At 48.4% G+C, this 144,179-nt stretch overlaps 3 protein-coding genes and 1 long non-coding RNA gene across 7 annotated transcripts in view; 2 read left to right on the top strand and 2 right to left on the bottom strand.

Moving 5' to 3' along the window:
* Positions 1–23,822, bottom strand: part of SLC49A4 (solute carrier family 49 member 4) — a 39,895-nt gene extending 16,073 nt beyond the window's left edge. For both annotated transcript variants that reach the window (XM_040439841.1, XM_040439842.1), the window contains exons 1-7: positions 23,552–23,822; positions 19,370–19,463; positions 18,300–18,565; positions 17,914–18,043; positions 13,447–13,555; positions 11,698–11,765; positions 2,771–2,898 (exon numbers count right to left, since the gene is read on the bottom strand). In XM_040439841.1, the coding sequence (XP_040295775.1) occupies positions 2,771–2,898; positions 11,698–11,765; positions 13,447–13,555; positions 17,914–18,043; positions 18,300–18,565; positions 19,370–19,463; positions 23,552–23,822 (1,066 nt within the window). The remainder of the gene's footprint in view (positions 1–2,770; positions 2,899–11,697; positions 11,766–13,446; positions 13,556–17,913; positions 18,044–18,299; positions 18,566–19,369; positions 19,464–23,551) is intronic.
* Positions 23,823–25,574: 1,752 nt separating this feature from the next.
* HSPBAP1 (HSPB1 associated protein 1) lies at positions 25,575–51,708 on the top strand. Of its 3 annotated transcripts, none has more exons than XM_040440869.1 (8): positions 25,575–25,643; positions 36,140–36,325; positions 37,787–37,971; positions 40,953–41,089; positions 41,691–41,778; positions 47,367–47,450; positions 50,351–50,452; positions 51,098–51,708. In XM_040440869.1, exons 1-8 carry the CDS (start codon positions 25,616–25,618, stop codon positions 51,455–51,457), a joined length of 1,170 nt encoding a protein of 389 aa, XP_040296803.1. In that variant the 5' UTR covers positions 25,575–25,615; the 3' UTR covers positions 51,458–51,708. The 3 variants fall into 3 exon arrangements, with proteins under 3 accessions (XP_040296803.1, XP_040296802.1, XP_040296804.1); XM_040440868.1 differs by having other exon boundaries at positions 41,691–41,862; XM_040440870.1 differs by lacking the exon at positions 50,351–50,452 and having other exon boundaries at positions 41,691–41,862.
* A 15,831-nt stretch (positions 51,709–67,539) lies between these two features.
* On the top strand, positions 67,540–67,827 carry LOC121008382. The gene is made up of 2 exons (XR_005780569.1): positions 67,540–67,670; positions 67,737–67,827. It is a non-coding gene; the product is annotated as an uncharacterized LOC121008382 (long non-coding RNA).
* Positions 67,828–69,448: 1,621 nt separating this feature from the next.
* On the bottom strand, positions 69,449–139,749 carry LOC121008839 (solute carrier family 15 member 2-like). The gene is made up of 23 exons (XM_040441540.1): positions 139,727–139,749; positions 102,046–102,107; positions 98,427–98,514; positions 95,179–95,320; positions 94,894–94,986; positions 94,717–94,816; positions 94,542–94,632; positions 94,323–94,400; positions 93,830–93,912; positions 92,269–92,355; positions 91,595–91,684; positions 91,432–91,476; positions 86,324–86,356; positions 85,829–85,917; positions 85,658–85,739; positions 84,647–84,769; positions 73,913–74,050; positions 73,245–73,291; positions 72,796–72,903; positions 71,301–71,394; positions 70,689–70,841; positions 70,330–70,434; positions 69,449–70,071 (listed from the first exon to the last, which is right to left on the bottom strand). Exons 1-23 carry the CDS (start codon positions 139,734–139,736, stop codon positions 69,895–69,897), a joined length of 2,118 nt encoding a protein of 705 aa, XP_040297474.1. The 5' UTR covers positions 139,737–139,749; the 3' UTR covers positions 69,449–69,894.
* Positions 139,750–144,179: the final 4,430 nt, after the last annotated feature.

Genomic DNA, 144,179 nt, shown 5'->3' with positions numbered 1-144,179 from the left:
GGCAGACCATGTCATAGAGCAGCAGGAGATGCTAGCAGAATGCTGGGGTGTATAGGGAGAGGCATTACCAGTAGACAGAGGGGGGCGCTCATGCCGCTCTACAGAGCACTAGTGAGACCTCATCTGGAGTATTGTGCTCAGTAATGGAGACCATATCTCCAGAAGGATACTGATACTTTGGAGAGAGTTCAGAGAAGAGCTACTAAACTGGTACATGGATTGCAGGATAAAACTTACCAGGAAAGATTAAAGGACTTTAACATGTATAGTTTGGAAGAAAGAAGAGACAGAGGGGAGATGAGAGAAACTGCTGAATACATAAAGGGAATCAACAAGGTAAAAGAGGAGAGAATATTTACAAGAAGAAAAACTACCACAAGAGGACATAGTGTTACATTAGAGGGGCAAAGGTTTAACAGTAATATCAGGAAGTATTACTTTACTGAGAGAGTAGTGGATGCATGGAATAGCCTTCCTGCAGAAGTGGCAGCTGCAGATACAGTGAAGGAGTTTAACCATGCATGGGATAGGCATAAGGCTATCCTTCATATAAGATAGGGCCAGGGACTATCCATAGTATTCAGTATATTGGGCAGACTAGATGGGCCAAATGGTTCTTATCTGCCGACACAGTCTATGATGAATGGGGCTTATTATAAACTACAGAATGAAGGGTTGAGAGATGTCTCTTTGGCCCCAGTTCCCAGGTTTACACCCAGAAGCAGGCACTACAATGTACGTCTGCAGCCGCTGATTTATCCTGATGCTCCCGACGCCAACAATATCTGCAGACATTTACAACACTTGGCTCAGTTTCTCGCTCTGACAGCGCGCTGCGGTGTACCTATATGCTGGAGCAGAAAAAAATTATAAAATGTCTGCGTGTCCCGTGTATTCCACTGTGAAGAAGAGAGCAGCGGCTGAAAAGCAGAAGCCTTCAGTCAGGCAGATTTACGAATCGTTAGCTAAGCAAAGCCTAGAACGCGGTCTGCCGCCAACAGCGCCATTCAGTACAGCCAGCAAAAAGCTGGACTGGAAAACAAAGAACAGACATGTGATGCAAAGGTAACGACCCTGCAGACTGAAGACACAAGCAGCTCCCCGCAGGGCCGTGTAACGGTGCTTTACGTCAGGAGACTTTCCTGCATTGATCAAGTCCGCCTGCGGCTGCTGCCGTCAAGGGCTGATGTCTGAGCTAAGAAACCATGTGAAGTTATAGAAAAAGAAGAAGTTTTAGGGGAAGGTTCCAGAAAGCAAGCTGCCAGCACGAGTCGTGTGCAGGGGAGATGTATGGGCACCGGCGCTTTATTAAGAAACCTCATTTACAGGAATAATTGCTCTGTAACGAGCGACCTTCTTAGGAAGGTTAAACATTTCATTACGTGGGTGCGGGAGAAGGATTTCAACTGAGAAGGTGTCGGATGGGGAATCTATGCATCTCGAAAACAAGTCAATCAAATGGGAATCGCAGGTGTCACAGCATGTTCTAAGTACCCTGCCCATCATCCCCAGACGTCGCAGTCATCTGTTACTGCTTAGAAGACACGGCGTGCTGAGCGATCTGGACATTGCATGGCCGCCCGCCCGCAGGTGGCACGTGGTCGTATAGCAGATCGTTCATCAACATATGTGCCGACATTGAACCAGCCGGACAAACTCACCACTGCAGAAGACGCCAGCGCCACTGAAAACCCTGCACCCATCAGCTACACATCACCAGCAACCACTGAAAACCCTGCACCCATCAGCTACACATCACCAGCCGCCACTGAAAACCCTGCACCCATCAGCTACACATCACCAGCCGCCACTGAAAACCCTGCACCCATCAGCTACACATCACCAGCAACCACTGAAAACCCTGCACCCATCAGCTTCCCATCACCAGCCGCCACTGAAAACCCTGCACCCATCAGCTTCCCATCACCAGCCGCCACTGAAAACCCTGCACCCATCAGCTTCCCATCACCAGCCGCCAGATATGACACCCGCTTCAGTGGTCGCTGTGCTGCACTGGGGTCTTAGGTGCAATAACATACTGATAAGGTTACTAGCTTCCTAGGGAGATTAGACTGTGAGCTCCTGGGGACAGGAGTGGAGGTAAGCAGTGACAATCTCTAGATCTTGATGCTACTAAAGCAACAATAAAAACGTATTCCCCCAACACTCACTTTACCAGCAGCCAAACACTAAAGAGAAGCAGCCACCAAATGCACAATCTTCCTGGATAGGGCTGAAGGGAATCTGTCAGCAGTTCTGACTCCTCTAGCAGCCTCCTGATTGGACACTAGGGCTGTCACTCTGAACTGAGGGGTGAGCGAGCAGACAGCCGAGGTGGACTTCTTGGGTGCTTGTGATCATGATGCCAGGGGGATGAGAGCTTGGATTTCATGGTCATGCACTGAAGGCATGATTACGCGTCTCTCCCAGTCACAGCGCTGTCAGCAGTTCGGGCGGTCAAACTCTCTTTAATTATTTCATAATTGGTGAAAAGGCAACAAATCAAACAGTAAATGACGACATGAGCAGATTCAATCACCTCTGCCGTCCACTCATGGACCAATCCCCCCCAGACATTGCTGCCGTGGCCCGGGTGCATCCACAGCCTCCCACCACATGGGGCAGAATACAGCCGCAGCTCCGTCCGTAAACTATTAGGAGTCGCCATCACATGTACTCCCATCAGGTCTTTATGACTGATATGCTCATCATCTACTCCCGGCCCAGAAAAAGACAAGAATGCAAGAAGAGTAAGGTTGTGAGCACTTACCGGTGGTGAGGGGGAGGTGGGTGAAGTTGCTTAGAAAGGTCAGTGTGAACCAGGTGGCTGAAAGTGTAGAAGCCGAAAAGAGCAGGACGAGGATTGGCTTCAGGACGCCCCGGACAGAATCTGCAAACCTGGGATGGAAGGAAAGAGAAGAGACATCACATCAGCGATCGGAGACATCACCACCCAGAGGTCCGACCAGGAGCAAGGAACACACCCCGAGGAACACACCCCGAGCCTGCCCAAGGGTCCGCCCTGTGCCCAATGTGGGGAAAGGTTAGCTATTAAATATAATCCGGTCTGTAACAGGGGGCGGGGCTGTGACTACCTCTCAGACAGGATATACAGGCAGGTTGTCAGCAGTAATAGATGTTCCTGTAGTATCAGGTGTGTGGATCTTATGTCTGATCACATGTCATTATATCAGTGATGTCATCAGCAGGGGGCGGGGCTGTGACTACCTCTCAGACAGGATATACAGGCAGGTTGTCAGCAGTAATAGATGTTCCTGTAGTATAAGGTGTGTGATCTCATGTCGTATCACATGTCATTATATCAGTGATGTCATCAGCAGGGGGCGGGGCTGTGACTACCTCTCAGACAGGATATACAGGCAGGTTGTCAGCAGTAATAGATGTTCCTGTAGTATAAGGTGTGTGATCTCATGTCTGATCACATGTCATTATATCAGTGATGTCATCAGCAGGGGGCGGGGCTGTGACTACCTCTCAGACAGGATATACAGGCAGGGTGTCAGCAGTAATAGATGTTCCTGTAGTATAAGGTGTGTGATCTCATGTCTGATCACATGTCATTATATCAGTGATGTCATCAGCAGGGGGCGGGGCTGTGACTACCTCTCAGACAGGATATACAGGCAGGTTGTCAGCAGTAATAGATGTTCCTGTAGTATAAGGTGTGAGATCTCATGTCTGATCACATGTCATTATATCAGTGATGTCATCAGCAGGGGGCGGGGCTGTGACAACAGCTATAATGCCACCAACTTAATTCTTAATTGTGTGGATATTACAGTAGGACTATTAAAGGGGTATTCACATGTCGTGTATTTATGGCATATCCATGGAGGCCTATTCTGAGACAGGAACGCCCCTTTAAAAGACCGCCATCGTGATACAGCATACAAGTCTCTACCCTCCCCCTAAACTCCCCGCACACGACAGGCGCAGCCCCAAGTATCTGTCACATCGAGCCGCTCTGCCCGGATGAGCTACTCAGGCAAACATATGAGGATCGGCGTCCAAATTAAGAATTAAAAGATGGAGTTGGTAATTAACCAGTTCTGGAAACACAATTACAGGCTGTCGTCAAGGACGGCATGGAGGAATAATTTGCAGAAAATGACAGGATAATGCTGAAATTGTGATATTTTTGCCTTGCTAAACATTAGCAGCTGGTGGAGGAAAAACACAAAAGGCGTTTTCAATAGAATAACGGGGAGTGGAGCGCTCGTGGGTCTGTGCCGCCGCCGCCGCACTTCAGCGTTCAGAAATCTGCGAAATGTGACAAGAATTATGACCTAATTTCCCTGATTACAACCTTCAGCAGATTATTATAGCCGGGCCTGTCAAGGATCCAGCCCTCCAGAGAAGACAGATGAGCGGCCGGGTCTCATTAGGTTCCCGGTGATGGAGACCACGGTGGTTTCAGCTTCGGCGCTGCCGTCACCTCGGAGCAGTTACATCCATGGCCGATCCATTTAGGGGAATTTAGCTCCTCATCAGCGCCTCCTGGATGTGGAAGACGGATGGGGATTTCTATTCTTCCAATAAATCAGGGCCAGGGAACGATGAATTAACTGGATCATGGATGGAAAAATGAGATTGCACTTACCGGCAATCGGTTTTCTTTGAGTCTGTGACAGCACCCTTGGAGAGACGGCCGCCACCGCCTCTGGACAGGAACCAGAACCGCTTTAAAAGAGGGTCCCCCCCCCCCCCCTCTACCTCCAGTCCTTTTTCAAAGAACATCATATGATATTTTACACTCTTTTCTTTTTTTAAAGGGGAAGGGAATTAGCCGGGTGCTGTCATAGGCTCAAAGAAAACCGACTGCCGGTAAGTGTAATCTCATTCCCCCCCTCACCTATGACAGCACCCTTAGAGATTTAAGAGAGATTAATCTAGGGCAGGACAACAGCTTGAAGCACCTTACGACCAAAAGCCAGGCCTTCATCAGAAGGCAGCTGAAGTCTATAGCGTTTGGAAAAAGTTCTGAGGGGAACTCCAGGTGGAGACTAATCTAGTAGAGTGAGCTCCGAACCCCGATGGTGGAACAGCTCCCGTGGAGGAGTACGCCAAGTAAACCGCTCGTCTCATCCATCTAGCGATAGTCTGGGAAGATGCAGCGGAGCCCTTGTCCTTACCCTGAAAAGAAAGCAACAGACGGGAGGACGACTTCCAGGGCGGAGTGACCTGTAGATACTGAACTATATTTACATCTCCTCACCTCTGGACTTCGGATTCCTTCTCATTCTTTGGAGAAGCGCAGAAGAAAAGTAAAACTATCTCCTGGGAACGGTGAAAAGAGGAAGACCAGGATCAGGAGAAATCACCACCCGATCCTCCGTGATTTTTAATGAACAGAGCAGCGAGGTAATGGCTCGGAGAAAAGCCGGTTTCAGGGGAGCATCTTATGGGAAATACTAGTGATCGGCTCAAAGGGATCTGAAGTGAGAGCGGAGGGCACCAAGCTTAAATCCCAGGAGGGATCCTATCCTTACAAACTGGGGATAACTTTGAAACTGCAGTAATGAACATCTTAACCCATTGATGTCCTGCCAATTTAAACGCCAATAAGGCTCTTAAAGGGTTTCTACCACCAGAAATGCTGTTATGTAGCTGACGGATATAGCGATGCGCCAATGTCAGCACTACATAACAGTGTTTCTAACATTAGTCCCTGCAGCCGTTTTTGTAAAAAATGCACTTTTATTATATGCTAATGAGCCTCTAGGTGCTATGTGGGCGTAAAATCAGCACCTAGAGGCTCCATCCACTCACCCATTATCCCGCCCAGGTCCAGTGTTGTGCCCGCCCAGCTCCTCTTGATTGATGGCACGGTCCACAGCATCGTTGACGCGCCGCGCTGTTCACTTCTGTCTTCGCCGCTCTCCTGATGCCGGCTTCCTCACTGTGACGTAGTCGGCGCAGGCACAGTGAGGAATCCGGCACCAGGAGCGCATCATTCACTCACTGCGCCGAAGACAGAAGTGAACGGCGCAGGCGCTGGATTTAGTCAACGATGCGGTGGACCGTGCCATCAATCAAGAGGAGCTGGGGGGGGGGGGGGGGGGGCAGAACAGGGGACCTGGGCGGGATAATGGGTGAGTGGACGGAGCCTCTAGGTGCTGATTTTACGCCCACATAGCACCTAGAGGCTCATTAGCATATAATAAAAGTGAATTTTTTACAAAAACGACTGCAGGGAGTAATGTTAGAAACATACTGTTATGTAGTGCTGACATTAGCGAATCGCTATATCCGTCAGCTACATAACGGTATTTCTGGTGGTAGAAACCCTTTAAGCCTGAAATCTGCACTTTTAAAGAGTTAGGTCTAAGCTTTTATCTCCAACCTTTCTGCAAAAAAAAAATCCAACACAAGCGGAATGTCTGGAGCCTCTAGAACATCCACTGGTCTATTGGCAAATCAGCAGAAAGCCTCCAAACTCTGAAATAAATCTCTGAAGTGACCTTCTTACGACTCCCCAACAGTGTAGGGATAACCCCTTCAGAGAGCCCTCTTCTTTTTAAAGTTTCCCTCAATAGCCGGGCAGTCTGGTGAAGACTTTCTACTTCTGGGTGAAGGATTGGACCCTGAGCTAGAAGTCCCTGGAATACTGGAAGAACCCAAGGGGTGTCTATCGAAATTCTGCGGAGCCAGGAAAACCAAACCCTCCTTGGCCAAAATGGAGCCATCACTATGACCGTAGCGCATTCTTCCCTGATCTTTTTGAGGACTCTTGGCAACAGCTTCAGAGGGGGAAGGGGGGGGGGAGGCATAAAGAAGACCCCTTCTCCAGGGCTGAGCCAATCCGTCCACAGCTTTCGGATGCTCCTTCAGGGAAAGAGAAAAGAACCGCCACACCTTTCTGTTTGACCTGGTGGCAAGAGGTCCATCTCCGGGACACCCCATAAGGCAGAAATTTTGTTGAAAACCCCCTGGTCTAGGGACCATTCGCCCTGGCATAGATGATGGCTGAGGAAATCTGCTTTCACATTGTACAGCAGATGAGAGAATCCTCCGCCATATTGACAATCTGGTGGCTGAGGGCCATCAGACTCGGGGCCCCGGTACCTCCCTGCCCGTTGATATAGGCTACTGCTGTCATATTGTCTGAACAGATCCTGACGTTTCTGCCCCTGATGATCGGAAGACTGAGTCAATGCTAACCGGATAGCATTCAGCTCTTTGAAAATTTGAGACCGGGACCTGAAGTCCCAGGTCCCCTGCAGCAGAAGAGACTCCACATGGGCTCCCCAACCGTAAGGGCTGGCATCCGTGGTCAAGGAAAGGACTGCATCTCTGCGCCACGGAACTCCTCTCTGTAAATTTTGTAGATTCATCCACCACTTCAAAGAAATCAGCGTCTGGGGTGATAGAGGGAACTCTGCATCCAGAGAGAGAATACATCTGTCCCAAACCTCCAGAATTTGAAGCTGTAGTGGCCTTGAGAGATACTGGGCCTATTCTACCCCCGGAATGGCGTCCGTCATGAAACCCAGCACGGACATGGCCTCCCTCAAAGAAACTGACTGACGAGAGAGAAGGTTCTGAAGTCTTGATTTGATCAGCAGAGCTTTGTGTAGGGTCAACAGACACCTCCGAGATCTGGAATCTAGGATCGTCCCTAAAAAGCTGCACTTCTGACTTGGACGCAAACTGGACTTCATGTTTATATCCCATCCTAGCTTGTCCAGAACTTCCCTCAACCAGGTAATCTGTTCTTCTAGGATCTGACCTGACTGGGCGAGAAGAAGAAAGTCGTCTAGATAGGGAATGATAACGGAGTCCTTTTCTCTCACATGAGCCATCATCTCTGCAATGATCTTCGTGAAAACCCTTGGGGCCTGAGATAGTCCAAAGGGAAGGGCCTGAAATTGAACATGAAGGATCTTCTTCTCTAGGTGAACTGGTAACTCTTAAGAACTTTTGGTGGTTGGGATGGATAGGGACATGATAGTACGCATCCCTCAGATCCACGGTGGCCATGTAACAGTCTGGAAAGAGATTGTTCAATGCTGACTTGATGGATTCCATCCGAAGTTTCTCGTACACCAGATAACGGTTCAGACATTTCAAGTTTATTATTGTACAAAAAGAACCATTCGGTTTTTTGACAAGAAATAGGAACTTCCACCAATTCTCTCTTTTCTAACAGGGAAAAAACCTCTTAAATGATGGCTGCCTGTTTTGGGGGGGGAGGGGGGGGGGTTGTCTGAAGGATATAATGATGGCCGCCTGTTTTCTTTTGGGGGGGGGGGGTCTGAACGATATAATGATGGCTGCCTGTTTTTAGGGGGGGGTCTGAAGGATATAATGATGGCTGCCTGTTTTTAGGGGGGGGTCTGAACGATATAATGATGGCTGCCTGTTTTTAGGGGGGGGGGGTCTGAAGGATATAATGATGGCTGCCTGTTTTTAGGGGGGGGGGTCTGAAGGATATAATGATGGCTGCCTGTTTTTTGGGGGGGGGGGGGGGTCTGAATGATATAATGATGGCTGCCTGTTTTTAGGGGGGGGGGTCTGAATGATATAATGATGGCTGCCTGTTTTGGGGGGGTCTGAACGATATAATGATGGCTGCCTGTTTTGGGGGGGTCTGAACGATATAATGATGGCTGCCCGTTTTGGGGGGGTCTGAAGTATATAATGATGGCTGCCTGTTTTTGGGGGGTCTGAAGAATATAATGATGGCTGCCTGTTTTGGGGGGGGGGGGTCTGAACGATATAATGATGGCTGCCTGTTTTGGGGGGGTCTGAACGATATAATGATGGCTGCCCGTTTTGGGGGGGTCTGAAGTATATAATGATGGCTGCCTGTTTTTGGGGGGTCTGAAGAATATAATGATGGCTGCCTGTTTTTGGGGGGCCTGAAGAATATAATGATGGCTGCCTGTTTTTGGGGGGTCTGAAGAATATAATGATGGCTGCCTGTTTTTGGGGGGTCTGAAGAATATAATGATGGCTGCCTGTTTTTGGGGGGTCTGAAGGATATAATGATGGCTGCCTGTTTTGGGGGGGGGGTCTGAACGATATAATGATGGCTGCCTGTTTTGGGGGGGGGTCTGAACGATATAATGATGGCTGCCTGTTTTGAGGGGTCCGAAGGATAATCTATTATCACAAATCTTCCCACCGGCAACTTTTGAAACTTTAATTTTAAGCCCTCCCTTATAACAGAATTTATCCATGGGCTGTTAGAGATTTTTTTTTGCCACCGACTTGAAAAGTGAGACAGACGACCGCCCACCGGAGGCCTGGCGTCATTGGGGCTGTTTTTTTGAGGCATCTGACCCGGAAAAGAAGAAACCCTTTTGACTTCTCAGCTGCTCCCGCAAACTGCCTAGATCTCCCTTTCCCCCTGAAACCTTCTCTATTAAACCTGGGACAGAAGGATTTTTTAGGGGCGGACGACTGGTGGACGGAAAGCCCTTTTTCCCCATCAGAGACCATTTCGAGTAGATCGTCAAGGACTGGGTCTAATAAAGTTCACCTTGACAGGGAATGGCGCAAAGCTCAGCTTTAGAGCATCCCCATTCCAGCTCTTTATCCAATTCTGCCCGTAGAGCTATCTGGTTAAAGCGGAAACTCTGGCAGATAACCTTAAAGAGTCCACCGAAGCATCGGCCAGGAAATCTAGAGCATTATAAAAAGTAGGGGTACCCCTTTAATGTGATCCTCCAGCTCCCCCATCCATGTCTTTAGGGATCCAGCCACTGAAGTGGCGGCGATTGCTGATTTAAAGGCCCCGCTGAGGCTTCCCAATTCTTTTTTTAAATAAATCCCAGCCCTTCTATCCATTGGGTCTTTAAGAGAACCCCTATCCTCAAAAGGAAGCGCAGCTTTTTTAGATATCTTGGCTACCGGGGCATCCAGTTTTGGGGCCCTGTCCCAAGAGGCAGACACTTCCTCGTCAAAGGAGTATTTACGTTTAACAGAGGAAGGAATAAAAAAAAGCTTCCTATCAGGTTTTTTCCCATTCTTTTGCAATGACTGCCTGAATATTTCTATGCACCTCAAAGACCTTTCTTCTCTTGGGGCCCAGACCCTCAGACAGAGTCCTGAACAGACTGTGGCGGCTTTTGGTCATCTAATCCCATAGTCGCTCTTACTAGTTTGACTAGAGAATGAATGTTATCTGCATGAAAGAGCAGCTTCCCTGCGGCTTCGTCATCAGGACTCGATGAAAGCCATTCTCCCTCTTCCTCCAATCCAGAAAGTACATCACTGTCACTAGAGGGGGGGGATTAGATGGAGAGGTACCAGGGCGGCTCTTTAGTAGACCGCTAACCGACTTCCTAACCTCCTCCTGGATCATCTGCTTGATGCTGCCCATCAGACGGGGCTTCCTCCTCCATTGACTTGCTCACACGCTTGGCAAGGGGGCTTTGCCCAAGCAGAGGGTAGCTTCTTTTTACATACAGCCCAACCCCTGTTCTTAGATCTGGAGACCTTTCTAGACTCCTTAGATACCTAAACACAGAAGATAACCCCCATGAGGAATCAGGAATATTGGGGTATCACCCCTTTTCCCCACCGTGGTACCGGCACGCTGAGACTGCTCCATGTCCAAATCGCTGTATTAGCCAGATGGAGAATCTGCCAGCTTCGTCACCCAGCATGGCAGTGAGCTGGCAGGGCTTTTCTCTTCCAGGCGCGCATACAGGCTTCCCCCACTTCCGGTCTTACAGCGCTCGCTTCCTCCTACTGCCACGGAAGTACCGGACATGCCATAACAGCCAGACGGCCCGGAAGGCAGAAGTCCTCCTGGACTGAGAAGGAGACGGAGTGGGGAGGAGAGACAGAGGCCCAGACTCTGCAGCGGCTCCTAAAGGAGGTGTACGCCGCCGGGTAAAGCCCTCCTAATACCAGCCTGCTGGAGATGTAAAGGAGGCCTTATATCCCATTTAAATTACAACAGATGTAAGACATTGGTGCAACGTGAGCGGAGCGGCTGGGACTGGATCCATACTGCCGCTCTACAGAATCATCATTTGAAAAAGCAGATTATTAGTGACGAGAAAAGGCAAGATGTGAAGCCCATGGCAAACTAACGTTTCATTCATATTTCTTCCATAATCACGCTGCTTCCCACTGAGTCAGTATCCGATTCCCAGGATTAATGATGGATATTAGAGGACGCCACCTGTTATCAGTGAGGTTTTGCTGTTCGGATGCCTTGTGTATCCAGAAAGCAGATCACAGCAGACTGAAAAGAGACGACTTCCTTCACTGATACTACTGGAGGTAACGTGCCAGCAGGGGGCAGCACTGTCCTTATGCCGTGTGTCCATACCAGTTGTTGTAGCTGCTGCAGGGTATATGCAGCCCGATTGGGATCTGCAGCTTATATAGCTGCACCCAGACCACACACAGTATAGATTATATAGCTGCACCCAGACCCCACAGTATAGATTATATAGCTGCACCCAGACCACACACAGTATAGATTATATAGCTGCACCCAGACCCCACAGTATAGATTATATAGCTGCACCCAGACCACAGCAAGTAATACGGGGTCTGTATAGACTGGGCTACTGGAAAACCGAAGGAAATGACCCATCAGCCAACATCTCCACTGTGAGAAACCGACATATGTACGAAAACCCTTATAGAAGAAAATATTCTCTACAGTGTGCGTGTATATATATATATATATATATATATATATTTTCTACTCACCGTCCAACAGCAATTCCCAGAAAACATCCGCCCACAATTGACCAGAAACCGATCCAGCCGGCATCCACCTGTAGAGAGAGGGCGACAGCCATTAGATACGAGATACGGCAGAAATATCCGAGCAATGCCCGGCGCATAGAGCAGCTGGGAGATCGGAAACTGCCCCTTTATACACAAATGTCCCAGGGGAAAAAAAAAAAGTCTAAAAACCATCAATTATAGGAGTTTTATCAGTAAAAGAAACCTCAGTCTCTGAAAATGTAGAGCGACATACCGGTATATATCTGTGTACGTCCAACTCTGATCAAGACGTATGGATTATTTATGGAATTATTCCGAATGAGCAAATGATTACCACCTTGTAAATATATTGCAGCATTATACCGCATTATGCTGTATTATACTCCAGAGCAGCACTCACTATTCTGCTGATGCAGTCACTGTGTATATACACATTACTTATCCTGTACTGATCCTGAGTTACATCCTGTATTATACTCCAGAGCTGCACTCACTATTCTGCTGGTGCAGTCACTGTGTACATACATTACTTATCCTGTACTGATCCTGAGTTCCATCCTGTATTATACTCCAGAGCTGCAATCACTATTCTGCTGGTGCAGTCACTGTGTACATACATTACTTATCCTGTACTGATCCTGAGTTCCATCCTGTATTATACCCCAGAGCTGCAATCACTATTCTGCTGGTGCAGTCACAGTGTACATACATTACATTACTTATCCTGTACTGATCCTGAGTTACATCCTGTATTATACTCCAGAGCTGCACTCCCTATTCTGCTGGTGCAGTCACTGTGTACATACATTACTTATCCTGTACTGATCCTGAGTTACATCCTGTATTATACTCTAGAGCTGCACTCACTATTCTGCTGGTGAAGTCACTGTGTACATACATTACTTATCCTCTACTGATCCTGAGTTACATCCTGTATTATACTCCAGAGCTGCACTCACTATTCTGCTGGTGCAGTCACTATGTACATACATTACTTATCCTGTACTGACCCTGAGTTACATCCTGTATTATACTCCAGAGCTGCACTCACTATTCTGCTGGTGCAGTCACTGTGTACATACATTACTTATCCTGTACTGATCCTGAGTTCCATCCTGTATTATACCCCAGAGCTGCAATCACTATTCTGCTGGTGCAGTCACAGTGTACATACATTACATTACTTATCCTGTACTGATCCTGAGTTACATCCTGTATTATACTCCAGAGCTGCACTCCCTATTCTGCTGGTGCAGTCACTGTGTACATACATTACTTATCCTGTACTGATCCTGAGTTACATCCTGTATTATACTCCAGAGCTGCACTCACTATTCTGCTGGTGCAGTCACTGTGTACCTACATTACTTATCCTGTACTGTTCCTGAGTTACATCCTTTATTATACTCTAGAGCTGCACTCACTATTCTGCTGGTGAAGTCACTGTGTACATACATTACTTATCCTCTACTGATCCTGAGTTACATCCTGTATTATACTCCAGAGCTGCACTCACTATTCTGCTGGTGCAGTCACTATGTACATACATTACTTATCCTGTACTGACCCTGAGTTACATCCTGTATTATACTCCAGAGCTGCACTCACTATTCTGCTGGTGCAGTCACTGTGTACATACATTACTTATCCCGTTACTCATCCGCGCTCAGCTCTATGTCCAGACTAGAGAAATCTCTCCATCACATTGCAGCCTCACAGATAATTTACCTGATTTACATGTATTGGGGTTAGAATCAGATCTAAAACTCCCGACCAGCCGGAGTAGAATCCCAGAGGGACGGCATAGGCGAAAACGATCATCAGAAAGCGACCGTTACTGGAGGGGACAAAAAGGAGGACGGTTAGACTGTGGAGGAAGAGGATGAAGGTCGGCCACGTCTCAGGGCGCAGAATGCTATGCAATAACTGCAACTATGAAATTGAGAATCTGTAACGTAAAATGTCAAAAAATAAAACTCCCAGACCGTAACGCCATTACTGCAGAAAACCCAACAAACGTCAGATCTACGGAGATAAAGTCACGGCTCAGCGCCATCAGCGTTACATCCAGGGACACGAGCCTGGCGGGCACAGGCATTACGGGCACGCACTGCGGTGACCCCCAGAAGCCGAGGCCCTGTGGGGGTGAATGCTGATACCTTCATGCAGCTATCGGCCACAGTGGGTGAACGGGGATTCGCTGTATGCGGCTGCGGCGATGGCGACTTAGATTTTTAGGATTTTATTCAGAGTGCTGGCGCTGAACAAGTGTCCACACCCTTACAGCCAGGGGAGCGGCAATAAGACGGCCCTTCCTCTGTAACGCACAGAGCTCGGCGGGAATCTGACAACCGTGTTCCCGCACTTCATGCAGGTGACAAGGGCAAATAATGGAGGAGGCCTTCCCTTCAATCTGCACTACAGGCTGGGGGCCACACAGAGGCAGTGCTGCAGCCACGTGCGGCCCCTCTATTAGACATGCAGGTATAAGGTAGACAGGCCTCTACTAATCAAAGCAGTCACCCGTCGCCCCGGCACTCAGGAGAGAGCAGCGACAGCCGGCATTGTACTCCACCGCTGCCGAGGCGACAGGTGCTCTTTACGTGACACGTTATTTGCAGCAGCCGCCGTGGATTCCGAGGCTGCACGTCAGAATAACAGGGAATAAGTCACTCTCACTTGTCTGAATTCTGCTGCATTTACCGCCGGGAAGCTGTTAAGTCTCAATTAAATTAATCCCGTGTGTCATTTACAGGAATGGATTTCATTTGCTTCTATGTATTAACAAAGTACTGCGGCTCCAGAAACAACTGCAGGCGGAGTCATTCATCTCCGTGTGTGCGAGGGCCCCGCGTCAGCGGCCGCATTTATCAAACCCCAGGGAGGTTTAATCTGCGCCTCCTGCCTCTATAAACACATATTCCAAACCAGTGCCTGACTCTGCGCTAAGTAAGCAACTGCTGCCAGCACAAGTCACTGGAATTAATACTCCGGGGGGCACCATGCTATCCATTAAGTACTCCGGAACACAAGAGTATCTGAAGGAATGGCTCCTGCCCTCAACCATATGGAGAATACACGGGACATTACAGGAAAGGAGGCCGTGCACAGCGAGAAGACAGAACGGACAATCCTCTGTCAGCTCAGCAGCCTGGACTCCAGACCGATACATTGTAACAAACCCTCAGGACGAGAAACGTGTTCTGCTGCATTTAGCAGGATGGTCTGTACTCTGCTACAGTTGTATCCAGCTTAAAGTCTATGCAAGGGTTCAACTCTCAGATGAACACAGTATTGTTTCCATTCACAGCAAGCAGAGATCTTAAAATTGACAAGTCTAAACACAAATGGAGGAATCTATTAAGGCCTATGCGCCACTTTTCTAACAAAGTCAAAATTAGCAGACGGGGCAGAGACTCCTCAACCCCAAAGATTCACAATAACTTACGCTGGGGGTGAATTATCTGAAACGGACAACAGCCGGCAGCGGGCACAGATTCCAGTTTGTGATGAAACAAATTAAGAGGCTTGGACCTTGTAATAAATGTGCCGCATCATACTCCCACAAACCTGAGCCAAGACCGCCATATGGAATACCAGTCTAGGCAAATCACACGTTGTAGCCGTCAGAGAGCCTTCTGAGCAGATCTCACAAAGCAGCAGACTAAGGCTCCATTCACACGGCCGCAATTTCGTTCTACATTTTGCGATGTGCTGCCCAGACACGGAATTGCGGATCCGCACTTCCATTCCGCAAAAGATAGAAAATGCCATATTCTATTAGTGCCAGCAATGTGCGGTCCGCAAAACACGTTGCGGACGTGTGAATGGAGCCTAAGGCCGTGTTCACACCATGTTGTGTCCTACGTACAGTTGCAAGAAAAAGTATGTGAACCCTTTGGAAGGAGATGGATTTCTGCACAAATTGGTCATAAATGTGATCTGATCTTCATCTAAGTCACAACAATAGACAATCACAGTCTGCTTAAACCAATAACACACAAAGAGTTAAATGTTACCATGTTTTTATTGGACACACCATGTAAACATTCACAGTGCAGGTGGAGAAAGTATGTGAACCCCTAGACTAATGACATCTCCAAGAGCTAATTGGAGTGAGGTGTCTGCCAACTGGAGTCCAATCAATGAGATGAGATTGGAGGTGTTGGTTACAGCTGCCCTGCCCTATAAAAAACACACACCAGTTCTGGGTTTGCTTTTCACAAGAAGCATTGCCTGATGTGAATGATGCCTCGCACAAAAGAGCTCTCAGAAGACCTACGATTAAGAATTGTTGACTTGCATAAAGCTGGAAAGGGTTATAAAAGTATCTCGAAAAGCCTTGCTGTTCATCAGTCCACGGTAAGACACATTGTCTATAAATGGAGAAAGTTCAGCACTGCTGCTACTCTCCCTAGGAGTGGCCGTCCTGTAAAGATGACTGCAAGAGCACAGCGCAGACTGCTCAATGAGGTGGAGAAGAATCCTAGAGTGTCAGCTAAAGACTTACAGAAGTCTCTGGCATATGGTAACATCCCTGTTAGCGAATCTACGATACGTAAAACACTAAACAAGAATGGATTTCATGGGAGGACACCACAGAGGAAGCCACTGCTGTCCAAAAAAACATTGCTGCACGTTTACAGTTTGGACAAGAGCCCCTGGACGTTCCACAGCAGTACTGGCAAAATATTCTGTGGACAGAGGAAACCAAAGTGGAGTTGTTTGGAAGAAACACACAACACTATGTGTGGAGAAAAAGAGGCACAGCACACCAACCTCAAAACCTCATCCCAACTGTGAAGTATGGTGGTGGGGGCATCATGGTTTGGGGCTGCTTTGCTGCGTCAGGGCCTGGACGGATTGCTATCATCGAAGGAAAAATGAATTCCCAAGTTTATCAAGACATTTTGCAGGAGAACTTAAGGCCATCTGTCCACCAGCTGAAGCTCAACAGAAGATGGGTGTTGCAACAGGACAACGACCCAAAGCATAGAAGTAAATCAACAACAGAATGGCTCAAACAGAAGAAAATCCGCCTTCTGGAGTGGCCCAGTCAGAGTCCTGACCTCAACCAGATGGAGATGCTGTGGCATGACCTCAAGAAAGCGATTCACACCAGACATCCCAAGAATATTGCTGAACTGAAACAGTTCTGTAAAGAGGAATGGTGAAGAATTACTCCTGACCGTTGTGTCTGATCTGCAACTACAGGAGACGTTTGGTGGAAGTTATTGCTGCCAAAGGAGGTTCAACCAGTTATTAAATCCAAGGGTTCACATACTTTTTCCACCTGCACTATGAATGTTTACATGGTGTGTTCAATAAAAACATGGTAACATTTAACTCTTTGTGTGTTATTAGTTTAAGCCGACTGTGATTGTCTATTGTTGTGACTTAGATGAAGATCAGATCACATTTTATGACCAATTTGTTCAGAAATCCAGATCATTCCAAAGGGTTCACATACTTTTTCTTGCGACTGTATACTGTCTACAGATGACTCCAATGGATGACGTACAGGGGCATCTCTCACCACAGGTTTCCATTGCAAAAAGTAAATAAAAACACACCACATAGGTTACCGTATCCGCCTACTGAACTCTGCAGGATGGAAACGCGTAGTGTAAGTGTAGTGAGCAGCCCCTAACGCTGGGTTCACACCTGAGCGTACTCTGTATGCGCTTTTTACAGGCGTTTATCGGGCGTTTACATACGCGCGATGAAACAAGCAAACGCCCATCGTAGCGCGTTCCCGCTAATGTCTATGTGCGGGAATGCGCGACAATACGCCCCAAAGAAGCTCCTGTACTTCTTGGGGCGTAGGGCGTTTTACAGCGCGTTCGTACGCGCCGTAAAACGCTCAGGTGTGAACCCAGCCTTATAGTTCTACTCAACTGTATGAGCGCTCACTGTGAAACATGGCTGCCTGCTGTGCATGCAGACGCCACCGCCCAGAGGGTCTCAGATGAGTTTTTTATTGCTTCCATCAGCCAAAGGGCACAACATTTTTGCAGCCATTTCAGTGAAGAGAACGGATCTGCCCGTCACCTGTGCCACTATACGGCGAGTCTGTGCACCAGCTCCAAAGGCCGGGGGGGGGGGAGGGGGGGGGTGGACACTTGGACACTTCACTTCTACCACAATAATAAGTCACCGATGAACAGCTCTATGTGACGTCTGTACAGAACTCACCTCAGCAGCCTTCCGATACTGCTCCGGTAGCTGAGCCTGCGGCTAGCGGCTGCCACACTGGGGGGCACCGGGGGTCGGGCAGGGAAATAAGCCAGAACAGCCGCAAAGAGCACGGTGATGATCCCAAACTCTGCAAACACAAAGAACCATCAACAAAGGCTCAAATCCATTAAATAAACCCAGAGCATCCCCACTGTACCCCAAAAAGTGCGAGACTTTCTCCGCAAGTGTTAAAAATTCTACCACTTCTCAGCTTTTTTATGAAAGCTGGGTGACAAACCAGTATGGCCACCATTACAGCTTCCACGCTGCACGACTGAAAGGAAAATCTGCTAATCAATGCAGTAACCATATACACTCAGGAACACAGTCCAACATGTACTTACCCGCATACATCACTGCCTCGATCCGGTCCTGGATGGTCTCTACGTGTTCTTGTGTCAGGAGGCTGCTGGACGTGTCGTTCGGAGCAGGAACAATTAAAGGTCCAATTAAAAATGCACAAGCTGCTCCCAAGTAGTTCAGCATGGAAGCAATGGCAGTGGCTGTAGCGCGCTCATTTGGGGAGAACCACGTTGAGGAAAGAAATGGACCACCGTTCATGGCAGTGGGTCCTGCAAATCCATTCAGGAGCTGACCTCCATGTATGAAGCTGGAAATACAAAACAATCATTATTATATGTACTATATACACACAGACCGCAAGATGAACGCTGCAAGGGCAGCAAACCGGAAATCCCATATTGAACTAAACCACATTACTTATCCTGTACCGATCCTCAGTTACATCCTGTATTATACTCCAGAGCTGCACTCACTATTCTGCTGGTGCAGTCACTGTGTACATACATTACTTATCCTGTACTGATCCCCAGTTACATCCTGTATTATACTCCAGAGCTGCACTCACTATTCTGCTGGTGCAGTCACTGTGTACATACATTACTTATCCTGTACTGATCCTGAGTTATATCCTGTATTATACTCCAGAGCTGCACTCACTATTCTGCTGGTGCAGTCACTGTGTACATACATTACTTATCCTGTACTGATCCTGAGTTACATCCTGTATTATACTCCAGAGCTGCACTCACTATTCTGCTGGTGGAGTCACTGTGTACATACATTACTTATCCTGTACTGATCCTGAGTTATATCCTGTATTATACTCCAGAGCTGCACTCACTATTCTGCTGGTGCAGTCACTGTGTACATACATTACTTATCCTGTACTGATCCTCAGTTATATCCTGTATTATCCTCCAGAGCTGCACTCACTATTCTATTCACCATTAGCAGACCCCTCTCTGATGTTCTCCTGTTACGGGACAGAGCTGAGGACGCAGGTTACACTTGTCAGTAACAGGATGCTCATTACTCCCCCGATCCTGGCTCCTCCAGTAATGTAATGAGGCACTCGGGAACATGGCGTCTCACATATAAAAAGGTAACTTACATTCTTCTCAACCCCAAGTCTGACACTGGGACGCACCGCAGACCTGCGCCGAGCACCATGAGCAGCAACGTGAGGAGGACGGTCACGCGGAGACCTGGGGACAGAAGACGCAGGTAATGAGATCGGCCGCGAGAGCCGGACATGCAGTAACAGCAATTAAGTCAATGAAACAGGCTGCATAAAACTGACGGGAAGTGTGACCAGGAGTAATAAGTGAGGACATGGGCACCGCAGCACGGCCGGTCGGCTGAGGACAGCGCCGTCAGGTCACGCCCACATTGTGAGGCCGCCCGCTCTCGCACACAATAGTTCCTGCTCTTGGTGATGAAGGGAAGGTCTCCGCTCTTACCACCATCTATGGCTGACCCGTCAGTAAAGTGTACACAGCCCCGCTGCAAATGAGGAGCCACGGTCAAAAACCACAGCATTCCTGTGCAGAGTTCTGCGGGAAACCCATTAGCACCCAGGACGTCGCCAGCCAGACAGCAGAAACCAGTATAAATGCAGGAGTGTGAACTGGTACCAGATGTAGGAGGCGGCCAGCAGATGTAGTCACCTCTATCATTCATACAGTCATCGGCTGAACCTGTCAACCATCTATGGTATATGGGGGCCTCCCGACTCTCCATGGCAGATGTAGGGGGAGAGAAGGACCGGCCAAGTGGATTCCCTGCTTCTTTTGTTCCTGGGAGATAAGCCTAATTTCCCCTACGGAGAAGACATGCATGCTTGGCAGCGCCCAGAGTGCACGCATACAGGGGGAGGTCAGAAGGAGCAGCTGTCAGCCGACACCTACCTAATGTGACCAGCCTTTGGGTGCCCGTGGGGTTGTCACCTTCCGCACACAGACTGGCATGTAGATCTGCACCACACGTTTTATGCCACTTGTAGGGTGACCATGGTAGGACTTGCCTCCCCCCAGCCCCATAAACCTGCAGTGGAGGGAGTTTTCGGAACGCATTCACACGTAGCGGGAAAACCCCCCATGGGTTCTGCGTTTTCAGGTTCGCAGCGCGACACACCAGAACCTGGACGCTGTGGCGAGATGACGCACGTTGTCTTACTGACTGATGTGACTGCTCCAGGGCCGGGTGCAGATGGGGGGGTATAGGGCTCAGCCTCCTCACCCCCACGCGTTCCACACCAATTACGGTCACGACACCTGCTGCAGTCTCTTACATTAGGGGAGATTTCTGCAGGACGCCCCACCGACCGTGTAATAAAAATGGGGCACGGCCTCACAACTCCGACATGACACATTATAGGAGGCAGGACCGAGGAGTTGGCAGCAGGATAGGGGCCACCTGACAACTCCTGCACACACCAAGGGGTGTCAGATGTCAGCACCTAGCATTATGGGACATCATCCTGTAAACACGCAGCGTGCGCCAAGTGAGCGAACATTCGTGAGAAATCTATGGGGACACTTGTGATGTCACATGACACGAGGGGCGCAGCAGCTGTGACAGCCGACACCCGTCAATCAGACCCGACCGATGAAAACAAGTGTCAATGCACGGGAGGAACGGGGGGGTCCCCGACAGCAACGCGTGGATTCCGGGGGCGACACCTGCTCTCCGGCCCCTTGACCAGTGCGCACAGGCGTCTACAGCGGCTTCACCGCGAGTCCCCGGCTGACTTGCTTCTCGCTGTCACATTAGTGCCGGGGCGGGTGACAGCTCTCACCGCCTCAGATCCGAGATGTCACCGCAGTAACAGGCTGTCAAAAGTGCGACTGCTCGGGAGCAGCAGGAGAGACAGCTCTAATTATCCGACCGGTGCAAAACCCAACATGACGGAGGCTAAATATATTCACGAGCAATTACACAGACAAACGTGACAACAGCAGCAACACTTAAAGGAGAACTCCGCTGCATCCAGCACTGCACTCTGGGAGATCCAGTTTAAAAGTTATTCATCTCTGAACCACCGACGAGCGCCTGCGCAGGGTCCAATCGAGTGGATGACCCCCAGCTGTAAACAGACTGACCTCTACACACAAGAAGCTGCACGTGTGACCCCCACCCCCACCCTACACCATCCCCCCCATCATCCAGTGCCCTCTTACACAATGGACAAAGGTTCTCTGTACACAAAAACCCTCACATCGCCCAATGTAAACGCACTACACGACTATATACATATGACTACAAGACACACAAACCACAGAAAACAACACACATCGTCCAATAGAAAGCTGAACACAATATGGCGAGAAGTACAGGGCCTCCACATCTTCATACAGTGTCACTGCAGCAGGTGTATAACATCCAGCCTCTAGCCGTGCAGTCTACCATTACCACAGTGTATAACATCCAGCCTCTAGCCGTGCAGTCTACCATTACCACAGTGTATAACATCCAGCCTCTAGCCGTGCAGTCTACCATTACCACAGTGTATAACATCCAGCCTCTAGCCGTGCAGCCTACCATTACCACAGTGTATAACATCCAGCCTCTAGCCGTGCAGTCTACCATTACCACAGTGTATAACATCCAGCCTCTAGGCATGCAGTCTGCCATTACCACAGTGTATAACATCCAGCCTCTAGCCGTGCAGTCTACCATTACCACAGTGTATAACATCCAGCCTCTAGCCGTGCAGTCTACCATTACCACAGTGTATAACATCCAGCCTCTAGCCGTGCAGTCTACCATTACCACAGTGTATAACATCCAGCCTCTAGGCATGCAGTCTGCCATTACCACAGTGTATAACATCCAGCCTCTAGCCGTGCAGTCTACCATTACCACAGTGTATAACATCCAGCCTCTAGCCGTGCAGTCTGCCATTACCATAGTGTATAACATCCAGCCTCTAGCCGTGCAGTCTACCATTACCACAGTGTATAACATCCAGCCTCTAGCCGTGCAGTCTGCCATTACCACAGTGTATAACATCCAGCCTCTAGCCGTGCAGTCTGCTATTACCACAGTGTATAACATCCAGCCTCTAGGTGTGCAGTCTACCATTACCACAGTGTATAACATCCAGCCTCTAGCCGTGCAGTCTGCCATTGCCACAGGGGTATAACATCCAGCCTCTAACCGTGCAGTCTGCCATTACCACAGTGTATAACATCCAGCCTCTAGCCATGCAGTCTACCATTACCACAGTGTATAACATCCAGCCTCTAGCCGTGCAGTCTGCCATTACCACAGTGTATAACATCCAGCCTCTAGGCATGCAGTCTGCCATTACCACAGTGTATAACATCCAGCCTCTAGCCGTGCAGTCTACCATTACCACAGTGTATAACATCCAGCCTCTAGCCGTGCAGTCTGCCATTACCACAGTGTATAACATCCAGCCTCTAGCCGTGCAGTCTGCTATTACCACAGTGTATAACATCCAGCCTCTAGGTGTGCAGTCTGCCATTACCACAGTGTATAACATCCAGCCTCTAGCCGTGCAGTCTGCCATTGCCACAGGTGTATAACATCCAGCCTCTAACCGTGCAGTCTGCCATTACCACAGTGTATAACATCCAGCCTCTAGCCATGCAGCCTACCATTACCACAGTGTATAACATCCAGCCTCTAGCCGTGCAGTCTACCATTACCACAGTGTATAACATCCAGCCTCTAGCCATGCAGCCTACCATTACCACAGTGTATAACATCCAGCCTCTAGCCGTGCAGCCTACCATTACCACAGTGTATAACATCCAGCCTCTAGCCGTGCAGCCTACCATTACCACAGGTGTATAACATCCAGCCTCTAGCCATGCAGTCTACCATTACCACAGTGTATAAACATCCAGCCTCTAGCCCTGCAGTCTACTATTACCACAGTGTATAACATCCAGCCCCTTAATATACGGGTGTAGTGGGGGGGTGTCGGGTAATATACGGGTGTAGTGGGGGGGGGGGTCGGGTAATATACGGGTGTAGTGGGGGGGGGGGTCGGGTAATATACGGGTGTAGTGGGGGGGGGGGGCGGGTAATATACGGGTGTAGTGTAATATACGGGTGTAGTGGGGGGGGGTGTCGGGTAATATACGGGTGTAGTGGGGGGGGGGGGTGTAGTGTAATATACGGGTGTAGTGGGGGGGGTGTAGTGTAATATAGGGGTGTAGTGGGGGGGGGGGGTTTCGGGTAATATACGGGTGTAGTGGGGGGGGGGGGTAGTGTAATATACGGGTGTAGTGGGGGGGGGGGGGGTAATATATGGATCACTCACCCCGGGTGTCCATCAGCCACATGAAGAGGAAGCAGGGCAGGAAGCCGATGGGCCCCCACAGGACGAGCAGGGTGATGTCCAGGCTGGAGAAGCGGTAGGCCGAGCGGGCCGAGTTCTGGATGGGCCCCCAGTTGTTCCACACCAGGCCCTGCATGAAGCCGATGAGGGAGAAGAGCAGCAGCACGAGCCAGCGCCGCCCGAACACCCGCGGAGCCCGGGACCCGGCCAGCAGCGGCCGCCTCTCCTCCGACCGGCTCCACTCCAGCCCCATAGCCGCTCCTGCCCGGTCTCCCCGAACAGCGGAAGTGCCGGTCACACGGTCAAAACATCCGGTGACGAAGGGAGACCACGCCCCTCCACGACTCCACCCACGCTAGCCACGCCCACACCAGCTGTTAACTGGTTTGTCTGTCAAAAGCTGATGGTAGAGTCCCCTCCCCTTTCTTACTGGTTGTCACTGCTCCGCCCCTCACACTCCAGTCCACAGCACAAGGATTGGCTTGGCAGTTATGGGGTGTCTGTGGTCGGAGGCGGTTATGGGGTGTCTGTGGTCGGAGGCGGTTATGGGGTGTCTGTGGTTGGAGGCAGTAGTTATTGGGGGGTCTATGGTCGGAGGCGGTTATGGGGCGTCTGTGGTCGGAGGCAGTAGTTATTGGGGTGTCTGTGGTCGGAGGCGGTTATGGGGTGTCTGTGGTCGGAGGCGGTTATGGGGCGTCTGTGGTCGGAGGCGGTTATGGGGCGTCTGTGGTCGGAGGCGGTTATGGGGCGTCTGTGGTCGGAGGCGGTTATGGGGTGTCTGTGGTCGGAGGCGGTTATGGGGTGTCTGTGGTCGGAGGCGGTTATGGGGCGTCTGTGGTCGGAGGCGGTTATGGGGCGTCTGTGGTCGGAGGCGGTTATGGGGCGTCTGTGGTCGGAGGCAGTAGTTATTGGGGTGTCTGTGGTCGGAGGCGGTTATGGGGTGTCTGTGGTCGGAGGCGGTTATGGGGTGTCTGTGGTCGGAGGCGGTTATGGGGCGTCTGTGGTCGGAGGCGGTTATGGGGCGTCTGTGGTCGGAGGCGGTTATGGGGCGTCTGTGGTCGGAGGCGGTTATGGGGCGTCTGTGGTCGGAGGCGGTTATGGGGCGTCTGTGGTCGGAGGCAGTAGTTATTGGGGTGTCTGTGGTCGGAGGCGGTTATGGGGTGTCTGTGGTCGGAGGCGGTTATGGGGTGTCTGTGGTCGGAGGCGGTTATGGGGTGTCTGTGGTCGGAGGCGGTTATGGGGCGTCTGTGGTCGGAGGCGGTTATGGGGCGTCTGTGGTCGGAGGCGGTTATGGGGCGTCTGTGGTCGGAGGCGGTTATGGGGCGTCTGTGGTCGGAGGCGGTTATGGGGCGTCTGTGGTCGGAGGCGGTTATGGGGCGTCTGTGGTCGGAGGCGGTTATGGGGCGTCTGTGGTCGGAGGCGGTTATGGGGCGTCTGTGGTCGGAGGCGGTTATGGGGCGTCTGTGGTCGGAGGCGGTTATGGGGCGTCTGTGGTCGGAGGCGGTTATGGGGCGTCTGTGGTCGGAGGCGGTTATGGGGCGTCTGTGGTCGGAGGCGGTTATGGGGCGTCTGTGGTCGGAGGCGGTTATGGGGCGTCTGTGGTCGGAGGCGGTTATGGGGCGTCTGTGGTCGGAGGCGGTTATGGGGCGTCTGTGGTCGGAGGCGGTTATGGGGCGTCTGTGGTCGGAGGCGGTTATGGGGCGTCTGTGGTCGGAGGCGGTTATGGAGCGTCTGTGGTCGGAGGCGGTTATGGGGTGTCTGTGGTCGGAGGCGGTTATGGGGCGTCTGTGGTCGGAGGCGGTTATGGGGTGTCTGTGGTTGGAGGCAGTAGTTATTGGGGGTCTATGGTTGGCCTATTACATCTCACACAGAGGAACCATCACAAGACCCATAAAACTACCTTCAGCCACAGAGATTTCCCTCCATGGTTACAATGTCGGTAACCAGAAATATGGCGGCCTCCTCCTCGGCGACACTTCAGGCGGCCGCGCAGTGATGATGACGTGTTATCCGTGCGCCGCTGCCAGTCACCTGTGCGCGCGGAGGATGGAGCCGGGGGTGACGGGCGCGGCAGGTACAGGGCTCGTACCCGGGGCTGTGGAGCTACAAGTCCCAGCAGGCGCCGCCACAGACTGATAGCGGCCGGGTGCTGACCTCTGGGGGGCGCTGCCTGGTGCCTGCTTCCGGCAGAGCCTCCCTATAACCTCAGGGTGACCTCACTGTGTGATCACCACCTCTGCTTGCTGTCAGGGAGTGGAAGCATCCATCATCCACCTCCTTGCTTCACTCTTGTGAACTGTGACACATGGAGTCTGCTCCTGTTAGTTGGTTATGAGGGGAGTAGACCCTGATTTATGGCGGATACACAGGACAGGGGTCTACCCCGGAGACCCCCATAGTCTTCACGTGTGATGTGTGGACTGATACACTGTAACAGACAGGCAGCACAGGAGAGGCTCAGTCACCGAGACACATAGGTCTGCATCGGCGCTGTATGCACAAAACGGGCAAGGTTCTTAATGAGATTTGCCTTGTTTTGCAGAAATGGCGGCTGGAGCGCTCCGCGAGAGCGCTCTGTTACTGTATGGTGGTTTTCCATCATATTATGCACTGCTTGTTTCCATGGTTACGTCCACCCTGTAATCCAGCTGTGGTGGTCGTGCTTGCACGCTATAGGAAAAAGCAACGGCCTATCCAATTGACGGGAGCGCGCGCAGGCCGGCACTCTTTCCTATAGGATGCAAGCATGTCCACCGCTGCTGGATTGCAGGGTGGTCGTAACCATGGAAACGAGCCGTGTATAATGTGATGGAGGCAATATGCAGAATCGCGTTACATTAGTAAGTGCCTTGTCGCTACCTGATAAATGCCATTTGCTGAACGGAGACAACCTCTTTAGGGCTCATTCGCACGACCGTATGTATTTTGTGATCCGTGAAAAACGGATCCACAAAAAATACGGATGATGTCCGTGTGCATTCCGTATTTTGCGGAACGGAACAACTGGCCCCTAATAGAACAGTCCTATCCTTGTCCGTAATGTGGACAATAATGGGACATGTTCTATATTTTTGCGGAACGAAAATACGGATATAAGGAAACGGAATGGATACGGAGTAACTAACGTTTTTTTTTGTGGACCTATTGAAATTAATGGTTCCGCATTCGGTTTGCAAGAAAAACGGGACGGACACGGAAACAAAATACGTTTGTGTGCATGAGCCCTTAAGGGGATGTCCGGGCTCTAGATATTGAGAAAAGGACAGCCCCCCCGCACTGATCAGCAGCCCCCCCCCCCCGCACTGATCAGCAGCCGCCCCCCCCCCCCCCCCGCACTGATCAGCAGCCGCCAGCGTGGAAGCAGACGTCCGGATACAGCAGACGCTGTGCAGTGTCCGGATACCTTCAGGTGAGTGGGAGCTGCGCTGTGGACGGGCCTGCCGGCCGCTGATCTGTATCTAGAGCCCGGATGGCCCCTTGAGTTTTGTGACCCCGTCAGTCTGTCACGTCCCCCATAGTTCTCTTGGCGCTGGAGCGTTAGACAGGAACGTGCGGGCTGTATATTATAATATCTGAATGAGTCCCAGTGATTGACGAGACAGGTGCAACAGCGACGTGTTAATCAAATGTGAGAGGAAACTAAGGCTTTATTCCCAGCGAGCGCCGGCGAGTCATTAGCTGCAGAACACGGCACCGAACGCAGCAATAAGTTGTCACAGAAATAATTTAATAAGCAATTTATAATAACCAGATGTGTAACCGCGTCAGCACGTCGTGTGAATTATTGCTGACAACGAATAATGCCAAATGTGTGAGGAATCGTAACATGTACTGATCCTGAGTCACATCCTGTATTATACTCCAGAGCTGCACTCACTATTCTACTGGTGCAGTCACTGTGTCCATACATTACTTATCCTGTACTGATCCTGAGTTACATCCTGTATTATACTCCAGAGCTGCACTCACTATTCTGCTGGTGCAGTCACTGTGTACATACATTACTTATCCTGTACTGATCCTGAGTTACATCCTGTATTATACTCCAGAGCTGCACTCACTATTCTGCTGGTGCAGTCACTGTGTACATACATTACTTATCCTGTACTGATCCTGAGTTACATCCTGTATTATACTCCAGAGCTGCACTCACTATTCTACTGGTGCAGTCACTGTGTCCATACATTACTTATCCTGTACTGATCCTGAGTTACATCCTGTATTATACTCCAGAGCTGCACTCACTATTCTGCTGGTGCAGTCACTGTGTCCATACATTACTTATCCTGTACTGATCCTGAGTTACATCCTGTATTATACTCCAGAGCTGCACTCACTATTCTGCTGGTGCAGTCACTGTGTCCATACATTACTTATCCTGTACTGATCCTGAGTTACATCCTGTATTATACTCCAGAGCTGCACTCACTATTCTGCTGGTGCAGTCACTGTGTACATACATTACTTATCCTGTACTGATCCTGAGTTACATCCTGTATTATACTCCAGAGCTGCGCTCACTATTCTACTGGTGCAGTCACTGTGTCCATACATTACTTATCCTGTACTGATCCTGAGTTACATCCTGTATTATACTCCAGAGCTGCACTCACTATTCTGCTGGTGCAGTCACTGTGTACATACATTACTTATCCTGTACTGATCCTGAGTTACATCCTGTATTATACTCCAGAGCTGCACTCACTATTCTACTGGTGCAGTCACTGTGTCCATACATTACTTATCCTGTACTGATCCTGAGTTACATCCTGTATTATACTCCAGAGCTGCACTCACTATTCTACTGGTGCAGTCACTGTGTACATACAGTACTTATCCTGTACTGATCCTGAGTTACATCCTGTATTATACTCCAGAGCTGCACTCACTATTCTACTGGTGCAGTCACTGTGTACATACAGTACTTATCCTGTACTGATCCTGAGTTACATCCTGTATTATACTCCAGAGCTGCACTCACTATTCTACTGGTGCAGTCACTGTGTCCATACATTACTTATCCTGTACTGATCCTGAGTTACATCCTGTATTATACTCCAGAGCTGCACTCACTATTCTGCTGGTGCAGTCACTGTGTACATACATTACTTATCCTGTACTGATCCTGAGTTACATCCTGTATTATACTCCAGAGCTGCACTCACTATTCTGCTGGTGCAGTCACTGTGTCCATACATTACTTATCCTGTACTGATCCTGAGTTACATCCTGTATTATACTCCAGAGCTGCACTCACTATTCTGCTGGTGCAGTCACTGTGTACATACATTACTTATCCTGTACTGATCCTGAGTTACATCCTGTATTATACTCCAGAGCTGCGCTCACTATTCTGCTGGTGAAGTCACTGTGTACATACATTACTGATCCTGAGTTACATCCTGTATTATACTCCAGAGCTGCACTCACTATTCTGCTGGTGCAGTCACTGTGTACATACATTACTTATCCTGTACTGATCCTGAGTTACATCCTGTATTATACTCCAGAGCTGCACTCACTATTCTGCTGGTGCAGTCACTGTGTACATACATTACTTATCCTGTACTGATCCTGAGTTACATCCTGTATTATACTCCAGAGCTGCACTCACTATTCTGCTGGTGCAGTCACTGTGTACATACATTACTTATCCTGTACTGATCCTGAGTTACATCCTGTATTATACTCCAGAGCTGCACTCACTATTCTGCTGGTGCAGTCACTGTGTACATACATTACTTATCCTGTACTGATCCTGAGTTACATCCTGTATTATACTCCAGAGCTGCACTCACTATTCTGCTGGTGCAGTCACTGTGTCCATACATTACTTATCCTGTACTGATCCTGAGTTACATCCTGTATTATACCCCAGAGCTGCACTCACTATTCTGCTGGTGCAGTCACTGTGTACATACATTACTGATCCTGAGTTGCATCCTGTATTATACTCCAGAGCTGCACTCACTATTCTGCTGGTGCAGTCACTGTGTACATACATGACTTATCCTGTACTGATCCCCAGTTACATCCTGTATTATACTCCAGAGCTGCACTCACTATTCTGCTGGTGGAGTCACTGTGTACATACATTACTTATCCTGTACTGATCCTGAGTTACATCCTGTATTATACTCCAGAGCTGCACTCACTATTCTGCTGGTGCAGTCACTGTGTACATACATTACTTATCCTGTACTGATCCTGAGTTACATCCTGTATTATACTCCAGAGCTGCACTCACTATTCTGCTGGTGCAGTCACTGTGTACATACATTACATTACTTATCCTGTACTGATCCTGAGTTACATCCTGTATTATACTCCAGAGCTGCACTCACTATTCTGCTGGTGCAGTCACTGTGTACATACATTACTTATCCTGTACTGATCCTGAGTTACATCCTGTATTATACTCCAGAGCTGCACTCACTATTCTGCTGGTGCAGTCACTGTGTACATACATGACTTATCCTGTACTGATCCCCAGTTACATCCTGTATTATACTCCAGAGCTGCACTCACTATTCTGCTGGTGCAGTCACTGTCTACATACATTACTTATCCTGTACTGATCCCCAGTTACATCCTGTATTATACTCCAGAGCTGCACTCACTATTCTGCTGGTGCAGTCACTGTGTACATACATTACTTATCCTGTACTGATCCTGAGTTACATCCTGTATTATACTCCGGAGCTGCACTCACTATTCTGCTGGTGGAGTCACTGTGTACATACATTACTTATCCTGTACTGATCCTGAGTTACATCCTGTATTATACTCCAGAGCTGCACTCACTATTCTGCTGGTGCAGTCACTGTGTACATACATTACTTATCCTGTACTGATCCTGAGTTACATCTTGTATTATACTCCAGAGCTGCACTCACTATTCTGCTGGTGTAGTCACTGTGTACATACATTACTTATCCTGTACTGATCCTGAGTTACATCCTGTATTATACTCCAGAGCTGTACTCACTATTCTGCTGGTGCAGTCACTGTGTACATACATTACTTATCCTGTACTGATCCTGAGTTATATCCTGTATTATACTCCAGAGCTGCACTCACTATTCTACTGGTGCAGTCACTGTGTCCATACATTACTTATCCTGTACTGATCCTGAGTTACATCTTGTATTATACTCCAGAGCTGCACTCACTATTCTGCTGGTGTAGTCACTGTGTACATACATTACTTATCCTGTACTGATCCTGAGTTACATCCTGTATTATACTCCAGAGCTGCACTCACTATTCTGCTGTGAGATCACTGTTATTGGAGTCTTTATCTTCTCGGTCTTTAGCGTACATTAGTGTCAGATACCAGTTTTATTACCGCCGTTCCTGGGCGCAGTGTAGATGTGAGCCGCTGTGGGGGAGGTTTACGATGGTGGCGCTGAGGCTCAGTACCGCTGCCTGTAATGACGCCCCGGAGCCCATCGTCGGGGGAGAACGTTTTATGGACCTGTCTCGGCTCAGTCTTTAGTTAATCAGCGGATGTTTTAGGGGACGTTTCCCCGCGCCCCATCGATCGCTGTCGTCCTGGTTACGGCTGCTGGAAGACAATAAAGGATTAATCTCCTATTTATTGTGAGGAGCGCCATCCAAATTCTGTTAACGGTTCAGCGTCTCCTGCTGTAAATCGGCCGCGGTGGTGGCCTCTTCACTGCCGCCGAGGGGCGATAAACTCGGGGCGTTTGTGCTTTTGTTCAGTGATTTTTCTTGCAATTTATAATTGAGGAGCAAATGACAATGAGGACGGCAGCGACACAAGTGCACAGCAACAGTGACACGAGTCCACAGCCACGACTGCAGCAACGACATAGTCCATAGTAACGGTGGCAGTAACACGGCTTCAGAGCAGAGACAGTGACACGAGTCCACAGCCACGACTGCAGCAGCGACATAGTCCATAGTAACGGTGGCAGTAACACGGCTCCAGAGACAGTGACACGAGTCCACAACCACGACTGCAGCAACGACATAGTCCATAGTAACGGTGGCAGTAACACGGCTCCAGAGACAGTGACACGAGTCCACAACCACGACTGCAGCAACGACATAGTCCATAGTAACGGTGGCAGTGACAGCTCCAGAGCAGAGACAGTGACACGAGTCCACAGCAACGGCGCTAGTGACACGATTCCACGGTAACGATGGTAGCGTTTGCGGCAGCAACACGAGTCCACAGCGACGGCGGCAGTGCTGCGATTCCAGGGGCACTGCCAAAGTAAAAGCACTGGGCTGTGGGGCGGGAGCCGTGGCTCAGAGGGTTTTATCTAGCAACAGAAGAGCAGTGATTACTCGCCCCATAGAGGAGGGTGTATTCACACTTGGCAGTTTTTGTCACTTTGTACTTGAATTCACATGCGGCAAATGTCTCCTATTTGTAATTTTTCTTTATTTACCCCAAAATTGGTATAAACTGACAGTTATTTACAGTTTGGATGGATACATTATACCTGCGCCGATACATTGTAACAGTCCGGACAGTGGAGAGGTTTGCGCTGCTGCAGCGTTGTCTGCGCCGATACATTGTAACAGTCCGGACAGTGGAGAGGTTTGCGCTGCTGCAGCGTTGTCTGCGCCGATACATTGTAACAGTCCGGACAGTGGAGAGGTTTGCGCTGCTGCAGCGCTGTCTGCGCCGATACATTGTAACAGTCCGGACAGTGGAGAGGTTTGCGCTGCTGCAGCGTTGTCTGCGCCGATACATTGTAACAGTCCGGACAGTGGAGAGGTTCGTGTTGCTGCAGCTTTGTCTGCGCCGATACATTGTAACAGTCCGGACAGTGGAGAGGTTTGCGCTGCTGCAGCGTTGTCTGCGCCGATACATTGTAACAGTCCGGACAGTGGAGAGGTTTGCGCTGCTGCAGCGTTGTCTGCGCCGATACATTGTAACAGTCCGGACAGTGGAGAGGTTCGCGCTGCTGCAGCGCTGTCTGCGCCGATACATTGTAACAGTCCGGACAGTGGAGAGGTTCGTGTTGCTGCAGCGTTGTCTGCGCCGATACATTGTAACAGTCCGGACAGTGGAGAGGTTTGCGCTGCTGCAGCGTTGTCTGCGCCGATACATTGTAACAGTCCGGACAGTGGAGAGGTTTGCGCTGCTGCAGAGTTGTCTGCGCCGATACATTGTAACAGTCCGGACAGTGGAGAGGTTTGCGCTGCTGCAGTGTTGTCTGCGCCGATACATTGTAACAGTCCGGACAGTGGAGAGGTTTGCGCTGCTGCAGTGTTGTCTGCGCCGATACATTGTAACAGTCCGGACAGTGGAGAGGTTTGCGCTGCTGCAGCGCTGTCTGCGCCGATACATTGTAACAGTCCGGACAATGGAGAGGTTTGCGCTGCTGCAGAGTTGTCTGCGCCGATACATTGTAACAGTCCGGACAGTGGAGAGGTTTGCGCTGCTGCAGAGTTGTCTGCGCCGATACATTGTAACAGTCCGGACAGTGGAGAGGTTCGTGTTGCTGCAGCGTTGTCTGCGCCGATACATTGTAACAGTCCGGACAGTGGAGAGGTTTGCGCTGCTGCAGCGTTGTCTGCGCCGATACATTGTAACAGTCCGGACAGTGGAGAGGTTTGCGCTACTGCAGTGTTGTCTGCGCCGATACATTGTAACAGTCCGGACAGTGGAGAGGTTTGCGCTGCTGCAGCGTTGTCTGCGCCGATACATTGTAACAGTCCGGACAGTGGAGAGGTTTGCGCTGCTGCAGAGTTGTCTGCGCCGATACATTGTAACAGTCCGGACAGTGGAGAGGTTTGCGCTGCTGCAGAGTTGTCTGCGCCGATACATTGTAACAGTCCGGACAGTGGAGAGGTTCGTGTTGCTGCAGCGTTGTCTGCGCCGATACATTGTAACAGTCCGGACAGTGGAGAGGTTTGCGCTGCTGCAGCGTTGTCTGCGCCGATACATTGTAACAGTCCGGACAGTGGAGAGGTTTGCGCTGCTGCAGAGTTGTCTGCGCCGATACATTGTAACAGTCCGGACAGTGGAGAGGTTCGAGTTGCTGCAGCGTTGTCTGCGCCGATACATTGTAACAGTCCGGACAGTGGAGAGGTTCGAGTTGCTGCAGCGTTGTCTGCGCCGATACATTGTAACAGTCCGGACAGTGGAGAGGTTTGCGCTGCTGCAGCGTTGTCTGCGCCGATACATTGTAACAGTCCGGACAGTGGAGAGGTTTGCGCTGCTGCAGCGTTGTCTGCGCCGATACATTGTAACAGTCCGGACAGTGGAGAGGTTCGAGTTGCTGCAGCGTTGTCTGCGCCGATACATTGTAACAGTCCGGACAGTGGAGAGGTTCGTGTTGCTGCAGCGTTGTCTGCGCCGATACATTGTAACAGTCCGGACAGTGGAGAGGTTTGTGCTGCTGCAGCGTTGTCTGCGCCGATACATTGTAACAGTCCGGACAGTGGAGAGGTTTGCGCTGCTGCAGAGTTGTCTGCGCCGATACATTGTAACAGTCCGGACAGTGGAGAGGTTCGTGTTGCTGCAGCGTTGTCTGCGCCGATACATTGTAACAGTCCGGACAGTGGAGAGGTTTGCGCTGCTGCAGCGTTGTCTGCGCCGATACATTGTAACAGTCCGGACAGTGGAGAGGTTTGCGCTACTGCAGTGTTGTCTGCGCCGATACATTGTAACAGTCCGGACAGTGGAGAGGTTTGCGCTGCTGCAGCGTTGTCTGCGCCGATACATTGTAACAGTCCGGACAGTGGAGAGGTTTGCGCTGCTGCAGAGTTGTCTGCGCCGATACATTGTAACAGTCCGGACAGTGGAGAGGTTTGCGCTGCTGCAGAGTTGTCTGCGCCGATACATTGTAACAGTCCGGACAGTGGAGAGGTTCGTGTTGCTGCAGCGTTGTCTGCGCCGATACATTGTAACAGTCCGGACAGTGGAGAGGTTTGCGCTGCTGCAGCGTTGTCTGCGCCGATACATTGTAACAGTCCGGACAGTGGAGAGGTTCGAGTTGCTGCAGCGTTGTCTGCGCCGATACATTGTAACAGTCCGGACAGTGGAGAGGTTCGAGTTGCTGCAGCGTTGTCTGCGCCGATACATTGTAACAGTCCGGACAGTGGAGAGGTTTGCGCTGCTGCAGCGTTGTCTGCGCCGATACATTGTAACAGTCCGGACAGTGGAGAGGTTTGCGCTGCTGCAGCGTTGTCTGCGCCGATACATTGTAACAGTCCGGACAGTGGAGAGGTTTGCGCTGCTGCAGCGTTGTCTGCGCCGATACATTGTAACAGTCCGGACAGTGGAGAGGTTTGCGCTGCTGCAGCGTTGTCTGCGCCGATACATTGTAACAGTCCGGACAGTGGAGAGGTTTGCGCTGCTGCAGCGTTGTCTGCGCCGATACATTGTAACAGTCCGGACAGTGGAGAGGTTTGTGTTGCTGCAGCGTTGTCTGCGCCGATACATTGTAACAGTCCGGACAGTGGAGAGGTTTGCGCTGCTGCAGCGTTGTCTGCGCCGATACATTGTAACAGTCCGGACAGTGGAGAGGTTTGCGTTGCTGCAGCGTTGTCTGCGCCGATACATTGTAACAGTCCGGACAGTGGAGAGGTTCGTGTTGCTGCAGCGCTGTCTGCGCCGATACATTGTAACAGTCCGGACAGTGGAGAGGTTTGTGTTGCTGCAGCGTTGTCTGCGCCGATACATTGTAACAGTCCGGACAGTGGAGAGGTTTGCGCTGCTGCAGCGTTGTCTGCGCCGATACATTGTAACAGTCCGGACAGTGGAGAGGTTTGCGCTGCTGCAGCGTTGTCTGCGCCGATACATTGTAACAGTCCGGACAGTGGAGAGGTTCGTGTTGCTGCAGCGCTGTCTGCGCCGATACATTGTAACAGTCCGGACAGTGGAGAGGTTCGTGTTGCTGCAGCGTTGTCTGCGCCGATACATTGTAACAGTCCGGACAGTGGAGAGGTTTGCGCTGCTGCAGTGCATTCTGTGTGCATTCTTTTTCTTTTCTCCCTCGCAGACTTGAATTGGCGCGGTTGATCACAAACACTGACTAGACCAGAACCCGCCGTGAATTTCTGGGATCCGTGACACAAATTCATGGGAAAAAAAATGGACTGATGTGTGAACAGCCCCATTCACGCACTGTGCACTTGGAGGAGAAAAATGCTTGTGTGAATAAGCCCTTATTTGTGACACCCACAGGATATGTGGTCGCTGTGGACGGAGAGACGGGTGCAGGCGGCTCTCGTAGTGCCGATGCACGGCGTCTCTCCAGGCCTGAGACGGGCGCGGCTCCCATAGGGGGACCTGCCCTTGTGCCATATACCGTCCGAGTGGGAATAACCCCTCGCTGCAGCCACCGCTCAGCTGTGTGAACACGACTGCGACCAGATGGGTGTAAACAAGAATGCTTCTAGTCACTGACAGCAAGCAGAGCTAACAAACAGGTCTTGTGTCCATTTATAGGGTCACCCCTGATCTCTTGAATGGACCCAGGAGGTCGGACCCCCCACGATCAGAGTAGGGGGTACATTTCTGTCTCGGAGGACGCTGTCGATTTGGATCTTGATCGTCTCATTGACGTTGATCTTGTTCTGCAGCGGCCGTTACCAAACCGTTCACACCTCAGGAGGCCAGAGACGCGATCCTCGGTGCGGCCCGTCCGGCGGTGTTCCTTCGTATGACTGACGGCTGGCGGGCAGCTCGCTGGACCCTCACCCGACTGTGTGACCTCTTAAAGGAGCAGACGCTGAGATTCAGAATTGGGAGGAGGAAAGTGGACACAGGTGCCAATTTTTTTCTTTGGGGGAACACATTGTAACGAGATTCCAGCTCTGCACCACCACAGCTGCCTCCCTCTTATACACAGAACGTCACAGGCGAGGACGTCATAAAAAAATGTCATCAGATCCGCCCACTAAACGGCTCCAGACTAGAGCTACAAAACTACAACTCTCAGCATGTCCCGCCACAGACTGGGAGTTGTGCTTCAGCAGCTGGCTTGGAACAGACCAAGGCCTCTTGCACGCCCTGTTGCCGTATTGCGGACGGCATTTGCGAATCTGCAATACACGGGCGCCGTTGCGTGGGCATTCTGCATCACAAGTGCGGACCCATTCACTTGAATGGGTCCGGAGATGCGGAACGGAAGCACGGAACAGAACCCTATGGGAGCAGTACGGAGAGCTTCCGTGGGGTTTCGTCCCGTACATCCGTTCCGCAAAAAGATAGAACATGTCCTATCTTTTTGTGAAACGGCCGGATCGCGGACCCATTAAAGTAAGAGGGTCCGCGATCCGCTGCGACTGCCCCACGGACGGTGTTCATGCATTGCGGCCTGCATTTTGCATTGTGCACACACGTGTGCAAGAGGCCTAAGCCTTACATGTGTGATACAGTCTGCGCTGTGTATCTAATCCTCTCCTGTGTGATACAGTCTGCGCTGTGTATCTAATCCTATCCTGTGTGACACTGTCTGCTGAGCTGTGTATCTAATCCTGTCCTGTATGATACTATTTGCTGAGCTGTGTATCTAATCCTATCCTGTGTGATACTGTCTGCTGAGCCGTGTATCTAATCCTATCCTATGTGATACAGTCTGCGCCGTGTATCTAATCCTGTCCTGTGTGATACAGTATGTGCTGTGTATCTAATCCTATCCTGTGTGATACTGTCTGCTGAGCTGTGTATCTAATCCGATCCTGTGTGATACCGTCTGCTGAGCTGTGTATCTAATCCTGTCCTGTGTGATACAGTCTGCGCGGTGTATCTAATCCTATCCTGTGTGATACAGTCTGCGCGGTGTATCTAATCCTGTGTGATACAGTCTGCGCTGTGTATATAATCATGTCCTGTGTGATGCAGTCTGTACGGTGTATCTAATCCTGTGTGATACAGTCTGCGCAGTGTATCTAATCCTGTGTGATACAGTCTGCGCGGTGTATCTAATCCTTTCCTGTGTGATAGTCTGCGCGGTGTATCTAATCCTGTGTGATACAGTCTGCGCGGTGTATCTAATCCTGTGTGATACAGTCTGCGCGGTGTATCTAATCCTGTGTGATACAGTCTGCGCGGTGTATCTAATCCTTTCCTGTGTGATAGTCTGCGCGGTGTATCTAATCCTGTGTTGCAGTCTGCGCTGTGTATCTAATCCTGTGTGATACAGTCTGCGCGGTGTATCTAATCCTGTGTGATACAGTCTGCGCGGTGTATCTAATCCGGCTGACATCCCTCCGTCCCTCCCTCAGAGCCGCAGTTTGAGACCCGCTGTGACTACGTGGATGGGACCATGAGACAATTCCGGGACTGGCTCAGCGGGAATTCTGCGGAAGCGTCCGGACCCTTCAGCCGCTTTGACAGAGCCGAGTCCTGGGCCTATGCAGATTACAAGTACCTGGCCCTTTTATGTAAGGACCAACCTGAAATGCTGCAGGTAAGTACCGCTCTATGAAGTGTGTATACTGACACCGCGCCGACTGTGTGAGGTGTCCTATAGGATTGTCGTCCCGTTCATATCGGTCACTCGCTTCATGTGCTCCCTCCTCCTCTATGTCTACTGCAGGTGTGTCAGTCCACACTACAGTTCTAGCATTCTATTCCACAATTGTAGAGCGGGGCATTGTGGGAGAACGCAGTGACTATAAAGGTCGCCGCTCTTTAATGGATCCCGGCGATGCTGCGGAGGAACGTGGGACCCGTTGTCGCCGCTGGTCCTGGATTCAGCCGAGCTCCAGACCTGAACGTGGCGCTGCGCGGTGTTCTGGAGGGAGCGGGTGACTCGGGGCTTGTTAAACATGAGCGGAGCGTCGTTTGCGGTCCTGAGCTGAGCCGCCGTCTTGTTCCTGCCGGCGGGGGGCGAGGCCCGGTCAGCCATGTCTCTGCCGCCGCCGTGATTAATTGGGCCATTTGCGACGTGCTTGAGGTGGCGATTGCTCTGTTTATCTTCGGCGGCTGCGCCGCTCCCGCTAATGATTCCATTATCCATCTCGACGAGCGCCATCCTGCATCTTAATGCTTCTTCCTTCATCCTCCTCTCATTCCATCAGGCTCGGCTGTTAACCCCTGCAGCGCAGGACATGGCCGCCGCTCGCTTTCTCGGGATAACTCCGCGTGATCTCGCACGTCCCGCCGGGCTGCTGATCACGACCTTGATGAATGGACGGAAAGTCCTGCAGAATTCTCCTCGCAGCGGTTTTTGAGTTAGACTCTAATGGCGGTAAGGCATCTTACGTCATCCGATGGCGTCTGCAGGCGACGGCGAGCTCCTTCTATTCACTTCTTGTTTTGCGCATTCAAGGACTCAATGGAAAATGATCAAAACTATCAAAAACTCGTCGGCCAATCACAGCGCAGTTTAAAGGGAACCTGTCGGGAGGATTTATGACCCCAGACCGCCACTGCCGCCTTATAGCGTGCGTACATAGCCACGCCCCTATAGTCAGAACCTGCATGCGCTGTATGTAAATGAGGTTCTTGGAGTCAAGGAGGTGGAGCCTCTCGGGTGAAGAGTCAAGGGGACTTGATTGCCAGGGTATATAATGCACAGCCTCTTCTGAATCCTGCGCATGCGCCATTGTCTTCCAGTTTTGCTGTGTGTACTGGCTAGGTCTACAGTGCAGGCGCAGTGTGCTGATGTACCCGGGGTAAGCACAGCCAGCCTCAGTACGCAAGGCAGCAGCACATGCGCAGGATTGAGAACAGCTCGAGGTGGAGTGTTCCCTCCACCAAGGACGTCAGTTAAGCACTGTCTGCAACTTTCTAACCACAGGACTGTCTAGACTGGATGCAACTGTAACAAACCTCCGCTGTGTCAAGTATCGGGTCTGTCCAGGTGTGCAGCCTCTGAAAGTTTCCACTCACTGACAGCAAGCGAAGATATTAAGTGTCAAGGTAGTGATGCACATCAGAAAGAAAACCAGATATTATTCACCTGAACACAGTGACAGGCGAATGACCTCATCACCAGGGCTTGGGGGCTATGCCGTCCGCTGACCCCCACGTTCCCGCCATGCTGTGACACCGTGGTCGTCGGCAATCTCCGGCAGTCCCATAGTTTCCCAGCCTGCTCCGTTTATTTTGGGGACGAATCTTCAGTTTTTATGATCTGTGGAGGTCCCGGAGGTCGGACCCCTCGATGTATTAGTTATCCCCTCTCTACAGCATTTCTTATCACCGGAGGGCCCCTTTAATTCTCCTCGTTTGCTGTTAGCCGGCTTTTCTATGGCCTTTGACGAGACCTGTGGTTTTTCCGTATCTTGGATCCGTCACACGTTTTCACAGGGCAGGCAGAATCCTGACAGACGCCTCGTCCGCAGCGGGGGATGGGCCCTCTGCCCGGACCCCCTATTGACGTCTGACATTTCACATTTTTATCTCTGTGAACTTCATCAATCAGCGAAGAAAAAGGGACAGAAAATCAAAGACGGGAGAACTCCGGAATCGATGGCGGAAAACTGCATGGAGAGAGGAGGAGACCCCCTCCGGTTATATTATATACCGGCCCGAACCCCCCCCCGGGTTATATTATATACCGGCCCGGACCCCCTCCGGATATATTATATACCGGCCCGAACCTCCCCCCCCCCCCCGGGTTATATTATATAGCGGCCCGGGCCCCCTCCGGTTATATTATATAGCGGCCCGGGCCCCCTCCGGTTATATTATATAGCGGCCCGGGCCCCCTCCGGTTATATTATTTAGCGGCCCGGGCCCCCTCCGGTTATATTATATAGCGGCCCGGGCCCCCTCCGGTTATATTATATAGCGGCCCGGGCCCCCTCCGGTTATATTATATAGCGGCCCGGGCCCCCTCCGGTTATATTATTTAGCGGCCCGGGCCCCCTCCGGTTATATTATATACCGGCCCGGACCCCCCCTCCGGTTATATTATATACCGGCCCAGGCCCCCTCCGGTTATATTATATAGCGGCCCGGGCCCCCTCCGGTTATATTATATACCGGCCCGGGCCCCCTCCGGTTATATTATATAGCGGCCCGGGCCCCCTCCGGTTATATTATATAGCGGCCCGGGCCCCCTCCGGTTATATTATATAGCGGCCCGGACCCCCCCTCCGGTTATATTATATACCGGCCCAGGCCCCCTCCGGTTATATTATATAGCGGCCCGGGCCCCCTCCGGTTATATTATATAGCGGCCCGGGCCCCCGCCGGTTATATTATATAAGACGGGGCAATGGTCAGCACCTGCGGTACTGGGGGGGGGAAGCTATGGTCAGCACCTGCAGTATCGGGGGTGTTCTGCTTCATGCATCAACTTTTGGGGTGTTTATACTTCCTGCCTTGGCGTTATGGGGGGGATTGTAATAATTGGGGGATGGAAATTTATTACATGTTGTTTTTTTTTTTCTTACTTTCTGCCCGTTCTCTCCCCTTCCCCCTCTTTTGCTGTGGCAGGAGGTCTCCTGGGCTGATTTCGGGTTCCCGGGAAGAGGCGGCCGGGACAGCACGCTGTGGGTTGGAAGTCGTGGGGCGAACACCCCGTGTCACATCGATTCGTACGGCTGCAACCTGGTGCTACAAGTGCAGGGCAGGTAACGGCGACCGCTGTGGACATCGCTCATTTACTGTCCTGCGCAGTCTCTCGCGCTCCGCCCTGTACAGTGACCCCCCCCATCCAGGTTTTCATTGAAAGGAAACTCTTTTGTACTGAACTAACTCTGCTTGCTTTACATGATGGGGACACCTGAGCACGGGAAACAACTGTAGGAGAGTGTTGTGGGCATGCTCTGTGAGCTGTGCCAGGAGGTCAGCTATTGTCCACGGAGGCCTCCTGCCGGATCAGCCTGTTACTTGTAACTCCACCCTCTAATGATAATGAGATGACTGCTGCCCCCGTCTCCTGCATACACAGCACAGACACCCCCACCCCCCAGCACGGTGCTATATGCACGAATATTAATGGAGTGTGAATCGAGGGGAAAGAGATCACGATGGAGAGGTGATCGCTGACATTACTTCCAGTACAGCGCCCCCTGGGTCGTCCTGCATGCCACTACACCGCCCCCATCCTCACCTGAGGTCACTGCTGCTGTCCTGTAATACTCTGTACTGCTGGGGACGCGATCCAACACAGATTTCTTCGGTTGTCACTTGCTCTGTAGTGTAGTAATTCTGGTGTATTTCTGTTTTCAGGAAGACATGGCGACTCTTTCCCCCCGAAGACACAGCGTACCTGTACCCCACCCGCATCCCGTACGAGGAGTCCAGCGTCTTCAGTAAGGTGAATGTGGTGGATCCTGACCATCGGCGTCATCCTGCATTTTCGAGGGCTCGTCCACATGTGGTCACCTTACACCCAGGCCAGGTATACGGCACAGCCTCGCGTGTACACACAGCGCTGCGGGAGGAGCGTGTGCATGTGGAAGGCATGTTACCTGCTCATTGCTCTGCATGAATCTGCACCTGTTATAACCATGAGGGACATTTATTAAGCCAATTATGACACTACTGTAGTGTAAACAAGCTGCACATTGTGGAGCACACATATCTATATGGCTGTATATATCTGTATATAGTAATCTCCTGAGCTCCCCCTAGTGGTGGCTGTATATATCTGTATGTAGTAATCTCCTGAGCTCCCTCTAGTGGTGGCTGTATATATCTGTATGTAGTAATCTCCTGAGCTCCCTCTAGTGGTGGCTGTATATATCTGTATGTAGTAATCTTCTGAGCTCCCTCTAGTGATGGCTGTATATATCTGTATGTAGTAATCTCCTGAGCTCCCTCTAGTGATGGCTGTATATATCTGTATGTAGTAATCTCCTGAGCTCCCTCTAGTGGTGGCTGTATATATCTGTATGTAGTAATCTCCTGAGCTCCCTCTAGTGGTGGCTGTATATATCTGTATGTAGTAATCTCCTGAGCTCCCTCTAGTGGTGGCTGTATATATCTGTATGTAGTAATCTCCTGAGCTCCCTCTAGTGGTGACTGTATATATCTGTGTGTAGTAATCTTCTGAGCTCCCTCTAGTGGTGACTGTATATATCTGTGTGTAGTAATCTTCTGAGCTCCCTCTAGTGGTCGCTGTATATATCTGTATGCAGTAATCTCCTGAGCTCCCTCTAGTGGTGGCTGTATATATCTGTATGTAGTAATCTCCTGAGCTCCCTCTAGTGGTGGCTGTATATATCTGTATGTAGTAATCTCCTGAGCTCCCTCTAGTGGTGGCTGTATATATCTGTATGTAGTAATCTCCTGAGCTCCCTCTAGTTGTGGCTGTATATATCTGTATGTAGTAATCCCCTGAGCTCCCTCTAGTGGTGGCTGTATATATCTGTATGCAGTAATCTCCTGAGCTCCCCCTAGTGGTGGCTGTATATATCTGTATGTAGTAATCTCCTGAGCTCCCCCTAGTGGTGGCTGTATATATCTGTATGTAGTAATCTCCTGAGCTCCCTCTAGTGGAGGCTGTATATATCTGTATGTAGTAATCTCCTGAGCTCCCTCTAGTGGTGGCTGTATATATCTGTATGTAGTAATCTCCTGAGCTCCCTCTAGTGGTGGCTGTATATATCTGTATGTAGTAATCTCCTGAGCTCCCTCTAGTGGTGGCTGTATATATCTGTATGTAGTAATCTCCTGAGCTCCCTCTAGTGGTGGCTGTATATATCTGTATGTAGTAATTTCCTGAGCTCCCTCTAGTGGTGGCTGTATATATCTGTATGTAGTAATCTCCTGAGCTCCCTCTAGTGGTGGCTGTATATATCTGTATGCAGTAATCTCCTGAGCTCCCCCTAGTGGTGGCTGTATATATCTGTATGTAGTAATCTCCTGAGCTCCCCCTAGTGGTGGCTGTATATATCTGTATGTAGTAATCTCCTGAGCTCCCCCTAGTGGTGGCTGTATATATCTGTATGTAGTAATCTCCTGAGCTCCCCCTAGTGGTGGCTGTATATATCTGTATGTAGTAATCTCCTGAGCTCCCTCTAGTGGTGGCTGTATATATCTGTATGTAGTAATCTCCTGAGCTCCCTCTAGTGGTGGCTGTATATATCTGTATGTAGTAATCTCCTGAGCTCCCCCTAGTGGTGGCTGTATATATCTGTATGTAGTAATCTCCTGAGCTCCCTCTAGTGGTGGCTGTATATATCTGTATGTAGTAATCTTCTGAGCTCCCTCTAGTGATGGCTGTATATATCTGTATGTAGTAATCTCCTGAGCTCCCTCTAGTGGTGGCTGTATATATCTGTATGTAGTAATCTCCTGAGCTCCCTCTAGTGGTGGCTGTATATATCTGTATGTAGTAATCTCCTGAGCTCCCTCTAGTGGTGGCTGTATATATCTGTATGTAGTAATCTCCTGAGCTCCCTCTAGTGGTGGCTGTATATATCTGTATGTAGTAATCTCCTGAGCTCCCTCTAGTGGTGGCTGTATATATCTGTATGTAGTAATCTCCTGAGCTCCCTCTAGTTGTGGCTGTATATATCTGTATGTAGTAATCCCCTGAGCTCCCTCTAGTGGTGGCTGTATATATCTGTATGCAGTAATCTCCTGAGCTCCCCCTAGTGGTGGCTGTATATATCTGTATGTAGTAATCTCCTGAGCTCCCCCTAGTGGTGGCTGTATATATCTGTATGTAGTAATCTCCTGAGCTCCCTCTAGTGGTGGCTGTATATATCTGTATGTAGTAATCTCCTGAGCTCCCTCTAGTGGTGGCTGTATATATCTGTATGTAGTAATCTCCTGAGCTCCCTCTAGTGGTGGCTGTATATATCTGTATGTAGTAATCTCCTGAGCTCCCTCTAGTGGTGGCTGTATATATCTGTATGCAGTAATCTCCTGAGCTCCCCCTAGTGGTGGCTGTATATATCTGTATGTAGTAATCTCCTGAGCTCCCCCTAGTGGTGGCTGTATATATCTGTATGTAGTAATCTCCTGAGCTCCCTCTAGTGGTGGCTGTATATATCTGTATGTAGTAATCTCCTGAGCTCCCCCTAGTGGTGGCTGTATATATCTGTATGTAGTAATCTCCTGAGCTCCCTCTAGTGGTGGCTGTATATATCTGTATGTAGTAATCTCCTGAGCTCCCTCTAGTGGTGGCTGTATATATCTGTATGTAGTAATCTCCTGAGCTCCCCCTAGTGGTGGCTGTATATATCTGTATGTAGTAATCTCCTGAGCTCCCTCTAGTGGTGGCTGTATATATCTGTATGTAGTAACCTCATGGGCTCCCTCTAGTGGTGGCTGTATATATCTGTATGTAGTAATATCCTGAGCTCCCTCTAGTGGTGGCTGTATATATCTGTATGTAGTAATCTCCTGAGCTCCCCCTAGTGGTGGCTGTATATATCTGTATATAGTAATCTCCTGAGCTCCCTCTAGTGGTGGCTGTATATATCTGTATGTAGTAATCTCCTGAGCTCCCTCTAGTGGTGGCTGTATATATCTGTATGCAGTAATCTCCTGAGCTCCCTCTAGTGGTGGCTGTATATATCTGTATGCAGTAATCTTCTGAGCTCCCTCTAGTGGTGGCTGTATATATCTGTATGCAGTAATCTTCTGAGCTCCCTCTAGTGGTGGCTGTATATATCTGTATGCAGTAATCTCCTGAGCTCCCTCTAGTGGTGGCTGTATATATCTGTATGTAGTAATCTCCTGAGCTACCTCTAGTGGTGGCTGTATATATCTGTATATAGTAATCTCCTGAGCTCCCTCTAGTGGTGGCTGTATATATCTGTATGTAGTAATCTCCTGAGCTCCCTCTAGTGGTGGCTGTATATATCTGTATGCAGTAATCTCCTGAGCTCCCTCTAGTGGTGGCTGTATATATCTGTATGTAGTAATCTCCTGAGCCCCCTCTAGTGGTGGCTGTATATATCTGTATGTAGTAATCTCCTGAGCACCCTCTAGTGGTGGCTGTATATATCTGTATGTAGTATTCTCCTGAGCTCCCTCTAGTGATGGCTGTATATATCTGTATGTAGTAATCTCCTGAGCTCCCTCTAGTGGTGGCTGTATATATCTGTATGCAGTAATCTCCTGAGCTCCCTCTAGTGGTGGCTGTATATATCTGTATGCAGTAATCTCCTGAGCTCCCTCTAGTGGTGGCTGTATATATCTGTATGCAGTAATCTCCTGAGCTCCCTCTAGTGGTGGCTGTATATATCTGTATGTAGTAATCTCCTGAGCTCCCTCTAGTGGTGGCTGTATATATCTGTATGTAGTAATCTCCTGAGCTCCCTCTAGTGGTGGCTGTATATATCTGTATGTAGTAATCTCCTGAGCTCCCTCTAGTGGTGGCTGTATATATCTGTATGTAGTAATCTCCTGAGCTCCCCCTAGTGGTGGTTGCCAGATTTCCCTGATGTGTATGTTCTGTATATTTCTGTCTTCTGTGATGCTGCTGGTAAAATAAGCCATCTTCTGGTCTCACTAGATTGCATGGGGTACTCGAGGTCCTCCAGGCTGTGCTTTGTCCTTCACCCTTGTCTTACATCTCCTATACCGCATCAGACCAGTGACCGCTGGCGGTGTCTGCGTTACGCCATTTTTGCATTCTGACAGTATTTACTTCAGATAATTCTGACAAGTGACGATCGAGAGCGGTGATAAGACGGTGCAGAGCGTTGGCTGCGCCTGAGCCCATATGAAGCACAGAATATTCCGGATCATGTCTGCTATCTGCAGGCGCCGAGCTCTGCGATGTTCTCACCTGTAGAGACTGCGACATGCAGAGAGCGCCACCTGCCGGTCAGCCGAGGGATTACAGCAGATTGCCATTTTTGGGTGATTTTCTTGCCACACAGGATGCACTTCATTGTGCACATACTGCTGCCGTCTACCGGACTATGGCCGCCCTTCCCTCACTGATACGTCCTCTCCTGTATTTAACCCTTTTCTGTCTGCAGTTGCCCATAGACTTGTCCGTGCGCTAACATTACAGGCTTTAAGAAGCCCTTCCGCCTGCGCACTTTACGTATCGCCCAGGACACCGCCAGCTCCAGGCACCAGGACGACGGCTTAGCACTTGGAGAACTCTGATTGTAATACTGTGTAATTTCTCGCCTCTTTCCCCGTCATTACCGCTGCCGTGAAATCAGTGCGCATTGTCTGAAGCTTTTTGACCGCCATGTGGGGGTGGCGGGTTATCGAGGGGTAAAGGTCTCTAGCACCAACGAACGCTCTTAATCCCCACCATAATGCCCACCCCGCCATTAAGAGCTCACTACAGCCTCGCGGAATGACGAGCGGCCATTATTTGCTAAGCAGCTCAAAAGAGCAAAAATGATGAAAGATGAAAGGAAGGGGGGGGGGGGGTCTCACCTCAGAAAGCTGCCGGCTCCACCGTGCTAGTAGTACTGCAAGTCCCAGCCAGGAATCCCACTGCTAGCCGCGCAATTCTCGGTGATATCTGTGTGTGGGAAAGCTGGGTGACAGTTATTCGGGCGACCGTTACAGCTCTCACCCAGCTTTCCCAGAGTCCGGACTGACACACGCGACTGGTGATGTTGCCTGCGTTCCCCGGCTCCAGCGTCTCCAGGCAGATTTGCCATTCAGTACCCTGAAAAGCTGGGTGACCGGAGCTGTAATGGCCGCCTTCTCCGGAACAGATAAAGTAAGAAATGTCTGGGAAAACTGTTTAAGGTCTTGACAGGAGAGGACGACCCAGTAATTTGGCTTTACCAGTCTGGACGCCAGCACAGCGCTAACCCCCCCCCCCTCCCGAGTACTGACCGGCAGTGATGCCAGTGGGTGAGCTGGTAATACACTGTGACGCCACCACCTGTGTGACCTTCCTAGAGATGTGTGTGGCGAGACATGGTGTACGGTATATCTGGTGTATAACCGCGGCTCTTACTCCCCCTCCAGGTGCTTGTTGTCCCGCGGCGCTGGTGGCATTACGTGGAATCTGTGGATGACGTCACCATTAGCATCAACTCCTGGATCGAGCTGGTAAAGATGTGTTAGTAATAATCCTGTGGGGTGACGGATTTCTGGGACATTAGGTGACATCACTGCTCACAGATAATACATGACATCACTGGCCGATATAATATACAGTATGATGACATCACTGCTCACAGATAATACATGATGACATCATTTGCCGATATTATATACAGTATGATGACATCACTGCTCACAGATAATACATGACATCACTGGCCGATATTATATACAGTATGATGACATCACTGCTCACAGATAATACATGATGACATCACTGGCCGATATTATATACAGTATGACATCACTGCTCACAGATAATACATGATGACATCACTGGCCGATATTATATACAGTATGACATCACTGCTCACAGATAATACATGATGACATCACTGGCCGATATATACAGTATGATGACATCACTGCTCACAGATAATACATGATGACATCACTGCTCACTGGTGGCCCGGCTGGTCCGCCACTTTGATGAGCAGAGTAAGGGCAGAGGCTGTGCTTCAGAGCCACAGCTGCGCAGGCGGGAAATTATCATGGCCGGGCTACGTGTCAATTTTGTGGCAGGTGGGCGCTTCTTCATCTGCAGAAACAGCCCCTCCCCCGGCACCACTGATGATTGAGTCGCTCATCGTTAGTGTCCGGCACCAGAGCAGCGCCACCTACTGGCTGGTTATTCGAGAAGTGGTTTTCTTAAAGTTATCGTTTGTACATATGATAGATGAGAACAACTGTGCTTGGTCCGGTACAAGCTCGTGACCCAGAGATGATGGGAGGTGTAGTCCAGGAGCTGCCGATTCCGGGGCTCTCTCCAGTTGCAGTTTAAGAGAGAGAAATAATTTGGCGGCAGATTTATTCCGTTGTGATATAATGAAATTCAGATTGTGCCGTTCATCATCTGCCGAGCGTTTTACGTCTCCACGGTCCGATCATTAAAAATGTAACAGCAGATAATGGAGCCAATTCCAACCCCGACCTCCGTGTAATGGATCTGCGGCAAACGAGCGGCGCGGCGGAAAGAAACGGGAAAGTGATGAGAAAACTGCCCAAAACTCCCCATACATATCACTACAGGCCAAGAGTCATGTCCTGCAGTCCTATGTAACACCACAGATAACAGTGTTAGCTCTCTGAGTACAGATAATGTAGTAGATGTCACCTGCAGTCCTATGTAACACCACAGATAACACAGGGATAACTCTCTGAGTACAGATAATGTAGTAGATGTCACCTGCAGTCCTATGTAACACCACAGATAACACAGTGATAACTCTCTGAGTACAGATAATGTAGTAGATGTCACCTGCAGTCCTATGTAACACCACAGATAACAGTGATATCTCTCTGAGTACAGATAATGTAGTAGATGTCACCTGCAGTCCTATGTAACACCACAGATAACACAGTGATAACTCTCCGAGTACAGATAATGTAGTAGATGTCACCTGCAGTCCTATGTAACACCACAGATAACACAGTGATAACTCTCTGAGTACAGATAATGTAGTAGATGTCCCCTGCAGTCCTATGTAACACCACAGATAACACAGTGATAACTCTCTGAGTACAGATAATGTAGTAGATGTCACCTGCAGTCCCATGTAACACCACAGATAACACAGCGATATCTCTCTGAGTACAGATAATGTAGTAGATGTCACCTGCAGTCCTATGTAACACCACAGATAACACAGTGATAACTCTCTGAGTACAGATAATGTAGTAGATGTCACCTGCAGTCCTATGTAACACCACAGATAACACAGTGATAACTCTCTGAGTACAGATAATGTAGTAGATGTCACCTGCAGTCCTATGTAACACCACAGGTAACACAGTGATAACTCTGAGTACAGATAATGTAGTAGATGTCACCTGCAGTCCCATGTAACACCACAGATAACACAGTGATAACTCTCTGAGTACAGATAATGTAGTAGATGTCACCTGCAGTCCCATGTAACACCACAGATAACACAGTGATAACTCTCTGAGTACAGATAATGTAGTAGATGTCACCTGCAGTCCTATGTAACACCACAGATAACACAGTGATAACTCTGAGTACAGATAATGTAGTAGATGTCACCTGCAGTCCCATGTAACACCACAGATAACACAGCGATATCTCTCTGAGTACAGATAATGTAGTAGATGTCACCTGCAGTCCCATGTAACACCACAGATAACACAGTGATAACTCTCTGAGTACAGATAATGTAGTAGATGTCACCTGCAGTCCTATGTAACACCACAGATAACACAGTGATATCTCTCTGAGTACAGATAATGTAGTAATGTCACCTGCAGTCCTATGTAACACCACAGATAACACAGTGATAACTCTCTGAGTACAGATAATGTAGTAGATGTCACCTGCAGTCCTATGTAACACCACAGATAACACAGTGATATCTCTCTGAGTACAGATAATGTAGTAGATGTCACCTGCAGTCCCATGTAACGTGTTGTATGACAGTCTGGGCTCTGCTACATGTGGATGTTCCCTCTTCCTCGTCACATTCCGGCGGCAGATGATGAGTTTTCCCGATTCTCCGGAGTGCCCCCTGACTGTATCTTGGGGATTAGATTTCGTGACCTTTCTTTTCTCCGCTGCGCTCGCACCTTAACCCCGTCACTGCCACCCTGACTTCTTAGTCTCCCTTTACAGGATTTAGAGAGGAAGGGGTTAACTCCACTGACTGTTTTCTATATTCGTTATATGGGGGGATTATAACTCTCAGCCTGTGATGATATAACGGTGTGATATTCAAGTATTACGCTCCTCATGGCCGCTCAGAATATCATGAGTTGTGAGTGGCGGGTGACCGCTCCTGTGGGCGCGGCGATCCGTGTGTAATGTGTATGTGCAATATTTTTGTGCTGGGCAGGACTCCGACCACGAGGCTCGGGTGGAGGAGGCTATAACCAGGATGGTGGTCTGCGCCTTTAAATCTGCAGAGGACGCAGGGGATTGGCTGAACCCCACTGAGGTGAGTGTGGCCGGACAGTCTGGTTGCTATGGACAAAGTTCAGGCAGCTTTTCCTTAGCAACCAGTCTGTCTTACTTCCTGACAGGTTTGTGTGAGATGTCAAAAACATTTCCTGTAAAATTTATTTTATTCTTGAAAAAGCGCTGAGTTCAGAACTACGAGGGGTGTAAAATTCGCTTTATCCAATACGGTAAAACTGACTTTTTTTACCGCCATCCTGTAATCCAGAAATCTGATAATCTAGACGTTCACAGGGCTGAAGAGGGTAACAATCGGGACACTCCTTCATTGTACATCTCCTCTGGACGCCCGGTAATCCGGCAGAGCCTCATTATTAATTGTCTGCTCCGGATTTTGAGTCGTGGCGGTTCTGTTCCAGGTTTGATCGCGTCTCGCACAATGTAATTCGCGCCGAGTCTGTGGCTGTTTTTCGCTTACGTAGAACTTCGCTGAAGAGGAGAGAAATGTGATTGTTCCTCTGAAGGACAGAATCTGCTGATTTACCTCTGGAGGATGGGAATATTACGGAGAAGTCGCAGGAACGCCGCCTCTGCAGTTTTTTTGGAATAATTTAAGGTCAGCGGAGTGTGCCAATCATTAACCCTTTGGTGACTTGTGTTCTCTCTGTGTCTTTCTTGTGCGCAGGACGAAGCGACGAGTCATGAAACAAACCTGCAGTATTTAAACATGGCGGTGGGTGCCGTTATGGAGCACAAGACGGAAGACCACGCCGGTGACCAGGACCAGCCAGTGATGAAGAGCAGGAGAAAGGAGGAGACAAACCGGGAGACCGAGGACCATGGCGGGGACCACCCTGCCGTCAGTCCATTCCTAGTCCCTGTTTTACCTTCATTAACCAATGAGGACTCTGGAAGGAAAGAAACGCAACGACCCGGTGACACTGGCGCCATAACGAGCGACGAGCTGCTGGACTGTCTGCTGCACCCGCAGGTGGTCACCATGGTTGCTCAGCTCTTGGTGAACAGGAGGTTAGGAAAGAGTTAACCCTAAAGCCTGCTGGTTATAACGGTGCGGAGGAGCGGCCGCTGTCGGTCACACCGCCGCCTGCAGCGGCTGATAACGGAGAGCAGTAGGAGGAAGCTGCAGGTTCACTGTCCTGGTAACAGGGGACAATAAATCACATTCAAAGGCGACATTAGCGAAGGGTCACGCCGCTACGGCCGGGTGACGGGGTGCTTGCGGCTGCAGCAGATCTGTGCAGATATCGGACCGGTTCACGTCTTCCTTGCTGTAATATCCGGAACATTGTTACATTGTTATCATTCTTATATCGTTGTTTGTATAATAGAAAAATAAATTGTAAAAAAAATGTAACAAAGTTACACCATCGTCTTCATTGTCCGCATATACATGTGACAGCGCAGAGGAACAGGCGTCTAAGCCGCGAATCATGTATGCTCCGTGTTTCACCTGCTGTAGGAGCAGTTTTTGCTCCAGAGCTGCTCTTCCTCTAGTGACTGAGGACCGGAGCCCCCCAGCTGCACAGAGGTGAACACGGACCCTCAGTCACCCAGTCCTCTCTCCGTACTTTCACACTGGCGTTTTGGTTTCAGTCTGTGAGATCCGTTCAGGGCTCAGCGGTCTAAAACGGATCCGTTTTGCCCTAATGCATTCTGAATGGATAAGGATCCGCTCAGAACGCATCAGTTTGCCTCCGATCCGTCTCCGTTCCGCTCTGGAGGCAGCGTTTTGGTGTCCGTCTGACGAAACTGAGCCAAACGGATCCGTCCTGACACACAATGTAAGTCAATAGGGATGGATCCGTTTTCTATGACACAATCTGGCGCAATAGAAAACGGATCCGTCTCCCATTGACTTTCACTGGTGTTCAAGATGGATCTGTTTTGGCAATGTTACAGATAATACAAACGGATCCGTTCAGAACGGATGCAGACGGTCGTATTATCTGAACGGATCCGCACACAAACGCGAGTGTGAAAGTAGCCTAGACACCCACATTCATTCTGGGAGGGAGCGCTGCCCCCCATACACTTCAGTGGGGGTCACACACATTCGGTAAGACGTCATGGTTTTCTCACGGTTCTCCTCGGCTCATATTCCGCAGCGATGCACGCAGATCGCCCCAGCGCCTGCGGGAGACGACCGTCCAGGAGGTGGAAAGTTCTAGAGAACTTCATCTGAAGACCCGGCACAATGATATGACGCCTGCCTGTGTGGGATCCGTCCCTGAAGTCCGTGTTACAATCCGGTTTCTAAACCGTAACCTTTCTATTGGCTGAAAATCTCTGACAACTATTGTGTAACTATTGTTTCCTGACACAGTTGTCAGTCATGTGACATCTAAGCTCCACCCAGGATAGGGTAAACGAAAACCAATTATGTAAATGATGCCTCGGGGGACGTCTTAAGTGAATTGCAGATTTGGGGGGGGGGGGGTGCCGCAGATATTATACCACGTACAGCGTGACTGACACCCCCCCCCCCCCCAATTGTGTACGTGCCCGCCCCGTCCCACGATTTTCTGTAATGAAGGATTTTCTTTGGAGTCAGTTATTTGGTGACTGCTCCTCCAGTCAGTGCCCTCCATCAGTGTGTATGGAAGGATGGCGCCCCCCGCAGGGTGTCCCAAGGAAGACGGGCAGCTAGTCGCGCGTCACTTATGATTTTCAGGGATTTTATTGGTATAACTTAAAGCCCACCTGTCAGCAGATCTGTCCCTGTGACATGTGCTCCTGGCAGCTGAGGACATCTGTGGTGGCCCCATGTTCCTAGGTGCCCGCATTGCAGAGAAAAATGATGTTTTATTTTATGCAAATGTGCCTCTAGGAGCAACGGGGGCGTTGACGTTACACCTAAAGGCCAGGCAGTGAAAATGTCATCACACCTGGCCGTGTCAATCAGCGTGGAGAGGGCGTGCCAGATTCAGAGAGCAGAGCCTCTAGGTGTAATGGGAACGCCCCCGTTGCTCCTAGAGGCTCATTTGCATATATAAAAACATAATTGTTCTCATCAATGCGGGCAGATATGAACACGGGCCAACACAGACGCCGTCTGCTGCCAGGAGCACATGGAACACACAGGTACAAACCCTTATCTGTAAACACTTATTTAAGCCACATTCTTATCAGTAAGATAAGGACTGAGGGATAATGAGTAGTTAGGAGGTCAGAGAGCAGAGGCGAGGAGCCGTCAGCCCCTGGTCGGATGGAAAAGACAGAAAAGCCAAAGGCTGCTACTAGAGCATCTCGGCTCTGGAAGAAATAAAGACACAATATTTTTAATAAAGACCAATTTAAAGATTTATTTTTAGCTCAAAATGAGTACAATGCAATAATAATGAATATTGTCCCCAAAGGTGTCCATAGCCAATTATATTTCTCATCAGAAATATTCTTCTTTATAACTTTTTATTTTCTGATTATTCTGTTTTCTGTATATCATTATGGGGGCGGCCATCTTGTCTGAGCTTCTGCTCTGTTCAAAGCATTCAGAAGTGGTGTGCCACATTGACCATTGGAACCTGTAGTCTGGAGATGACTCATTGACTTTTATGGAAGAGTGTTGTGGGCAGAGAGGTGAGGACGTGAGCTGTGTCCATCAGCTGTTGACTTCTATAGGAGAGTGTTGTGGGCAGAGAGGTGAGGACGTGAGCTGTGTCCATCAGCTGTTGACTTCTATAGGAGAGTGTTGTGGGCAGAGAGGTGAGGACGTGAGCTGTGTCCATCAGCTGTTGACTTCTATAGGAGAGTGTTGTGGGCAGAGAGGTGAGGACGTGAGCTGTGTCCATCAGCTGTTGACTTCTATAGGAGAGTGTTGTGGGCAGAGAGGTGAGGACGTGAGCTGTGTCCATCAGCTGTTGACTTCTATAGGAGAGTGTTGTGGGCAGAGAGGTGAGGACGTGAGCTGTGTCCATCAGCTGTTGACTTCTATAGGAGAGTGTTGTGGGCAGAGAGGTGAGGACGTGAGCTGTGTCCATCAGCTGTTGACTTCTATAGGAGAGTGTTGTGGGCAGAGAGGTGAGGACGTGAGCTGTGTCCATCAGCTGTTGACTTCTATAGGAGAGTGTTGTGGGCAGAGAGGTGAGGACGTGAGCTGTGTCCATCAGCTGTTGACTTCTATAGGAGAGTGTTGTGGGCAGAGAGGTGAGGACGTGAGCTGTGTCCATCAGCTGTTGACTTCTATAGGAGAGTGTTGTGGGCAGAGAGGTGAGGACGTGAGCGGTGTCCATCAGCTGTTGACTTCTATAGGAGAGTGTTGTGGGCAGAGAGGTGAGGACGTGAGCTGTGTCCATCAGCTGTTGACTTCTATAGGAGTGTTGTGGGCAGAGAGGTGAGGACGTGAGCTGTGTCCATCAGCTGTTGACTTCTATAGGAGTGTTGTGGGCAGAGAGGTGAGGACGTGAGCTGTGTCCATCAGCTGTTGACTTCTATCGGAGAGTGTTGTGGGCAGAGAGGTGAGGACGTGAGCTGTGTCCATCAGCTGTTGACTTCTATAGGAGAGTGTTGTGGGCAGAGAGGTGAGGACGTGAGCTGTGTCCATCAGCTGTTGACTTCTATAGGAGAGTGTTGTGGGCAGAGAGGTGAGGACGTGAGCTGTGTCCATCAGCTGTTGACTTCTATAGGAGAGTGTTGTGGGCAGAGAGGTGAGGACGTGAGCTGTGTCCATCAGCTGTTGACTTCTATAGGAGAGTGTTGTGGGCAGAGAGGTGAGGACGTGAGCTGTGTCCATCAGCTGTTGACTTCTATAGGAGAGTGTTGTGGGCAGAGAGGTGAGGACGTGAGCTGTGTCCATCAGCTGTTGACTTCTATAGGAGAGTGTTGTGGGCAGAGAGGTGAGGACGTGAGCTGTGTCCATCAGCTGTTGACTTCTATAGGAGAGTGTTGTGGGCAGAGAGGTGAGGACGTGAGCTGTGTCCATCAGCTGTTGACTTCTATAGGAGAGTGTTGTGGGCAGAGAGGTGAGGACGTGAGCTGTGTCCATCAGCTGTTGACTTCTATAGGAGAGTGTTGTGGGCAGAGAGGTGAGGACGTGAGCTGTGTCCATCAGCTGTTGACTTCTATAGGAGAGTGTTGTGGGCAGAGAGGTGAGGACGTGAGCGGTGTCCATCAGCTGTTGACTTCTATAGGAGAGTGTTGTGGGCAGAGAGGTGAGGACGTGAGCTGTGTCCATCAGCTGTTGACTTCTATAGGAGTGTTGTGGGCAGAGAGGTGAGGACGTGAGCTGTGTCCATCAGCTGTTGACTTCTATAGGAGTGTTGTGGGCAGAGAGGTGAGGACGTGAGCTGTGTCCATCAGCTGTTGACTTCTATCGGAGAGTGTTGTGGGCAGAGAGGTGAGGACGTGAGCTGTGTCCATCAGCTGTTGACTTCTATAGGAGAGTGTTGTGGGCAGAGAGGTGAGGACGTGAGCTGTGTCCATCAGCTGTTGACTTCTATAGGAGAGTGTTGTGGGCATGCTCAGTGATCTGTGCAGCGGTCATTTTGCAGGGAGGGAAGGGAGGTGAGCTGTTAGGACAGTCCTGATCAAACAATCCTATGTATCATGGCTGGATCTTAACAAGGTTCCAGGTAGAGCTTCAACATGCAACAAGAAGAGATGGGAGGGAGACAGAACATTTTTTGAGGCATTTAATTTAATGAAAACAACAAATAAACTGAAACAGGCTGATTTTCAGCTGATCCAAATTTTAGGACCACATGTCTTTAAAAGGCATCTGAGACTGAAGGGCCTCAAAAACAAAAAACGTCTTCAAAGACCTCGTCTCCTTGAACGCCACAGAACTGCTCGTTTGGACTTTGCAAGAGACACCAAACATGGGACATTCAAAGGTGGAAGAAAGTTTTATTCTCTGATGAGAAACAATGTAACCTTGATGGTCCTGATGGTTTCCAGCGTTACAGGCATGACAAGCAGATCCCACCTGAGATGTTTTCTACGCCCCACAGTGGAGGGGGCGCCATAATGGTCTGGGGGGCTTTTTCCTGCAGTGGAACAATGGAGCTTCAGGAAGTGCAGGGGCGTCAAACGGCCGCTGGCGATGTCCAGATGTTGCAGAGAGCATTCCTCATGACTGAGTGCCCTCGTCTGTGTGGTAACAGGACAACGCTACAGTACACAATGCCCGCAGGACAAAGGGCTTCTTCCAGGAGAATAACATCACTCTTTTGGCCCATCCTGCGTGTTCCCCTGATCTAAATCCAATTGAGAACCTTTGGGGATGGATGGCAAGGGAAGTTTACAAAAATGGACAACAGTCCCAGACAGTAGATGGCCTTCGTGCGGCCGTCTTCACCACTTGGAGAAATGTTCCCGCTCCCCTCATGGAAACGCTTGCATCAAGCACATGCCGAAACAATAACGGCGGAGCTTCTCATTACTGAGATCATGTTTGGAAGTTGGATTTCTGTTTTGGGGGGTTTAGTTTTTTTTTGGAGGTCTGGTCCGAAACTTTTGCTCAGCTGAAAAACAGCCTGTTTCAGTTTATTCGTTGTTTTCATTAAATTGAATCCTCAAAAAGTGTTTTGTCTCACTCCCATCTCTTCTTGTTGCATGTTGAAGCTCCACTTGGAACCTTGTTAGGATCCAGCCATGATACATAGGATTGTCTGCCATTTATCAAGTGGTCTTAAACTTTTGATCAGGACTGTATCACCTGTTGACATCTATAGCAGAGTGTTATGAGGCTCCTCTGCAGAGAGGGATGGGGTCAGCTGTGACCGTTCCCTATTGACTTCTATGGGCATACTGTGTGCAGAGAGGGGGAGAAGGTGATGTGTAAAGATAGAAAATTAAAATAGAAATCACCAAAAATGCATTGAAAACCCCCAAAAAAATGTAACATTCGGTGGTTTTCAGGTGACTCATTCTGTTGTGTTTCTCACATTTTTGACCACTAGGGGTCAGTCTGTCCTTGGAGCTGCTGAGGACGCTGTGACAGGCAGGATGTATCTTCCTGTCTTTCTCGACCACTCCACATTTTCCTCTGTCTGAAGCATCTGCGGGCATTGATGGTGTGGATTCCGCCGCCTCCACCCTGCTCCTTCTTTCCATCATTTCTGTCCCAGGACGATTCCCGGTTGGAGATTCACTGCGGCTGCTGCCGTCGGTCTGTATATTCGCTGCGCTGCGCTGATCTGGGGATTATAAAGGCATTCCGTCATGGAATTACGTTATGGTCCGTGGTAACGGAATCCATAACGATATTCAGCACATACCCGAACACGAACTTCAAAATATGAAGTTCGCTCATCCCTAATTATAATCGGACTCGTCACCAGCAGCTTTGTAAGTGCTTGACTCGTAAGACATTTTATGCTCCACTCACATCCAGAGCTGCATTCATACTTCTGTAGGTTTGTTCGTCACCTTTCGGACCCCCGCCTCTCACCGCTGCCCCCTGCTGTCTGGACGATGCTGTGGCTCATTGTGAAAAAAGCGAAGGCGCAGAACAGGAGGGAAAACCTCTCCAGGAGTTCATCGCAGCCGAATCTGTCCCCGACATCTAACCCCGCACTCTCCTGTCTCCCTATAACCATTCAGAAAGGAAAGGGTTAACTCCTCTCCTGCGCAGGAGGCGTCCCCTCGCTGCGCAGTCACGCTGCTAGCCTTGTCTGTGAACATTCACCTTTTCCCGGAACATATGTAAATGCTGTAGGTTGTTCAGATTGTGCACAACTCCGGCTGAGCGGAATACATAACCGTACAAAGTGAAAAGGTATGTGCCCCCTCCTGCGTCCAGCTCTTCTTTATATTCTGTACTGTTAATCGCCAAGAACAAGCGTAACACAAGATGGAGGCGACCGGGATCAGAAACGCCGTCCAGCACTGCCGGCTCGGTGTGAAATCCGCCCCCTTAGTTACGCAGTTCATTAATGTACTTGATAATTGGGTTTAATTAGACCTGATGCACCCGGGACTAATCCCTGCCAGGGCTGCAGAGCACACAGCATAGGGCCACACGGGCAGGACCGACAATGCCGGGGCCACGAGGTTTAGGCAGGAAGCCACTGTCTTACCCATAATTCCATGTGGCCCCTCAGTCCTGCAGATGAAACGGATGTTTTCCAGCAAAATCAAGCAGCCATTTAACAATGTAAAAAAAACGTAGCAGCTGTACGTCACTGCGGTTTATAACATCATCATGGCTGCCGCGCCAATGCAGCACCGTGTAGCCCTCAAATAGAGGGCCATTATGTGCCCACGCGACCAGCGCCATGTATTACCACCATATAATGCCCAATATGTGTCATACAGGCACCATATAGCAGTACATTCTTATATAATACCACCATATACACTGCGTGCAGAATTATTAGGCAAATGAGTATTTTGACCACATCATCCTCTTTATGCATGTTGTCTTACTCCAAGCTGTATAGGCTCGAAAGCCTACTACCAATTAAGCATATTAGGTGATGTGCATCTCTGTAATGAGAAGGGGTGTGGTCTAATGACATCAACACCCTATATTAGGTGTGCATAATTATTAGGCAACTTCCTTTCCTTTGGCAAAATGGGTCAAAAGGACTTGACAGGCTCAGAAAAGTCAAAAATAGTGAGATATCTTGCAGAGGGATGCAGCACTCTTAAAATTGCAAAGCTTCTGAAGCGTGATCATCGAACAATCAAGCGTTTCATTCAAAATAGTCAACAGGGTCGCAAGAAGCGTGTGGAAAAACCAAGGCGCAAAATAACTGCCCATGAACTGAGAAAAGTCAAGCGTGCAGCTGCCAAGATGCCACTTGCCACCAGTTTGGCCATATTTCAGAGCTGCAACATCACTGGAGTGCCCAAAAGCACAAGGTGTGCAATACTCAGAGACATGGCCAAGGTAAGAAAGGCTGAAAGACGACCACCACTGAACAAGACACACAAGCTGAAACGTCAAGACCGGGCCAAGAAATATCTCAAGACTGATTTTTCTAAGGTTTTATGGACTGATGAAATGAGAGTGAGTCTTGATGGGCCAGATGGATGGGCCCGTGGCTGGATTAGTAAAGGGCAGAGAGCTCCAGTCCGACTCAGACGCCAGCAAGGTGGAGGTGGAGTACTGGTTTGGGCTGGTATCATCAAAGATGAGCTTGTGGGGCCTTTTCGGGTTGAGGATGGAGTCAAGCTCAACTCCCAGTCCTACTGCCAGTTTCTGGAAGACACCTTCTTCAAGCAGTGGTACAGGAAGAAGTCTGCATCCTTCAAGAAAAACATGATTTTCATGCAGGACAATGCTCCATCACACGCGTCCAAGTACTCCACAGCGTGGCTGGCAAGAAAGGGTATAAAAGAAGAAAATCTAATGACATGGCCTCCTTGTTCACCTGATCTGAACCCCATTGAGAACCTGTGGTCCATCATCAAATGTGAGATTTACAAGGAGGGAAAACAGTACACCTCTCTGAACAGTGTCTGGGAGGCTGTGGTTGCTGCTGCACGCAATGTTGATGGTGAACAGATCAAAACACTGACAGAATCCATGGATGGCAGGCTTTTGAGTGTCCTTGCAAAGAAAGGTGGCTATATTGGTCACTGATTTGTTTTTGTTTTGTTTTTGAATGTCAGAAATGTATATTTGGGAATGTTGAGATGTTATATTGGTTTCACTGGAAAAAATAAATAATTGAAATGGGTATATATTTGTTTTTTGTTAAGTTGCCTAATAATTATGCACAGTAATAGTCACCTGCACACACAGATATCCCCCTAAAATAGCTAAAACTAAAAACAAACTAAAAACTACTTCCAAAAATATTCAGCTTTGATATTAATGAGTTTTTTGGGTTCATTGAGAACATGGTTGTTGTTCAATAATAAAATTAATCCTCAAAAATACAACTTTCCTAATAATTCTGCACTCCCTGTATTGCCTTACATTGAACCCACAGCATGAGCGCACTTTCTCTCCATAAACCACCATACAACGCCCACATCATATTGCTTTACACGGAATACATCACAGTACCGTACTTTTCATATATAATACTGCCATACCCAGTAACTCCACATTGCAGTGCATTACCGCAGCATGGTTTAACTATATGTTACTATATGCGGTGCCCACATCGTATTATTTTACATTGGATGTGTAAACGCACTACATTTTCACTGTATGACACCATTTATCAGCCCAAATCTCCATGTCGTACAGTGCCCACATAATATTGCCTTACATTACACACACAGTAGTACTGCCATACAGTGCCCAGTAACAGTACCTTACAGTAAACATATAACCATGTAATGCTGTAGCTATATAATGCTGCCATACAATGCCCACATCACATTGCCTTACATTGGACACATAATACCGCCACAGAATGACCACAGGATGATATCATACTGTCCCTATATAATACCACCATATAGCAGTGCTAGGATGTAAGAGCGAGGGAAGAGCATTATTACAGGCTGCCCGTTGTCCGGGTACATGGGGTGGCGGGGGCTTAGATCCCGCAGCAATTCCCCCCCTTTTCTCTGGCGGTATAATAGCACGAAGGCCCTAAATGTGGAGCGTGCACTGCCGAGCCCTGCAGAACATTCCGCCCCGGATCTTGGCAATCGCTGACGCCGTGCTTTTTTGCCAGGTTTGATATGTTTTTGAGACTATAAATCTTCTTTAAATCAATTGGCGCCGAGACAAGATAAACGCCCGGCACTGCTGCCGTGATTGATGGACCGCAGGGCATTACAGGACAGAAGCGTAGACGCGTCGCCATAAATCACAACTCAAAAACAAAACTGTCTGTTCATATTCATGCAAAACACAAACACAGATGGAGCCGTGACAGCGTCTGCCAGGAGTGATGACCTGGGGAACAAACTAAATACACTGCCAGGAGTGATGACCTGAGGAACGAACCAGATACACTGCCAGGAGTGACGACCAAAGGAACGAACCAGACACACTGCCAGGAGTGATGACCTGAGGAACGAACCAGACACACTGCCAGGAGTGACGACCTGAGGATCAGAGCAGATACACTGCCAGGAGTGACGACCTGAGGAACGAACCAGATACACTGCCAGGAGTGATGACCTGAGGAACGAACCAGATACACTGCCAGGAGTGACGACCTGAGGAACGAACCAGATACACTGCCAGGAGTGACGACCTGAGGAACAAACCAGACACACTGCCAGGAGTGACGACCTGAGGAACGAACCAGACACACTGCCAGGAGTGACGACCTGAGGAACGAACCAGGTACACTGCCAGGAGTGACGACCTGAGGAACGAACCAGACACACTGCCAGGAGTGACGACCTGAGGAACGAACCAGATACACTGCCAGGAGTGACGACCTGAGGAACGAACCAGGTACACTGCCAGGAGTGACGACCTGAGGAACGAACCAGGTACACTGCCAGGAGTGACGACCTGAGGAACGAACCAGACACACTGCCAGGAGTGACGACCTGAGGAACGAACCAGACACACTGCCAGGAGTGACGACCTGAGGAACGAACCAGATACACTGCCAGGAGTGACGACCTGAGGAACGAACCAGATACACTGCCAGGAGTGACGACCTGAGGAACGAACCAGATACACTGCCAGGAGTGACGACCTGAGGATCAGAGCAGATACACTGCCAGGAGGGAAGGGGGTTAAATCATGGAGTCTGGGGGTCAGTGTTGGTTCTGTCATCAGGTTGAACAGAGCGGCAGTACGGAGACTCTGTTTATATATTCAGGGCAGAGAAGTATTTGCCCCCCCCCCCCCTCCCATTTCATCTATTGCTACTTATTAACCACATTAAACTGAATAAAACTTAAAGTCCATTCACACGTCCGCAATTTTGTGGAACAGGTGCGGACCCATTCATTTTCAATGAGGACGGAATGTGCTGTCTGCATCCGCACTTCCGTTCCACAAAAAAATAGAACATGTCCGGTTCATGACCGCAATTGTGGACAAGAAAAGGTATTTTCTATGAAAGTGTCATTTTTATCCATTACTTCTTTTGCACCATAAACATCGTTGCCGTATTCTGACACTCAGATCTGGGTGAGGGCTCGTTTATTTTTTGGATTATTTTTTATATATATTTTTTTTTTATTCCATTCAGTTGTTCGGTATTTTTCCTTTTTTCCCCCTAACGTATTAAAGCTTTATTAATGAGGAAAATATATTTCTGGGCTCAGTCTGTCATATAACACCCTGTAATACCGCGCTGTGTGGACCACATTGTGCAGTAATTGATGTATTGGGGGCCAATGAGGATACGGCTCGGGGTTAATAGAAACCCAATTTGTGTCTGGTTGAAGGATTCTCAGCCTGTTCTTCCTGCGCCATTGTAATGTGTTGTGCCTGGCCCCGGGGATGCTGGGCAGCCAGCGCCGCCTGTTATTCCTGCGCCATTGTAATGTGTTGTGCCTGGCCCCGGGGATGCCAGCGCCGCCTGTTATTCCTGCGCCATTGTAATGTGTTGTGCCTGGCCCCGGGGATGCCAGCGCCGCCTGTTATTCCTGCGCCATTGTAATGTGTTGTGCCTGGCCCCAGGGATGCCGGCGCCGCCTGTTATTCCTGCGCCATTGTAATGTGTTGTGCCTGGCCCCGGGGATGCCAGTGCCGCCTGTTATTCCTGCGCCATTGTAATGTGTTGTGCCTGGCCCCAGGGATGCCGGGCAGCCAGCGCCGCCTGTTCTTCTTGCGCCATTGTAATGTGTTGTGCCTGGCCCCGGGGATGCCAGGCAGCCAGCGCCGCCTGTTATTCCTGCGCCATTGTAATGTGTTGTGCCTGGCCCCGGGGATGCCAGCGCCGCCTGTTCTTCCTGCGCCATTGTAATGTGTTGTGCCTGGCCCCGGGGATGCTGGGCAGCCAGCGCCGCCTGTTCTTCCTGCGCCATTGTAATGTGTTGTGCCTGGCCCCGGGGATGCCAGCGCCGCCTGTTATTCCTGCGCCATTGTAATGTGTTGTGCCTGGCCCCGGGGATGCCGGGCAGCCAGCGCCGCCTGTTATTCCTGCGCCATTGTAATGTGTTGTGCCCGGCCCCGGGGATGCTGGGCAGCCAGCGCCGCCTGTTCTTCCTGCGCCATTGTAATGTGTTGTGCCTGGCCCCGGGGCTTCTGTCCTCCGCACCGGGGCCATACATTACTGCTGGACGGAGCCGGACTGTTCCCAGGGGTCAGGAGGCCCCTATAGAAATGCCCCCCATCACCTATACAATAATCATATACCCTCAATGTCAATAGGACTTAAAGGGGAGCTCCTCTAAAAGTGGTAACTAGCCTCTAGGGCAGGGGTCAGCAAACTATAACTCCCAGCATGCTCCCTTCACTTCTGTGAGCACATTGAGAGTTGTAGTTTCACAACAGTTGGAGCACTGGAGGTCCCCTAGTTCTGACATCGAAAGGGTGGGGGTCTCTTTTAGCAGAGCCTTAAACCCCCCCCCCCCCCCCCCCCGATCATTCTAGTTCTATAATCTGCATCCCGCGAATCATCAAGTTCTCCTTGTATCCAGTCCGCACAGTTATCCGCTCAGCATTCTGACGTCTTTTCACCCCCCCCACCATAAGGGCTCATGCACACGGCTATAAGTGTTTTGTGGTCTGCAAATCACGGATCCGCCAAACATGGATCGCGGCTGAGTGCGAGGCACCTTTTTTTTTTTACTTCTGTAAAATGTCCGGTCCTTGTCTACAAAATGGACAGGAATAGGACGATCGAATTGTTTTGCGGGGGTCGTGGAATGGACGTGATGAGATGAATGGATCTGTATCCGATCCGCCAAAAAAAAAACGCGGATCGGATGCGGACTGAAACTACAGCCCTAAGTCAGCTCAGGATGGAGGGCGGCCGAGATAGTCGCCTGTGGTGGAGGCCGCAAACAGCAGGATCCTGAAGCTGCAGGAGCAAAGATGGAACTGTGGCCGGAGGCAGAATACGAATGAATTTGTCTGACGGGTAAAATGGCAGAAAAGTCACATTTTACTCCAAATTAAAGACAAAATCAGTCTGATAACTCGCGGCCTAAAGAGCCTCTACAGGGCCCGCCGGAGCGGGAGGTCCAGCCCGACATCTGCCGGCTCGTCAGTGGAGGCGAGTGCTGCATTCACATGGGCTATTACATGAGGGGATCCCCTCCACTGTATGGGGACAAGCGATCCCTGCTGCCATCACCCATCATTGGGGGTCACTTCCGAGTGGCGAGCGCAGCACAGAGACACCCATGTCACAAAATATTATCTCACATGCATTTAATAAGTCACAAAACCGGGTCATGTGATTTCTTATTTTTACCCTAAAACCTGACGTAGGGATGTTAGTTAATGAGCCCCATTGTTTCGGGGCAGAAGGATGCTGTTCAGACACCGCAGTCTGCTGCCCAGAAGCCATGGTCAGCACTTCACCTTCGTGTGCACGCTGCGCGGGGAAGGCGCAATCTCCAGTCGATGCGAATGATGAATCCCAGCAGCCGTGTCTATTGTAGAATAAACTTTTTATTTCTTCATAAAGCAGAAAGTCCTACAACCAGGACGCGTTTCGGCATGCCAGCCTTTTTCAACAGGTACATCCAAAAAATAAATCAAACCTTATATAGGGTCTAGTACCGCCCATTAGTGACGGCTCCACCCTTTTTAGTGGGTGGTATTTTAAATAATTCATCAATCAATTAGTAACAACAAGTGACACAAAGTAACATACGGCACAGGTTACATTCTACCTTGTTGAAGAATCTAGAAGTCCTTTTCATCACAAGGCAGCGGTCTAAAAAGAATACATGAAAGGTATATTGAGTGTATGTCTCATAAATGTGCGACTTCATACTCCCTATTAAGTCCCCTTGGGTGCAGTGTACCCTCTCTTCTAAGGAGAAGCCCCTTGACATCCCCCCCCCCCCTCTCCTTGGTCTCTTCACCTGTTCTAATACTTGAAAACGCAATTGTGCAACAGTATGTTTGTGTTTCTCAAAATGACATGGAACCGGTAATATTTGTCCTAATATCAGATTTATGTTTACGGATACGATCCTTCACTGCCTGCATTGTCTCATCCACATATAATAGGCCTATTATTACAATGCAGGCAGTGAAGGATCGTATCAGTAAACATAAATCTGATATTAGGACAAATATTACCGGTTCCATGTCATTTTGAGAAACACAAACATACTGTTGCACAATTGCGTTTTCAAGTATTAGAACAGGTGAAGAGACCAAGGAGAGGGGGGGGGGATGTCAAGGGGCTTCTCCTTAGAAGAGAGGGTACACTGCACCCAAGGGGACTTAATAGGGAGTATGAAGTCGCACATTTATGAGACATACACTCAATATACCTTTCATGTATTCTTTTTAGACCGCTGCCTTGTGATGAAAAGGACTTCTAGATTCTTCAACAAGGTAGAATGTAACCTGTGCCGTATGTTACTTTGTGTCACTTGTTGTTACTAATTGATTGATTAATTATTTAAAATACCACCCACTAAAAAGGATGGAGACGTCACTAATGGGCGGTACTAGACCCTATATAAGGTTTGATTTATTTTTTGGATGTACCTGTTGAAAAAGGCTGGCATGCCGAAACGCGTCCTGGTTGTAGGACTTTCTGCTTTATGAAGAAATAAAAAGAAGTTTATTCTACAATAGACACGGCTGCTGGGATTCATCATTCGCATGATTTACGTCTTAGCATTTCACTCGTTTATCAGGTGATCGGCGGCGCCTTTACACCCACAGATTATCGGAACGAGCCTTTATATAAACGCTTATCCCCAGTAATCTGCCCGACAATCAGGCCGCGGGAACGAGTCTTTAGTTTCTTCAGGTGAGAACATTTCTTCATAATTGCATCTCCTGCCTGTCACTGCTTCCCACCAGATTAGCACATTCCCCTCCTGAAATCCTCTGTGCTGCTGGAGACCCTTCTCCTTCCACTCTGTAACTCTGATCCTGTGACCTCCATAAGATCAGCACACTCCTCTCCTGAAATCCTCTGTGCTGCTGGAGACCCTGCTCCTTCCACTATGTAACTCTGATCCTGTGACCCCCACAAGATCACTCTACAATTCACTGCCAGCAAACAGAGATGTTGAGAATGGTGAGGAACTGAAACACAAGCTGTGCTGGGAAGTTGCAGGACTTTGCTTTACAGGAGGCTCCATTTGCCTCAAGCGGTTGGGAGGATGATGTATAATATGTGGAGCGTCGCAGCCTCAGAGCTGAACTCTGCAATCAGTGATAAATAATGGACTGTTCTCCGCTGTTTGCTCTGTCACCGGGATCGGACAGGAGGCCATTTCTCCAATGCGTCTCCTCTCTCTGCTCTAATTAACATCTGAGGGTTTGTTCCTTTGTGTGCAGCCTCCAGGAGTTAAATACGACCTTTCCGTGCGGTCAGTTTGATTTATTAAAATATTCTTCCCGGGATGACGAATCCTGAGCGGATTTATGGGGCCGATATCCTAATAACGTCTCCTAGCAACCGAATGTAAATCCGGGCGCTCCGAATAACACGCCGCATATTAAGTGCGCCGACCGCGCCAAATGGCTCAGGTAAATATAATGGATGGGGGAGGGGGCTCAGGTTAGTATAATGGATGGGGGAGGGGGCTCAGGTTAGTATAATGGATGGGGCTCAGGTAAATATAATGGATGGGGAGGGGGCTTAGGTTAATATAATGGATGGGGAGGGGGCTTAGGTTAATATAATGGATGGGGAGGGGGCTTAGGTTAATATAATGGATGGGGCTCATGTTAATATAATGGATGGGCCCAGGTAAATATAATGAATGGGGGTGGGGTTCAGGCAAATATAATGGATGGGGCTCATGTTAATATAATGGATGGTGTGTGGGCCCAGGTAAATATAATGAATGGGGAGGGGGCTCAGGCAAATATAATGGATGGGGGAGGGGGCTCATGTTAATATATTGGATAGCGGTGGGGGCTCAGGTAAATATAATGAATGGGGGAGGGGGCTCAGGTAAATATAATGGATGGGGGAGGGGGCTCAGGTTAATATATTGGATGGGGGTGGGGGCTCAGGTAAATATAATGAATGGGGGTGGGGTTCATGTAAATATGGATGGGGAGGGGGCTCAGGTAAATATAATAAATGGGGGAGGGGCTTATGGAAATATAATGAATGAATGGGGGGAGGGGGCTTATTACAGACACGGCTGATATTCCGCCTGAGCACACATCATGCTAGGATCAGGTGACATTAGGGAAATCTCATTGGTTCCTGAAATTGAGGGCTATGACGCTTTGTGGCAGTGCTGCGAACTGAAGGCGGCGATACGTACAGTCATGAGAAAAACAAAGTCTTCTTTCTTTGAATTCTATGGTTTTACCAATCAGGACATAGTAAGAAGACATCTGGTCTCTGGAGGGTCTTAAACTTAGGTGAATCCAACCTCAGATGAAGAACATCACAACAGGTTTCACAGGTTCATTAGTTATTCCACAAAAACTAGGCCAAAATGCAGAAACCGTAAGTCCGCCCTTACTGCTTCTGTAGGAATTAAGAGGTAAGTAGCCGCAGGTCCTGCTAATCAACTGCCCTTGATCAACTGATCGTCAGTGTGAGCACCTCTATGGGAGCGGAAGGTTCGGCAGCTTGCCGGTCTGGAGCATTCAGGCTTGTGTTAGGCCTCTTGCACACGACCGTGTCCCCCCCGTGGCCATATTGCAGCCCGCATACGGCGGGTCCGCAATACACGGGACAACGGCCGTGTGCATTCCGCATCACTTGAATGGGTCCTCAAATCCGGAGATACGGAACGGAAGCACGACGGAGTTCTTCTGTGGTGTTCCGCAAAAAGATAGAACTTGTCCTATCTTTTTGCGGAATGGACGGATCGTGGACCCCATTCAAGTGAATGGGGTCGAGATCCGCATGCGGCTGGCCCGCGGTCGGTGCCCGTGCTTTGCGGTCCGCAGCACACGTTCGTGTGCAAGAGGCCTTAATACAATGCCAAGGAGGAAAGACATCGGCAATGATCTTAGAGAAGCAATTGTTGCTGCCCATCAGTCTGGGGAGGGTTGGAGGCCATTTCCAGATCATCTGAAGTCCATCCTTCTACGGTGAGGGAGATTATTCACAAGTAGAAAACCTTCGGGACGGCCGACCACCTTCCCAGGAGTGGACGTCCCAGCAAATTTACCCCAAGGTCAGACCGAGCAAAGCTCATAGAGACGGCTACAACCCCAAGAGCTCGACTCCAGGCCTCAGTCAGCAGGTTACATGATCATGACAATTAGAAAAAGACTGGACAAGTCAGGCTGGTGTGGAAAGGTTGTCAGGAGAAAGAACATTCCAGCACGGCTTAAAGGGATTGTCTCACCAAAAATATTCTGCAATTTTTAAACCAGCGCCTGGATCTGAATTCTTTGCCAACTACATGTAATTAAAAACTTTGCATAGCCACTGAATTATTCAATAAAATCTATCAGTACAGCGCCACCTGCTGTTTGTTATTTTCTTATTTCTTTGACCTGCTCACTGAGATGGCAGCACATGCTCAGTTTCATCCTTCAACTGCCTCCTGAGCTGCAGTAGAAGAGATACGCCCCTGAGCTGTCAGCAGAAGAAACATGCCCCTTAACTGCAGAAGAAAGGACACACCTTTAGCTGCAGCAGAAGAGACACGCCCCTGAGCTGCAGCAAAAGAGACACACCCCCTGAGCGGTCAGCAGAAGAGACACACCCCCTGAGCGGTCAGCAGAAGAGACACACCCCCTGAGCGGTCAGCCGAAGAGACACGCCCCTGAGCTGCAGCAGAGGAGACACGCCCCCCTGAGCTGTCAGCAGAGACACGCCCTCTGAGCTGCAGCAGAAGAGACACGCCCCCTGAGCGGTCAGCAGAAGAGACACGCCCCCTGAGCAGTCAGCAGAAGAGACACGCCCCCTGAGCGGTCAGCGTGATATAAGTCTAGCAGAGGAATGACTGTGGAGACCTCTGGACCCATGTGAGGTGCCGGGCTGGTTCTAGCTTTGTTAGAAAGAGATTGTCATGTCTTATATGATGTCTGATTTTCCTTTTTTACATTAGTCATAGGAGAACCCCTTTAAGTTTGCAAAGCTTCACCTGAACAAACCTCAAGACTTTTCTGGAACACTGGGGTCATTTATTAAGAAGCCTAAGCCAGTTTTTGGATAAAAAAAAAAAAAGACGCCATTCTTTTGCTTTAAATACCCGTGTGACTACATTTTGTCGCCCAGGTTTTTTTTACGTCGTCCTCACCACGTGGCAGGGGCATCGGGAGATATGTGCTAACATTGACGCCAGGACACGGGTATAAAAGATCAGGGGCTGGAGAAGTTTTGACTCCAGGAGCGGGGACGGCCAGAGGTGCACCAATAGGCCTGCACCTCGTCATGAATGGGGTGCACGGGGGCTGTCAAAGGCCGGTGTAAAAAGTCTGATAAATGACAAACAAGAACAAAGCGGAGAACAAATGACCCCCCCCAGTCGCCGCAGCTTGTCCTGCCTCCGTCCCTCTAGATCTTCGTTTTCTTCTCCTCATAGTTCCCCTATGGAATAATTTTGAAGAAGTCGGGAACCATCCTGGTCAATGTCCGCCTTCTCATCCTCGTCCTTCAAGTCGTCAGGATTTACAGGAACATAGAAATAGCCCATAATCGAGAAGATGATGGAGACGGCGATCAGAAGACCGGCAAAGAGGACAAACTCCGCCCACTGTGGGGTGAGAGACACACGGTCATACACGATGCATGGTCATTCACATACTTATACTGGGGTCTCTGCTGCGGCTAGTTGCAGGGGTCCCTGGTCAGTTAAACTTAGACATGGGGGACAACTGGATATTCCATTGTGGTTTTCCAGGTGTTTTGGGGTTCAGGGTCACCTGATAAGTGACATATAAGAATGCTGAAGGGCGTACAGCAGAGACACTGTTACCTCACCATTCAGTATGGTGCAGGGTTAGAACCATACCTGTTCCAGGGTTGCTGCCTGAGCAACGATCAGCACAATCACGTTGCCAAACGCGACTGTCAGCAGCCACCCGGCCTGGAGGACGGACTTCATGCTGGATGGAGCCTGCGGGACGGAAGGGAAAGTTACCAATCTATTCTAGAATGTTCTAGAGACCCCTGACCGGACCAGTAATATCGGAGATAGCTGGAACCAAACGACGTTCCGAGGTCATATCAGGAACCCACAAATGTGCCACGTCCCAGGCTCACCATAAAATGACCAGTACGTGCACCAGTCTGCCCCCATCCTGTGACAGTGGCTGCAGCGGCCCAGTCCAGTATACTGACCCTCTCCCAGTAGCCCTTGTGGGACCATACCTGAGTATATGAGAATTCCAGGCCTGTGATGGAGAACATGACTTCCCCGGCACTGAGGAGAAAGTACTGCGGAATCTGCCATGCAACGTGAAAACTGTTTGCCGCAACGTCCTCTACTACAACGGCTTCAATCACTTTGTCAGTGGGGTTGTTCTGGAAGCAAGAAATAAAAGTAATAACGATAGTAACGACTGTACAGTATATACAAAAGCTGGGGGGGGGGGGGGGGGGCGACATCTGGGCGCCATGTCTGCACTGCCATGAAGTATTATTACCCAGCGTGGGCTTCATGCGGCCGTCCCTTCCTTGCTGTAGTACACTGATGAAATGCAAGTAGGAACATAGAGGAAGAGGGGACGACATGTCTACGTATAGATGTACCGAGAGCAGCTGACAGGCTCCATGGCCTCTATAATGGAAGTGCAGCTCTGAAGCACAAACTGCTGCACTAACAAGTGAAACCTAAGGTGAACAGGGAGGAGCGGAGCCTGGAAATGGCAAATATATTGTGACACCTCGTGCAATGCGCACACGGCACCTGCACATACCGTATACACCATTGTGTCGGGTTCGTTGAGTTTACGGAACAAAGCAAAGAGATAAGTCACTTACTGATCTCAATACAGCGGTGTACGCTCCTCCGAAATCCAGCAGCCCCAAGTCAATGGAGTATTCTGTGGCACCTATGAGAGCCGTGGCCATGACTCTGAAGAGAGGAGGAGAGGACTCAGGGGCGGCACAAAGCATGGTGCATATAGGTAAAGGACGCTATCTCTTTAATTGTGACAATCACAGGGGCCGTCCCCGAAGCTGCTATCACAGCAGGATGAGCTCACTTTACAGCATGTGCTTAACATAGAAGATAGGAGGATTTACAGCAGCCAGAAAGTGAGACTCTGGAACAGCACCCATAAAAATATGATGGATGTCAGTGACTGAAGTGAACCGGCCCTTTAAGAATATTGGATCAGTGGCTGCAACAATGTCGCACATGAAGGATCTGGGCTATGAAGGAGCAGAGCGCAGAATATGGGGCGTGACACGTCCTCTTGGTGGTTAATGTCCAATGTATTTATTACGTGCTGTATTTTATTGTGCTGGGATAATGGGGAGATCAGGGGCTGCCGGGGGGGGCCGCCAACTCTAAAAGTATTCTAATCGCTGTATTAGTGGCGCCATTTCAGAAGGGTTCCTGTGTATAACTGGGGCAACGGATGTCGATCACAGTGTTGTGACCCCCACCCCATACAGTGCGGTGACCCCACGTCCCCCGCCCCATACAGTGCGGTGACCCCATGTCCCCCGCCCCGTACAGTGCGGTGACCCCACGTCCCCTGCCCCCTACAGTGCGCTGACCCCACATCCCCCGCCCCATACAGTGTGGTGACCCCACGTCCCCCGCCCCATACAGTGCGGTGACCCCACATCCCCCGCCCCATACAGTGCAGTGACCCCACATCCCCCGCCCCTTACAGTGCAGTGACCCCACATCCCCCACCCCTTACAGTGCGGTGACCCCACATCCCCCGCCCCATACAGTGCGGTGACCTCACATCCCCCGCCCCTTACAGTGCGGTGACCCCACATCCCCCGCCCCATACAGTGCAGTGACCCCACATCCCCCACCCCTTACAGTGCAGTGACCCCACATCCCCCACCCCTTACAGTGCGGTGACCCCACATCCCCCGCCCCTTACAGTGCGGTGACCCCACATCCCCCGCCCCATACAGTGCAGTGACCCCACATCCCCCGCCCCTTACAGTGCGGTGACCCGACATCCCCCGCCCCTTACAGTGCGGTGACCCCACATCCCCCGCCCCACACAGTGCGGTGACCCCACATCCCCCGCCCCTTACAGTGCGGTGACCCCACATCCCTTGCCCCATACAGTGCGGTGACCCCACATCCCCCGCCCCACACAGTGCGGTGACCCCACATCCCCCGCCCCTTACAGTGCGGTGACCCCACATCCCCCGCCCCTTACAGTGCGGGGACCCCACATCCCCCGCCCCTTACAGTGCGGTGACCCCACATCCCCTGCCCCACACAGTGCGGTGACCCCACATCCCCCACCCCTTACAGTGCGGTGACCCCACGTCCACTTACTTCCCTCTCTTCAGCGTTGTGTAATTGGTCGTGGAGTTTGGTTCGGCGTGGACGAGTTCTCCCGAGAATGAGATATTGGAGACCCTCTCATCCAGCAGATTGAGGAACCTGGAAGAGGAAATGACATCGTCTCAGGGGTCTGACCAGGAAGGAAAAGCCCAAATCCCTCAAATGAGGGCAGAGTCTAGCGGCTTCCACACAGAGCAGTCCCTGGATCATAATCTGTTGTGCTGTCCTGCAGGTGACAACTTCTGAGTACAGAGCTACTGCCCCACCTGTGCCAGTCTTCACTGCAGTTCTAGAATTCTATTCGTGAGCTAATCTATTGGCTGCACTGAATGGGGCAGTAAAAAGAATACACGTAGAGGATGACAGGCCATTATCACAAGTAACATTGTTGCACCTGTGGACGCGCTCTATAGGAAGCTCCCATTGGCTGATGACCCTACCTCACAGCCGCTAAGCCGTTCTCTGGTTTTTCATTGGGATCTGTAACCTGAGAAATAAGAGACAGAGACAGTGATCATTGTAACTGTCACAAAGGATCCCCCCTCAGAAAACCAGTTTAATGTAAGGTCGGGTGACTGGAACCGCGGGGTCTGAGTCCATGATACGTATAAGATCTGCCTGCATTACATCTCTGTATCAACTCTGTATAGTCTCTGTATCACCTCTATATTATCTCTTTATCACCTCTGTATCTTCTATGTATAGTCTCTGTATTATCTCTGTATCACCTCTATATTATCTCTTTATCACCTCTGTATCTTCTATGTATAGTCTCTGTATTATCTCTATATAATGTCTGTATCACAGTATAACCAGTGTATCATATTTATATCATCTCAGTCCGATCTCTGTATCACTTCTGTTCCACCTCTAGATTATCTCTGTATCACATCTGTATTATCTCTGTATCACATCTGTAGCACGCCTGATGAAGGGACGGGTGATGTCTCGCTATGTAACATCATTACTTCTGTCTTTGTTATCCATTAAAAGGTATCAAACCTGCAAGACTCTTATTTTGTTTCTCTTAATGAGAGCTCTAAATCTGTGTCTTTGTATCATTTCTATATCTCCTCTTTATAATCTCTGTACTTATTCTTCTACTTACTGCTATGCATTTTCTGCCATCTACAGCCAGAGAATATGTTGTTGCTTCTTTGATCTGAATGGAGCAGAACTGTTTGTCCCCCAGACTGATAGTCACATTCTGTGTGCCAGCGAAATTCAGAGTCAGGTATTGTGGATCCTAAAGAAAGAAACATAACATTACCCAGGCGGTATAACCCGGGCGTCTCCTGTATATAATTATATATGTACAGCTGGTATAACCTGGGTATCCCCTGTATATAATTATATACGTACAGCTGGTATAAGTTATACATCTTCTTGTATATAGTGATATGGACCACGCTGGTATAACCTGGGCATCTCCTGTATATAATTATATATCTACAGCTGGTATAACCTGGGTATCTCCTGTATATAATTATATACGTACAGCTGGTATAACCTGGGCATCTCCTGTATATAATTATATATCTACAGCTGGTATAACCTGGGTATCTCCTGTATATAATTATATATGTACAGCTGGTATAAGTTATACATCTTCTTGTATATAGTGATATGGACCATGCTGGTATAACCTGGGCATCTCCTGTATATAATTATATATCTACAGCTGGTATAACCTGGGTATCTCCTGTATATAATTATATACGTACAGCTGGTATAACCTGGGCATCTCCTGTATATAATTATATATCTACAGCTGGTATAACCTGGGTATCTCCTGTATATAATTATATATGTACAGCTGGTATAACCCGGGCATCTCCTGTATATAATTATATACGTACAGCTGGTATAACCTGGGCATCTCCTGTATATAATTATATATGTACAGCTGGTATAACCTGGGTATCTCCTGTATATAGTTATATATGTACAGCTGGTATAACCTGGGTATCTCCTGTATATAATTATATATGTAAAGCTGGTATAAGTTATACATCTTCTTGTATATAGTGATATGGACTATGCTGGTATAACCTGGGTATCTCCTGTATATAACTATATTTGTGGTCGTGGCTGCGGAAGATGAGACACTTCGGTGAAAGGATCAGCTGGGTAGCCAATGGTAAACTAACTAAATGGCTGATGGTGTGCCCTTAGCCAAGTGCGTGGGTAGGCCTATAAGGGGGCAAAAAAGCAAACGTAGGAGATACAGTACAGACCAAAAAATTTGGACACACCTTTTGATTCAAAGAGTTTTCTTTATTTTCATGACTATGAAGGCATCAAAACTATGAATTAACACATGTGGAATTATATACATAGCAAACAAGTGTGAAACAACTGAAAATATGTCATATTCTAGGTTCTTCAAAGTAGCCACATTTTTCTTTGATTAATGCTTTGCACACTCTTGGCATTCTCTTGATGACCTTCAAGAGGTAGTCCCCTGAAATGGTCTTCCAACAGTCTTGAAGGAGTTCCCAGAGATGCTTAGCTCTTGTTGGCCCTTTTGCCTTCACTCTGCGGTCCAGCTCACCCCAAACCATCTCGATTGGGTTCAGGTCCGGTGACTGTGGAGGCCAGGTCATCTGGCGCAGCACCCCATCACTCTCCTTCATGGTCAAATAGCCCTTACTTTCAAAGTTTTCCCAATTTTTCGGCTGACTGACTGACCTTCATTTCTTAAAGTAATGATGGCCACTCGTTTTTCTTTACTTAGCTGCTTTTTTCTTGCCATAATACAAATTCTAACAGTCTATTCAGTAGGACTATCAGCTGTGTATCCACCTGACTTCTCCTCAACGCCACTGATGGTCCCAACCCCATTTATAAGGCCAGAAATCCCACTTATTAAACCTGACAGGGCACACCTGTGAAGTGAAGACCATTTCAGGGGACTACCTCTTGAAGCTCATCAAGAGAATGCCAAGAGTGTGCAAAGCAGTAATCAAAGCAAAAGGTGGCTACTTTGAAGAACCTAGAATATGACATATTTTCAGTTGTTTCACACTTGTTTGTTATGTATATAATTCCACATGTGTTAATTCATAGTTTTGATTCCTTCATAGTCATGAAAATAAAGAAAACTCTTTGAATGAGAAGGTGTGTCCAAACTTTTGGTCTGTACTGTATATATATATATATATTTATTTTTTATTTTATTTATTATTATACATGCATGCTCAAAGAGCAAAATGACAGAAGGCTTTGGATATTTCTGCATGTGGATTAGGGATATATCGGACAAAACATGAGGATTTCCAGCGACCCATCTTTCGGATGACATGCCCGGGCACCCCATGTCTGGAGGCTGCAGAAGCCGCTCCGATTCGGAAGGAATGCCCGGATATGACATTAGGATCAAAACCTAAGCCGGAAGCTAAGGATCGGATATGCGAGATGAACTGTGAGAATGTGAGTGAGCCATTTTTGAATGAAAGTAAAGGACTAGGAGGCGGAGCGTCACCTAACACAGTGAGAATTTTTTTCAGCACTTGAACAGGGCACCATGCATTGAAGGTCTGAAAATATTTAACCGCCACCGGGGGACCGGTTTTGGAAGTTTTGGAAGATACAAGATGGAGAACAAAGTGATCGGACTGCCATTCTAATTGGCCCTTTGTCAATCCTCTATCTCTGAGTGAGGTGCTGGTAAATTCCCCGGGTCTTAAGAAACCATAAAAACTTAAATACATGGCAGCCTTAATGATGGTGCTAGGATATGGCCCAAAAGGATTCCCGTCTAGTGAATTAGATAGCTTCCTGAACAGGTCGCCTGATACTGGCTGTCTAACGGAGGTGGAACCCTTGCAACTTTTCTGATTACTCCTGAGGGTTGCTTTGACCGCCTGAGATGAAAAAACGGAAGCACTATCGGGATGCTCGAGCATAAAATAATGCTGGACTCCAGCCAGATACAATCTGATGGTATTATAGGAGAGCTTGAGCTCCATGTGACAGTAAGCAAGAAACGCCAGAATGTATGTAGTTTTATTGGTGTTGACCCCGGGATATGAAAGCGAGAATTTGTTAAATATTTTTTGTGCAGTTCTGTAGTTCCTGGCGGTATTGGCTGACAATGACGTATGAATGAGAGCTTTTGCGGAAGCAATGTGGGAATTTAGTCCATTGTCAGGGTATGGAAGGCTGGCGGGGTTAGTACTGTTCGGTCCGCTTCTGGCATTACCTGGAAAAAAGCGGGGAAGTTAAATCGTGAAAGGACGTCTGCCGCCAGGTTCTTAGAGCCCTGGGTATGTCTGCAGAAAAAATGGAATTTGTAACCCATTGAAAGCCAGACCAACTTGCGTAAAAAATACATAATTAGGGGGGGATCTGGATCTTCCCTTGGCAAGTATTTCCACTATAGACTGGTTGTCTGTGATAAAGACGACTGGGAAATAAGCTTGAGCTGCTGCTACGATAGGAAAAATTTCTAGCAATGATGAAGATTTTAGGGCTTCCTCGTTTGACAATATTTCTGTTGGCCAAGGTCCTGCGAACCACTGACTGTCAAAGATTGCTGCAAAGCCGCTGGAAGCGGCTGCATCTGAGAAAACAGTGGGAAAAGCAGGCTCCATTGCGGAACGAACAAGGAAACACCATTACATTGGGACAAAAATCTATCCCACATTGCCAGGTCGGCTAAGGCTTGTGAATCCAAATGAATGGGAGAGTCCTGTTCGGCGGCCGTGGGAAGTAATTGGAGCAACCAGGAAATGAAAGCCCTGCCCTGGGGCATGACTCTCGTGGCAAAGTTTAACATGCCTAATAAGGACTGCAAATCTGCCTTGATGAGGGTATTAGATGTTACTGATTTGGATATGATATCTTTAATTTTGCCAACTTTTCTTCCGGAAGCCTTGCTTCCATCTTGACGGAATCCAGAACGATGCCCAGAAATGTGACAGCTTTGGAAGGACCCTCTGCGACTGGAACGTTAAGTTTTGAGAAAGGTTGCAGTAGGGACGCTAGCCTGTCGGGCTCGTGACCTGGTTCTTCAATCAAAAGAAAGTCATCTAGATAATGAATAACCATTGGGCAGTGGCAATGGTTAACCAAAATCCAGTGCAGTGCTTGCGCAAACTGGTCGAACAACCATGGACTACTTTTGGATCCAAAAGTCAACCTGTTCACGAAGTAATATTTATCCATCCATTTGATACCATAAAATTTCCAAAGCTGTGCCTGGACAGGCAGCAGCTTGAAAGCATCGGCGATGTCTACTTTTGTTAACCATGCGCCTCTTCCTGTCAGCAGGATCAACTGGGTAGCTTCATCTACTGAGGAATAGTGCATAGAAAACTCTTTGGATGGAATCAAAGAGTTAAGACTGGGTATGTGAGAACCGTGAGGAGCTGAAAGGTCATAAATTAAGCGTTTTTCATTTGAAAATTTCTTTGTAACAATTCCAATAGGACTAACCCTCGAGTAGTCGAAAGGAACTGTAGAAAAAGGACCGATGAGAAAGCCCTTTTGGAGCTCGGACTGGAGCAGGGTACTTACAGAATCAGGATCCCTAACTGCAGACAGAAGATTATCTCCCTCCCAGGTGGACTGAGGCAGGGCTACGAGCCCCGTGTGAAAACTCCCCGTGAAGCCGGAAACCAAAAACTGTACGAAGGAAAGATCGTGGTGATCCAGCAGAAGGGATGCTAACAGCTCTACATTGACCCCGACTAGTCAGGAATGCTTTGAAGATCTATGAGGACAGGTGGTTTGGGGGTGGGCCCTGATGCAAACTGAGCAGACATGGAGAGCTCGACACTTATTATAATTGCAAACTGCAAGATTGTAGTTATTGCAGATTTGACTTTTGCCTAGCAAAACTATGGGTCTACCTAATTTATCCACTGCTGGAGCCTGCCTTTGGAGGTCGGATGGACCAGGGACGTGCCTATCTTGAGAAGGGGAAGCTAAATTGGGGCACCAATCCGACAAATTTAGAATGGACTGGCAAGACGCGCAGGAAGGAGCCTTTAGACCTGCAAAGTGCCGGCAGAAAAGCTCCATATCTAATACGGCCCAATTGGTGACGTACCTAAACTGAGCTAAGGCGGCGGCGGCTTTGGCTGAGAAGGAGCGATGGTAGTCGTAGAAGGCTGAACCGCCATACTTATGCCCCAGGTCGGTGACACTGTAGAGATAGATATCCAGTTCCTCACGTCTCTCTGGCTGGGCAGAGCAAATGATGTCCCTGAAGAGACTGAAAGCCAGAACGAATTTTGGTATAGACAGTTTCTTATTTAGACGGGCGTCTTTGGACTTGAGGATTATGGACACATCGCCGCTGGCGATTGTCTTATTCTCCATGGTATCGTGGGTGGCGATAAGTATGGAGGCTAGATTGACATCCTTCCCTGCCAAAATATCCTTCCTAATATTCTCGGAGATGAAGTGGGAAGGCGCGATGTCAGGCGTACTGGGAACCCCACCTGGAGAGAGGCAGCAGGAAGTGGAGGGGACTGAAACAGGTGGGACTGAAGTATCCGCCGTGGAGGTTCAGGACTCGACAGCAAGCAGCCGAGACTGCATATCTGATACCGCGCTGGAGATGCTGTTAATGGATGCGTGCAACTGTAGCAGGGAGAGTTGGATAGTGGACATGGACACTTGATCCTCAGCAGGAGCTAATGTGCTGGTAACCAAAAGTCTATATAGTTCAGCCTTCCGAGCGGAGGCCGGATGGCGAATGCCTCGATGGTTTAGTTATGCAATTAACTTGGGTACGGTCCAGCTTCGCAGGGACATGCATCTAGCATGATCGGAGGGTTGAGATTCCGGACCCGAGACAGCGTCTTCGATATCGGATGTGTGCGACATGACTGCATATGTGAAGGAAGAAAAATTAAGCCTAGACGTGACCTCGAACGAACCAGTGGAACCCTGAAATGTGCAATAGAATAGAAGATTAATTGGTTTGATAGCCGAGAGCAGACGGTAGCGAGCCCACAAGACTGCGGGAGAACGACTCGGTAGAACGTGGAAGTAAGAAAAATAAGGCGATGAGAGGAAGTGACCGGCTGTTGGGTGCACTGTTACCTGGGTCGAGATTAGCTGAAACCTGGAGAAAAAACACGAATGCAAATAACTATAGAAGGAATTGAATGACGGAACCTTGCGATGACATGATTAGAAAGCGAGTGGAGCAAATCTGACGTAAACACAAGTACAGGCAGGAACGTAATAGACAATGGAACTTGAATAATGACCTGCCAGGCGGGGGCCCGGTTGTGATATGAGCTATGTATCCTGGGTGATGGACCGGGCTAATGACCTAGAAGCGTAAACTTGGCGGTTTGGTAGGTTAGCCCTGAGCCAATTTGTACTACGTGGCCTGAGTAACGTGACAGGCGGTTAACATTAACAAACGTGACCTGGCCGGGGTGGCAGGTTGGCCCTGATCAATTTGAGCTACGTGGCCTGAGTAACGTGACAGGCAGAAGATATTAACAAACGTAAACCTGGCCGACATGGCAGGTTGACCCTGAACGAATTGTACTACGTGGCCTGAGTAATGTGGCAGGCGGTTAACATTAACAAACGTGACCTGGCTGACGTGGCAGGTTGGCCCTGATGAATTTGAGCTACGTGGCCTGAGTAATGTGACAGGCAGAAGATATTACCCAACGTAATCCTGGCCGACATTGCAGGTTGACCCTAAACGATTTATACTACGTGGCCTGAGTAATGTGGCAGGCATTTAACGAACTTGACCTGGCCGGCGTGGCAGGTTGGCCCTAATCAATTTGAGCTACGTGGCCTGAGTAACATGACAAGCAGAAGATATTAACAAACACAAACCTGACCGACGTGGCAGGTTGACCCTAATGAATGGTACTACCTGGCCTCAGTAATGTGGCAGGCATTTAACGAACGTGACCTCGCCAGCATGGCAGGTAGGCCCTGAACAATTTGATCTACGTGACCTGAGTAACGTGACAGGCAGTAGATGTTTTAACAAACGTAAACCTGGCCGACGTAATAGGGTGACGCTTAATTAATTGTACTATGTGGCCTGAGTGATGTGACAGGCAGTTAACATTAACAAACGTGACCTGGCCGGCGTGGCAGGTTGGCCCTGATCAATTTGAGCTACATGGCCTGAGTAACGTAACAGGCAGAAGATATTAACAAACGTAAACCTGTTGGCATAATAAAGTACATAAATAAATCACAAACCTGTGAATGCAGAAGGTATAAGCATGAAATAAACGTGAATCTTGAGCAGAACAAGCAGAGATGAGGACCGTGCCTTTGACCTAGACAAAGCAAGGAGGCAAAAGAGGGGCTCATTGAACCTGGTAATGACAACTGTGAGGACCGCAGGAGCTGAAGCATATAAAGGGTTAAACCACCCCCAGCAATGAACGGGACGACTTGGGCGCGGACCGGCCGTGAATTCACCGCAAATCCGCTACAAGCCTGCAGCAAAAATTCCTACCATACGTGGCCAACCACATGTCCTGGCCATATCAGTTCCCCCTATCCAATTTTCCTAAATTGCTGAAAACCACAAGCTGTAACAGACCCCCCATTAACAGGCAGATCTTTCACAAAATTGCCTAAATGACCTGAACAGCTGTATATCAGCGCTGAGGTCACGTGGTCGCGGCCTGGAAGAGAGCTCCGTTGCCGGGGAAACAGGACGCCCGAGCCGCGAAGCTCAGAGGTCGTGGCCCACGTGACCTCGCAACGCCGGTGGGAGGAGATGCGACCGGAGCCGGCCCGGCAGTGTGCGGCGGGTGGCCAAGAGAGGGACGCGGAGGCTGAAGGCAGGCGAAAGGAAGCAGGAGAGGGGGGCGGACTTACCCAAGATGCCGGTAAACTTGCGCTGCCCAAGATGAAACCCCGTCGGGGCCTTGCTTACCTTAAGGCGCGACGTAAGGGGAAGGACGTGAAGCTTGAGGTGAGGAAAGGCACCGGAAGCGCACGCAAGCAGCATACACCCCCTGGGGGTATATACAGTTGCAATAAAAAGTATGTGAACCCTTTGGAATGATATGGATTTCTGCACAAATTGGTCACAGCAATAGGCAATCACAGTCTGCTTAAACTAATAACACACAAAGAGTTAAATGTTACCATGTTTTTATTGAACACACCGTGTAAACATTCACAGTGCAGGTGGAGAAAGTATGTGAACCCCTAGACTAATGATATCTCCAAGAGCTAATTGGAGTGAGGTGTCAGCCAACTGGAGTCCGATCAATGTATAAAAAACACACACCAGTTCTGGGTTTGCTTTTCACAAGAAGCATTGCCTGATATGAATGATGCCTCGCACAAAAGAGCTCTCAGAAGACCTACGATTAAGAATTGTTGACTTGCATAAAGCTGGAAAGGGTTATAAAAGTATCTCCAAAAGCCTTGCTGTTCATCAGTCCACGGAAAGACAAACTGTCTATAAATGGAGAAAGTTCAGCACTGCTGCTACTCTCCCTAGGAGTGGCCGTCCTGTAAAGATGACTGCAAGAGCACAGCGCAGACTGCTCAATGGGGTGGAGAAGAATCCTAGAGTGTCAGCTAAAGACTTACATTTGGCGGAATACCCTGAATCAAATACCCCATCATTGAGAAGTAACAGTGCACTGTGAAGAAAAAGTTTTTTCATCGCTTCCTAGGAACAAGGACCTGAAGACGTCATCAACCTGTGCCGGAGAGGTATGCGATCCTCACAGTGAGTCATACCCTGCAGCCAGCTGAGAGACACGTGGGACGCGGCTAACTCCAGAGCCGGGACGCCGGCGCATATTGTGGAGTGCGAACCCACCCAGCAAGCAGAGGTACGCCGGCTAAGGTAAGCCCACACAGTGGGTCAAAATTTATGAAACAATAATATCAAGACACCAGGAGAAAAAGCATTAAGAGCTGCATTCTAATATCTAATACTGTCACAATTGTAACAACATCGTGGACATAAAAGGAAGTGTATCGTTTCAACAGAGACTGTCATATATATTAAGAGCTACATTATAAAACTGAACATCGTCACAATTATAACAACATAAAAGGAAGCGTATCCTTTCTACAGAGACTGTCATATATGTGGAGTTTTATTCCGGAACTTTCAATCTACCCAGCGACAAAATAGCACTCACTGTGCATTTTTTCTATATAGGACCAAAAACATAGTATTTTATTTTGCTTGGCCCAATGTTTTATGTCAATGTGTTTTATATAATAAATTGCAGAGAATCACTATCTGATTAGGCGGAGGTTGGCTATCAGTCACTCCCTTTTCCTACAACAAGGCTGCAATCTGAAACTAATGTGAATGATTGAAGTACCAGCCACGACCAAAAATCAGAACTGATTGCTCTCTATCTTTTTAGAAGAATATTTTATGTTGAAATTGAAATTGTATTTGTATTTTCAGCTTCAATAATTTTTAGTAATAAATTGTGTCCTATACCTCCTTATATGAGTGCCCATTCATACTTTACTTTACATATGATAACATCCCTGTTAGCGAATCTACGATACGTAAAACACTAAACATGAGTGGATTTCATGGGAGGATACCACAGAGGAAGCCACTGCTGTCCAAAAAAAAAAAATTGCTGCACGTTTACAGTTTGCACAAGAGCCCCTGGATGTTACACAGCAGTACTGGCAAAATACTCTGTGGACAGATGGAACCAAAGTGGAGTTGTTTGGAAGAAACACACAACACTATGTGTGGAGAAAAAGAGGCACAGCACACCAACCTCAAAACCTCATCCCAACTGTGAGGTATAGTGGTGGGGGCATCATGGTTTGGGGCTGCTTTGCTGCGTCAGGGCCTGGACGGATTGCTATCATCAAAGGAAAAATGAATTCCCAAGTTTATTAAGACATTTTGCAGGAGAACTTAAGGCCATCTGTCCACCAGCTGAAGCTCAACAGAAGATGGGTGTTGCAACAGGACAACGACCCAAAGCATAGAAGTAACTCAACAACAGAATGGCTTAAACAGAAGACAATCCGCCTTCTGGAGTGGCCCAGTCAGAGTCCTGACCTCAACCCGATGGAGATGCTGTGGCATGACCTCAAGAAAACGATTCACACCAGACATCCCAAGAATATTGCTGAACTGAAACAGTTCTGTAAAGAGGAATGGTCAAGAATTACTCCTGACCGTTGTGCACGTCTGATCTGCAACTACAGGAGACGTTTGGTGGAAGTTATTGCTGCCAAAGGAGGTTCAACCAGTTATTAAATCCAAGGGTTCACATACTTTCTCCACCTGCACTGTGAATGTTCAATAAAAACATGGTAACATTTAACTCTTTGTGTGTTATTAGTTTAAGCAGACTGTGATTGTCTATTGTTGTGACTTAGATGAAGATCAGATCACATTTTATGACCAATTTGTGCAGAAATCCATATCATTCCAAAGGGTTCACATACTTTTTCTTGCAACTGTATATATCTACGCCCCTCCCACAAATGCAGGCTGAGAAAACTCAGCCTTCTAATATGTACAGCTGGTATAAGTTATACATCTTCTTGTATATAGTGATGTGGACCATGCTGGTATAACCTAGGTATCTCCTGTATATAGTTATATATGTACAGCTGGTATAACCTGGGTATCTCCTGTATATAATTATATATGTACAGCTGGTATAAGTTATACATCTTCTTGTATATAGTGATGTGGACCATGCTGGTATAACCTGGGTATCTCCTGTATATAGTTATATACGTACAGCTGGTATAACCTGGGCATCTCCTGTATATAGTTATATACGTACAGCTGGTATAACCTGGGTATCTCCCCTATATTTTGATGTATATGACACTGATATCCATCTTGCCCATACCTTTCATATCCCTTTCTTACCTTGAAGTCTTTGAGGTCCAGCGCCGGCACTTGCATCGTACCATTGACTGTCACTTCGCTGTCAGCAAAATTCATGACCTGCAGAAAACTTTCTCCGGCTTTTGGAGCCACTGGAATTGTTTCCTGGTGATGAGAGAAATGTGCTGAGGACACTTTGTACAGACTCCTCAGTAACTCCTCCTGCCTCTGACAATAGGAGTTATAGAAACATGTTGTCCTAAAAATGACTTTTATGTCACATCAGTAGCCGATCCAGAGAATAGAATGGAGCCGACCATCAAGACTCAGGAGTCATTTGTGGGACAACCCTCCAATAACCTCATCAGGATGTGAGGCTGAGATACAGTATCACACAAGATAGGATTAGATACACGGTTCAGCAGACAGTATCACACAGGATAGGATTAGATACACAGCTCAGCAGACAGTATCACACATTATAGGATTAGATACACAGCTCAGCAGACAGTATCACACATGATCGGATTAGATACACAGCTCAGCAGGCAGTATCACACAGGATAGGATTAGATACACAGCTCAGCAGACTGTATCACACATGATAGGATTAGATACACAGCTCAGCAGACGGTATCACACATGGTAGGATTAGATACACAGCTCAGCAGACAGTATCACACAGGATAGGATTAGATACACAGCTCAGCAGACAGTATCACACAGGATAGGATTAGATACACAGCTCAGCAGACGGTATCACACATGGTAGGATTAGATACACAGCTCAGCAGACAGTATCACACAGGATAGGATTAGATACACAGCTCAGCAGACAGTATCACACAGGATAGGATTAGATACACAGCTCAGCAGACAGTATCACACAGGATATGATTAGATACACAGCTCAGAAGACAGTATCACACAGGATAGGATTAGATACACAGCTCAGCAGGCAGTATCACACAGGATAGGATTAGATACACAGTTCAGCAGACAGTATCACACAGGATAGGATTAGATACACTCTCCTATAATAAATTCACTTACTATGATTTTGATCTCTACCACTGTGGCCACTACGAACGCCAGGGCTGCTATGATCATACCAATTGCCATCTTGAGAATAGGCCTGAGGATGATGAGAGTGGTTACTCATTGTTGTATCATTCGACCCCCCTCTTTTTTCAGGGTCAGATTATTGCCCCGGTCGTCACTCACTTGAAGTTGATCTTGCAGAGTTTGACCAGAGGGTAGATGCCGAAGTCAAAGACGGGGATGAGGATGAAGATGAGGATAGAGTTCAGGATCTAATGGGGAGATGATCCGCGGGTTATCACCAGGTACCTCACAAGGCACATGCAGTGTACGTGGCGGCACAGTGATTGGCACTGGAGGACTCAGCACCCCCATAGCCATGTGCCCTGTGACTGCGGGGAGCCCCCATCATAGTCACTACTGGACAGACGTCACCGACTTTGGTACTTGTCTTCCAGAGTTGCAATCATAACTGTGCCAAATACACTGCAGTTTACCAGAATAGCAGAATTGTGGCTGCAGCTTTAGATGTGACTGGAGTGTAAGAGATGAAGTAACTCCAGATCACAAAGCTAAGGACTTACTGCAGCAGAATATCATATAATACGATATAATGGTGGAGTCACACATGATGGATATCCTTATTACAGTCCAGTTCACCCAGTAGTCTCATCTTACCTGTATCTGGTCGGGCTGAGCCACGAATCCTTTCTGCAAAGGAAATTAAGAAACATTAATGAGCCTGGGCGCCCATGTCCTATCGTGTGGAGATGCCCCCTATGACTGGGCGCCCATGTCCTGTCGTGTGGAGATTAGTACAGATGCCCCCTATGACTGGGCGCCCATGTCCTGTCGTGTGGAGATTAGTACAGATGCCCCCTATGACTGGGCGCCCATGTCCTGTCGTGTGGAGATGCCCCCTATGACTGGGCGCCCATGTCCTGTCGTGTGGAGATGCCCCCTATGACTGGGCGCCCATGTCCTGTCGTGTGGAGATCAGTACAGATGCCCCCTATGACTGGGCACCCATGTCCTGTCGTGTGGAGATCAGTACAGATGCCCCCTATGACTGGGTGCCCATGTCCTGTCGTGTGGAGATCAGTACAGATGCCCCCTATGACTGGGCGCCCATGTCCTGTCGTGTGGAGATCAGTACAGATGCCCCCTATGACTGGGCACCCATGTCCTGTCGTGTGGAGATCAGTACAGATGCCCCCTATGACTGGGCACCCATGTCCTGCCATGTGGAGATCAGTACAGATGCCCCCTATGACTGGGCACCCATGTCCTGTCGTGTGGAGATCAGTGCAGATGCCCCCTGTGACTGGGCACCCATGTCCTGTTGTGTGGAGATCAGTACAGATGCCCCCTATGACTGGGCACCCATGTCCTGTCGTGTGGAGATCAGTACAGATGCCCCCTATGACTGGGCACCCATGTCCTGCCATGTGGAGATCAGTACAGATGCCCCCTGTGACTGGGCGCCCATGTCCTGTCGTGTGGAGATCAGTACTGTGACGGACTGAACCGTCACTGGAGCTGCTGGAGAAGCCTGAGGGCCAGCCTCCTTCCTACAGACTATGGACCGAGAACTATGGAGACCCCCTCAGACCTTTTGGGGTTACAAGGAACTATGAACCCTGATTTATGTGTGTAATTTATATGCCACATATTTCCTATTGCCCATTAAAAAGGCATGGTGTGGATTCAGCAACACAAAAAGGGTTAACTCTGCACTGAGACTCCCACTGATTGTGTTAGTGATGGGATTAAGATAGTTGATTATAATAGCAGCCGACTCCTATGATGCACTCAGGAGATAATCCCATTTTCTAATCCATATTTTATGCTATTGTATATTTTTTATTTATCATTGAAGTAACTTATTTATGCTGCTATGTCACATTAGATAGTGCTGTTATTTATTCTATACACTGCTGTGTCATATCTCTAAATATATATTTTAATAAATAATTAAATATTTTAATAATCACATCTTGATTTTGGCTACATATTCAGAGTGCCAGGTCTTTTTCTCTGATTATAAAAGCAGCAGACTCCTATGATACACTCAGGAGATAATCCCATCACATGTGTCTCCTCTTCCCATTCATTCATTATTGAGGGGGTGAAGATATCTGTTTGCATGTTCATTGTTGATTGCGTCACAGACAATGCCAGTGTGTTTGTTAATTGCGTCACAGACAATGCCAGTGTGTTTGTTAATTGCATCACAGACAATGCCAGTGTGTTTGTTGAATAGGGTTAGTTTTTTGTTTAAACTGTACAGGATTGGCTGCTATGTCATGTCCTCAGTATGTCATGTGTATATAAGTCAATGCTGTGTGTTCAATAAAGAGTTCCTGTTTTACCCTTTATCATGTTGAGGCTGGTGTTTGGGTAACTGATCGATACTGGAGATTGCTATACGCTGAAGATTTGCTATACTCCCCTGGATATACTATTAGCTCTTTTAAGAGTTGTTCCTGGTTCCTGTGGTGGTTTTGGTGTAGAGCGGAGTGCTTAGAGTCCTCGGGAAGCGCTAGGAGCATCCATCAACGGAGGTACCCGGTCGGGGTGCCAGGAGATCCGTTACATTGGTGGCAAGCAGTGGGATGGCATCCTAGTGCGAGGAGGAGCAGCTCGGAGACACCGTTCGTGGAACATATTGAGGGCAACGCTAGTATCCGTACAGCGCCCCTGGCTACAGCAGAATGGAAACAGCAGTGGAGTACGATGAGGGTGTCATGGATGACCGAGATACAGCCCGCAAAGGCATCTGGTACCAGGCACTGGGTATTGTGGAGTATCTGCGGGACGAGAGACTCCCCACGGAAGACCAGCGGTTGCAGAAGTGAGTAGCCCTGCGGATGCCCTTCCTGGGAGAGCAGCCCCGGGAGTAATGGGTAAAGGAATTGGAACACCTAGCATGGCAGGAGCTGTGGCTGGAAGATGCCTACCAGGCGCTCTGGTGGTATGGGGCACAGTACCTACCCAGGACAGCTGAGCATGACAAGCCGGAGGGAGAGGAGTTTGATGGTCCTGGCTTGTTATGGGAGAATTTTTCAGAGCTGGAGTTTGGGAGCCCTACACAAGCCCGGTTCAGGGACCTCCTTGAGTGGCGGGAGAGCAGGTATGACTGGGACGACACTCAAAAAATTGAGCAAGACCTGGTCCACCTGGTGACCCGGGAGATGGAGCTGGAACAGGACTACCAGGAGCTGTTCCACTCCAGTGAGAGGGCTCAGCGAGAGAGCAGAGTGTCAAACCCAGGTCCAGAGCCCTTCAGCTGGGAGGATATTGTGGAGGTTTACTGGAAAGACCCGACTGAAGTATCCCCTGCTTCAGTACCAGCTACAGAGGTAGGGGACCTCATAGACTGGTCCTGGGGGGAACCCCATATGGCAGGTGGAGATGGGACCGAGATCTCTCCACCGGCCCTACAGGGATGCTGGGCAGTCGGCACAGATCCCCAACGGCAGCCGGAGTTTCAGGGAGTAGGGACAGTCGGTCCTGCTCCCCAGCTGCAGTATGTTTTGTAGGGAGAGGAGAGCATTGTCTCCATTCCCCAGCGGCAGTGTACCTTGAAGGGAGAGGAGACAATCGGTCTCTCTCCCCAACCACAGGGGGACAGCACCCCTAACTCTTATGGTGCAGATGGGACCGCAGTCTCTGCACCAGGCCTACCGGGATGCTGGATGGCCGGTACGGATCCCCCACCAACCCCGCAGGAATGCCAGAAGGAGGTGGTAAGCAATCCCTCCTCTCCACAGCTGATCCGCAACAAGGTCCTGGCGGCAGGATTTCCTGACCCCATCCCAGTGGAAGAGCTGGCATCTGGGTAGAGCGCAGTTGGCCTCTGCCCTCCCCTATCCTCTTGTCCAGAGCCTGACTCCCCGCTTGCTACCCCAGCGGAAGAGCTGGCATCTGGGCAGAGCGCAGTCGGCCTCGGCCCACCAAGTACCTACAGCTCCAAGCTAGAGAACAACAATGAAGCAAGGAGTAGCAGATGCCCACTCAACAGCTGGGGACATACAGATCAGCGCCATGCCCCAGAGTTCAACAGGACCAGTGTTTGTTTATGGGTGGGCTACTCGACTAGCTCAGGCACCGACCGACAGGAGCTCAGGTACCTGGTTTGTCTACTGTTGGGAGGGGAGAAATGTGACGGACTGAACCGTCACTGGGGCTGCTGGAGAAGGGCCAGCCTCCTTCCTATAGACTATGGACCGAGGACTATGGAGACCCCCTCAGACCTTTTGGGGTTACAAGGAACTATGAACCCTGATTTATGTGTGTAATTTATATGCCACATATTTCCTATTGCCCATTAAAAAGGCATGGTGTGGATTCAGCAACACAAAAAGGTTAACTTTGCACTGAGACTCCCACTGATTGTGTTAGTGATGGGATTAAGATAGCTGATTATAATAGCAGCCGACTCCTATGATACACTCAGGAGATAATCCCATCACATGTGTCTCCTCTTCCCATTCATTGATTATGGAGGGGGTGAAGATATCTGTTTGCATGTTCATTGTTGATTGCGCCAAAGACAATGCCAGTGTGTTTGTTAATTGCGTCACAGACAATGCCATTGTGTTTGTTGAATAGGGTTAGTTTTGTGTTTAAACTGTACAGGATTGGCTGCTATGTCATGTCCTCAGTATGTCATGTGTATATAAGTCAATGCTGTGTGTTCAATAAAGAGTTCCTGTTTTACCCTTCATCATGTTGAGGCTGGTGTTTGGGTAACTGATCGACACTGGAGATTGCTATACGCTGATGATTTGCTATACTCCCCTGGCTATACTATTAGCTCTTGTAAGAGCTGTTCCTGGTTCCTGGTTCCTGTGGTGGTTTTGGTGTAGAGCGGAGTGCTTGGAGTCCTCGGAAGCACTCGGAGCATCCATCAACGGAGGTACCCGGTCGGGATGCCAGGAGATCCGTTACAAGTACAGATGCCCCCTATGACTGGGTGCCCATGTCCTGTCGTGTGGAGATCAGTACAGATGCCCCCTATGACTGGGCGCCCATATCCTGTCGTGTGGAAATCAGTACAGATGCCCCCTATGACTGGGCGCCCATGTCCTGTCGTGTGGAGATTAGTACAGATGCCCCCTATGACTGGGCGCCCATATCCTGTTGTGTGGAGATGCTCCATATGACTGGGCACCCATGTCCTGTCGTGTGGAGATGCCCCCTATGACTGAGCGCCGATGTCCTGTCGTGTGGAGATGCCCCCTATGACTGGGCGCCCATGTCCGGTCCTGGGGAGATCAGTACAGATGCCCCCTGTGACTGGGCGCCCATGTCCTGTCGTGTGGAGATGCCCCCTATGACTGGGCGGACATGGGATCTGTAGTCATGTAGAAGATAGAGCGCCCCTGCTGGTGAGGAATCTCTGCATCTCACCCCCAGCACTGGCACAGGGGAGCCAGGGGGTCATCACCCGCACCCCCATGTCTTGTAGGAGACACGGACCAGATGCTGCATCTCTTCTTTGCTGTCACTGTGATGTCTATGGAGAAGAGGAACTCCGCACTTATGGGGGAGGGCAATGATGAAGCCAAGCTGAACAATAACCCCCACTTTCCACAAAGGGGAAGAAACTGTCCAAGCAGATACTAGTGTACTGGCCCACCCCAGGACAGGCGGCGGGTGGCTGCCCAAGCCAGGGCCTCCCATTTCCTCGTTGGCTCCATAGCAGTTGATGCCTACAGGAAGGCTCCCGTCCTGACCTGCACCCGATATATGAGAGCGGGACGATCCCTATTCACACTCACAAAATCCAGGTTCATTCTTGAAGCCTGTAGAGTCCAGCGGGATCCCTGAAACAGAAGAGAAGGTTGTCAGGGTAAAATTAGAAATAGACATGTTGGATTATGGATCAGAGTATGTAAGGAAATCCACCTGGACTTGCCTTAGACGAGCCACCATTATATTTACCTGCTGGTCGTAGAGCGCCCAGAACATGGGCAGAGGGATGTACAGGAACAGGACCTTCGTCACCATCTTCACTTCTGTGATCAGTTTTTTCTGGAACAAAAGGGAAAGTCTGTAAAACAGATTGTACAAAGTAGAAGCAGCAGCTCCAGAGCTGAAATCTCCCAGCATCTGTACAGAGGCTCCTTTTCTGGGAAGTGTCATCTTTACACTGGACCCTGTACAGTCAGTGATGGAGGAAAAACTACCCCCCCCCCCCCTGTATTATAGGACCTCAGCACGGGGGTGTCTGGTCTATCCACTAGTTTGCTCACTGTTTCCATTAACAACTAGCAGAATTGTAAATGCAGCTCTGGGTGCTGTGTGAATGATCCCTTCTGCCCCTCATTTGGATATCCTTCCTTTGACTCCCCAGTAGATGGAGTTTGTCGCCTGATCATAGCTCCATAATAAGGTGTGACCCCCCAGCTGTACCCAGAGTTCCCAGCGTTCCGCAGTTTGAACCAAGCAAACATTTCAATCGTATGATGTGATGAATGGACTCCGTTACTGTATGGAGTATTGTATCCGGTTGCAGGACGCCGCTCGCTCAGCCATTGTTGGACTATAACCCTCATTCTCCCTGCACCATTGTAAGGTCTCTCAGATTTCCTGATCAGCGGACGGCGCGTACTCACCGTATACTTCTCGCTGGCCCAGTCCAGCCAGTGCTCCCTCTTGGGATGTTCTTTGGAGCGATGGTTCCAGCGGTTCTTGATGGCAAACTGAAATAAACCAGTGACATGAGGTGATCACCTATAGCACCTTACTACAGGGGCCCTCCTAGGGACCCCTCAGGACAAGTGCCTCTATCTGCCTGCTGAATAATCCAGGGGGCCCCAAGATAAGTGATCCACCGGGGCCCCCACATAACTGTCCGCATGTGATATATGTGACTCTGCCTGGGCTCTGTCTCCGCTATAACAGGGATGCTCAACCTGCGGCCCTCCAGCTGTTGTAAATCTACAACTCCCACAATGCCCTTCTGTAGGATGATAGCTGATAGCCTGGGAGAGGCATGTGTAGGATATAGCTGGGTGCTACTTTGCCCAGATTGTAGGCTGTAAGCCCAGGAGAGGCATGTTAGAGTAGGACCCATCTGATTAGAAGCCACCTTGTCGTCTGGTAGATGGGCCCGAAATATTTTTGATCAATTATATGCGCAAAGAGCTTCTAATTGCCCTTGCAGTAAGTATGGCCACCAAGCAGCTATTTTTTATTCAGTATTTGCTTATATCTTTGTGCAATTGACTAGCAGTGTGCTGTTACCTGTAGTTCTACTAATTCGGTAGCTGTAGGCTGTCAGGGAATGATGGGAGTTGTAGTTTTGCAACAGCTGGAGGGCCACGGGTTGAGCATGCCTGCACTATAATAAGAGCTTTGTGACTTCAGCTGTATGTAAGTGTATCCTCGGTGCCCGGGTGGTCTAGGGGCCCCCAGGTATTAGGGCTTGTGTGATATTGCACCTCTACAACCCCTATGGAGGTGTGCAGCGATATATCATGTATATACCAAGCGAGAAGAGAGGAAGCAAATTCTGCTCTATGGCAGTACCATCCACATAGCTCTGTTTTCTGTCACTGAATGGAGACATTCGCCTTCATCCTAAAATGGGAAACCCTTCAAATTCAGAATACTTGATGGTTTGTAACACTTGTATCCAGTCAACTCAAAACACAACAGCAGAAATCCATCACTCGTTTGTTACAGTGTTGCAGTGTAGACAATCGGCAGCACATAGCTCTTTCCTGTCCTGATGTTAGTTTGTTACAATGTATCAATGCAGTTAAAATGTATTTGTATGGAGTGAGGATTGTCTGGACTGGATACACTTGTAACAAAGCCTCAGTTGTGAGAAGTATTCGGTAACCTTCTGGATGCTTCCTATGATTATTACTCTCCGTGGAGGGATTTAGGCTCAGTTCACACTAGAACTTATGACGTAACCCACAACAGCGCGGATCCATCGTACAGCCGATACCACGGCCCCCAGTGACTTATAATGGGGGCGTTCAGGCTGTATTATTTGCTGTTCTTTCTGTCCGATCTGCCTCTGACCACAGTGTGAACAGAGCCTTTTTGTAGAGGAAGCCGGATGTCTCTGACTCTGGATGAATCCAATGAGTGAATTCTGTTTTGGAAACATTCTGATACATTGTTTCCATTCATGGTGGCGGCCCCTCCTCCACCAGAACTTACACCAATGCACTTGAAGACCGAGCCCAATATGTTCCCCTGCGGCGGATACTTCTGGTACATGCCGCTGCCGCTGACAAACACAACTAGAAGACAGGAGAAAGAAGAGTCAGTGGGGGAGGGAAGACGGACGGACAAAGTTCTCGAGACGTCCTGACGAGACCTGAGACACCTCTGTCTCTATGAGGTGAACTGGTCATTTGTGACAAACACACAGATGACACATTCATCGTGAAAACAGATCCACATTAGGACGCGGAGCGGAGCAGCATGGCGTCAGTGAGCTCTGGGCTGCGCAAGAGGCGGGGATTCACTTAGTGTTACCAGAAAAATACTGTCCCAGAGTCCAAATCTCTGACAACGTGACACACCCTCCACCCCCATACCACCACATAACCAGTCACATCTGTCATCAGGGGTTTGGTTGTCACTCAGCTTTCCAAGAAGCAGATCAGATGCCGCATTGAAGGAATTCAGAGTAAGTTAGAATACTTACTGAGTGCAAATAACATCACCGCAGCCGAGACTCCGAACGCCAACGCGTAGCAATCCGTGCCGAAACACTGGACGTCTCCTGCAAAGGAAGAGCAGAGTCAGCGACCAGCGACAGTTTCGGGGAGGGTCAAAGGGTTTAGCATCAGCTTGGACATAGTGTGACGGATTGGTGGATGACAGGATCCTGGGGTGCAGGAGCAGATCTAAGCTCAGTACCCACCTCGGAGCACAGGGGTCACAAAGGTGGAGATGAGACTCCCGGCGTTGATGGACAAGTAGAAGATGGAGAAGAACTTGGCTCTTTCTTGTACCTAAAAATAAGGCAAACATTTGGGTAAGAAAGCAACTACCAGGGCTGAAAAAAAGTATAGGCTCCCAAGGTCTTTAGATCTCACATGTTCTTCCTTGAACTGGTCACCTCCGAAGGCAGAGACGCACGGCTTAATCCCACCAGTACCAAATGCAATGGCGACCAGCCCGATGATAGACAGCGCCCTGCGAGAAATGGTTCAGGGTTTATACGAGGCTTGGTCGCCCAATGTTCCGGCCATACATGTCAGGAGTGTACTTACACGTGCACCTCTGTGTTCCCCACCGTTGGAATGGCGCCCACGGATTTGATCACATAACCAATGATGTACAGGATGGAGAGCCAAAATATGGTGCTGCAATAAGAGACAGAGGGTCAGGGGTCATACGGAGAGTCCTGCGATACACCACAGGGACGGTGACCCGTGCACCCATCGGTGTATTACTCTCATCATTTCCTATGGAGCCTACGCATCAACATGGACCCAAGAACATGGCCCTGCCCAAAATACACTGGAATGAACATGGTGATTCAGGAAGGCTCTTACTTGAATTTTCCCAGCCAAGCGTCAGCAATGGGGGCGCCAATAACGGGGGTGAAGTAGCAGAGACCACTGAAGGCGTGGTAGACGGTGGTGGACAAGTTCCTATCCCAGTGCAGATAATTCACGAAATACAGGGTGAGGACGGCTGGGGGGAAACAGACAGATTAATGGATGGCATGGAGAGGCCTCCGACAACAAGGAGAACATGGGGGCATCACCAGAAGCCCCACAGCTCAGAGGGGCTCTGGTTCCCTGGAGAGGAGGGATCTAAGCTGGGGCCCCTCATTCTCCATGGGCCCTATAGCTCAGGGGACGTTCTGCTGTATATGGTGGCTACAATTGTAATCAATATTCCTACCAGTAAAATTATATTAAAAAGCTCAATCACAACTTTGTAATATACAGGGAGTGCAGAATTATTAGGCAAGTTGTATTTTTGAGGATTAATTTTATTATTGAACAACAACCATGTTCTCAATGAACCCAAAAAACTCATTAATATCAAAGCTGAATATTTTTGGAAGTAGTTTTTAGTTTGTTTTTAGTTTTAGCTATTTTAGGGGGATATCTGTGTGTGCAGGTGACTATTACTGTGCATAATTATTAGGCAACTTAACAAAAAACAAATATATACCCATTTCAATTATTTATTTTTACCAGTGAAACCAATATAACATCTCAACATTCACAAATATACATTTCTGACATTCAAAAACAAAACAAAAACAAATCAGTGACCAATATAGCCACCTTTCTTTGCAAGGACACTCAAAAGCCTGCCATCCATGGATTCTGTCAGTGTTTTGATCTGTTCACCATCAACATTGCGTGCAGCAGCAACCACAGCCTCCCAGACACTGTTCAGAGAGGTGTACTGTTTTCCCTCCTTGTAAATCTCACATTTGATGATGGACCACAGGTTCTCAATGGGGTTCAGATCAGGTGAACAAGGAGGCCATGTCATTAGATTTTCTTCTTTTATACCCTTTCTTGCCAGCCACGCTGTGGAGTACTTGGACGCGTGTGATGGAGCATTGTCCTGCATGAAAATCATGTTTTTCTTGAAGGATGCAGACTTCTTCCTGTACCACTGCTTGAAGAAGGTGTCTTCCAGAAACTGGCAGTAGGACTGGGAGTTGAGCTTGACTCCATCCTCAACCCGAAAAGGCCCCACAAGCTCATCTTTGATGATACCAGCCCAAACCAGTACTCCACCTCCACCTTGCTGGCGTCTGAGTCGGACTGGAGCTCTCTGCCCTTTACCAATCCAGTCACGGGCCCATCCATCTGGCCCATCAAGACTCACTCTCATTTCATCAGTCCATAAAACCTTAGAAAAATCAGTCTTGAGATATTTCTTGGCCCAGTCTTGACGTTTCAGCTTGTGTGTCTTGTTCAGTGGTGGTCGTCTTTCAGCCTTTCTTACCTTGGCCATGTCTCTGAGTATTGCACACCTTGTGCTTTTGGGCACTCCAGTGATGTTGCAGCTCTGAAATATGGCCAAACTGGTGGCAAGTGGCATCTTGGCAGCTGCACGCTTGACTTTTCTCAGTTCATGGGCAGTTATTTTGCGCCTTGGTTTTTCCACACGCTTCTTGCGACCCTGTTGACTATTTTGAATGAAACGTTGATTGTTCGATGATCACGCTTCAGAAGCTTTGCAATTTTAAGAGTGCTGCATCCCTCTGCAAGATATCTCACTATTTTTGACTTTTCTGAGCCCGTCAAGTCCTTCTTTTGACCCATTTTGCCAAAGGAAAGGAAGTTGCCTAATAATTATGCACACCTAATATAGGGTGTTGATGTCATTAGACCACACCCCTTCTCATTACAGAGATGCACATCACCTAATATGCTTAATTGGTAGTAGGCTTTCGAGCCTATACAGCTTGGAGTAAGACAACATGCATAAAGAGGATGATGTGGTCAAAATACTCATTTGCCTAATAATTCTGCACGCAGTGTACTGTGTTTCCATTGCTCATAAGTTCCAAGATCTCTGCTTGCTGTCAACAATTAAGACCATTTTTCCTCATCCTGAAAGCCAGTATGGACTATTGCTTCTCCCAGCTGAGGGTTTGTTACAGTTGTATCTGTTGTAAACAATCCCCCTTGAAGTAAAACCACCAGCTGCACAAATCTCTTTAGTAGGCTGATAGTTTGTTACAATGTGTCAGTGCAGGTAACAATGTATCAGACTAGAGTCCAGGTTGATTTGCCGGATACAATTGTATCAAACCCTCAACTGTCAGATGAAGGGTTTTCAGCCTCTGGATAGAAACAGCGATGTATCCATTTATTGACAGCAAGCAGGGATTGTGGAAATGGTGAGAAAATGAAAAACACAGTCCAGTGCTGATTGTTTCTTCATTCAGTGGTTGGACGCCGGACCTTTAATGTCCGGACTGCAAGTGGGCTATACAACATGTACAGGCGGGTATGGACGTCATGTGCCAGCCTGCGCCCACATAGGGGTGCCCATAAACATTAGCTCGCCAAACCCGCAGGACTGACTATCTAGCGTATGTGTGTGGAATCCTGACTCAGGATGCCGCCTTTCACTGACAGCAAGCAGAGATCTTGAAAATTGTGAAACCGTAAAATACAAAGCCTTTGAGAAAGTCTCAGAGCTTCTCACTGCACAATGAATGGGTTTCGCTCGTCGCTCCCTAAACTTGTGACAAATGCAACAATCACTCTAAGTGCAGCCACTATTAACCTACATACCAGAACCTCCCAGTCCTGCCCCCACCGGGCCACGGACGCTGCAGGCGCCATCTACCTGAGATGGAGGAGTACCAGGGAACATCATTAGTATGGGGGGTAAATGGGGCAGCTGATGCTTGGAGATTGAGGGGGGGATAAATGGAGGAGGTAATGCTTGGAGGGGGGGGGCAGATTTTTCTCCTATACTGCTGAACTATGCTGGTTCAGCAGCCGGATGGTGCTGTTAAAGGGGTGGCAGGGCAGAAGTTTGTATGCAGGGCGAGGAATAGGTGGGGGTGCTGAAAAACCAAGGAGCTAAAAATGTATTGGTATTAAACTCTAGTCATAGCTGGAAGGAGAAGAAAAGGAACATAGGAGACATCACCTGTGTGTCAAAACCTTTCCCAGTAAAGTGTCTAAAAATTGTCCCTAAAGAGACAGAAATGTTCTTATAATGTCTAAAAAGAATGAACAATAGCCAGGAGCGGGCACACGCACTGAACACGCCACCATCACGTGTGTAATTATAGGTGGTACAGGCTTACCTTTCATGCCATAGAATGAGAATCGTTCGCAGAACTCGTTCACAATGATGAACATAATACTCAGGGGGTAGTTGGTTCCACATAATGACTGCAACAAGCAAGAAACAAATCAGAGGATTTCATAGGATGTTGATACTCCCAAGAGTAGTAGATACAGAGGTGTTGGTACTCCCGGGAGTAGTAGATACAGAGGTGTTGGTACTCCAGGAAATAGTAGATACAGAGATGTTGGTACTCCCGGGACTAGTAGATACAGAGGTGTTGGTACTCCCGGGAGTAGTAGATACAGAGGTGTTGGTACTCCCGGGAGTAGTAGATACAGAGGTGTTGGTTCTCCCATGAGAAGTAGATACAGAGAAGTTGGTACTCCCGGGAGTAGTAGATACAGAGATGTTGGTACTCCCGGGAGTAGTAGACACCGAGATGTTGGTACTCCCAGGAGTAGTAGATACAGAGGTGTTGGTACTCCCAGGAGTAGTAGATACAGAGGTGTCCGTACTTCCAGGAGCAGTAGATACATAGATGTTGGTACTCCCAGGAGCAGTAGATATATAGATGTTAGTACTCCCGGGAGTAGTAGATACATAGATGTTGGTACTCCCGGGAGTAGTAGATACAGAGGTGTTGGTACTCCCGGGAGTAGTAGATACAGAGGTGTTGGTACTCCCGGGAGTAGTAGATACAGAGGTGTTGGTTCTCCCATGAGAAGTAGATACAGAGAAGTTGGTACTCCCGGGAGTAGTAGATACAGAGATGTTGGTACTCCCGGGAGTAGTAGACACCGAGATGTTGGTACTCCCAGGAGTAGTAGATACAGAGGTGTTGGTACTCCCAGGAGTAGTAGATACAGAGGTGTCCGTACTTCCAGGAGCAGTAGATACATAGATGTTGGTACTCCCAGGAGCAGTAGATATATAGATGTTAGTACTCCCGGGAGAAGTAGATACATAGATGTTGGTACTCCCGGGAGTAGTAGATACAGAGGTGTTGGTACTCCCGGGAGTAGTAGATACAGAGGTGTTGGTACTCCCGGGAGTAGTAGATACAGAGGTGTTGGTTCTCCCATGAGAAGTAGATACAGAGAAGTTGGTACTCCCGGGAGTAGTAGATACAGAGATGTTGGTACTCCCGGGAGTAGTAGACACCGAGATGTTGGTACTCCCAGGAGTAGTAGATACAGAGGTGTTGGTACTCCCAGGAGTAGTAGATACAGAGGTGTCCGTACTTCCAGGAGCAGTAGATACATAGATGTTGGTACTCCCAGGAGCAGTAGATATATAGATGTTAGTACTCCCGGGAGTAGTAGATACATAGATGTTGGTACTCCCGGGAGTAGTAGATACAGAGGTGTTGGTACTCCCAGGAGTAGTAGATACAGAGGTGTTGGTACTCCCGGGAGTAGTAGATACAGAGGTGTTGGTTCTCCCATGAGAAGTAGATACAGAGAAGTTGGTACTCCCGGGAGTAGTAGATACAGAGATGTAGGTTCTCCCGGGAGTAGTAGATACAGAGATGTAGGTTCTCCCGGGAGTAGTAGATACAGAGGTGTTGGTACTCCCGGGAGTAGTAGATACAGAGGTGTTGGTACTCCAGGGAGTAGTAGATACACAGATGTAGGTTCTCCCGGGAGTAGTAGATCCAGAGGTGTCCGTACTTCCGAGAGCAGTAGATACATAGATGTTGGTACTCCCAGGAGCAGTAGATACATAGATGTTAGTATTCCCAGGAGTAGTAGATACAGAGATGTTGGTACTCCCAGGAGTAGTAGATACAGAGGTGTTGGTACTCCTGGGAGTAGTAGATACAGAGGTGTTGGTACTCCTGGGAGTAGTAGATACAGAGATGTTGGTACTCCCAAGAGTAGTAGATACAGAGGTGTTGGTACACCCTGGAGTAGTAGATACAGAGAAGTTGGTACTCCCGGGAGTAGTAGATACAGAGATGTAGGTTCTCCCGGGAGTAGTAGATACAGAGATGTTGGTACTTCCGGGAGTAGTAGATACAGAGATGTTGGTTCTCCCAGGAGTAGTAGATACAGAGATCTCCGTACTTCCGGGAGCAGTAGATACAGAGTAGTTGGTACTCCCAGGAGTAGTAGATACAGAGGTGTTGGTACTCCCGGGAGTAGTAGATACCGAGATGTAGGTTCTACCGGGAGTAGTAGATACAGAGGTGTCCGTACTTCCAGGAGCAGTAGATACATAGATGTTGGTACACCCAGGAGCAGTAGATATATAGATGTTAGTACTCCCGGGAGAAGTAGATACATAGATGTTGGTACTCCCGGGAGTAGTAGATACAGAGGTGTTGGTACTCCCGGGAGTAGTAGATACAGAGGTGTTGGTACTCCCGGGAGTAGTAGATACAGAGGTGTTGGTTCTCCCATGAGAAGTAGATACAGAGAAGTTGGTACTCCCGGGATTAGTAGATACAGAGATGTAGGTTCTCCCGGGAGTAGTAGATACAGAGGTGTTGGTACTCCCGGGAGTAGTAGATACAGAGGTGTTGGTACTCCTAGGAGTAGTAGATACAGAGATGTAGGTTCTCCCAGGAGTAGTAGATACAGAGGTGTCTGTACTTCCGGGAGCAGTAGATACATAGATGTTGGTACTCCCAGGAGCAGTAGATACATAGATGTTAGTACTCCCGGGAGTAGTAGATACAGAGATGTTGGTACTCGCAGGAGTAGTAGATACAGAGGTGTTGGTACTCCCAGGAGTAGTAGATACAGAGGTGTCCGTACTTCCGGGAGCAGTAGATACATAGATGTTGGTACTCCCAGGAGCAGTAGATACATAGATGTTAGTACTCCCGGGAGTAGTAGATACATAGATGTTGGTACTCCCGGGAGTAGTAGATACAGAGGTGTTGGTTCTCCCAGGAGTAGTAGATACATAGATGTTGGTACCCCCGGGATTAGTAGATACAGAGATGTTGGTACTCCCGGGAGTAGTAGATACAGAGATGTTGGTACTCCCGGGAGTAGTAGATACAGTGGTGTTGGTACTCCCAGGAGTAGTAGATACAGAGATGTTGGTACTCCCGGAAGTAAAGTAGATACAGAGGTGTTGGTTCTCCCAGGAGTAGTAGATACATAGATGTTGGTACTCCCGGGAGTAGTAGATACAGAGATGTTGGTACTCCCGGGAGTAGTAGATACAGAGATGTTGGTACTCCCGGGAGTAGTAGATACAGTGGTGTTGGTACTCCCAGGAGTAGTAGATACAGAGATGTTGGTACTCCCGGAAGTAAAGTAGATACAGTGGTGTTGGTACTCCTAGAAGTAGTAGATACAGAGATGTTAGTACTTCCGGGAGTAAAAGATACAGAGGTGTTGGTATTTCCGAGAGTAGTAGATAGAGAGTTGTTGGTACTCCTGGGAGCAGTATATACAGTGTTGTGAGAGCTCTTGGGAGTAGTAGTTGCTGAATGGGCTGTGCTCTGAGTGGTTGATCCCTATAATCCTCCTTCTGCTCAGTTTTTGCAAAGTTTGTTATGAAACAGAAGAGCGGAAATTCAGAAAATGTTGTAATTTGGGCAGAACTGGGGCATCGTCCTCGGCGCTACAGCTGGGGGTGAGGATGAATTAACCATTTAATAGTATTATAGGAACACTTACCAGCACTTTCTTGGTGGGACTTGACTCTTTGACAAATAATTTCCCCGCTCCAGACTTTTTCCCTGGGAGAGACAGAAGAAACGGGTCATCTATGGGTCCAGACATCCTGCGGCCCCTCCAAAGTCCTCAAACTGCATCCTTAGGTCTTCCTGACCCACTCCTCCTCCTGGGTGCAGCTCACCTCCTGGATCCTCCACCATTATCCCTTCCATACCTGACTCCCAAAGCAATCTGCAGGCCCTGATCTTCTGTAGGGCATTAACCCCTTCAATTCCATCCTCCGTTCTAATCAGCAGGAACTCTCTCTGACTTAACCCTTTATTCCCCCGGCATCCTCCCATATTTACTGAATGCCACTCTATCAGGGAACAATAGACTGTATTCTCCTGTCCTACAGTCATCCTCTCCCCTGAAATGGCTGATAACAGGGGGCAATAGACTGTATTCTCCTGTCCTACAGTCATCCTCTCCCCTGAAATGGCTGATAACAGGGGGCAATAGACTGTATTATCCTGTCCTACAGTCATCCTCTCCCCTGAAATGGCTGATAACAGGGGCAATAGACTGTATTCTCCTGTCGGACAGTCATCCTCTCCCCTGAAATGGCTGATAGCAGGAGGCAATAGACTGTATTCTCCTGTCCTACAGTCATCCTCTCCCCTGAAATGGCTGATAACAGGGAGCAACAGACTGTATTCTCATGTCCTACAGTCATCCTCTCCCCTGAAATGGCTGATAACAGGGGGCAATAGACTGTATTCTCCTGTCCTACAGTCATCCTCTCCCCTGAAATGGATGATAACAGGGAGCAATAGATTGTATTCTCCTGTCCTACAGTCATCCTCTCCTCTGAAATGGCTGATAACAAGGGGCAATAGATTGTATTCTCCTGTCCTACAGTCATCCTCTCCCCTGAAATGGCTGATAACAGGGAGCAATAGATTGTATTCTCCTGTCCTACAGTCATCCTCTCCCCTGAAATGGCTGATAACAGGGAGCAATAGACTGTATTCTCCTGTCCTACAGTCATCCTCTCGCCTGAACTGGCTGATAACAGGAAGCAATAGACTGTATTCTCCTGTCCTACAGTCATCCTCTCCCCTGAAATGGCTGATAACAGGGAGCAATAGACTGTATTCTCCTGTCCTACAGTCATCCTCTCCCCTGAAATGGCTGATAACAGGGAGCAATAGACTGTATTCTCCTGTCCTACAGTCATCCTCTCCCCTGAAATGGCTGATAACAGGGGGCAATAGACTGTATTCTCCTGTCCTACAGTCATCCTCTACCCTGAAATGTCTGATAACATGGAGCAATAGACTGTATTCTCCTCTCCTACAGTCATCCTCTCCTCTGGAATGGCTGATAACAGGGAACAATAGACTGTATTCTCCTGTCCTACAGTCATCCTCTCCACTGAAATGGCTGATAACAAGGAGCAATAGATTGTATTCTCCTGTCCTACAGTCATCCTCTCCCCTGAAATGGCCGTTAACAGGGGGTAATAAACTGTATTCTCCTGTATTACAGTCATCCTCTCCCCTGAAATGGCTGTTAACAGGAAGCAAGAGACTGTATTCTTCTGTCCTACAGTCATCCTCCCCCCTGAAATGGCCGATAACAGGGGGCAATAGACTGTATTCTCCTGTCCTACAGTCATCCTCTCCCCTGACATGGCGGATAACAGGGAGCAATAGACTGCATTATACTGTCCTACAGTCATCCTCTCCCCTGAAATGGCCGATAACAGGGGGTAATAGATTGTATTCTCCTGTTTTACAGTCATCCTCTCCCTTGAAATGGCTGATAACAGGGGGCAATAGACTGTATTCTCCTGTCCTACAGTCATCCTCTCCCCTAAAATGACTGATAACAGTAAGCAATAGATTGTATTCTCCTGTCCTACAGTCATCCTCTCCCCTAAAATGGCTGATAACAGGAGGCAATAGACTGTATTCTCCTGTCCTACAGTCATCCTATCCCTTGAAATGGCTGATAACAGGAGGCAATAGACTGTATTCTCCTGTCCTACAGTCATCCTCTCCCTTGAAATGGCTGATAACAGGACGCAATAGACTGTATTCTCCTGTACTACAGTCATCCTCTCCCCTGAAATAACTGATAACAGGGGGCAATAGACTGTAATCTCCAGTCCTACAGTCATCCTCTCCACTGAAATGGCTGATAACAGGGGGCAATAGATTGTATTCTCCTGTCCTACAGTCATCCTCTCCCCTGAAATCGCCGATAACAGGGGGTAATAGACTGTATTCTCCTGTTTTACAGTCATCCTTTCCCCTGAAATGGCTGATAACAGGAGGCAATAGACTGTATTCTCCTGTCCTACAGTCATCCTCTCCACTGAAATGGCTGATAACAAGGGGCAATAGACTGTATTCTCCTGTCCTACAGTCATCCTCTCCCCTGAAATGGCTGTTAACAGGAAGCAATAGACTGTATTCTCCTGTCCTACAGTCATCCTCTCCCCTGAAATGGCTGATGACAGGAAGCAATAGACTGTATTCTCCTTTCCTACAGTCTTCCTCTCCCTTGAAATAGCTGAAAACAGGAGGCAATAGACTGTATTCTCCTGTCCTACAGTCATCATCTCCCTTGAAATGGCTGATAACAGGGGGCAATAGACTGTATTCTCCTGTCCTACAGTCATCCTCTCCCCTGAAATGGCTGATGACAGGAAGCAATAGACTGTATTCTCCTTTCCTACAGTCATCCTCTCCCTTGAAATAGCTGAAAACAGGAGGCAATAGACTGTATTCTCCTGTCCTACAGTCATCCTCTCCCCTGAAATGGCTGTTAACAGGGGGCAATAGTCTGTATTCTCCTGTCGTACAGTCATCCTCTCCCCTGAAATGGCTGATAACAGGGAGCAATAGATTGTATTCTCCTGTCCTACAGTCATCCTCTCCCTTGAAATGGCTAATAACAGGAGGCAATAGACTGTATTCTTCTGTCCTACAGTCATCCCCCCCCCCCTGAAATGGCTGATAACAGGGGGCAATAGATTGTATTCTCCTGTCCTACAGTCATCCTATCCCCTGAAATGGCTGATAACAGGGGGCAATAGACTGTATTCTCCTGTCCTACAGTCATCCTCTCCCCTAAAATGGCTGTTAACAGGGGGCAATAGTCTATATTCTCCTGTCGGACAGTCATCCTCTCCCCTGAAATGGCTGATAACAGGAGGCAATAGACTGTATTCTCCTGTCCTACAGTCATCCTCTCCCTTGAAATGGCTGTTAACAGGGGGCAATAGTCTGTATTCTCCTGTCGGACAGTCATCCTCTCCCCTGAAATGGCTGATAACAGGGAGCAATAGATTGTATTCTCCTGTCCTACAGTCATCCTCTCCCTTGAAATGGCTGATAACAAGGAGCAATAGACTGTATTCTCCTGTCCTACAGTCATCCTCTCCCCTAAAATGGCTGATAACAGGAGGCAATAGACTGTATTCTCCTGTCCTACAGTCATCCTCTCCCTTGAAATGGCTGATAACAGGAGGCAATAGACTGTATTCCCCTGTCCTACAGTCATCCTCTCCCTTGAAATGGCTGATAACATGGAGCAATAGATTGTAGGACAGGAGAATACAATCTATTGCCCCCTGTTATCAGCCATTTCAAGGGAGAGGATGACTGTAGGACAGGAGAATACAGTCATCCTCTCCCCTGAAATGGCTGATAACAGGGAGCAACAGACTGTATTCTCATATCCTACAGTCATCCTCTCCCCTGAAATGGCTGATAACAGGGGGCAATAGACTGTATTCTCCTGTCCTACAGTCATCCTCTCCCCTGAAATGGATGATAACAGGGAGCAATAGATTGTATTCTCCTGTCCTACAGTCATCCTTTCCTCTGAAATGGCTGATAACAAGGGGCAATAGATTGTATTCTCCTGTCCTACAGTCATCCTCTCCCCTGAAATGGCTGATAACAGGGAGCAATAGACTGTATTCTCCTGTCCTACAGTCATCCTCTCCCCTGAAATGGCTGATAACAGGGAGCAATATATTGTATTCTCCTGTCCTACAGTCATCCTCTCCCCTGAAATGGCTGATAACAGGGAGCAATAGACTGTATTCTCCTGTCCTACAGTCATCCTCTACCCTGAAATGTCTGATAACATGGAGCAATAGACTGTATTCTTCTGTCCTACAGTCATCCTCTCCCCTGAAATGGCTGATAACAGGGAGCAATAGATTGTATTCTCCTGTCCTACAGTCATCCTCTCCCCTGAAATGGCTGATAACAGGGAGCAATAGACTGTATTCTCCTGTCCTACAGTCATCCTCTACCCTGAAATGTCTGATAACATGGAGCAATAGACTGTATTCTCCTGTCCTACAGTCATCCTCTCCTCTGGAATGGCTGATAACAGGGAACAATAGATTGTATTCTCCTGTCCTACAGTCATCCTCTCCACTGAAATGGCTGATAACAAGGAGCAATGGATTGTATTCTCATGTCCTACAGTCATCCTCTCCCCTGAAATGGCCGTTAACAGGGGGTAATAAACTGTATTCTCCTGTATTACAGTCATCCTCTCCCCTGAAATGGCTGTTAACAGGAAGCAAGAGACTGTATTCTTCTGTCCTACAGTCATCCTCCCCCCTGAAATGGCCGATAACAGGGGGCAATAGACTGTATTCTCCTGTCCTACAGTCATCCTCTCCCCTGACATGGCTGATAACAGGGAGCAATAGACTGCATTATACTGTCCTACAGTCATCCTCTCCCCTGAAATGGCCGATAACAGGGGGTAATAGATTGTATTCTCCTGTTTTACAGTCATCCTCTCCCCTGAAATGGCTGATAACAGGGGGCAATAGACTGTATTCTCCTGTCCTACAGTCATCCTCTCCCCTAAAATGGCTGATAACAGTAAGCAATAGATTGTATTCTCCTGTCCTACAGTCATCCTCTCCCCTAAAATGGCTGATAACAGGAGGCAATAGACTGTATTCTCCTGTACTACAGTCATCCTCTCCCCTGAAATAACTGATAACAGGGGGCAATAGACTGTAATCTCCAGTCCTACAGTCATCCTCTCCACTGAAATGGCTGATAACAGGGGGCAATAGATTGTATTCTCCTGTCCTACAGTCATCCTCTCCCCTGAAATCGCCGATAACAGGGGGTAATAGACTGTATTCTCCTGTTTTACAGTCATCCTTTCCCCTGAAATGGCTGATAAAAGGAGGCAATAGACTGTATTCTCCTGTCCTACAGTCATCCTCTCTACTGAAATGGCTGATAACAAGGGGCAATAGACTGTATTCTCCTGTCCTACAGTCATCCTCTCCCCTGAAATGGCTGTTAACAGGAAGCAATAGACTGTATTCTCCTGTCCTACAGTCATCCTCTCCCCTGAAATGGCTGATGACAGGAAGCAATAGACTGTATTCTCCTTTCCTACAGTCATCCTCTCCCCTGAAATGGCTGTTAACAGGGGGCAATAGTCTGTATTCTCCTGTCGGACAGTCATCCTCTCCCCTGAAATGGCTGATAACAGGGAGCAATAGATTGTATTCTCCTGTCCTACAGTCATCCTCTCCCTTGAAATGGCTGATAACAGGAGGCAATAGACTGTATTCTCCTGTCCTACAGTCATCCCCTCCCCCCCTGAAATGGCTGATAACAGGGGGCAATAGATTGTATTCTCCTGTCCTACAGTCATCCTATCCCCTGAAATGGCTGATAACAGGGGGCAATAGACTGTATTCTCCTGTCCTACAGTCATCCTCTCCCCTAAAATGGCTGTTAACAGGGGTCAATAGTCTGTATTCTCCTGTCGGACAGTCATCCTCTCCCCTGAAATGGCTGATAACAGGGAGCAATAGACTGTATTCTCCTGTCCTACAGTCATCCTCTCCCCTAAAATGGCTGATAACAGGAGTCAATAGACTGTATTCTCCTGTCCTACAGTCATCCTCTCCCTTGAAATGGCTGATAACAGGAGGCAATAGACTGTATTCTCCTGTCCTACAGTCATCCTCTCCCTTGAAATGGCTGTTAACAGGGGGCAATAGTCTTTATTCTCCTGTCGGACAGTCATCCTCTCCCCTGAAATGGCTGATAACAGGGAGCAATAGATTGTATTCTCCTGTCCTACAGTCATCCTCTCCCTTGAAATGGCTGATAACAGGGAGCAATAGACTGTATTCTCCTGTCCTACAGTCATCCTCTCCCCTAAAATGGCTGATAACAGGAGGCAATAGACTGTATTCTCCTGTCCTACAGTCATCCTCTCCCTTGAAATGGCTGATAACAGGAGGCAATAGACTGTATTCCCCTGTCCTACGGTCATCCTCTCCCTTGAAATGGCTGATAACATGGAGCAATAGATTGTAGGACAGGAGAATACAATCTATTGCCCCCTGTTATCAGCCATTTCAATGGAGAGGATGACTGTAGGACAGGAGAATACAGTCATCCTCTCCCCTGAAATGGCTGATAACAGGGGGCAATAGACTGTATTCTCCTGTCCTACAGTCATCCTCTCCCCTGAAATGGCTGTTAACAGGGGGCAATAGTCTGTATTCTCCTGTCCTACAGTCATCCTCTCCCCTGAAATGGCTGATAACAGGGAGAAATAGATTGTATTCTTCTGTCCTACAGTCATCCTCTCCCTTGAAATGGCTGATAACAGGGAGCAATAGACTGTATTCTCCTGTCCTACAGTCATCCTCTACCCTGAAATGTCTGATAACATGGAGCAATAGACTGTATTCTCCTGTCCTACAGTCATCCTCTCCCCTGAAATGGCTGTTAACAGGGGGCAATAGTCTGTATTCTCCTGTCCTACAGTCATCCTCTCCCCTGAAATGGCTGATAACAGGGAGAAATAGATTGTATTCTTCTGTCCTACAGTCATCCTCTCCCTTGAAATGGCTGATAACAGGGAGCAATAGACTGTATTCTCCTGTCCTACAGTCATCCTCTACCCTGAAATGGCTGATAACAGGGGGCAATAGACTGTATTCTCCTGTCCTACAGTCATCCTCTACCCTGAAATGGCTGATAACAGGAGGCAATAGACTGTATTCTCCTGTCCTACAGTCATCCCCTCCCCCCCTGAAATGGTTGATAACAGGGGGCAATAGATTGTATTCTTCTGTCCTACAGTCATCCTCTCCCCTGAAATGGCTGATAACAGGGAACAATAGACTGTATTCTCCTGTCCTACAGTCATCCTCTCCCCTGAAATGGCTGATAACAGGGGGCAATAGACTGTATTCTCCTGTCCTACAGTCATCCTCTCCCCTAAAATGGCTGTTAACAGGGGGCAATAGTCTGTATTCTCCTGTCGGACAGTAATCCTCTCCCCTGAAATGGCTGATAACAGGGAGCAATAGATTGTATTCTCCTGTCCTACAGTCATCCTCTCCCTTGAAATGGCTGATAACAGGGAGCAATAGACTGTATTCTCCTGTCCTACAGTCATCCTCTCTCCTAAAATGGCTGATAACAGGGGGCAATAGATTGTATTCTCCTGTCCTACAGTCATCCTCTCCCTTGAAATGGCTGATAACAGGGGGCAATAGATTGTATTCTCCTGTCCTACAGTCATCCTCTCCCCTGAAATGGCTGATAACAGGGGGCAATAGACTGTATTCTCCTGTCCTACAGTCATCCTCTCCCCTGAAATGGCTGATAACAGGGGGCAATAGACTGTATTCTCCTGTCCTACAGTCATCCTCTCCCCTGAAGTGGGTGATAGCAGGGAGCAATAGATTGTATTATCCTGTCCTAACGTCATCCTCTCCCCTGAAATGGCTGATAACAGGGGGGCAATAGACTGTATCCTCCTGTCCTACAGTCATCCTCTCCCCTGAAATGGCTGATAACAGGGGGGCAATAGACTGTATTCTCCTGTCCTACAGTCATCCTCTCCCCTGAATTGGCTGATAACAGGGGGCAATAGACTGTATTCTCCTGTCCTTCAGTCATCCTCTCCCCTGAAATGGCTGATAACAGAGAGCAAACGATTGTATTCTCCTGTCCTACAGTCATCCTCTCCCCTGAAATGGCTGATAACAGGGGGCAATAGACTGTATTCTCTTGTCCTACAGTCATCCTCTCCCCTGAAATGTCTGATAACAGGGAGCAATAGACTGTATTCTCCTGTCCTACAGTCATCCTCTCCCCTTAAAATTGGCTGATAACAGGAGGCAATAGACTGTATTCTCCTGTACTTTAGTCATCCTCTCCCCTGAAATGGCTGATAACAGGGGGCAATAGTCTGTATTCTCCTGTCCTACAGTCATCCTCTCCCCTGAAATGACTGATAACAGGGGGCAATAGACTGTATTCTCCTGTCCTACAGTCATCCTCTCCCCTGAAATGTCTGATAACAGGGGGCAATAGACTGTATTCTCCTGTCCTACAGTCATCCTCTTCCCTGAAATGGCTGATAACAGGGAGCAATAGACTGTATTTTCCTGTCCTACAGTCATCCTCTCCCCTGAAATGGCTGATAACATGGAGCAATAGACTGTATTCTCCTGTCCTACAGTCATCCTCTCCCCTGAAATGGCTGATAACAGGGAGCAATAGATTGTATTCTTTTGTCCTACAGTCATCCTCTCCCCTGAAATGGCTGATAACAGGGGGCAATAGATTGTATTATCCTGTCCTACAGTCATCCTCTTCCCTGAAATGGCTGATAACAGGGGGCAATAGACTGTATTCTCCTGTCCTACAGTCATCCTCTCCCCTGAAATGGGTGATAGCAGGGAGCAATAGATTGTATTATCCTGTCCTACAGTCATCCTCTCCCCTGAAATGGCTGATAACAGGGGGGCAATAGACTGTATTCTCCTGTCCTACAGTCTTCCTCTCCCCTGAAATGGCTGATAAAATGGAGCAATAGACTGTATTCTCCTGTCCTACAGTCATCCTCTCCCCTGAAATGGCTGATAACAGGGGGCAATAGACTGTATTCTCCTGTCCTTCAGTCATCCTCTCCCCTGAAATGGCTGATAACAGGAGCAAAAGATTGTATTCTCCTGTCCTACAGTCATCCTCTCCCCTGAAATGGGTGATAGCAGGGAGCAATAGATTGTATTCTCCTGTCCTACAGTCATCCTCTCCTCTGAAATGGCTGATAACAGGGGGGCAATAGACTGTATTCTCCTGTCCTACAGTCATCCTCTCCCCTGAAATGGCTGATAACAGGGAGCAATAGATTGTATTCTCCTGTCCTACAGTCATCCTCTCCCCTGAAATGGCTGATAACAGGGGGCAATAGACTGTATTCTCCTGTCCTTCAGTCATCCTCTCCCCTGAAATGGCTAATAACAGGGAGCAATAGATTGTATTCTCCTGTCCTACATTCATCCTCTCCCCTGAAATGGCTGATAACAGGAGGCAATAGTCTGTATTCTCCTGTCCTACAGTCGTCCTCTCCCCTGTAATGGCTGATAACAGGAGCAATAGACTGTATTCTCCTGTCCTACAGTCATCCTCTCCCCTGAAATGGCTGATAACAGAAGGCAATAGACTGTATTCTCCTGTACTTCAGTCATCCTCTCCCCTGAAATGGCTGATAACAGGAGGCAATAGACTGTATTCTCCTGTACTTCAGTCATCCTCTCCCCTGAAATGGCTGATAACAGGGGGCAATAGTCTGTATTCTCCTGTCCTACGGTCATCCTCTCCCCTGAAATGACTGATAACAGGGGGCAATAGACTGTATTCTCCTGTCCTACAGTCATCCTCTCCCCTGAAATGGCTGATAACAGGGGTCAATAGACTGTATTCTCCTGTCCTACAGTCATCCTCTCACCTGAAATGGCTGATAACAGGGGGGCAATAGACTGTATTCTCCTGTCCTACAGTCATCCTCTCCCCTGAAATGGCTGATAACAGGGGACAATAGACTGTATTCTCCTGTCCTACAGTCATCCTCTCCCCTGAAATGGCTGATAACAGGGAGCAATAGGCTGTATTCTCCTGTCCTACAGTCATCCTCTCCCCTGAAATGGCTGATAACAGGGAACAATATACTGTATTCTCCTGTCCTACAGTCATCCTCTCCCCTGAAATGGCTGATAACAGGGGGAAATAGACTGTATTCTCCTGTCCTACAGTCATCCTCTCCCCTGAAATGGCTGATAACAGGGGGCAATAGACTGTATTCTCCTGTCCTACAGTCATCCTCTCCCCTGAAATGGCTGATAACAGGGAGCAATAGACTGTATTCTCCTGTCCTACAGTCATCCTCTCCCCTGAAATGGCTGATAACAGGGGGCAATAGACTGTATTCTCCTGTCCTACAGTCATCCTCTCCCCTGAAATGGCTGATAACAGGGAGCAATAGACTGTATTCTCCTGTCCTACAGTCATCCTCTCCCCTGAAATGGCTGATAACAGGGAGCAATAGACTGTATTCTCCTGTCCTACAGTCATCCTCTCCCCTGAAATGGCTGATAACAGGAGGCAATAGACTGTATTCTCCTGTCCTACAGTCATCCCCTCCCCCCCTGAAATGGCTGATAACAGGGGGCAATAGATTGTATTCTCCTGTCCTACAGTCATCCTATCCCCTGAAATGGCTGATAACAGGGGGCAATAGACTGTATTCTCCTGTCCTACAGTCATCCTCTCCCCTAAAATGGCTGTTAACAGGGGGCAATAGTCTGTATTCTCCTGTCCTACAGTCATCCTCTCCCCTAAAATGGCTGATAACAGGAGTCAATAGACTGTATTCTCCTGTCCTACAGTCATCCTCTCCCTTGAAATGGCTGATAACAGGAGGCAATAGACTGTATTCTCCTGTCCTACAGTCATCCTCTCCCTTTAAATGGCTGTTAACAGGGGGCAATAGTCTTTATTCTCCTGTCGGACAGTCATCCTCTCCCCTGAAATGGCTGATAACAGGGAGCAATAGATTGTATTCTCCTGTCCTACAGTCATCCTCTCCCTTGAAATGGCTGATAACAGGGAGCAATAGACTGTATTCTCCTGTCCTACAGTCATCCTCTCCCCTAAAATGGCTGATAACAGGAGGCAATAGACTGTATTCTCCTGTCCTACAGTCATCCTCTCCCTTGAAATGGCTGATAACAGGAGGCAATAGACTGTATTCCCCTGTCCTACAGTCATCCTCTCCCTTGAAATGGCTGATAACATGGAGCAATAGATTGTAGGACAGGAGAATACAATCTATTGCCCCCTGTTATCAGCCATTTCAGGGGAGAGGATGACTGTAGGACAGGAGAATACAGTCATCCTCTCCCCTGAAATGGCTGATAACAGGGGGCAATAGACTGTATTCTCCTGTCCTACAGTCATCCTCTCCCCTGAAATGGCTGATAACAGGGGGCAATAGTCTGTATTCTCCTGTCCTACAGTCATCCTCTCCCCTGAAATGGCTGATAACAGGGAGAAATAGATTGTATTCTTCTGTCCTACAGTCATCCTCTCCCTTGAAATGGCTGATAACAGGGAGCAATAGACTGTATTCTCCTGGCCTACAGTCATCCTCTACCCTGAAATGTCTGATAACATGGAGCAATAGACTGTATTCTCCTGTCCTACAGTCATCCTCTCCCCTGAAATGGCTGTTAACAGGGGGCAATAGTCTGTATTCTCCTGTCCTACAGTCATCCTCTCCCCTGAAATGGCTGATAACAGGGAGAAATAGATTGTATTCTTCTGTCCTACAGTCATCCTCTCCCTTGAAATGGCTGATAACAGGGAGCAATAGACTGTATTCTCCTGTCCTACAGTCATCCTCTACCCTGAAATGGCTGATAACAGGGGGCAATAGACTGTATTCTCCTGTCCTACAGTCATCCTCTACCCTGAAATGGCTGATAACAGGAGGCAATAGACTGTATTCTCCTGTCCTACAGTCATCCCCTCCCCCCCTGAAATGGTTGATAACAGGGGGCAATAGATTGTATTCTTCTGTCCTACAGTCATCCTCTCCCCTGAAATGGCTGATAACAGGGAACAATAGACTGTATTCTCCTGTCCTACAGTCATCCTCTCCCCTGAAATGGCTGATAACAGGGGGCAATAGACTGTATTCTCCTGTCCTACAGTCATCCTCTCCCCTAAAATGGCTGTTAACAGGGGGCAATAGTCTGTATTCTCCTGTCGGACAGTAATCCTCTCCCCTGAAATGGCTGATAACAGGGAGCAATAGATTGTATTCTCCTGTCCTACAGTCATCCTCTCCCTTGAAATGGCTGATAACAGGGAGCAATAGACTGTATTCTCCTGTCCTACAGTCATCCTCTCTCCTAAAATGGCTGATAACAGGGGGCAATAGATTGTATTCTCCTGTCCTACAGTCATCCTCTCCCTTGAAATGGCTGATAACAGGGGGCAATAGATTGTATTCTCCTGTCCTACAGTCATCCTCTCCCCTGAAATGGCTGATAACAGGGGGCAATAGACTGTATTCTCCTGTCCTACAGTCATCCTCTCCCCTGAAATGGCTGATAACAGGGGGCAATAGACTGTATTCTCCTGTCCTACAGTCATCCTCTCCCCTGAAGTGGGTGATAGCAGGGAGCAATAGATTGTATTATCCTGTCCTAACGTCATCCTCTCCCCTGAAATGGCTGATAACAGGGGGGCAATAGACTGTATCCTCCTGTCCTACAGTCATCCTCTCCCCTGAAATGGCTGATAACAGGGGGGCAATAGACTGTATTCTCCTGTCCTACAGTCATCCTCTCCCCTGAATTGGCTGATAACAGGGGGCAATAGACTGTATTCTCCTGTCCTTCAGTCATCCTCTCCCCTGAAATGGCTGATAACAGAGAGCAAACGATTGTATTCTCCTGTCCTACAGTCATCCTCTCCCCTGAAATGGCTGATAACAGGGGGCAATAGACTGTATTCTCTTGTCCTACAGTCATCCTCTCCCCTGAAATGTCTGATAACAGGGAGCAATAGACTGTATTCTCCTGTCCTACAGTCATCCTCTCCCCTTAAAATTGGCTGATAACAGGAGGCAATAGACTGTATTCTCCTGTACTTTAGTCATCCTCTCCCCTGAAATGGCTGATAACAGGGGGCAATAGTCTGTATTCTCCTGTCCTACAGTCATCCTCTCCCCTGAAATGACTGATAACAGGGGGCAATAGACTGTATTCTCCTGTCCTACAGTCATCCTCTCCCCTGAAATGTCTGATAACAGGGGGCAATAGACTGTATTCTCCTGTCCTACAGTCATCCTCTTCCCTGAAATGGCTGATAACAGGGAGCAATAGACTGTATTCTCCTGTCCTACAGTCATCCTCTCCCCTGAAATGGCTGATAACATGGAGCAATAGACTGTATTCTCCTGTCCTACAGTCATCCTCTCCCCTGAAATGGCTGATAACAGGGGGGCAATAGACTGTATTCTCCTGTCCTACAGTCTTCCTCTCCCCTGAAATGGCTGATAAAATGGAGCAATAGACTGTATTCTCCTGTCCTACAGTCATCCTCTCCCCTGAAATGGCTGATAACAGGGGGCAATAGACTGTATTCTCCTGTCCTTCAGTCATCCTCTCCCCTGAAATGGCTGATAACAGGAGCAAAAGATTGTATTCTCCTGTCCTACAGTCATCCTCTCCCCTGAAATGGGTGATAGCAGGGAGCAATAGATTGTATTCTCCTGTCCTACAGTCGTCCTCTCCCCTGAAATGGCTGATAACAGGGGGGCAATAGACTGTATTCTCCTGTCCTACAGTCATCCTCTCCCCTGAAATGGCTGATAACAGGGAGCAATAGATTGTATTCTCCTGTCCTACAGTCATCCTCTCCCCTGAAATGGCTGATAACAGGGGGCAATAGACTGTATTCTCCTGTCCTTCAGTCATCCTCTCCCCTGAAATGGCTAATAACAGGGAGCAATAGATTGTATTCTCCTGTCCTACATTCATCCTCTCCCCTGAAATGGCTGATAACAGGAGGCAATAGTCTGTATTCTCCTGTCCTACAGTCGTCCTCTCCCCTGTAATGGCTGATAACAGGAGCAATAGACTGTATTCTCCTGTCCTACAGTCATCCTCTCCCCTGAAATGGCTGATAACAGAAGGCAATAGACTGTATTCTCCTGTACTTCAGTCATCCTCTCCCCTGAAATGGCTGATAACAGGAGGCAATAGACTGTATTCTCCTGTACTTCAGTCATCCTCTCCCCTGAAATGGGTGATAACAGGGGGCAATAGTCTGTATTCTCCTGTCCTACGGTCATCCTCTCCCCTGAAATGACTGATAACAGGGGGCAATAGACTGTATTCTCCTGTCCTACAGTCATCCTCTCCCCTGAAATGGCTGATAACAGGGGTCAATAGACTGTATTCTCCTGTCCTACAGTCATCCTCTCACCTGAAATGGCTGCTAACAGGGGGGCAATAGACTGTATTCTCCTGTCCTACAGTCATCCTCTCCCCTGAAATGGCTGATAACAGGGGACAATAGACTGTATTCTCCTGTCCTACAGTCATCCTCTCCCCTGAAATGGCTGATAACAGGGAGCAATAGGCTGTATTCTCTTGTCCTACAGTCATCCTCTCCCCTGAAATGGCTGATAACAGGGAACAATATACTGTATTCTCCTGTCCTACAGTCATCCTCTCCCCTGAAATGGCTGATAACAGGGGGAAATAGACTGTATTCTCCTGTCCTACAGTCATCCTCTCCCCTGAAATAGCTGATAACAGGGGGCAATAGACTGTATTCTCCTGTCCTACAGTCATCCTCTCCCCTGAAATGGCTGATAACAGGGAGCAATAGACTGTATTCTCCTGTCCTACAGTCATCCTCTCCCCTGAAATGGCTGATAACAGGGGGCAATAGATTGTATTCTCCTGTACTTCAGTCATCCTCTCCCCTGAAATGTCTGATAACAGGGAGCAATAGACTGTATTCTCCTGTCCTACAGTCATCCTCTCCCCTGAAATGGCTGATAACAGGGGGCAATAGACTGTATTCTCCTGTCTTACAGTCATCCTCTCCCCTGAAATGGCTGATAACAGGAGGCAATAGACTGTATTCTCCTGTACTTCAGTCATCCTCTTGCCTGAAATGGCTGATAACAGGGGGCAATAGACTGTATTCTCCTGTCCTACAGTCATCCTCTCCCCTGACATGGCTCATAACAGGGGGCAATAGACTGTATTCTCCTGTCCTACAGTCATCCTCTCCCCCCTGAAATGGCTGATAACAGGGGGTAATAGATTGTATTCTCCTGTCCTACAGTCATCCTCTCCCCTGAAATGGCTGATAACAGGGATCAATAGACTGTATTCTCCTGTACTTCAGTCATCCTCTCGCCTGAAATGGCTGATAACAGGAGGCAATAGACTGTATTCTCCTGTACTTCCGTCATCCTCTCCCCTGAAATGGCTGATAACAGGGGGCAATAGTCTGTATTCTCCTGTCCTACAGTCATCCTCTCCCCTGAAATGACTGATAACAGGGGGCAATAGACTGTATTCTCCTGTCCTACAGTCATCCTCTCCCCTGAAATGGCTGATAACAGGGGGCAATAGACTGTATTCTCCTGTCCTACAGTCATCCTCTCCCCTGAAATGGCTGATAACAGGGAGCAATAGACTGTATTCTCCTGTCCTACAGTCATCCTCTCCCCTGAAATGGCTGATAACAGGGGGCAATAGACTGTATTCTCCTGTCCTACAGTCATCCTCTCCCCTGAAATGGCTGATAACAGGGGGCAATAGACTGTATTCTCCTGTCCTACAGTCATCCTCTCCCCTGAAATGGCTGATAACAGGAAGCAATAGATTGTATTCTCCTGTCCTACAGTCATCCTCCCCCCTGAAATGGCTGATACCAGGGGGCAATAGATTGTATTCTCCTGTCCTACAGTCATCCTCTCCCCTGAAATGGCTGATAACAGGGGGCAATAGACTGTATTCTCCTGTCCTACAGTCATCCTCTCCTGTAAAATGGCTGATTATATAAAAAGGGTCTCGTCTGCACTGGATTCGTGCGGCGAGCCGATGGACATAAGGCGCAAATCACAACCCGACCTTGGATACGAGATTTTTTTATTTTTTTTTAAAAGACGACGCATTTTGGGGTACTCAGGACCCCTTTATCAAGTCTGAAAAAACATATAGTTGTTACAGTAGTCTGAGCAATGTAAATAATCAAAAGGTCATAGTAGTTGGAGGACAATATCTAAAACAGTGTGTATACATATGTGCGTACATGCACACATACACGCATTTATATCTGTACATATAAAATTGTTTGGATACATGGATCGGTCAATGAATGAAAACAAAAACACAAACAAACATAATATATATCCATACGTAATTGGTTGGTTCAGTGTTTTGGCTGGATGATTGTTTAGACAAATGATTAAATAGAGGATAGAGGTAAAAAATAGATAAAAAATTGCTGAAGGGTATAGATAAAATTGATTATAGATCTAAAAAGATTAAAAATATAAAAACCTAAAAAAAAAACTGTTGGGGGTATATATAATTGCATCGAACGGTTTCCTGATTGTGTACAGGTGTAAAGTTACGCAGGAACAGATAGGTAAAAGTACATGGTTTAGAGTGCAAATAAAGGGAGTCCCTTACATGGGGGAGAATAATAATATTTCTCCCTCATAACGGAACAATTGTTTGAGAATTTCAACCCAAACTAGAATGCTATCATCTGGATAGGAGTGCTAGACTTTGCTATTCTCTTGTTTAAAACTGGAAGTTGTACCATACATAAGTGTTTTATAGTGAGACAGAATGCCTGTAGTACCTGTATCCAGGGGCGTAGCTAGAAATGCATGGGCCCCATAGCAAAAAAAAATTATGCCCCCCCCCCCCCGTGTCATCCTCAGATCCCCCTCCCCTAAATAGTGCCATCAACAGATCCCCCTCCCCTAAATAGTGCCATCAACAGATCCCCCTCCCCTTATTAGTGCCATCCACAGGTCCCCCTCCCCTAAATAGTGCCATCAACAGATCCACCTCCCCTAAATAGTGCCATCCACAGATCCCTCTCCCCTAAACAGTGCCATCCACAGATCCCCCTCCCCTAAATAGTGCCATCCACAGATCCCTCTCCCCTAAATAGTGCCATCCACAGATCCCCCTCCCCTAAATAGTGCCACCCACAGATCCCTCTCCCCTAAATAGTGCCATCCACAGATCCCCCTCCCCTAAATAGTGCCATCCACAGATCCCCCTCCCCTAAATAGTGCCATCCACAGATCCCTCTCCCCTAAACAGTGCCACCCACAGATCCCCCCTCCCCTAAACAGTGCCATCCACAGATCCCCCTCCCCTAAACAGTGCCATCCACAGATCCCCCTCCCCTAAATAGTGCCATCCACAGATCCCCCCTCCCCTAGACAGTGCCCTCCACAGATCCTCCTCCCCTAAATAGTGCCATCCACAGATCTCCCTCCCCTAAACAGTGCCATCCACAGATCCCCCTCCCCTAAATAGTGCCATCCACAGATCTCCCTCCCCTAAACAGTGCCATCCACAGATCCCCCTCCCCTAAATAGTGCCATCCACAGATCCCCCTCCCCTAAATAGTGCCATCCACAGATCTCCCTCCCCTAAATAGTGCCATCCACAGATCTCCCTCCCCTAAATAGTGCCATCCACAGATCCCCCTCCCCTAATCAGTGCCACCTACAGATCCCCCCTCCCCTAAACAGTGCCATCCACAGATCCCCCTCCCCTAAATAGTGCCATCCACAGATCCCCCCTCCCCTAAACAGTGCCATCCACAGATCCCCCTCCCCTAAATAGTGCCATCCACAGATCTCCCTCCCCTAAATAATGCCATCCACAGATCCCCCTCCCCGACGCTCACAGGAGTATATTTATAAACTAATCAGTAACTAACTACTTTAACTTTAATCATTGACATTGCTGATCTCTTTACTGGGATATCTTACTCTGTCTTAGCTCCGGTAACAGCAGGCAGTGCGGGAGGGCGGCGCTCACTGACTGACGTCACGCGCCTGCGCCACCTAGTGGGAGGAGCAGGCGCGTGACGTCAGTGAGTGAGAGCCGCCCTCCCGCACTGCCTGCTGTTACCGGAGCTAAGACAGAGTATGATATCCCAGTAAAGAGATCAGCAATGTCAATGATTAAAGTTAAAGTAGTTAGTTACTGATTAGTTTATAAATATACTCCTGTGAGCGGCGTGGCCCTTGTATATTCTAACCCCCAGGCAAGCGTCCCCGTCACCATGGGAACGCCTGGGGGTTAGAATATACCATCGGATCTTCTGAGTTACTCAGTGGCCTGGCTGGAGCCTCCCCGGCCCTGCGTGCGCCCTGCTCCAGTCCTGACTCCTCCCCAGCCAGGCCAGAGCCGCGGACCGCCCGTGCCCCGTCCACTACACTAGTCTAGTGTAGTGGGCGGGCGGTCCGCGGCTCGGGCCTGGCTGCCTATGTGTGGTGTGAATGTAAATAAAAAAAATAAAAAAATCAACAGAAGGCGGCCCGGATGGGCCCCCAGTGGCGTAGGGCCCCATAGCCACTGCTATGGTTGCTATGGCGATCCCTACGCCACTGCCTGTGTCCTTGGCACTGTGAGCCCGCTGGTGCACTCTCCTGGAGGTCCCTTTCAGAAGGAATACTAGTCAGCGTTAGTGTGGTCAATGAACGAGGTAGTGGGGATAATAAAAATAATTTTTGCTGATTTTTGATTGGTAGAATGAAATAAACTTTTTTGGTCATGTGTTTCATTTTGTGTTGGGTTTTTTGTTGTTTGTTTATTGACTGGTGTGTGAGGAAGTGTATGTCTCAGGTTGTGAGGCAGAAAATGACCTCATACTAACTAGAAAAGAAAGGGAATTTATCACAATTGTTCATCCAACCACAGCTATCTTCTATCACTTACCATAAGTCCATAAAAGCACTGAAAATCCGCCGGGGAGACCAATCATATCAGGCATCAACTCCCTCACTTGTAATCTTTCACATTACATTGACCTATTCCTACAAAAACATGTTACCAATCTTCACTCTCACCTGAGAGATTCCGCCCAACTTATATCCCTGTTAAAAGAAATCAAATGGGACTCTACTTATCGCTGGCTGACACTAGACGTAGCATCTCTATATTCCAACATTCCACACGAGGCAGGTATCAATACATCTAAATATTATTTGGAAACCGATGAACAACTCTCCCCGAAACACAAAACATTTATCACAGAGGCCATCCGGTTTATCCTAACACATAATACATTCACATTTGAGAACTGCCTATACAGACAGCAGAACGGAACAGTTATGGGGACGCCTTTCACGCCGAGTTATGCAAACCTATACATGGGACACTTCGAGGATCTCTTTATATACAATGAACACCATTGGAACGGTATGATCATGTTCTATAAACGATACATTGACGACCTCATAATCATCTGGAAGGGTAGTAACGAAGAGGCCGAATCATTCATTTCATACCTCAACACCAACACCTGGAATCTGACCTTCACAGCCAACATCTCTATCACTTCGATTGAATATTTAGATCTACTCCTTTTTTTCCACAATGAAACCATCCAAACAAAAACCTTTTTTTAAAAAGTAGACGGAAACAATTACCTTGATTACGGAAGTGCACACTATAGAAAATGGAAAAATAATATACCATACAGCCAGTTCAAACGGATAAGGAGAAACTGTTCAACCAAAGAGGACTTCGCCACACAAAGCCAAACCTTACGCAGCAGATTCCTGAAGAAAGGATATCCAAGCAAAATCATTGAGAACGCCTACTCCAAGGCGAATGCTCTAAGCCAAGAAGAATGCCTAGTGATCAAAGCCAAGCCAAAGGAAACTGAAAACCCCAACCATTATCGAACATCATTAATCACCACTTACAACTCCAACCACGATACCCTAAGGGGAATCCTGTCAAAACACTGGCATATTCTAACCAATGATCCGTACCTCAAACCAAAAATACCGGAAAGACCAAAAATCACGTTTAGAAAAGCGAAATCTCTGAAAAACATTCTGGCTCCAAGTAAACTAAAAAAGAAGAAACCAGCCCTCACCAGCAAGATCAGCTGGTGCCCTGATCCCGTGGGCAGCTTCAAGTGCGGCCATACTCTATGTAAATGCTGCAACAACATTTCATGATGAGCAATCACACTGGCGAGGAATTCCATATCAAAAGTTTCATAAATTGTTCTACTTTGTACGTGATATACCTCTTGGAATGCGAATGTGGCCTGCAGTATGTCGGCCGGACCATCCAGGCCTTAAGAGAACGCATTAATAAACACCGGTCAAACATCACCAAAGGATATCTAAAACACAGCGTCTCTAGACACTACCTAGCTACCCACAACCAGGACCCCTCAAAATTGTCCATCACTCCATTGTAACATATTGAGGCCAATCGCCCGGATAGATACAGAACCCTTTAAAGACGTGAGATGTTCTGGATCTTCAAGCTCAATACGCTTGAACCCAACGGACTCAATGAAAGCATAGAAAACCAGTGCTTCTAATATCACCATCCCGTGCCTATACGCCCCTTACAGTCCTACCCACCCGAACCAATCACCATCATCCATTTCCCCCCCCCCCTTATCTTTTTGTTTTTTAATTATTTATTTATAAATTTTTTATTTCCTCTTCCTCTCATCAGATGTGCTACTTGGTACCACCTCTAGACAAGCAGCACCCTATTTCCATATGGACATACTACCATTCACATCCTTCCCTACCATCCCTAACTCCCTCACTTATACAACCCATCAAATTTGATCACATTACACACCCCTTCCATACCCACATCTTCCCACAAGCCCCTAGCATCCGCCCAATTCCGGTCACCACCATTATACAGCCCAGTGGCGTAGGGATCGCCATAGCAACCATAGCAGTGGCTATGGGGCCCTACGCCACTGGGGGCCCGTCCGACCGCATTCATTTATTTATTTATTTTTTTATTAACACACACAGACAGCCAGGAGGTGGCATAACTACCGGGGAAGCAGCTGCTTCGGGGCCCGACAGTTTATTTTCAAGTTATTTATATATCGATTCATGTTCAGGGCCCCCTTCACAGCAGCAGTCTTAATGTTCAGGCCCCCTCGCTAATGTGATCTAATCTTACTGTATTCTAAAGTCTCCTGATGTGTCTGGGATTCGAACCCACAACCTCCAATGTCTGAGTGTATCAGAGGCAAAGCATTTACCCTCACAACCATAAAGGAAGCATTGCAACAGGCCAGTAATAATGGCAACAGGCCAGTAATAATGCCAACACATTACTACATGCTCACACTATTATATGCTATTATGTGTGTATATACACTCCCCTAAAGAATTATTAGTGCCCCCATACTAATACGGTGTTGGACCCCCTTTTGCCTTCAGGGGGTCCAACACCGTATTAGTGTTGGACCCCCTCGGGCCTGGCTGCCTATGTGTGGTGTGAATGTAAATAAAAAAAATAAAAAAATCCAGGCCCGAGGGGGTCCTTGATTCCACAAGGTGCTGATAGCATTCTTTAGAAATGTTGGCCCATATTGATAGGATAGCATCTTGCAGTTGATGGAGATTTGAGGGATGCACATCCAGGGCACGAAGCTCCCGTTCCACCACATCCCAAAGATGCTCTATTGGGTTGAGATCTGGTGACTGTGGGGCCATTTTAGTACAGTGAACCCATTGTCATGTTCAAGAAACCAATGTGAAATGATTGGAGCTTTGTGACATGGTGCATTATCCTGCTGGAAGTAGCCATCAGAGGATGGATACATGTTCTCATTCTGTTTACCCCAAATTCGGACTCTACCATTTGAATGTCTCAACAGAAATCGAGACTCATCAGACCAGGCAACATTTTTCCAGTCTTCAACAGTCCAATTTTGGTGAGCTCGTGCAGATTGTGGCCTCTTTTTCCTATTTGTAGTGAGATGAGTGGTACCCGGTGGGGTCTTCTGCTGTTGTAGCCCATCCGCCTCAAGGTTGTGCGTGTTGTGGCTTCACAAAGGCTTTGCTGCAGACCTCGGTTGTAACGAGTGGTTATTTCAGCCAACGTTGCTCTTCTATCAGCTGGAATCAGTCGGCCCATTCTCCTCTGACCTCTAGCATCCACAAGGCATTGTCGCCCACAGGACGGCCGCATACTGGATGTTTTTCCCTTTTCACACCATTCTTTGTAAACCCTAGAAATGGTTGTGCGTGAAAATCACAGTAACTGAGCAGATTGTGAAATACTCAGACCGGCCCGTCTGGCACCAACAACCATGCCACGCTCAAAATGGCTTAAATCACCTTTCTTTCCCATTCTGACATTCAGTTTGGAGTTCAGGAGATTGTCTTGTCCAGGAGCCCCCCCCCTAAATGCATTGAAGCAACTGCCATGTGATTGGTTGACTAGATAATTGCATTAATGAGAAATAGAACAGGTGTTCCTAATAATTCTTTAGGTGAGTGTATATATATATATATATATTATATATTTTCAAATGATTGCTCACAACCTGAGACATACACTTCCTAACACACTAGTCAATAAACAAACAACAAAAAACCCAACACATAATGAAACACATGACCAAAAAAGTTTATTTTATTCTACCAATCAAGCCTCACCAAAAATAATTTTCATTATCCCCACTTCCTCGTTCATTGACCACACTAACGCTGACTAGTATTCCTTCTGAAAGGGACCTCCAGGAGAGTGCACCAGCGGGCTCACGGTGCCAAGGATACAGGTACTGCAGGCATTCCGTTTCACTATAAAACACTTATGTATGGTACAACTTCCAGTTTTAAACAAGAGAATAGCAAAGTCTAGCACTCCTATCCAGATGATAGCATTCTACTTTGGGTTGAAATTCTCAAACAATTGTTCCGTTATGAGGGAGAAATATTATTATTCTCCCCCATGTAAGGGACTCCCTTTATTTGCACTCTTTTTAGATCTATAATCAATTTTATCTATACCCTTCAGCCATTTTTTATCTATTTTTTACCTCTATCCTCTATTTAATAATTTGTCTAAACAATCATCCAGCCAAAACACTGAACCAACCAATTACGTATGGATATATATTATGTTTATGTTTGTGTTTTTGTTTTCATTCATTGACCGATCCATATATCCAAACAATTTTATATGTACAGATATAAATACGTGTATGTGTGTATGTGTGCATGTACGCACATATGTATACACACTGTTTTAGCTATTGTCCTCCAACTACTATGACCTATTGATTATTTACATTGCTCAGACTACTGTAACAACTATATGTTTTTTCAGACTTAATAAAGGGGTCCTGAGTACCCCGAAACGCGTCGTCTTTTCAAAATAAAAAAATCTCGTATCCAAGCTCGGGTTGTGATTTGCGCCTTATGTTCATCGGCTCGCCGCACGAATCCAGTGCAGGCAAGACCTTTAAATATATTCAAATACCCACCCAAGTGGCGGTTTGGCCCCCGCCCAGGGTCATCTCGGACACCATCCGGCAGCACCAACCTAGACAACCTCCACTCTTCGAACCTCCCTCCACCAAGGTTGCAACACAATCAGTGCAAACCAAACCAGGTGAGTAACTTTACTTATCCTGGTTAAGGGGAAGGGACATCAATCTTTTTACCCTCACCTATGAGCGCCTTCTCTCCTCTCTTGGCCATCTGATCACTAAAATGGCTGATAACAGGAGGCAATAGACTGTATTCTCCTGCCCTACAGTCATCCTCTCCCCTGAAATGGCTGATAACAGGGGGCAATAGACTGTATTCTCCTGTCCTACAGTCATCCTCTCCCCTGAAATGGCTGATAACAGGGAGCAATAGACTGTATTCTCCTGTCCTACAGTCATCCTCTCCCCTGAAATGGCTGATAACAGGGGGCAATAGACTGTATTCTCCTGTCCTACAGTCATCCTCTCCCCTGAAATGGCTGATAACAGGGGGCAATAGACTGTATTCTCCTGTCCTACAGTCATCCTCTCCCCTGAAATGGCTGATAACAGGGGGCAATGGATTGTATTCTCCTGTCCTACAGTCATCCTCTCCCCTGAAATGGCTGATAACAGGGGGCAATAGACTGTATTCTCCTGTCCTACAGTCATCCTCTCCCCTGAAATGGCTGATAACAGGGGGCAATAGACTGTATTCTCCAGTCCTACAGTCATCCTCTCCCCTGAAATGGCTGATAACAGGGGGCAATAGACTGTATTCTCCTGTCCTACAGTCATCCTCTCCTCTGAAATGGCTGATAACAGGGGGCAATAGACTGTATTCTCCTGTCCTACAGTCATCCTCTCCCCTGAAATGGCTGATAACAGGGAGCAATAGACTGTATTCTTCTGTCCTACAGTCATACTCTCCCCTGAAATGGCTGCTAACAGGGAGCAATAGATTGTATTCTCCTGTCCTACAGTCATCCTCTACCATGAAATGGCTGATAACAGGGAGCAATAGATTGTATTCTCCTGTCCTACAGTCATCCTCTCACCTGAAATGGCTGATAACAGGGAGCAATAGACTGTATTCTCCTGTCCTACAGTCATCCTCTCCTCCCCTGAAATGGCTGATAACAGGGGGCAATAGATTGTATTCTCCTGTCCTACAGTCATCCTCTCCCCTGAAATGGCTGATAACAGGGAGCAATAGATTGTATTCTCCTGTCCTACAGTCATCCTCTCACCTGAAATGGCTGATAACAGGGAGCAATAGACTGTATTCTCCTGTCCTACAGTCATCCTCTCCTCCCCTGAAATGGCTGATAACAGGGGGCAATAGATTGTATTCTCCTGTCCTACAGTCATCCTCTCCCCTGAAATGGCTGATAACAGGGGGCAATAGATTGTATTCTCCTGTCCTACAGTCATCCTCTCCCTTGAAATAGCTGATAACAGGGGGCAATAGACTGTATTCTCCTGTCCTACAGTCATCCTCTCCCCTAAAATGGCTGATAACAGGGGGCAATAGACTGTATTCTCCTGTCCTACAGTCATCCTCTCCCCTGAAATGGCTGATAACAGGAGGCAATAGACTGTATTCTACTGTCCTACAGTCATCCTCTCCCCTGAAATGGCTGATAACAGGGGGCAATAGACTGTATTCTCCTGTCCTACAGTCATCCTCTCCTCTGAAATGGCTGATAACAGGGGGCAATAGACTGTATTCTCCTGTCCTACAGTCATTCTCTCCCCTGAAATGGCTGATAACAGGGGGCAATAGACTGTATTCTCCTGTCCTACAGTCATCCTCTCCCCTGAAATGGCTGATAACAGGGAGCAATAGATTGTATTCTTCTGTCCTACAGTAATCCTCTTCCCTAAAATGGCTGATAACAGGAGGCAATAGACTGTATTCTCCTGTCCTACAGTCATCCTCTCCCTTGAAATGGCTGATAACAGGGGGCAATAGACTGTATTCTCCTGTCCTACAGTCATCCCCTCCCCCCCTGAAATGGCTGATAACAAGGGGCAATAGACTGTATTCTCCTGTCCTACAGTCATCCTCTCCTCTGAAATGGCTGTTAAAAGGGGGAAATAGACTGTATTCTCCTGTCGGACAGTCATCCTCTCCTCTAAAATGGCTGATAACAGGGAACAATCCCATCCCTCCCTGAAATGGCTGATAACAGGAAGCAATAGACTGTATTCTCCTGTCCAACAGTCATCTTCTCCCCTGAAATGGCTGATAACAGGGGGCAATAGACTGTATTCTCCTGTCCTACAGTCATCCTCTCCCCTGAAATGGCTGATAACAGGGGGCAATAGACTGTATTCTCCTGTCCTACAGTCATCCTCTCCCCTGAAATGGCTGATAACGGGGAAAATAGACTGTATTCTCCTGTCCTACAGTCATCCTCTCCCATGAAATGGCTGATAATAGGGAGCAATAGATTGTATTCTCCTTTCCTACAGTCGTCCTCTCCCCTGAAATGGCTGATAACAGGGAGCAATAGACTGTATTCTCCTGTCCTACAGTCGTCCTCTCCCCCCGAAATGGCTGATAAAAAGGGGCAATAGACTGTATTCTCCTGTCCTACAGTCATCCTCTCCCCTGAAATGGCTGTTAAAAGGGGGAAATAGACTGTATTCTCCTGTCCTACAGTCATCCTCTCCTCTGAAATGGCTGATAAAAGGGAGCAATAGATTGTATTCTGCTGTCCTACAGTCATCCTCTACCTAGAAATGGCTAATAACAGGTGGCAATAGACTGTATTCTCCTGTCCTACAGTCGTCCTCTCCCCTGAAATGGCTGATAACAAGGAGAAATAGACTGTATTCTCCTGTCCTACAGTCATCCTCTCCCCTGAAATGGCTGATAGCAGGGAGCAATAGATTGTATTCTCCTGTCCTACAGTCATCCTCTCCCCTGAAATGGCTGATAACAGGGAGCAATAGATTGTATTATCCTGTCCTACAGTCGTCCTCTCCCCTGAAATGGCTGATAGCAGGGGGCAATAGATTGTATTCTCCTGTCCTACAGTCGTCCTCTCCCCTGAAATGGCTGATAACAGGGAGCAATAGACTGTATTCTCCTGTCCTACAGTCGTCCTCTCCCCTGAAATGGCTGATAACAGGGGGCAATAGACTGTATTCTCCTGTCCTACAGTCATCCTCTCCCCTGAAATGGCTGATAACAGGGGGCAATAGATTGTATTCTCCTGTCCTACAGTCGTCCTCTCCCCTGAAATGGCTGATAACAGGGAGCAATAGACTGTATTCTCCTGTCCTACAGTCGTCCTCTCCCCTGAAATGGCTGATAACAGGGGGCAATAGACTGTATTCTCCTGTCCTACAGTCATCCTCTCCTCTGAAATGGCTGATAACAGGTGGCAATAGACTGTATTCTCCTGTCCTACAGTCATCCTCTCCCCTGAAATGGCTGATAACAGGGAGCAATAGATTGTATTCTCCTGTCCTACAGTCGTCCTCTCCCCTGAAATGGCTGATAGCAGGGGGCGATAGATTGTATTCTCCTGTCCTACAGTCGTCCTCTCCCCTGAAATGGCTGATAATAGGGAGCAATAGACTGTATTCTCCTGTCCTACAGTCATCCTCTCCCCTGAAATGGCTGATAACAGGGGGCAATAGACTGTATTCTCCTGTCCTACAGTCGTCCTCTCCCCTGAAATCGCTGATAACAGGGGGAATAGATTGTATTCTCCTGTCCTACAGTCATCCTCTCCCCTGAAATGGCTGATAACAGGGAGCAATAGACTGTATTCTCCTGTCCTACAGTCATCCTCTCCCCTGAAATGGCTGATAACAGGGGGCAATAGACTGTATTCTCCTGTCCTACAGTCATCCTCTCCCCTGAAATGGCTGATAACAGGGAGCAATAGACTGTATTCTCCTGTCCTACAGTCATCCTCTCCCCTGAAATGGCTGATAACAGGGGGCAATAGACTGTATTCTCCTGTCCTACAGTCATCCTCTCCTCTGAAATGGCTGATAACAGGGAGCAATAGATTGTATTCTCCTGTCCTACAGTCATCTTCTCCTCTGAAATGGCTGATAACAGGGGGCAATAGATTGTATTCTCCTGTCCTACAGTCATCCTCTCCCCTGAAATGGCTGATAACAGGGAGCAATAGACTGTATTCTCCTGTCCTACAGTCATCCTCTCCCCTGATATAGCTGATAACAGGGGGCAATAGACTGTATTCTCCTGTCCTACAGTCATCCTCTCCCTTGAAATGGCTGATAACAGGGAGCAATAGACTGTATTCTCCTGTCCTACAGTCATCCTCTCCCCTGAAATGGCTGATAACAGGGGGCAATAGACTGTATTCTCCTGTCCTACAGTCATCCTCTCCCCTGAAATGGCTGATAACAGGGGGCAATAGATTGTATTCTCCTGTCCTACAGTCATCCTCTCCCCTGAAATGGCTGATAACAGGGAGCAATAGACTGTATTCTCCTGTCCTACAGTCATCCTCTCCCCTGAAATGGCTGATAACAGGGGGCAATAGACTGTATTCTCTTGTCCTACAGTCATCCTCTCCCCTGAAATGGCTGATAACAGGGGGCAATAGACTGTATTCTCCTGTCCTACAGTCATCCTCTCCCCTGAAATGGCTGATAACAGGGGGCAATAGACTGTATTCTCCTGTCCTACAGTCATCCTCTCCTCTGAAATGGCTGATAACAGGGAGCAATAGATTGTATTCTCCTGTCCTACAGTCATCTTCTCCCCTGAAATGGCTGATAACAGGGGGCAATAGATTGTATTCTCCTGTCCTACAGTCATCCTCTCCCCTGAAATGGCTGATAACAGGGAGCAATAGACTGTATTCTCCTGTCCTACAGTCATCCTCTCCCCTGATATAGCTGATAACAGGGGGCAATAGACTGTATTCTCCTGTCCTACAGTCATCCTCTCCCCTGAAATGGCTGATAACAGGGGGCAATAGACTGTATTCTCCTGTCCTACAGTCATCCTCTCCCCTGAAATGGCTGATAACAGGGGGCAATAGATTGTATTCTCCTGTCCTACAGTCATCCTCTCCCCTGAAATGGCTGATAACAGGGAGCAATAGACTGTATTCTCCTGTCCTACAGTCATCCTCTCCCCTGAAATGGCTGATAACAGGGGGCAATAGACTGTATTCTCTTGTCCTACAGTCATCCTCTCCCCTGAAATGGCTGATAACAGGGGGCAATAGACTGTATTCTCCTGTCCTACAGTCATCCTCTCCCCTGAAATGGCTGATAACAGGGGGCAATAGATTGTATTCTCCTGTCCTACAGTCATCCTCTCCCCTGAAATGGCTGATAACAGGGAGCAATAGACTGTATTCTCCTGTCCTACAGTCATCCTCTCCCCTGAAATGGCTGATAACAGGGAGCAATAGACTGTATTCTCCTGTCCTACAGTCATCCTCTCCCCTGAAATGGCTGATAACAGGGGGCAATAGACTGTATTCTCCTGTCCTACAGTCATCCTCTCCCCTGAAATGGCTGATAACAGGGGGCAATATACTGTATTCTCTTGTCCTACAGTCATCCTCTCCCCTGAAATGGCTGATAACAGGGGGCAATAGACTGTATTCTCCTGTCCTACAGTCATCCTCTCCCCTGAAATGGCTGATAACAGGGAGCAATAGATTGTATTCTCCTGTCCTACAGTCATCCTATCCCCTGAAATGGCTGATAACAGGGAGCAATAGACTGTATTCTCCTGTCCTACAGTCATCCTCTCCCCTGAAATAGCTGATAACAGGGAGCAACAGATTGTATTCTCCTGTCCTACAGTCATATTCCCCCCTGAAATGGCTGATAACAGGGGGCAATAGATTGTATTCTCCTGTCCTACAGTCATCCTCTACCCTGAAATGACTGATAACAGGGGGCAATAGACTGTATTCTCATGTCCTACAGTCATCCTCTCCCCTGAAATGGCTGATAACAGGGAGCAATAGACTGTATTCTCCTGTCCTACAGTCATCCTCTTCTCTGAAATGGCTGATAACAGGGGGCAATAGACTGTATTCTCATGTCCTACAGTCATCCTCCCCCCTGAAATGTCTGATAACAGGGGGCAATAGACTGTATTCTCCTGTCCTACAGTCATCCTCTCCTCTGAAATGGCTGATAACAGGGGGCAATAGACTGTATTCTCCTGTCCTACAGTCATCCTCTCCCCTGAAATGACTGATAACAGGGGGCAATAGACTGTATTCTCCTGTCCTACAGTCATCCTCTCCCCTGAAATGGCTGATAACAGGGAGCAATAGACTATATTCTCCTGTCCTACAGTCATCCTCTCCCCTGAAATGGCTGATAACAGGGAGCAATAGACTGTATTCTCCTGTCCTACAGTCATCCTCCCCCCTGAAATGTCTGATAACAGGGAGCAATAGACTGTATTCTCCTGTCCTACAGTCATCCTCTCCCCTGAAATGGCTGATAACAGGAGGCAATAGACTGTATTCTCCTGTCCTACAGTCACCCTCTCCTCTGAAATGGCTGATAACAGGGGGCAATAGACTGTATTCTCCTGTCCTACAGTCATCCTCTCCCCTGAAATGGCTGATAACAGGGAGCAATAGACTATATTCTCCTGTCCTACAGTCATCCTCTCCCCTGAAATGGCTGATAACAGGGAGCAATAGACTGTATTCTCCTGTCCTACAGTCATCCTCCCCCCTGAAATGTCTGATAACAGGGAGCAATAGACTGTATTCTCCTGTCCTACAGTCATCCTCTCCCCTGAAATGGCTGATAACAGGAGGCAATAGACTGTATTCTCCTGTCCTACAGTCATCCTCTCCTCTGAAATGGCTGATAACAGGGGGCAATAGACTGTATTCTCCTGTCCTACAGTCATCCTCTCCCCTGAAATGGCTGATAACAGGGGGCAATAGACTGTATTCTCCTGTCCTACAGTCATCCTCTCCTCTGAAATGGCTGATAACAGGGGGCAATAGACTGTGTTCTCCTGTCCTACAGTCATCCTCTCCCCTGTAATGGCTGATAACAGGGAGCAATAGACTGTATTCTCCTGTCCTACAGTCATCCTCTCCTCTGAAATGGCTGATAACATGGGGCAATAGACTGTATTCTCCTGTCCTACAGTCATCCTCTCCCCTGAAATGGCTGATAACAGGGGGCAATAGACTGTATTCTCCTGTCCTACGGTCATCCTCTCCCCTGAAATGGCTGATAACAGGGGGCAATAGACTGTATTCTCCTGTCCTACAGTCATCCTCTCCCCTGAAATGGCTGATAACAGGGGGCAATAGACTGTATTCTCCTGTCCTACAGTCATCCTCTCCCCTGAAATGGCTGATAACAGGGGGCAATAGACTGTATTCTCCTGTCCTACAGTCATCCTCTCTCCTGAAATGGCTGATAACAGGGGGCAATAGACTGTATTCTCCTGTCCTACAGTCATCCTCTCCTCTGAAATGGCTGATAACAGGGGGCAATAGACTGTATTCTCCTGTCCTACAGTCATCCTCTCTCCTGAAATGGCTGATAACAGGGGGCAATAGACTGTATTCTCCTGTCCTACAGTCATCCTCTCCCCTGAAATGGCTGATAACAGGGGGCAATAGATTGTATTCTCCTGTCCTACAGTCATCCTCTCCCCTGAAATGGCTGATAACTGGAGGCAATAGACTGTATTCTCCTGTCCTACAGTCATCCTCTCCCCTGAAATGGCTGATAACAGGGGACAATAGACTGTATTCTCCTGTCCTACAGTCATCCTCTCCCCTGAAATGGCTGATAACATGGAGCAATAGACTGTATTCTCCTGTCCTACAGTCATCCTCTCCCCTGAAATGGCTGATAACATGGAGCAATAGACTGTATTCTCCTGTCCTACAGTCATCCTCTCCCCGGAAATGGCTGATAACAGGGAGCAATAGACTGTATTCTCCTGTCCTACAGTCGTCCTCTCCCCTGAAATGGCTGATAACAGGGAGCAGTACAATGTGTTTCAGTGTAAAGTAACTGAATGTGATCTAATAAACCTCTAGGTGTTTTCCGTAAATCTCCGGTGTATGTGCGCCCACTAGTGGCTACAAAAGTATCTCACATGAACATTAAAGGGATTGTCTCATAGGATACCTCCCATTGTCTGACAGCTGTGGGCCCCACCACTGGGACCCGCTCCTATATCGAGAATGGAGCCCCAAAAGTGGTGGAGGGAGCACCGTGCATGCTCAGCCACCCTACATTAATTTCTTTGGGGCCACTGTAAATAGCTAAGCGCTGACTCAGCAATTTCCGTCTGGCCCTTTGAAGTAAATGGGAGAGGTGGCCAGTCATGCGCGTTGTGCTCCCATTTACTTCTAAGGGGAGACCACTTGGTGGTGGCTGGACCACAGTCCTCCGGCCACCACTCTGTGGGGCTCCCTTCTTCATATAAGTGCGGATTTCTGCGGTGGGACCTGCACCTATAAGACAATCGGGGCATAACCTAGCATATCCTTAATTGCCCTTTTCTACCCTGTTCAATTGAAGATTCAGCCATTTCTGCTATAGGTAAATCTCATATTGATTTGGGGGGTGATTTATTCTACAGTCTGTCCCTCCTCTAATAGACTGTGTCCGCTATATCCACCACCATTTATTGGGAGATCTCTAGCGCCTCTTCTGGTTCCGAGATCTTCGCTCAGCAGATAAGAGGAGGACACTGGGCCTCTATTGGGGTCACACCCTTCACATACCGAGGCACAGATCATCCTTAAAGAGGACCGGTCCCCTCTCCTGACGCGACAGGTCTTAGTAAATACCTGGCACCTAACAATTCTGGAACATCTAGAGCTCGTGTGTTGTTTCTCTGTTATTCCTCCTGGAGTGTGACAAACTTCCCAAAACAGGACTCCCAAATCAAAAGGAAACTTATCTTTTATACAACTTTATTTTAAACAATTCTAAATGGCTGATTGGAATGTATTTGATTTATTTTACTGTTTTAATGGCCCCAGAGGCTCATGGAGTCTGCAGCACTATGGAATCCGTATACTGGTGCACCGCTGACATGCATGTGGTGTACGGAGCGTGCTCAGTAATGGCAGGAGCACTCAGCGCTGTTTGTGCCCGCTGCACTCAGCTAAAAGCTCTGCATGGCACATCGGTGTAGGCTCTCCTGTGCTATGCCAGCAGAGCGGGCGCAGGCAGCGTCGTGTGCTCCTGCCATTACTGAGATCACTGCTGCCCCAGCGGCTTCTGTACACCACAGGGCCGATACCGATATTTTGCGAAACTTTCAGGCCGATAGCCGATAATTTATACCGATATTCTGTGAATTTTCATTTTTGAAAAAAAAAAATCCGTACTGGCTGCCATGGTAACCGATCGGAGCCCCAGGCTTACACTGCTGGAGCTCCGATCGGAGGAGGAGGGGAGAGGGGACCCTGTGGCCACTGCCACCAATGACTAATACTGGGGGGGCTTGGGTGGGGGGGGCGTTCTGTGCCACCAATGTTTTTAATTCTGGGGTGGGGGGCGCACTGCCCCACCAATGTTTTTAATATGGGGGTGGGGGGCGCACTGCGCCACCAATGATTAATACTGGTGGGCTTGGGGGGGGGGGGGGCGCACTGCACCACCAATGAAGATAAATCTCTCATTCGTTCATATACAGGAGGCGGGAGCTGGCTGCAGAATCACATAGCCGGCTCCCGACCTTTATGAGCGGTAGCTGCGATCCGCGGCACTTGAGGGGTTAACTACCGCGGATCGCAGCTATCGCTCATAGAGGTCGGGAGCCGGCTATGTGATTCTGCAGCCAGCTCCCGCCTCCTGTATATGAATGAATGAGTAAGTTAACATCATTGGTGGCGCAGTGGTCACAGCCCCGCCCCTCCTCTTTCCATCTGCCTCTTCAATGGCGGCAGCAGCATCACAGGGGGAGGGAGACACTGCTTCCTTCTCCCCTGTGCTGCTGAGGTAACGCGGAGAGCGCTGAGAAGCGCGATCTGTGTTCCCCATACATTATCGGAATATCGGGCAAAATAGATGCCGATACCGATAACGGTCAAAATCCTGAATATCGGCCGTTAATATCGTCAAAACTGATAATCGGTCGATCCCTAATCTATAGCATATGTGGCGTCCTTTACTGTATCTACAGTGTATCTATAGCATAACTTTAATGTATCAATATTGTATCCATAGTGTATCAAAATGTGCAAATATTGTACCTAGAAAGCATAGAATTGGTCCTGTCATAAACCGTGCCCCTTTTACCAACACAGAAGGTGATGCAGAAGGTGACACGTCTGGGAGGGGTGAGAGGGTGGGGGTCCCGCACCTCCCATAGACTTCAATGAAGTGTACAGCAGTCGGGGGCCACCAGTCTCATGATAACGGGGCCCATCAGGAATTTATGGCAGCTCCTCCAAGTCATGGAGGGAAATGGGGACAAGAGAAATGAATAAGACCGTGATAACCCGCGATGGGAGCAGTCACCCAACTTTCCCAAAACCAGATGTTGAAATGGCTGCACAGAACCTGGGGAGGATACCTGGACTCGTCTTCCCTGGGGTTGTGTGGGTTATTTGTGGCATAAGAAGGGTTAAGGCCTCATGCACACGACCGTTGTGTGCATCCGTGGCCGTTGTGCCGTTTTCCGTTTTTTTTCGCGGACCCATTGACTTTCAATGGGTCCGTGGAAAAAACGGAAAATGCACCGTTTGGCAGCCGCATCCGTGAGCCGTGTTTCCTGGCCGTGAAAAAAATATGACCTGTCCTATTTTTTTCACGGTCAACGGTTCACGGACCCATTCAAGTCAATGGGTCCGTGAAAGAACACGGATGCACACAAGATTGGCATCCGTGTCCGTGATCCGTGGCCGTAGGTTAGTTTTTATACAGACGGATCCGAAGATCCGTCTGCATAAAAGCTTTTTCAAAGCTGAGTTTTCACTTCGTGAAAACTCAGAACCGACAGTATATTCTAACACAGAAGCGTTCCCATGGTGATGGGGACGCTTCTAGTTAGAATACACTACAAACTGTGTACAAGACTGCCCCCTGCTGCCTGGCAGCACCCGATCTCTTACAGGGGGCCGTGATCAGCACAATTAACCCCTTCAGGTGCGGCACCTGAAGGGGTTAATTGTGCTGATCACGGCCCCCTGTAAGAGATCAGGGCTGCCAGGCAGCAGGGGGCAGACCCTCCCCCCCCCCCCTCCCCAGTTTGAATATCATTGGTGGCCAGTGCGGCCCCCCCCTCCCTCTATTGTAATAATTCGTTGGTGGCACAGTGTGCGCCCCCCATCGGCCCCCCCTCCCTCTATAGCATTAACAACATTGGTGGCCAGTGTGCGGCCTCCCATCTCTCCCCCCCCCCCCCCCCCCCCCATCATTGGTGGCAGCGGAGTTCCGATCGGAGTCCCAGTGTAATCGCTGGGGCTCCGATCGGTAACCATGGCAACCGGGACGCTACTACAGCCTGGTTGCCATGGTTACTTAGCAATAGTACAATAGTAGAAGATTCATACTTACCTGCTCCAGGCTGCTGCTGCGATGTTAGTGTCTGGCCGGGAGCTCCACCTACTGGTAAGTGACAGGTCTGTGCGGCGCATTGCTAAATGAACTGTCACTTACTAGTAGGAGGAGCTCCCGGCCGGACACGAACCTCGCAGCTCCCAGGTAAGTATGAATCTTTACTATTGTACTATTGCTAGTAACCCGCTGCCACCAATAATCGGGGGGGGGGGGGGGGGGGGGGGGAAGGGGGGAGGCCGCACACTGGCCACCAATGTTGTTAATGCTATAGGGGGAGGGGGGGCCAATGGGGGGCGCACACTGTGCCACCAACGATTTATTACAATAGAGGGAGGAAGGGGGGGGGGGGGCACACTGTGCCACCAACGAATTATTACAATAGAGGGAGGAGGGGGGGGGGGGCCGCACTGGCCACCAATGATATTCAAACTGGGGAGGGGGGGGTCTGCCCCCTGCTGCCTGGCAGCCCTGATCTCTTACAGGGGGATATGATAGTACAATTAACCCCTTCAGGTGCGGCACCTAAGGGGTTAATTGTGCTGATCACGGCCCCCTGTAAGAGATCGGATGCTGCTAGGCAGCAGGGGGCAGTCATGTACACAGTTTGTAGTATATTCTAACTAGAAGCGTCCCCATCACCATGGGAACGCCTCTGTGTTAGAATATACTGTCGGAAATGAGGTTTCACGATCTCACTCATATCCGACAGTATATTCTAACATAGAGGCGTTCCCATGGTGATGGGGACGCTTCAAGTTAAAATATACCATCGGATTGGAGAAAACTCCGATCTGATGGTATAAAAGGGACTCCAGACTTTACATTGAAAGTCAATGGGGACGGATCCGTTTGAAATGGCACCATATTGTGTCAACGTCAAACGGATCCGTCCCCATTGACTTGCATTGTAATTCAGGACGGATCCGTTTGGCTCCGCACGGCCAGGCGGACACCAAAACGACTTTTTTTTCATGTCCGTGGATCCTCCAAAAATCAAGGAAGACCCACGGACGAAAAAACGGTCACGGATCACGGGAAAACGGAACCCCGTTTTGCGGACCGCAAAAAAATACGGTCGTGTGCATGAGGCCTAAAGCTTGGATTTTCTATCCTTTGATGGCAGATGACTCAAGAGTCTGGATAAAGCCTCATTCACACGTCAGTGTTCGGTCAGTGATTTCCATCAGTGATTGTGAGCCAGGATTGGAGCCTCCACAGACATAAGGTATAAGCGAAAGATCTGCACCTGTTCTGGGTTTGGAGACGCACCTGGTTTTGGGTCGCAATCACTGATGGAAATCACTGACCGAACACTGACGTGTGAACGAGGCTTAAGGGATGAGGAGGGGGACACTTCAGGGGCCCCTGATACTGTTCCAGCTTTTGGCGCTGGCGTCGAGGGATTATCACCATGATAAGTTGTAATGGCATCGTACAGGCACTAACAAGCGGCGTGCTGCCAGCCCCTTATCTCAGATGACCTCCTGGCCTGGGGTGCAACAACCTATGTCAGGGAAGCCCCACAATTCACCTGAATAGACGCGGAGAATGATGTGCGTCCGCTAATTCTTCTGTGCAGCCATATCTTCATTATTATTTATATAGCGCCAACATATTCGGCAGCGCTGTACACAGGTTGTCACCTCAGTCCCTGTCCCCACGGAGGCTCTGCCTCTTCTCCTGCAGGGATGACCCTCCATCTTCCCAGTGTCCGGAATGGTGAATATATCTGGTGATGCAGCCATATGCTGGTCAGGAGTCTGGGAAAGCTGGGTGACCATCCCTGGATACATGATTCACTAAATCCATTTATTAAAAATAAAAAGGGCCCCTCCCCCGTTCAATGTCCCTGCCATAAACCGTAACCAGGAAGAGAAGGTGTGTATTTCATTATATACGGTATTACATTATAGACAGTGTTATATATAGTAGTCGTCGACCAATGGCCAGTGTCACCCAAATTCAATCTGAGTCACCAGATCGTTATTATACGTTACTTTATATAACACACAGGGCTGTAGATATAGCAGAGCTGTGTTTGCCACTGGTTACAGCCCATGATGATATCACAATATGTGATGTGGTTTTACATAGGACTGCTGCTGCTCTGTCTGGTTCAGCGCTGCTTTCTCTTCTACGCTTTCCATGCACATTGGCGCTTCCATCCAATCCTGTTCCTGGGGGGCCGGGCGCCGCTGTGCACTGAACACCCAGAAGGAGATGATTGACTTCATAAAATGTGAAAACCTCCTTTACTCAGCCTTACATAGGACTGCAGATAAAACAGTCCAGTTATCACAGTGCAGAATAGAAACAGTTAACTGACCAATTCAGCTCTGCTACATCTGTCCTAAAGCTTTCCTGTCCTACCCTACAATTACCTAAAACGCATGTTGTACCTGAAAGTGAATTCCTTCCAATGGATGTTTATATCACATCAGCCTCAGACCTGATGGGAGTTATAATCATCACACAACCAAGTAGTCAGAGGTCCCCCATAGCTCCCAGTAAGAAGGGATCCTACATGTGTGGCCCCCAGTGACACAGGAGTGGCAACAGTCCGATTCATATGTCATTCATAACGTCTATTCTGGGGAAACCCTTTAAATGCTGAATTAGTGATAAAGTATCAGACTGAGATCAGATACAAAGTTGCAGTCGTCGTCAGTGATGCATCAAGTGAAATATCAGACATGGGAATGAGTGTCCCAAAGCTGACATCTGGGGGAGGGGGGCTGATGTTTTACCTGCGCCCATGGCTGGATCCTGCGTGCTGCGCTCTCCTGGCAAAATGTGCCCCGACCCCACTGAGCATCACACTTTTCAGCTCCCAATTCTGGTGAATGATTCACCCGCCGGGTCCTGCCCTCCGCCTGGGCTGCCAATAACATCCTGGAGAGACTTTCACTCATTAAGATGAGATGTGAAGACTAATTATCATGAACCTTTGGACCAGGCCAAGCTCACAGACAAGGTCTTGGTTGTTTTTTGAGATCCTGGAGGAACCTTGTGAGATCTGTGGAGAGGATGAAGAGTTAATACTGTCTATGGATACATACAGTAGTGTCTGATCATGTGATCACCGTCAGGGGATACATAGTGTCTGATCATGTGATTATGCAATGAGCAGGACACTGGGTCAGTTGGGGATGCTATGCAGTAGGTCAGATTTCTAAGTGAATAAGTTTGTGACGCCAGTTGCAGCTTGCGCAGGTACTGTAGAAGGGCCCTTTTAGATGGTATGAGCACACGTACTAGGTGAGGAATGCCAGAGGGGGAGATTGTCTCTGTATTGTGTCAACGGTGTCTCCTACCTGTAGTACGGCTGGACTCCTGTATCCTGGCTCACATGCAACAAAATTTGAGTGTTGTAAATAGGAGTAATATAGGAATGATTGAATTCCACACAGAAGAGAGGGTCCAACTTGTCTTTACTTGATGTTATGAGAGGCAGCTTTAGATCCATACAATATTACAGCAATAGTCTTTAGGTCCCAGCAGGTATTGGCAATATGTGGCAGGAATTATATCTATATTCTGCATCTGAACATACCCCTTTAAGAATCTGGCAGGTATCTGTCTTCTGCTCTGTCTATGTTCTGCTTGGTTTGGGCCTGACTAGCTATGGAGGTACTTATCTTCTCCTTGTATTTTGGAATCTGTTACTTACAGGACTGCCTGCAGGGAATGGTGGTTTCTTCCTGGAGATCTAGTAATTCTGAAGATGGCTGCTTTCTTTGTCATCCAGCTGAGGTAAGGAACTCAGGCTGGAAAGGTTGCTTTGGGGCCTCAGGTTAGGCCTGAATCCTTGGTTGGGATCCCTGTTTTTGGGAGCTCCTATTCACACAGCCTACCCCAACAGGGGGTGGCTGGTACACTGCTAGAACTTTCCTTCCTCCCTCTGAAGTAGGATGTGGGAAAGTTCCACTCCTCCTCAGATAGGGGGAAGCTAGTGTGGAATGGTCTATTCCAGTCTAGATATACTAACTGGCTTGGGTCTGCTACATACTGCTGCCACCTGCTGGTGTACATGGATATTACAGCATATACATTCAATACAGACATAGAAATGGCATACAAAATCAATGCAAGGTCAGATTACACAAGATGACAACACATCTACACTTTAACATCATGAAGCTGGGTGACAGAGTTTTAGTGACATACTCTGGGATGTTACATACCCGCTTACTTTAAGTGAAGCCGTCCTCGGCGTATGCTATAATAAAAGGAACAAGCTCTGGGTACCCAATTAATACAAAGTGCTGCATGAATATACATAGAAATGACATACAAAGACAAAACATTTAACGGTTTCCTTGAGGTTCCTGCCCGCTAGCATAAGGTGTCCAACACACAGTTTCCTTATCTTGGTATAACCAGGTAACTTATAACTGCACAAAGCAAAACCTTTACTAACTGACTTTGTATGTTCTGGATCCTTTAAACATCAAAGAAAGCATGGGGGTGTCTTTACTCCGTAATCCCACCATTATGTAATGGATTGCCTGCAAATAGAAGGGTGGCTTTATCCTGTATTCCCTTCCCTGCATCATAGCCTGAAGAAATTTGGCTTATAGCACGATCACTATGATGTCTATGAGGAAGCTAAATATAAGGCTCTAAGGCTTGAGGTACCATACCTTAGGCAAAAGGCTCAGAAGGGGAGGTATGCGTCGTCTCCGTATCTTCTGACAATGTCACAGGAGGAGGGTCTTTAATCCCGTGCGCCCCTGGAATGAGACACCTCCGGATGGGAACAATCCGGAACATTTAACAAGCGGGAAGGAGCAGCCTAGGGCTTCTAACGATTCCCGAAGCAGCAGGGGTACCTGTGTAACTAGACCTGTCAGGACTTACCACTTGGTCCTACCCTGGGTACCTATGGGTATATATCACCGGGTGTAGGCCATTGGTGTACAACGTCCCTATGATGACAGTCCGTATAAGGGGGGAGAGAGAACAAGAGCTGTAAAAAGGCACACTTTAAGTAAGTTGCTACAATTTTTTGTTAAGTGCAATGGTAAGTGCAATAATTCTGAACAGTGCATAAATTCATAAACTGGTTACAATAGCATAAGTTATTAAATAGCATGACAATTATGTGCAAGCTTTTATGTTGCAATAAAAACATTTTATAAAAGTAGTGCAGCTTTTATAAGTGCAAGGATAGGCTCAACAATAACTTGAGTCCTTATTCCTGGAAGTGCTTAAAGTTGTAGAAAAGTTCTTTGCAATCCACAGGGCAAAAAGTTAATTGTAATCCAAAGGGTTAAAAGTTATAAAATAGCAGCAACAGGCTATCAAGTAACCTGAGAAAGGGGATAAAACGGTTAACTTGGACATGAGGGGGTTAAGTGCTGTTGGGGGGAGTCCTAACTGAGCATGACCATCTGGATGAGGACAAACACTGGCAACCTGGAACAAAAACGGTTAAAACACACAACTCTGCCAACAGATCCTCACCCGTCAGATAGCAGTCCATGGAGTGGCTCCCAAAAGTCACTGATGATTAATTATTTTCTTTATAGGGGACACCTTACAGGTAGGTGTCCAGCTCCTCATCGCTGCTGGAGCTTCTGAAATGCATAAGAGGTTGTTCCTGCCTCTGGTGGTAGCTCATTGGAGCTGCCGTAGTGGTACGCCACTGCCCTCTGCTGGTGGCTGCAGGTACTGGCTGTGCTGACAGTAACACGCCGTAGCCCGGAATCTCCAGCTGGCACAGAGGGAGATAGGACCTCTGGCTGAAGGGGCTTAGGAAGGGTTGGAGCGGCTGCCTGGGGCTGTTTCCAGGGCAGGACGTATGGTGGCTTGGCATATGACTGTACCTTAGGGTTAAACGTAAGGACCGAATTGTTTATCTGTCCTACCCTCAGGGTTGGTGGTGCGGCCAAACCTGGTATAATAGGTGCCGGCTCAGGTTGGGGCTGCTTCCTAAAGCGCATACGGCCATCCTGGGTTTCCTGGAGGCACCGCACTTTGGGATTGAAAGTCAGGACAGAATTATTTATTTGCCCCACCTGTAGAGTTGGAGCCGCAAAGATTTCAGGGCTCACTATGGGGACCTCAGGATTGAGGCGTCCTGCTCTGGCAGTAGTAGCACTGGGCGGCGGAGTGGAAGTTCCGGCCGCCTCCGCCGCACCAGTAAGTGTCCTTTGCGGAGCAAGCCTAGGCCTGTTTGGGGTATCGGGACCCTCAGGGAGCGGTGCAGGGGCAGGTACAGACCAGGCCTGGGCCTCAGGGAGCGCGTCTGCTTCTACCTGATGTCGCGGCCGGGCGGCCGGTTCCGGTGCCTCCTGGGTGCCATCTGGGGGTCCCATCTTTGTCTCGAACAGCGGCTTTTCAATCGCGAGGGTTACTGCGTCAGCGGCGTCCTACGCAGGAACAGGCTTGACGTCGACCTCCATCTTCACAGGCACGTCGTCTTCCGCGGGGGCGCTTGACAGAGCGGAGGGATCCACAGCCTCACGGGAACTCAATCAGGTCCGGGCTCTTTGTATCAGGACCCGGGACTTCGGCGGCGGCCTTCTCAGGATCCTCGGGGATGCTGGCCAAGGTAGGAGACGCAGGGTCTTTGACCAGGGAGGAATCCACTGCCTCCGGGCTGGTGCCAAAGATGGAGGGTCCGCGGCGCTTCAGTAGTTGGGCGACCTGGATCTCCAGTGGGTACTCAGGATAGACGGGCTCTCCGCCAATCACCATCTGGTTCCACTTGGGACGTGGATGCGCCATTGCTGCTTCTCCAAGTGAGCAAAACGCCAGATCTAAGGGTGTAGTCCAGAGGGCGGAGTCTTTATCACCTCAGCAAAACATCCAACGGTCGTGTTCATGAGCCCTTACCGTGATAACAGAAATATTACAGATGAAGTATGATGGCCTACATTCACAGCAACACGCACAAACATACATGTGGCAGAAACAAGACACGTGCAGCGCACACCAATCACTCACTGGACACATGTGGCACACAAGACACTTATACGTGGCTCACATGCCACGGATGCACATGTCACATACCGCACATACACCACTGATACATAGATCATATATAGCACACACCAATCACACATAGGAAACATGCAATGCACACACCAAGACATTATGCCTAACCCTATTAAGTGTAGCAGACTTAGGGTCCATTCACACATCCGGACAGCGGCAATGTGCGTTCCGCATTTTGCGGACCGCACATTGCCGGCA

Source organism: Bufo bufo, chromosome 7 (assembly GCF_905171765.1).
Source record: "Bufo bufo chromosome 7, aBufBuf1.1, whole genome shotgun sequence".
Taxonomy (NCBI): Eukaryota; Metazoa; Chordata; class Amphibia; order Anura; family Bufonidae; genus Bufo; species Bufo bufo.
This window is presented reverse-complemented; position numbering and strand designations above follow the sequence as displayed.

Excerpts from the sequence above, each read along its gene's own strand:
- HSPBAP1 (XM_040440868.1), top strand. The coding sequence starts at position 25,616 with ATGGAGCCGGGGGTGACGGGCGCGGCAG. Across the intron at positions 37,972-40,952 it reads ACCAACCTGAAATGCTGCAG|GAGGTCTCCTGGGCTGATTT; the intron begins GTAAGTACCGCT and ends TTGCTGTGGCAG. Across the intron at positions 41,090-41,690 it reads GTGCTACAAGTGCAGGGCAG|GAAGACATGGCGACTCTTTC; the intron begins GTAACGGCGACC and ends TTCTGTTTTCAG.
- LOC121008839 (XM_040441540.1), bottom strand. Across the intron at positions 85,918-86,323 it reads CTCAGCCCGACCAGATACAG|ATCCTGAACTCTATCCTCAT; the intron begins GTAAGATGAGAC and ends TCTCCCCATTAG. Across the intron at positions 72,904-73,244 it reads AACGGCTTAGCGGCTGTGAG|GTTCCTCAATCTGCTGGATG; the intron begins GTAGGGTCATCA and ends TTCCTCTTCCAG.